Source organism: Solea solea, chromosome 11 (assembly GCF_958295425.1).
Source record: "Solea solea chromosome 11, fSolSol10.1, whole genome shotgun sequence".
Classification (NCBI taxonomy): Eukaryota; Metazoa; Chordata; class Actinopteri; order Pleuronectiformes; family Soleidae; genus Solea; species Solea solea.
The window spans coordinates 7,791,103-7,933,430 of NC_081144.1; the positions used below are offsets into that span (position 1 = coordinate 7,791,103).

At 40.7% G+C, this 142,328-nt stretch overlaps 9 protein-coding genes across 17 annotated transcripts in view; 6 read left to right on the forward strand and 3 right to left on the reverse strand.

The window, feature by feature from the left end:
- The first annotated feature begins 418 nt into the window (after positions 1-418).
- On the forward strand, positions 419-9,450 carry racgap1 (Rac GTPase activating protein 1). Its single transcript, XM_058642594.1, has 17 exons — positions 419-585; positions 1,853-1,956; positions 2,078-2,280; positions 2,382-2,524; positions 3,277-3,346; positions 3,422-3,475; positions 3,581-3,658; positions 3,881-3,998; positions 4,528-4,670; positions 4,923-5,087; positions 5,193-5,288; positions 6,021-6,219; positions 6,621-6,726; positions 7,019-7,151; positions 7,816-7,942; positions 8,040-8,139; positions 8,439-9,450. The coding sequence occupies exons 2-17, from the start codon at positions 1,872-1,874 to the stop codon at positions 8,512-8,514; spliced, it is 1,896 nt and encodes a 631-aa protein (XP_058498577.1). The 5' UTR covers positions 419-585; positions 1,853-1,871; the 3' UTR covers positions 8,515-9,450.
- Positions 9,451-9,898: 448 nt separating this feature from the next.
- si:ch211-210c8.6 (uncharacterized) lies at positions 9,899-13,566 on the reverse strand. Its single transcript, XM_058642614.1, has 5 exons — positions 13,376-13,566; positions 11,610-11,715; positions 11,300-11,406; positions 10,408-10,580; positions 9,899-10,320 (listed from the first exon to the last, which is right to left on the reverse strand). Exons 1-5 carry the CDS (start codon positions 13,533-13,535, stop codon positions 10,042-10,044), a joined length of 825 nt encoding a protein of 274 aa, XP_058498597.1. The 5' UTR covers positions 13,536-13,566; the 3' UTR covers positions 9,899-10,041.
- bin2a (bridging integrator 2a) lies at positions 11,727-18,228 on the forward strand. 3 transcript variants are annotated; one of them, XM_058642608.1, is made up of 13 exons: positions 11,727-11,974; positions 14,449-14,551; positions 14,635-14,715; positions 14,840-14,894; positions 15,015-15,109; positions 15,265-15,360; positions 15,797-15,904; positions 15,987-16,072; positions 16,207-16,282; positions 16,381-16,463; positions 16,848-17,403; positions 17,507-17,564; positions 17,650-18,228. In XM_058642608.1, the coding sequence occupies exons 2-12, from the start codon at positions 14,474-14,476 to the stop codon at positions 17,549-17,551; spliced, it is 1,359 nt and encodes a 452-aa protein (XP_058498591.1). In that variant the 5' UTR covers positions 11,727-11,974; positions 14,449-14,473; the 3' UTR covers positions 17,552-17,564; positions 17,650-18,228. The 3 variants fall into 3 exon arrangements, with proteins under 3 accessions (XP_058498591.1, XP_058498588.1, XP_058498587.1); XM_058642605.1 differs by having other exon boundaries at positions 11,727-11,926; positions 17,507-17,559; XM_058642604.1 differs by having other exon boundaries at positions 11,727-11,926; positions 17,650-18,227.
- An 8,920-nt stretch (positions 18,229-27,148) lies between these two features.
- Positions 27,149-30,338, reverse strand: dazap2 (DAZ associated protein 2). Its single transcript, XM_058642617.1, has 4 exons — positions 30,181-30,338; positions 28,606-28,724; positions 28,262-28,513; positions 27,149-27,627 (listed from the first exon to the last, which is right to left on the reverse strand). The coding sequence occupies exons 1-4, from the start codon at positions 30,191-30,193 to the stop codon at positions 27,499-27,501; spliced, it is 513 nt and encodes a 170-aa protein (XP_058498600.1). The 5' UTR covers positions 30,194-30,338; the 3' UTR covers positions 27,149-27,498.
- Positions 30,339-34,209: 3,871 nt separating this feature from the next.
- pou6f1 (POU class 6 homeobox 1) lies at positions 34,210-47,582 on the forward strand. 6 transcript variants are annotated; one of them, XM_058642591.1, is made up of 11 exons: positions 34,210-34,591; positions 37,041-37,133; positions 37,984-38,176; positions 38,323-38,459; positions 39,211-39,436; positions 41,981-42,240; positions 42,354-42,482; positions 43,587-43,820; positions 43,956-44,091; positions 44,175-44,343; positions 46,248-47,582. In XM_058642591.1, the coding sequence occupies exons 2-11, from the start codon at positions 37,080-37,082 to the stop codon at positions 46,594-46,596; spliced, it is 1,887 nt and encodes a 628-aa protein (XP_058498574.1). In that variant the 5' UTR covers positions 34,210-34,591; positions 37,041-37,079; the 3' UTR covers positions 46,597-47,582. The 6 variants fall into 6 exon arrangements, with proteins under 6 accessions (XP_058498574.1, XP_058498575.1, XP_058498576.1 ...); XM_058642592.1 differs by having other exon boundaries at positions 44,004-44,091; XM_058642593.1 differs by lacking the exon at positions 34,210-34,591 and adding an exon at positions 37,679-37,758.
- A 1,065-nt stretch (positions 47,583-48,647) lies between these two features.
- Positions 48,648-58,906, forward strand: tfcp2 (transcription factor CP2). The gene is made up of 16 exons (XM_058642601.1): positions 48,648-48,969; positions 49,284-49,474; positions 51,643-51,794; positions 52,491-52,567; positions 52,686-52,791; positions 53,025-53,131; positions 53,358-53,510; positions 53,638-53,748; positions 54,418-54,506; positions 54,648-54,696; positions 54,905-54,998; positions 55,148-55,238; positions 55,336-55,442; positions 57,245-57,387; positions 57,521-57,572; positions 57,680-58,906. The coding sequence occupies exons 2-16, from the start codon at positions 49,353-49,355 to the stop codon at positions 57,715-57,717; spliced, it is 1,491 nt and encodes a 496-aa protein (XP_058498584.1). The 5' UTR covers positions 48,648-48,969; positions 49,284-49,352; the 3' UTR covers positions 57,718-58,906.
- Positions 58,907-59,678: 772 nt separating this feature from the next.
- On the forward strand, positions 59,679-67,788 carry csrnp2 (cysteine-serine-rich nuclear protein 2). Of its 2 annotated transcripts, XM_058642596.1 has the most exons (6): positions 59,679-59,846; positions 60,319-60,542; positions 62,494-62,666; positions 62,783-63,045; positions 63,895-64,191; positions 64,790-67,788. In XM_058642596.1, the coding sequence occupies exons 3-6, from the start codon at positions 62,507-62,509 to the stop codon at positions 65,711-65,713; spliced, it is 1,644 nt and encodes a 547-aa protein (XP_058498579.1). In that variant the 5' UTR covers positions 59,679-59,846; positions 60,319-60,542; positions 62,494-62,506; the 3' UTR covers positions 65,714-67,788. The 2 variants fall into 2 exon arrangements, with proteins under 2 accessions (XP_058498579.1, XP_058498578.1); XM_058642595.1 differs by having other exon boundaries at positions 59,679-60,542.
- A 26,132-nt stretch (positions 67,789-93,920) lies between these two features.
- Positions 93,921-127,578, forward strand: itga5 (integrin, alpha 5 (fibronectin receptor, alpha polypeptide)). Its single transcript, XM_058642582.1, has 30 exons — positions 93,921-94,425; positions 104,425-104,555; positions 108,193-108,293; positions 108,789-108,912; positions 109,006-109,067; positions 109,157-109,202; positions 109,309-109,434; positions 109,515-109,559; positions 109,739-109,782; positions 110,005-110,061; positions 110,597-110,649; positions 110,808-111,016; positions 111,412-111,603; positions 111,706-111,751; positions 112,083-112,196; positions 113,512-113,567; positions 113,970-114,127; positions 114,399-114,536; positions 116,975-117,042; positions 118,392-118,542; positions 118,670-118,762; positions 119,380-119,459; positions 119,564-119,644; positions 119,747-119,852; positions 120,127-120,285; positions 120,882-120,989; positions 123,687-123,800; positions 124,471-124,572; positions 124,672-124,794; positions 124,896-127,578. Exons 1-30 carry the CDS (start codon positions 94,217-94,219, stop codon positions 124,977-124,979), a joined length of 3,180 nt encoding a protein of 1,059 aa, XP_058498565.1. The 5' UTR covers positions 93,921-94,216; the 3' UTR covers positions 124,980-127,578.
- A 1,607-nt stretch (positions 127,579-129,185) lies between these two features.
- rapgef3 (Rap guanine nucleotide exchange factor (GEF) 3) overlaps positions 129,186-142,328 on the reverse strand; it is a 17,951-nt gene continuing 4,808 nt past the window's right edge. Inside the window, exons 2-27 of the mRNA XM_058642619.1 lie at positions 141,488-141,532; positions 137,341-137,447; positions 137,135-137,256; positions 136,474-136,651; positions 136,240-136,324; positions 135,595-135,655; positions 135,323-135,399; positions 135,090-135,233; positions 134,788-134,894; positions 133,739-133,827; positions 133,545-133,623; positions 133,158-133,308; positions 132,972-133,054; positions 132,808-132,838; positions 132,636-132,711; positions 132,215-132,352; positions 132,032-132,129; positions 131,805-131,930; positions 131,250-131,431; positions 130,730-130,820; positions 130,588-130,638; positions 130,374-130,461; positions 130,184-130,248; positions 130,023-130,077; positions 129,814-129,885; positions 129,186-129,683 (exon numbers count right to left, since the gene is read on the reverse strand). Coding sequence (XP_058498602.1) covers positions 129,565-129,683; positions 129,814-129,885; positions 130,023-130,077; positions 130,184-130,248; positions 130,374-130,461; positions 130,588-130,638; positions 130,730-130,820; positions 131,250-131,431; positions 131,805-131,930; positions 132,032-132,129; positions 132,215-132,352; positions 132,636-132,711; positions 132,808-132,838; positions 132,972-133,054; positions 133,158-133,308; positions 133,545-133,623; positions 133,739-133,827; positions 134,788-134,894; positions 135,090-135,233; positions 135,323-135,399; positions 135,595-135,655; positions 136,240-136,324; positions 136,474-136,651; positions 137,135-137,256; positions 137,341-137,447; positions 141,488-141,532 — 2,520 coding nt within the window. The 3' untranslated portion in view covers positions 129,186-129,564. The remainder of the gene's footprint in view (positions 129,684-129,813; positions 129,886-130,022; positions 130,078-130,183; positions 130,249-130,373; positions 130,462-130,587; positions 130,639-130,729; positions 130,821-131,249; positions 131,432-131,804; positions 131,931-132,031; positions 132,130-132,214; positions 132,353-132,635; positions 132,712-132,807; positions 132,839-132,971; positions 133,055-133,157; positions 133,309-133,544; positions 133,624-133,738; positions 133,828-134,787; positions 134,895-135,089; positions 135,234-135,322; positions 135,400-135,594; positions 135,656-136,239; positions 136,325-136,473; positions 136,652-137,134; positions 137,257-137,340; positions 137,448-141,487; positions 141,533-142,328) is intronic.

A 142,328-nucleotide genomic window follows, 5' to 3' on the forward strand; every position in this document is an offset into this window, starting at 1 on the left:
TGTCTTTATGACAACAAAGCTGACTAATAGTTTCCTGTCATGCTGAATGATGTGCTGTTGGAGATGTATGACGTAAATGGAAATACACGAACAGTGTCTCATTCATAATGAACCACATCCTTCAACGGTCATTCACTAATATTGACTTTATTTTGAAAGTGTTTGCCGGAAGTGAAATTTTTTTCTTGATTGATACCATTTGAATCTCAATTCGCTTGTTTCTTTCATTTCCCCCCCGCCGATGTATTGACACTGTGTTTATGACTGACCTTTATGATGCACTTTGTATTCTCGCCGCTGCTGTGTGTAACTACCCGATGCTGTCATGTTTGCTTTAATTTGAAAGTCCGCAGTTGGAAAACACACTTCCTCCCTTGACAGGCAGTACTCGTCACTCATTGGCCAACGGCGGCATTTGAAATACAAGGCGCTCATTGAAGCGGTGGCTGCGGAAGGACGGTGGAACAGCGAGCTGGTCCCTTTATATAAAGAAAAGAAAAGAAAATATAAGAAAAGAAAAAAGAAACAATAAACCCCAACTTCTGTGGGGTTTTAACACTACAACTTTTCTCCACAGCAGTAACGGTAAGTAAATGATTTAAGCCGTCCGTCGTGGACGTTAGCAGCTAACGCCTGGTCTGCAACGGTACAACGTATTAACCGACGTGTTTTTTTTTTGTCAATGACACATAGTAGTTATTGTTTGTGTGTGATGTATCTCACTATAACGGACACACATGTTTAATATATGAACTACGTTAGCGAACGATGAAAGGATATTATTACGTGAACTTGCGACAGTAACTGGTCTCTTGTATGTTCTCAGGTATGCATTCACGTTTGCCGTAATTGAGTTTTAAAACTAACTTCTTGACCGTTATTTAAGGCAGGAAAAACCTTCATTCACATTCACAGATGTATGTCACTAGTATCTAGTTAAAATGTTAGAGGCCAAATCATAATACATCAGAAATGTGTTCACATAAATATCTATTGAGTTTGGGAGGTTTGTTAGGGCATTCTTTATTTGGCACATGCTGGTAATGGTACAGTTTTTTGCTTTATTATTATCTATGCTAAATTTTTTTGATAGTTGGTTTCAATCCAGTAAATGATGAATTTTGGAACCACACATGTGAAACAGTTTCTTATTGTGATATGACTTAAACACATCCAGGCCCAGGTATTGTTGTCAATACGTATTAGTCTCACCTAAATCCTCTCTAACTATGCCTATCCCACCAAATCATTATAAATTATCATCTACACACCAGTTAAATTGATATTAATTGTCATAAGCATAATAAACTTAAATCAGCTTAACCTTTTGGTGTGACCATGCTTTGTTTTTGAAGCTGCAATGGATTTCATATTCCAGATTTGTGCTGGTAGGTCAGATGTCATTGCAAACACCTTACAGAACTTAACACAGTCCTGTACCACAGTCGAGAGATCTTCATAACTCCTTCCCTTCATGTAATCCCAGAAAGATCAGGGCTTTATGGAAACCACACCATCTGCTGCTGGACTAATTACTGTTTTGCTGATGATTGTTCTTTGTGATTTTGGTTGTATGGTGCCAGAAAAAAGCTGGATCCACTTTATTATGTATGCCTAAAGTGATTAAAACTAAGGCTGCAATGATCAACTGATTACAAAATTAATCGTGAACTATTTTGATCTATTCTGGTTGATTCTAAATACATATAAATATTTATTTAAATATAATTTAAATGATTTTTCAATTTATTAAATGTGAATATTGTTTTTTTTGCTCCATATAACCTATTGTAGAGAGAACTCATTATCTTATGGTTTAGATATATCCTAAGTTATAATGCATCTCTTTCAGGACCAGAAACTATATCATCATGGACACTGCTGTGCTGAGCCTTCAGACCATATATGATAAGATGAGAATGCAAGTTGACGTCCTCAATGAAAGCATTGAACCCAGTGAGTTGTTTATTTTTAAACATTTGTTTTTTTTTCTGTGTATTTTTTGACACAAACTGCTGCAGATCTCCGTTTTCACGTGCACACCTGGCTCTTTACTATGTTAATAATTGTTCCCAAGACTTCATTCAGATGGCCCAAAACTTTGATGACTGCCGTCGCAGATGGTTGAGGACAGAGCAGGATTTGGGGTCTTGCAAAGAGATTCTCACCAAAACAGAAACAGAGAGGGGAGCTTTGGAGGTCAAATTGAAACATGCCCGCAACCAAGTAGATGTGGAGATCCGGCGCAGACAGAAGGCTGAGTCTGAATGCGAGAAGTTGGTATGTTAGATGGTTTGCTGATATGTAAATATAATCTACTGTTCTTTCTCCTGGTTCAAGTGGTTTGTCATATGTGCACTGATTGCATTTCTGTAATGTAGGACCGTCAAATTCAGTTGATTCGTGACCTCTTGACCAGCGAGGGATCCACCAACAGTATCCAGCTAAGTGCAGAGCAACGCTCAGCTCTGGCCTTCCTGAACACGAATTGTCAAACACCAGTCAACATCAATACCAGTCGGAGGTACGAAATCACAGCAATCATGTTTAAGTAGCATTTTACTGTCGTTGTCGAACAGTTACTTTATTTGGTAGACTGGGTGCTGTGTCGAACAAGATCTATAGCGTGACGGTGTACCTGTGCAACAACAAACACTGACATTGAATGTAACACAACAAGCAACAAAGGTTTGCGACTGTTTGTCAAGACATCAAGCTCTGTTTGAGAATAGACTGTGGGCATTGAAGAAACAAACAATGAGCATACTGTCATGGGTCTAGCTCCACTGGTATCATACCATTACAGTACACTTCTACCCCAACAGAAGTGTACCAAAAAAATGTATGGTTGGGGCTGGTTATTTTGTACTGAACTGAACCAAAACATACCAATAGGTTCTCCAACAGACTTGGAAGGGAAGAGAATAGTTTGCACAGTGTACCTTTTTTTTTAAAGAGCCTCTGTGCTTGTCTGCATAAGTGATGTTGATAATTCAGAAAAGCCCACTATTCCTAGCAGTGTTGCCCTTTTGGTGAGGTTGATTTGCATGTGAGAACATCTGACACTTAAACTGGGAAAGACATTTCCCCATCAGCCATCGTCCCCATCTATTTATCACATCAATGCTGTATTCAGCCACACACAAATCACTCTCAACTCTCAGCTGCCTTTCTATGGAGAATTTTTTTTGATGCTGCAGGTAAAAGTAGGTGTAGTTTACGACGCAAATAATAAATGTGGGAAACAATGCTGACAGTTTCTTTCACTTTTGATAGACTGACGAGGATAGATGAGTCTGCCTCAATCCTGTCAGATATCAGCTATGACAAAACGGATGACTCTCTTGTAAGTACTTTTCAGCATCATGTGGAGTGAAAGTCATTTTAATGTACAGTGAAATAATATTTAATTCTAATGCAGGATTGGGACTCATCCACTGTGAGGACAGTTCGCCTTAAGAAACGAGAAAAAAGGGTACGCCATGCACATGTAAACTGTGTCTTGTCAATGTTTTTGCTTTCATAAAATTATTTTATGTTACTGCAGGTATAGATTTATGTTCTACATCTTTGATTTTAGCGCACCTCAAGGAATCATGTCGATGGGCCTCCACTTGCCTCCAAAAGGTCTCGATCAACAGGCAGAACTTCAGAAAAGGCAAGGTTTGAGCTCCAGTCCCGATACTGTCATCACTTTCTATTGCTGATTAGTGAATTATTACAAGTAACCATAAACTCTAAAACTGTAGCACGGCTTTGAAAAACAAAATCAGTGTTGGCAACTTCACAATCAATTTTCATAATCGAAGATTGTAACCAGCTCCTTAGTTTGATTTAGGTAGTAATTCTGACTTTTCTGTGTTATCATTGTGTGTGACAGGGAAATGAGACTCTGATAACAAAGACCACAGTAACTGTCCCTGCTAATGGAGGACCTGTTGAGGCAGTTTCTACCATTGAAACGATTCCCTACTGGACTCGCAGCAGGAGGAGGACTGGTAAGATGTGATGATGTTACAACATTTTCAGACATGGCTAATTGTCAGCTCAAATTACGTGTGATATACAGCAAATAGAACTGCTATGCAAAGGTGATACAGGACATTTCCGATGTTTGTCGAAGTGTTATCTATGCATCTATCTGCAGTCTCTATACAGACAACATGATGTGTATTCAGATATTTTGAAGTTAACAATTTATGCTTGTATCGAATCACCATCAAATCAACATGTAGCCAAAATATTGTTATATACATTTTAATTTAGTGAATGAATAGTGCTGGTGAACTGTCCAGGATGTACCCCGCCTATCGCCCTATGTCAGCTGAAATTGGCAAAGCACCCCCACGACCCTCCTGTGGAGGATAAAGTGGTAGAAAATATGGATGGATGCAATGAATAGTGCTCCACTTTGCATTTTATAAAAAAATGCCCTAATTATTGTTATGGATGTCTGATTATGCAGCAGTAGTGATTCAACAGTGTTAGCAGTATGTAAGACAGGTATTTATGTGTCTCCTGTTCAAGCTGCCATGGAGTGGGACTCTGAGTCTGTCAAATCAGTGGATGTCTTCAAGCAGCCGTCCGTCCCTGAGGGAGAGAGAAAAGCTCAGCCCAGCACTCCACAGAACAACGGATGTGTCCGGCTTCACGAGTTTGTCTCCAAAACTGTAAGAATACCATTTGTGTGATAGATTTGCAGAGTGAATGAATGTGACTAGAAATATGTGCGGGATTGTGTTCATTAATAATGCTCTAAATAAATGTGATCAAACCTGGCAGTGAAGTTAGCTGTTTTTGTGCAGAAATGTTTTGGCATCAGTGTTGCTCTATTTATGCATTTATTAGTGTTTATGTATTTTAAGTGAATTTGTTATTTCATCTGCCAAAAGTCTTCACCAGCCTCTTATTTTCTGTTGTAGGTCATTAAGCCAGAATCCTGTGTTCCATGTGGAAAGAGGATCAAGTTTGGCAAGATCTCACTGAAGTGTCGGGACTGCAGGGTGGTCTCACACCCTGAGTGTCGCGAGCGTTGCCCTCTGCCATGCATCCCTAACGTGGGTGCCACACCAGTCAAAATTGGAGAGGTGCGTGTGGGAACATTTATTGATTTCTTTCTTGATGAGCAGAAACATTTAAATTGTGTATAATCTTTTCACAGTGCTCATACTTAATTTCTCATTCCTTACCAGGGTGTGCTTGCAGACTATGTTTCCGACATGTCACCCATGATTCCCCCTCTTGTGGTGCACTGTATCAGTGAGATTGAGCAAAGAGGGCTACACGAGGTTAGTGGACTGTTCATGTACTGTACAGAAATCCCAGTCATTACCTTTATTGTCATCCCTTTTAAGCTGAGAGTGAGAGCTTTAACTAGGGTTTACGAGCTGTTCCATGGAGATTACATTTGTGAATTGCCTGTGGAAGTCCTCCAAATCTGTCTTGCTTTTCTCAATTTCACTTTGTGGCTTTTTTTTCCTGAAATGGCAGTGAAAGAGTGTCTTTTTCCCTCATCTAAAAGAAATTAGGAAGACACTTAATCCTCTGTTGCCTTTGTAAAAGATGTCCTTTATCTCAACGGCCTTTATTTGTGAACATGTGCAAATTGTGTTAACAAACATTGACCAATGTAATTATATTCTTCGCATCATTTAGTAATGTGGATATTGCAGTAAAGCGTCACAGATAAATCATTTACTTGGTATAAACTTTGCCAGCGCAGAATCCAGTATTCAATTAAGTATTCATTGTTCATTTATTATATTACTTATTAGAGTTAAAGAGTAGATCACTGGGATATAGCAGCAAATGCATCAAAGGTCCCTGCTTTATTCCATCATTTTGAATATCCTGTATCACCTAGGACTGTGGAAAATTGTCTGTGACTTTTTTTTCTACAATCTTTTAACATTTACCAACAGATCGCTTATGGATAAAAGCAGTTGTAGCCCTATTTGGGAGTAAATTACTCAGGAAATTAAAACAGTGCATGCTGAATAATTGCTTTTCCTCATCCTCAGACTGGACTGTACCGTCTGTCTGGTTCCGATCGCACAGTAAAGGAGCTGAAGGAGAAGTTTCTCCGAAGCAAAAATATTCCTGTGCTCAGCAAAGTGGACGACATCCATGCCATCACTGGACTCCTCAAGGACTTCCTGAGGAACCTCAAGGAACCTCTCCTCACCTTCCGCCTTAACCATGCTTTCATGGATGCAGCTGGTATGTATGTGTGTGTCTGGTGATAGAAAGTGTTCTATTAGCTGTTTATTATTGGATGACTCCGGAGCAAACATCAATGTTACACAAAGTCGGTACAATAACAAGCTTTTTGTAGCTGGTGAATAGACGGCAGAAGTTGACCCAACACACCAATTAAATGCAGGTTTCATAAGTGTCTCTACTTTGTTTGTAAAAGTTGCTCTGAAATCTGTATTGATGGAAACCTCAGAAGTGAAGTCGCCTGGAACAGAAAAAAAATGATTTTCTACTTTTATCAGCTTTTTTCAGTTTACGTGTGTTACTTCAGTCAGAAACAATTTCTTTCAAGTCGTTTATAAAACCTACAACCTCACATTTATTGGCCTCTGCTAACAAAATAGTTTTCCTTTGCTCTTCCTCAGAGGTTTCTGATGACGACAACAGTATAGCTCTGATGTACCAAACCGTTGGCGACCTGCCGCAGCCCAACAGAGACACACTGGCTTTCTTAGTCCTTCACCTTCAGAGGTTGGTATTTTACATTCAGCCTGCTTTGATGCTTTGCATGTTCAATGCTTTAGTTTTTAATTGGATTAATATACCTCAGGCAAAATTGTGCTTAGAATTCCAGTACCTTGGTCTACATAGAAATACTTTAACATATTTGCGTCCAGTGCTTTAAGTGGAAAAAAATAAGTGCCGGTATACCCCTTATTCAACCTTTGCCAGGTAAAGTAGGCGGTGGGTGGTTGGTACCAGCAGATCGTTAAGTGATATATTCAAATACTAGAACATGATGCTGATTTTTAATTTCTTTCAGAGTCGCTGACAGTTTGGACACCAGGATGGACATCAGTAACCTGGCTCGAATTTTTGGTCCGACTATTGTGGGTCATGCAGTTCCCAACCCAGATCCTATGACAATTCTACAGGATACCAAGCGACAGGCTAAGGTAGGCCTTGGCAATTTCTCACATCTCTTGTGAATTATACACAAAGATATGAAACTGAACAATGTTTTTATAGTGATTGCTTTGATTGACAAAACTCCACTGACAACCAAACTTGACGTGCATCTATTATCACAAGGTGGCAGCAATCATGTTGTTAGTGTTAGTGTGTTTTGCAGAAGTGATGGAATTTACCAGGGTCTTTGCATCTCATTAGCTGCTCCTCTTAGCTCAACACACTGTGAACCCTGCACTAATTTCACTAGCTCTCATATGCTGGAGTTTAGAATATTTCAATAGCATTTTTTCTTGAAATGCCCATCTGAAGTTTACATAAATTGACATTTGACATTTACATAAATGAATGTGGACGTGATCAGATCACCCAGGACGGTTGTTAATACCTGGTCTGAATGGAGTTATTCATCTGAAGGTTAACCCATAGGGCAGCAAGCCCTTTCTTTATTGTGATCAATTATAATGGTCACATTAACGAAATGATCTCTTAGCAATATAATATTCCACGACAGAAAATCCTCACAATACTATACACTTTTCTATTTGAAATGATTGCTATCTGTTTTGCTTATACAGTGCTGCACAATAGGAACAGAGTGAGGCAACACACTGAAATAACCCCGATTCCACTTTATCCCATTCTATTCAGGTGGTGGAGCGTCTGCTGGCTCTGCCAGTGGGTTACTGGGGCCACTTTGTGATGGTGGAAAATGAGCCGCCAAAAGCGGACCATCTGATCATTGAGAATTCCAACTGCTATGCCACTCCTGAGAGAGGTAAACCTTGTGTGTGTCCTTCTGTGGTGCTCGTGTGAGTGTGGACACAGTTCTTTAGAGTGGCTGACATCTTATCACAATGTTTGTGTCGTTGCAGTGAGCATGTTGGGGCCTCTGACCACTCCAGAGCACCAGCTCAATAAAACCCCCTCCTCCAGCTCCTTGTCTCAGCGCATGAAGTCAACTCTGACACCCAGGTACACACACACACACACACACACACACACACACACACACACACACACACACACACACACACACACACACTCTCCTCAGGCCTTGTTCCACACTGTTTTTACAATCAATAATCTAATGATTAACTCACTTCAGAATGGCTGTTCAAATATTTAGTAAGACTTGAATGAACCATTTTTTTTTAGCAGAAACTGACATCTTTCTTATAAGTCAATCTACTGTCCAATATCTCATTATATTTAAATGTATCTGTTTTTACCGAGTACCACTTAATTTCATTACTGTGTGTTTCCTGACGCAGATTTGGGAGCAAGAGCAAATCTGCAGTCGGCTTCTCTCGCCAAGGAAAGTTCTTTGCATCACCGCTCCTCAAATAATCCAGAGCAGCTACATGTAACTTTCATTTATACAGCAGTAACAAGGTACTGCTCTCATACCAGCTATAAACGCCTCCATAGTAATCGTCGTCTTCCCAATACTTATAATCGTTTTTTAATATGTCTCAATTATAAGAGTTGTGTTTTGTTTGTGAACTGATATTTTTTTTAACCAGATAGTAGGTTCCCATGTCTATGCACACTTGTGTCTTTAAGGGACATTTTTGTATGATATCCTCATGTCCCGCCTTTAGCACAATGGGAATTTACTATGTACTCACTCGTTTGCAGAAGTGTGCTCTTAGATGAAGGTGTGTCGTACTTGCAGTTTTATTGTGATGTGCTTCTATATCTAATAATTTCCTTTGAGTTTTTTCAGCTCATGTGTCACTCAGAAGTTGAAGAACTCATTTGTTGGCATTTCAGTTTATTTTGTAGTTGAATGTGTGACTGCTTGTAACAGTATCTTTTTAGTTTTGATGTGTATTTCATTTCCATTTGTATCCAGTTTTGCTATCATTCCCCTTGCAATTTGTACTGTAATTGTTCATATTTGAACGAGGAAAGAGTACTTATTGGACTTGAGTGGGAAGATCTTTGTCATCGTCTGTCACACTGACTGAGCGTTTGTCATCTATCTCACAGGGACAAAATTTAGTTGCTGCTGCTGTTTTTACAGTGTAGCTTGCACTGCCAGTGATCAGCAGAAAGACTTGACGTTTTTATGCTGTAAACACAAATTATTTTGCTCCTTCCGTGTTTAAAGATCTGTGTAATTTGTTTGTACAATGGGAGGTTGCTTATGATATTATGTACAAAATGCAATTACCTTGTAGGCTTTGCCAGTTCAGTTACTGTGGCATTAAATTAACTATAGGCACAATTTTGTACTGAAACACTTAATTCATGTCACAAAATACATTTCTAACATTTGGATACATGTCTCCTGTTCTTTTTATTTAAATCTGTGTTGAATGTACTGTCTGAATTCTCAGTCTGTTATTCTAGTTGGACCTAAGCGGCACATCTTTTTTAAATATAGAAATGTTTAGAAAAAATTGTCTAGAAGTACAAATTTAAATTTAAAGAACACTAAACTTTCTCTGTTTTGTAAGCGTTTCATCTAAGCTGAAAGGCCTTTTTATAAAGGGTTTTTAAGTCCAAGTATGGCTATAGTTTGAGTTCAACACATGAATTAAATGCCTTCAGTGGTTGAGGTCACCAGTGGGTCATCTACCTGACTGTTAAGTGAATGTGTGAAACTCATGGTTCTTTTGATCAAAAGTGTTAAATTCTTGTTCAAACTGCCTTTTAATTGTAAAGCACATTCACACATTCACACCTTCACTTAAAAATGTTGTAAAAATGACAAGGAAAAAAATACTTAAAGGATAGTTTTTTGATTTATTTTACAGTGCAACTATAATGCGAGCAAAGATAAATTACACTTCAAAACATTGACTAGGTTTTGCTGAGAGAAATAAGACTTGTATCACTTAAAGTGTGAGGCAACAGTTAAGATCAACATCAAAACTTAGGTGAAGGCCAGAGGAGAGGAGTGTTCTTTATGTAATTCTGGAAAACCGGGTCAGACCCCCACTTCTTCATGGCCTGCCTCTCCAGCATGGGGACGCCGCTGATGTAACGTATCAGGAACCAGACGAAGAGGGGTGATACTGCACTCAGGTACTGTGGACCCTGCATCACTGATGAGGCTGACAGCCACAGGCCTGACCACTGCAGTATCTCTCCGAGGTAGTTAGGATGTCTGCTGTAGGCCCACAGTCCACTCTGGATGAACTTTCCCTGGGGGAGGGAAACGGCACAGTAGTTAGACCTAGTAAATGAGGCACATACCTAGTTTGGGATACACGTCGCTAGGTTTAAACTTACAGCATTATTTGGGTCACTCTTAAAAAGCCATTTCTGCTGATCAGCAATAGCTTCAGTAGCGAAGCCAAGGCCCCACACAGTCCAGCCAATATAGTCCCTTGTTCCCAGAGGCATGTCTTGCTTCTCACTGTTCAGCATGAGGGTGGGCAGGAGGGTCATAAATATCCACAGAGCTGAGATAAACGGGAACAAATTAATAAACTTCAACCAGCCGTGTATTGACACTTTAAACAAGTAAATAGTCCTTTAAACTTAAGCCTGCCACACACTACAGGATAATTGGCCAGGTTTTGTTCCCGATTTGGCCCTCCCGACAGTCAAGGGTACCAAATTACCCTGTAGTGTGAGGGGTTATCTGACACGACATCAGAGTCTTTCAGATTTCTTATCGTAGTAATTGACCAGGAAATGGATGTTGCATACTTTTGTTCAGAATCATAACTTGTACAAGACGAGTTGATACCGTCTTCTCAGCCATGACTTCATCCATGGAATCTCCTCCCTTTGTGTGGTGTGTGGTCAGAACTTCACATAATCACCTATTGAAGATACCAGCTATCACTCACACCTGTGTCCACTGCTTTATCATCTATTTTCGACATCATGTTTTATTGAAGAAGTAAACTAAATCTTGTGTTTCAGGCCATAAACTCCTCAGGAAAAGGTTTTGTAACCAGCAAAGTCACCTCCAGTGGGTATTCAATACATTCTTATTTCCTGGTTGTCTTCAGGAGGAAACCAGAAGACATTGTCCATTTTTTATATATATACACACTCAATGCATGACTAGAATAAATGCATACAGAGAGCCTGAAGCTAGACACTAATTTATACAAGGCAAAGCTATCCTTCAGCCTGCCGGTGAGGTAGATTTCACATCATGTCCATGTACCTTGAATAGTCCAATACACAAAGAAAGTCCCTGGGCTCTCTCTGACATTGTTGAATCTGCGATCATGACCGTCCTTCAAGATTCGCATGAAGAGGAATGTCCCCAGCCTGCAGAAAGAACATGGTTACCATCCAGTCTCATTAACCCAACCATTATTCATTAACCTGACTTTTAAGTTTCTCATTCATCAGCGGCTCCGGTGACCTTGCTGACTGAACTCACACAAACCTCTGCTGGTTTTAGTGTGAGACTTGAACTGAACTGAGCAGGGATGTTGCTTGCACTGGCTGGTCACTGATACTTGACTTACCTGAGTCCCCATGCAGTCACTAAACCAGTCTGCACTTTCTGACGGAGATGACCGGCTCCTCCCCAGATACGACTCAGGTGAGCGAGCAGTATAAATGTCCCAGATCCTGCCCAGAGAAAAAAAAAAGAAAAAAAGCCTTAGGCCGGATGGGACATGGGCATGGCTGACACTTCTGGTTGCAGAGTAAGGCGTGTTCAATAAATCTTTTACCCAGGATACTGCAGACGATTGGTTCCAAAGTTCAAGGGTAAGAAAAAGGAGAAGCACGGTGCAGAGTGAAGAGCCAGAGGAGGACGAAGTGAAAGACAACTGTCAAGGTGATTCATTTGTGAATTTATAAAGAATTCAGTCATTGGTGTCAACAGGTAAGCAATGCTGTTCTATGTGGGGAGGGGGAGGAAATTATTTGATGAATGAGTGCATTTAAGCTGAGTGGCACCTTATCCTGACAGATCATTATTTGCAAATCTGTAGCTTCCTCATTGGTTGTGTCTTAAGTTGTCCTGTACCCGATTTAAAACTCACACTTTTTTAATGATTATTAATCTTTTAATTATTTTAGTCAAACACCCGATCAATCATTTAGATAAATAGTGGCGTTTTCTACTCTGATTTAGTGTCGGACCATTACTCACTAACCTTAAGTTATTCAATTTATCACATGACAAAAAAAAAAAATCACAGTTGAGAAGCTAGAATTGAGTCATGTAAGGTGTTTTCCACCTAATATGGCATCAATAATTATTGAAATAACAGATACATTTTCACTAAACAACAGATAAATAAATAAATAAAATAAAAACTACTACCAAAATTTAAGTATTAACTCAGTGAACTGCTGCTGCACATGCTGTCTGACCAGTTTATGTCACGTTTGATACCAGACTGCGACAGAGTTTTACTGTGTCTGCTTTACTATGTCAGATACCAGTGCACTCGCAGGTGGAGAGGCACACAGTAGGTGGCTTTTTCATCAGCCTGTTTTTATCTGCACATAACAAAACCTTAATGAAAACCCAGAACATTCCCCCCCCCCAAAAAAAAAATCACATAAAAGTTTTTACTCTTGGGAAAAGTTGGTGTATCATTACAAGACGATTTAAGTGAATAAAGGATGTCATTAAGAAAATGTCACTTCACCGACCACATGTCACAGCACTGGATAAATGGTGGAGGAAACCACAATAATCCGTGACTAAGTGCTAGAAGCAGATTTTATGACAATAATAGATGTGAAGCATTAACGAAACACATTATTTTGTACCTTCTCGTGTGCAGACTGTGCACCACCTGCTGTTTATGAATTCACTCAAAACAAACAAAAATACAAATTTCTTTGACTGTTTTTATAGTTCAAATTAACCAGGTTGAAGTCAGTTCGTGGAGGGGGGGCCCCCCACAAATCGCCCCTCTATCTGCTCCACAAATGGGGATCTCAGACCTTCTCTCTGAGGCCCTGCTGTTAACACACGTTAATCTGTGCAGCCTCGTAATCTGAAGGAGGAGTTCTGAGGCTGTTTCACAACAAAGCTGCTATACATAACACGCGTTTTGTAACGATGACACAGCCACTGCGAAACCTCAGTAAACTAAAACGTTGACTGAATCCCCACACCCGTATTATTGTTAAAGTAACCGCACTTAGGTCGTTTCGCTTCGCTTCGTCGTTTTCTTTTGATTAAACTGCAAAAAAACAGTCCGCACATGGCCGTGAATCAGCACGAACACGGGGGAAACAGCTCGGTCGCTGTTGTTTTCCACTTTACCTGCCAGGTCATAAAACTTCTCGGTTCTAAAAGCAGCAGCCAGAGCCCAGCCGGCCCACTGGATACCCACGTCAGTCACCGCACATCTGAACAGAACGCTCCCCATGATGAGCTCCTGCAGCTCGGCCAGCAGCAGCACAGCAGTCTGCTGGTTTGTCATCAGACCACTCCTCCTTCTACAATCAGAGAAACACACCGAAGAGCGTGGGTAAAGTTCACAACTGCCATACAACTACAGGGTGAGGCTTGAGCGCAGGGAACTCTGGGAGTTGTAGTGAAATACCAGGATTTAGAGGATGGAGAAACTGGAGGGACTGGAGTCTCAAAATGACCCCGGGGTCACTGAACTAATACGATCCAAAACTGGATCGGATATCGGACAGGTAAAAATGTAAAATCAACAATCCAAAAATCCTACACAGTATATCACAAATGTAAATAAAAATCAGCAAAAGCATTTTAGCTGAGTCATGTTTGGGCTGCTTCTTTGAAAAGACACTCGAGTTTGTGATAACTATGTCGGACACAAAAAAGTGGTATCGTCCCATCCTTGATACTGCAAATACATACAATACAAACATATTCAGTATTATATTGCACACCATTTTAAAGTAAAACTGTTTGTTTTGATTTAAAGCTCACAAAACGTAAACATATTTATGCTGCAAAATTAATCTGTAAATAACAAAAACGGTCAAGAAATAAAATCGATAATGGCAAGCTCATATATAATTTTCATGTTGAATATAATACATTTAATAATGGGATACATTTTTATAAAGATATTGTTTACTTTTGGTCATGGGTCAGTTTTCATTTTAACGTTACTGGGGGGGCACATGGGGCCCACGGCCGCAGGTTTGACACCCCTGGTCTAAGGTCAAAGAGAAGAGGCAGTTGAGCGTAAATAATTAATCTACTTAATCACTTTATCTTTTTTTTGCCCTTTTCTGGAAAGGTAACACCTCTGTATGCTTTTAAGGTCGAATAATTAAAAAGAAATTCAGGGAAAATGTCTCCACACTATCATTTGGCAAACCTGTTGTGTTTCCTCTGGTTCTCTTCTTCATCAGGAATTAAGACAGAACTAGACCAAACATGGCAGATAGTCCGAAAGGCAACTCTGGAGACTTTGCTAGGAAAGTCCAAAGACAGCTGAGCAGAGGCAAAGAAAAGGTAACAATCTGAAAGAATTTGTTTCCTCTATAACAACAACAACAAAACTGCTCTAGCTCTGAGATGTGTGTTATGTTCTGCAGGTGCTGCAAAAGCTGGGAAAGGCTGAAGAGACCAGAGACGACCAGTTTGAATTTTATCACCAGCTCTTTTGTGACCAGCAGGTAATGATAATCATCCTCATGCTTCATGAGTACAACACGAGTATTTCTCCACTGTCAACTTGTCTGACTGCATTTTTGTCCGGGTAAACACAGACGATCATGCAAACATCTTGTCTATTTACAGGCTGATGGGAATCGTATATACAAAGACCTGAGGAACTACGTTAACTCAGTGCGAGGTTATTTGGACTCTCTGCTTTAATGCTGCTGTTCTATAGATTTGTGTCAATCCTGATATATGTATATATATATATATATATATATATATATATATATAAAAACACTTTTGTGTCTCACAGACATGCGTGAGGCATCAAGACGCCTTTCCACGTCACTGTTTGACGTTTATGAAAACGACTGGGTGGGAGAGGAAGACGTGGGAGCCATTGTAGAGGTCAGTCCACAGTGATATGAACTCCCACTGCACATTTTACTGTTGTTTTTGAAACACAGGCACAAAAGACGCTGCAGTCGTGCATTCACCAGGGAACCAAAACCTTCCTATGTATACATAATTAATACAATATTTATGCTCCGCCTTTTAATAAGGGGGAGGATCTCCTGTGGAATGACTACGAGGTGAAGATATTAGATCAGGCCATACGCACCATGGAGTCCTATGTATGCCAGTTCCCAGATGTCAAGGTAAGCCGAGAAAAAACGAAGTATGCAAGAAACATATAATTGAATACAAGTCCTGAGAGCAGGGTCCTTGTCCTATGTGCACGACACAAGAAAGAACCCCAACCTTGTTAAAAAAGTAACTAAGTAACTTTTAATGTGAGTACATTTTAAACAAGCTACTTTTTTACTTTAACTTGAGTAAATTTTTAGACCAGTACTTTTACTTGTACTCAAGTAAAATGTACTTGAGTAGAATATTTCATTACTCTTTCCACCTCTGCTTGCCTAAGTGCACTGTGACCTAGTCACCTTTTTTAACCCCTAAATCTACACCTCATCCTAACCTGAAAACCAAGTGTTCACCTTCAAGAATCCCGTGGAAATTGTCCTCAAAATAATGCCAAAATGTCCTCACAACACACACATATCGCGTATCATGTTTCTTTACAATCTGCAGGAGAAAATTGCAAAGAGAAGAAGAAAACTGGTGGACTATGACTCGTCCCGTCACCATCTGGAGGCGCTGCAGACTGCAAAGAAGAGGGATGATGTCAAGATAAACAAGGTCATTGAAAAATTACACACATAACGACTTTTTACAGTGTGTTTCAAGCTTAACTTTAAAAAAAACAACTTTAATTTTTCAGGCAAAGGAAGAGATGAATATCACCAAAAGTATCTATGAAGGCATCAACAGTGAGCTAAAACACGAGCTGCCTGTGCTTTTTGACAGGTCTGAAACACTACACTTATCACTATGTGATTGTGTATGGATTCATATACAGTATACATATATATATATATATATATATATATATATATATATATATATATGATTCTTTAATATCATGTGTCAATATCTTTCAGCCGTATTGGATGTTACGTCGCCGTCTTCTCAGCCGTGTCAAACCTACGAGAGACTTTCTGTAAAGAAATGTGCACGGTGCGTATTGACCTGAGTCGAGTGAGCGGCTACACTCAGCTGGCACCTCATATTTATTGATATAAACTATTTTTTTTCGCTTACATCTTCTCTTTCAGCTCAACTTTGATCTGCAGAATGTGATGAAGGAGCTGCAGGCTCAGCATCCCGACAAAGAGTTTGCGGTGAAAGGAATGCAGCGGTAAATGTTCCTTTTATTTTCATCTGAATTTCCTAAAACCCCATTTTGTTTGGAGAAAATCAAATCAAACTGTTTGCCACTCAATGATGTCATCCATTCATCACAGTTTAAGCTCAAATGTACTTAACAGATCATAAAACACTGTAATTTATCCCTCTGTTTTTTTTCTCTCGGCCTTTTCCAAAAATAATAGGATGTTGAAAAACCAGATGTTTCGTGGGCAAACAGTTGCTCTGTGGACCCAAAGCTCTCCTCTATTCTCCTCTGTTCTTTTCCTCACTGCTTTGGAATGCACACTGATTTTATTTTTTCGTATGATTCACTGTTTTGGATTGATGTCAATTCAAACCATGTCCTTGATTATTATTTTGGTAAATGTTGCAGTCACGGCTCCCTGAGGAGACGGACACTGATGTCCCCCAGGGCTTGGAAATCCAGTTTCTCTGACTTTCACAGAGGCTACAATCCTAAATCGTCTGGCCAAAGGTTTAGCCTGAGGTCCCCAGACAAACCTCGCCGCAGCACTCTGTCCAGAGAGAGCAGCACTCTCACCGTCTCCCCGCAAACTCCAACTCTGTTGAACCCCTCGCGTGATTCCAGGGACATGGATGCTGAATCGAGCCATAGTGAGATCCACAGCATCCATAAAGTGGAAGAGGAGAATGTAGAGAAAGGTGAGGTGCCAGAGACTGAGCCTCCCACAGAATGTGATGGTAAAGGAAACGGTCGGAAAGCTCCAGCCAGTGACAGCAGCTCCGAACTGAACAACTCCTATGAGTCAGAGAGTTTGGATCTGCAGCTGTCTCCTGCAGACAACGGCCCTCTGCACATTGAAGAAAGAGAAGACAGCCCAGTAATCCTCAACTCTCCTAAATCAAATGGCCTGGAGAATGGTGAAGTATCTGGATTCAACACTGACACTAAGGACCTGAGTTTGAAGGTTTGTCACTTGATTATTACACAGCCTGCAGGTGTTACCTGTGTTTCCACCCATGTTCTGTGGGTATCTGTTTTTACATTGTCTCTCTTTGTGGTCTATGCAGGATGCTCCTGCAGAAACCCCAGACCCAAAAAGCACAGAGGTTTAACTTTTGACGTAAGGTTTGTGTGTTTTTCCTCATGTCACATTACCCCTCTTCTGTGTTGCTCCTCTGTTTTACTCATTGATGTTTCTTTCCCTGAACAGAAGCACAGAGGAGACTCAAGTGAACAGCTGCACAAGAGAAAAAAATGTCTGGATACAGCTGTAGTGAAATGTCCAACTGGTGTCATGAATGATGTCCTGTGCTGAGACATATTGCTGTTAGATTTAAGAAATATATGTTATATTCTATTTAATTAAATTGCAGATACATAGATTTCACTATAATTATTGAAATAGCCGTCTCTTGTGTCAGGTTTTAAAATCAGTTTGTCTAATGTTGCACTTTTAGGTTTACATTATAAAAAACACTTAGAAACCACAGGGTCACTGTGTAAAGATTTACTGCGCTTTGGTTTCAGTTTCACTGAGAACAGAGTTGAACTCCATGCAAATGTTGCCTTTGACCAAAAGAGCGGATTTAAACTGACATTTTAGTTGGGTTTTTTTTATCCTTTATATTTGATGGCAGGGAATTCATTTTGTACTTGATTTTCTTAATGATATGTTTGATCCTTTCTACTCACAAAATTTGAGTTCACTATTTCATCTACACCTAAGGCTTAGATATATAATTATTGTGGGAAAATGTTTTCATTATAACATAAATAAATAATACAAATGTTTAATTAAAGTTGTGGTGGCTTTCTGTGTTAATAGAGGTTTAGATAGCATTAATGGTCAATCAGACAGATAAATGTACGGCTGCAAGATCCTTCATATAAGGTTTGGACCAAATTATAAAATATACTCTTCAGTTCCAGGGGTAAAATATTTTGTTTAGTGATGATGAATATATTGATAATAGTTTTGCTTTAGACATCACTATAAATGTGAGTTTTCTGTTATGTGTTGTGGATAAATCATCATATTGTCTTTTTTTAATCAATTTATCATTTACACAGATATCTTTACTTGCTGACTTTGCTGATTGTATACATGGCCACAGTGGGATAGCCATTTTGACAGACCACAGTGGGAAAGTCACACGTTTAAACAATGAAATAAATGATGACTGTTACTTTTAGCTTCCTCAGTTTCAAGGCACATACTGGATCACTGTCACACACACTGTCTTGACTTACATGAACTTCACAAAGCCATTGTTAATTGGTAATCATTGGTAATCAGTGGTGATGACTAACACCTGTACCTTTTAAACCCATCAACATATCTGACAAATGCAAAAGGGCCACAATACTAACAAATCTAATCCAGTGGATCTACAGTATATATCTCTGGTTACCCCTCCTACAGTGAGGTAACTCAAATAGAATTTCCTCTAAGGACACTCTTTGGGACACTGACTGTCGTGTAGGGACAGTATGGAACTTCATAACGCCCTTTTTAATCGGAAGGACACCCATAGGTGACAAAGTATAGGAATCTTTTTTAATATATATATATATATATATATATATATATATATATACATCTATGAATGGCAGCAGATGGTACTTTATTGTGCATATTGTGAATCAAAAGCCCCCCCCCTCACCCTCCTCCGTGCACGCCACTGGTCTAAATCATTCGGGGTTACCTCGCGAGCGCCCCCTGCAAAACCCAGGAAGTTGTGAGAATGACATGTATAAGACATTCTTTACTGCTTTTTTTTATTAATGTTAATTACCAATTTTGTGATTAACCTTGATGTCATATACTCAACACTTTCCTCCACACTTACCGTGACGGTAAGTGTGGAGGAAAGGGAGGGGGCGGAAATCGAGAGCGCGTCCTGAATGACTCACGAATGCCGGGAGGAGGAGGAGGAGGCCGGGGAGGCCTGGGAGGGGCGGGGTGAAGTAAAGTGAAGCCTTTCGTCGCTTCACCGCGTTTCACACAGACTCCGCGGTGTCACACGCAGCGTTCACGTTTCACACTGTCGACTTGACAGTGTGCGTTACTTCCCCCACCACGTCGGAACTTTTCTTCGGGTAAAAGTTCGGACTGTTCGTTCGTGAGACACTCCGCTGCGCCCAGGTAAGCTCTTCACTCCACGGCAGCAGCAGCAGCAGAGGTGACGGTGAGGATGGTGATTGACAATGTCCGGTTATTTGTTCAGACTCTTAAACCATGGCGAGTTCACCGTTTGAGCTCAGCCGTTGTCGCTGCTGCTGCCCCGGTGGAAGCTATCACGTCTCACAAGTTAATTTCACGTCCAGAGAACACGAGTAGGGACATGGAGGTTTTTTTTAAAAGGTCAGAGTGAGAGCGTAGACCTACAGTGACAAAGAAAAGACAAAGAAAGTCAGCGACCGGGCGACTCTGTGTTAACCTTAAAAACAAAGACATGACGGAAGGTCTTCGATACACGTGATTCAACCACGACTTTATCCGATAAATCGATTATTTTCAAGATTAAGCAGTTAATGATGTTATTGATAAGTCATTTCAACATCCCCCAGCCCATATAATCAGTCTAAAAAACTTTCTACTCAAACAAAACTTTTTGTGATTCGCTCAATTTTAAGAATCTTGAGTCTGAAAAAAAAATCCCTGTATTAAATATAGAGATATAAGTTTCTTATCATTTATACAATTTTTTTTTCTTACAGGTTGTCACTCCATTATAAAGCAGCCATGAATAGTAAGTGCTTATATAATCATCTTTCTCTATTTGTTTGTATTGTCAACGAATTAAAGTTCCCCCCAGCTGTTCTTCACCTGTTGTTGAATTTAATCCTATTGTGGTTGTTTGTTCTGTGCAAATATGTGTCATTCATGTAAAAACGTTCAGAAATCATTGTGCATGACGTTATTCGTCTAGCAGAGACAATGGGGGAGAAAAAAGAAGATATAATACGGATTTCATTCATCAAACAGATAGGCAGGCAGGCAAACAAACACATACCAACTCTTGAATGGGGTGTTAATAATTAGTGACATCTAATGGTGAGACTGCAGATTGTAATAAAATGGATGACTCTGCTCAAAACTGGAATCTTTATGTGTGCGTTGTTGTGCTGTTTTGTTTGTTTTGAGGAGTGTATCCGTCTCAGATTGTAAATGCAGTATCAAGTTAAAACCTATGAAACTGTATCATATAATCAAGATACTCATTCATTTTCAATTTAATTGTATTCTCACACACAGACATGCAGTGTCTTGAATCCGGCTATTAGTGCTTAAAGATGAAGTGTAAGAGTTGGTGACATCTAATGGTGGATTCCGCTCACACCTTTCTTTCCCACACATGTCAGAAAACGACCTTGTCATAACAGAAAGGGTGCTGTTCTTTCACGTTGGCGTAGTAAGCTTCTGCTTCGAAATCCGGGCTGCTGTAAAAACATGATGACACAAGATGTGGCCTCCTTAAAACAAGGCCGTAAAGTACATCATTTAAGGCTTTGAAAAGAATTTATTAAATAGTTTTATTTTTAAATTGACTATTAACTATTCAAACATACTTATGGTTGATTTCTACAAATAAACCCTCCTAAATGTTACATTCTGGGCCTTTAGGTTTCAACGGGGGCTGGAAAACATAGAATTGTGTGTTTTCTACTGCTCTAAAGAGCATTTGTCAGATCAGCTGGAGCCATGCATCGCTTCTCTCCTCTGTAACCTTTTGAAAATAACATAAAAAAAATCTAGAACGATTCACCAAAACCTTAGGTGGCGTTTGCTTTCAGAATAAATGACTAAAAAATAAATGGGATTACTAGATTCCACCAAAATGACAAGTCCCCATTAGTGATTTGAGTGGTTTTTTGGTGCTCAGGTCCAATCTCAGGAGGTAAATGTGTCTCTGATGATCACTGTAGTTGGAGCAGAGAAGTTCAAGTGTATTCATTGACTGGAATACTGTACTATGAATCAATAAGGACTATACCTATATCTACATCCTGAAGATACGTTTAATGTTGCCAACAGTCAAAGCACTGAGGAAAGTCATTTTATACTCGTGTATAAATATGATTTTCTGTCAAATGACCAGTTAACAGACTGTTGCTGATTACATGTGTTTACTCCTTTAGAAAAAGAGGCTTTTTTGTCACTGTGTGTTTTTACAATTGTGTAATTGCTGCTTAAGCTACTATAAACGATCTTAGTAGAACTGGTGCATGTTCTCTGGTTTAAGTCCTTGCATCACAAGAATATTCTGAAATAATTAAGAGGGTTGACAGCTTTGTTTCAACATCAGACCTTAATAATCAGATTACCATGTTTTCAACACTCAGTATTCCCTCCTTGGCCTGTAGCTATGCAGTTACATAGGCTTGTAACCTTTTTAACATGCTCTTTTTTCATTTTCCAGGTTCAGATAAGGTGCCTTTAACAACAGACATGCCTCTCACCAATGTGACAGAGAGTAAGTCTGCTTTGTTGGATTTGAGTACTATATTCATGATCATATGTATGAATTGAATGTTTAGTTTTTTTTCCACCATCAGACATGAGGGCGTTAACGTCACGTCCCACACAAGCAGTCACCACAGTGATTCAGGGTAACTACTACACATTATTGTTGTTCTATATTCTATGGCTGAGACTCAAAACTGTCTTCTCGTGGTTTAACACGTAATCCACTCGTTTTATTCTCTCTGCTCAGTGTTAACAACAGCAGTCCCCCCAGATTCGAACTCCGCAGTGATTGCAGGTAACTGCTTTCTTAGTTTTATCTTGGAAGTATTTCATTAGAATGTTTTTAAGAAGTACATATCCCACGACAGCCATTTCTTAATCGTCTTATTTTTCCAGTGGTAGTTGCCATCATCCTGTTGACGCTAGCTGTTTTTGGGTTCCTGCTGTACCGATACCTCTGCCACAATAAGGGAGACTACAGGACGACGGGGGAGCTGGCTCCAGGAGAGGATCTCGATGACGAGCAAAGTAACCAGGCAGTGAGTGAGAAAAAGGAATACTTCATATGAACACGGTGGATGTCTTGCACGTACCGAGTGTAGCTTGTGGGAAAAAAAACAGTGAAGGCATGAATAAACTTTTTTTTTTCCCCTGTTAGTTGTATGCGTATTTTGAGGGAAGAACTGCAACTTGTCGCACTCTGGTTATAGGAATACGTTGTTTAAATTTTTTTTTTTAAGTGCACAAGTTAAACCAAAGATGAAGTTACTGTCAGAGTGAATTTTGATGGATGTGGAGCAGGTGACATACGACAGGCGTGTGCAGATTAGTGGAGCCCGGGCGTGAGACAGGTGGTGGGATTTCAAAGAGTCTACAGTCCGTCTACAGATCAGTTAACGTTCAGCAACTGTTAAAATGTAAGATTAGCCTGAATGTTACACTATGTATCACTTGTATTTCAGTTTTCAGTATCTACAATGTTCAGGCATACTGTATTTTTTTTGTTAAACAATCCTTGTACAAGATGTTTTGTTTGCCAATGTTCTGGTGCCAATGAGGGTAGGAACCTTTTTATATTTTAATTTGCTTTTAAAATTATATTTGTTCTTTTATAAGCTAGTCAAAAACAATGTCCTGCTTTTGAGTCAAGGACAGCAAACTGTATTTGTTGCATGTGATTTTGTTCCACATGGATTTTTTTTTGTACAATAATTCCTCTGCAGACATTGTTACTGGTGACTTCCCTGTTTGAGATAAACAAGGAAGACAATAAAACCTGTCTAGTGTCTTTATAAAGTGTCAGCTCACAGTGATTTCCAATGTATTTTGAAATTGGCAATGTACTAATTGGCAATGTACTAATTGTTTGTATAAGTGATGATCGATGACGACATAGCAAACAATTATTTACATCCATACCCAATAACCAGCCCAGCACAAAAGCTTTTTGTTCAGTCTTTGTTTGTGCTATGTTCGAGAGCTGAAAACATCTTAATTAAAAAATAAATAAATAAAATAAAAGCATACATATGAATCGCGATACATGGTCCGCAGTACCGATAATATCACAATACGATTCTGTGATATTTTGCAAGACAATCGCAAGCAATACATGACAGATTTAGAAATGTATTCAAAACCTAGAGAACACAATGTATGAAGTCTATGTACTCACCGTTGATGGGGCATCTTTTGACATAGCTTTCTCCACCATCATCCCTCTGTAAACTCCCTCTTCTTCGGCCAGGTAACTTGGACTGGAAGAAAGTTTCCCTCTTTCATTTGAGCAGCGCCAGCACAAGGAGACTGGTGAGTGAAACTGGCAGTGACTGTTTACTTTAGAGCACCTTCATTTAATGTTAATTAAAATATAATATTTTTTTACCCACCCCTAAAAAGCATTAAGTATAATGAGGTTCATGGTGGTGTGATTTATTGTGGGCAGCAAACCGCCAGGTCAGTTTTTCCAAAATTGTACATCCTTGTATTTGGGTATGGCATGCAGTTCTTTCTTACAAAGATAACTATCACAAGGAGGTTCTTGGTTCAAATCCTGAGTCAGCTGGAGGTGTGTGTTTTGCAGCTAAACACATGCAGATTGTTTTCAGGTGAAATTTGAGATTCTCACTTGTACATTCTCGCCAGCCACTTTATTAGGTACACCTGTTCAATTGCCTGTTCACATTAATATTTATCAGCCAATCACATGGCAGCAAATCAAACCATTCCGATATGTAGACGTGTTCAAGACAACCTGCCGAAGTTCAAAGCAGGCATTAGAATGGTTAAGAAAGATGATTTAAGGGACTTTGAATGTGGCAGGTTTGTTAGTGCCAGACAGGCAGGGCTGAGTGCTTCAAAAACTGCTGATGTGCTGGAGTTTTTTTTTTTATACACAACCATTTTTAGGGTTTATAAAGAATGGTCAGGGAAAGGGAAAATATCCAGTGAGCTGCAGTTCTCTGGGAAAATACCTTGTTGATGCCTTGCCGATGCTTTGTTGATGAGATCAGGGGAGAATGAAAAGGCTGGCTCAAATTGATAGAGAAGCAACAGTAATTCAAGTAACCACTTGTTACAACCAACACATGCTCATGTCAAACAGAAGCAGATGGACTACAGCAGCAGAAGACCAGTGCCACTTCATTGAGTCTCATATGTTCTTAATAAAGTGGCTGCAGAGTGTAGTTGTTTGAATGTTGGTTGTTCCATGCTTCAGTCAACGTCGGCTCCCCTCGTAACCCCTAAAGGATAAGCAGTCAAGATAATTGATGGATGGATAAAATTTAAGTGATATTGGGATGAAGGCCAAGGAAGCACAAGGACCCACTCAATCACAAAAGTTGATTAAACTATAAATTACCAGTGCGGTCTCATGGCCATGACGATGTAACCCAAATCTCGGATGAATCTCTAGAAATTAAATGACACACCACATTTCAAATTTCCAAAATAACCTTTATTCTAAACTTACATTTTAAATTTTAAGTTTAGTATAAAAAAGTTAAGTGCACCTAAGTTCTTTTTTTCCCAAAGTATTCCATCTTTGACATGTCTCAGCAAACTGGAGTGACACTCATCTCCTTTAGTAATCTTAAAAGATAGAATGTGTACCAAAGTCCCATCACATCACTTTAGTACATACATCTATTTTTTTATTTTTTTTTTACAAAATATTGTCAAGAGAATCCCTGAACTATAAATGTCAATAATCCTTCAACAGAGAGTGATCATTTGCTGGCTGTGGTTGGCATAGCATCGACTGGTCAGCTTTTGTTTACAGTACTTCATATTGCTGGGACAAAGTCACTGTTATGCTGCTTAAACAATCAGAGCAGAGATGGAATTCAAGAAAATATTTAAGTTTGAATCATGTTATTTTTTTTTCTCTTTTTCTCTCAAGTTTTGATAGCTGTGGCCTCTGTTCCCCAGTAAAGCTGCATTCAATGACAGCACGAGTGAGAATACACACACCAAGCCATTTTTAAAAACACTTGAGTGACATGTCAGTCAAATATGGTACAGTGCGCGTGTGTGGGTCGCACGGGTAAGATTCAACACACGAGAGGGTCACCCAGGACTTAAAGACAGTTGCTCTACCCCACTCAAATAACACTGAAATCACTCAATGTTGGCAGACAGCATTTGTTTTAGCGGAGGCCACAGCTGTTAAAACTTAGTACGGCATGTCGGATACCCAGTGACACATTGACACTACCAGACACCAAAATGAATATCCACTAATATCATACAGACTTGGCTAGTTCCAAGTATTTAAGTTTGCATGACAACCGATTGTGTAAATATTCGGAAAGGAGGTTGAATTAGCAGCACAGAAATATTGTGGGAAACTGATTTTGCCGACGCGTCTTGTTGTTCAAAATGGAATAGACTTGACGAAAAAAGAAGCATTTTTAAATGGAAAAATAAATGGTCAAAAATGTTCACAGCGTTCATTTAAAAAGACATGAAACCAGAATCATAAAAAAAAAAAAAAAAAGAGTAGACCCTTGTCTGCAACCTCTCAGATTTGCTCAACAGTGCATCTCAAATATCGAGTATTCATTCAAATTTGTACTCAGCAAAGGTGCAAAAGTATGCAACAACTTAGGAGACACAGCTGACCCACATAAAGTGACATGAACACATTAACAAAACAACTGCAGTCACATGAGATGGTTCGAGGTACCAACCATCTCATGACTGCATCTTTGAGGATATGTTTGCTTTTAAATTGTGACGTTTAAAACATCAAGTCACAACCAAACATAAGTGCATTGTCGACCAAATCTTTGGTACAACCAGCTCATTGGTTATACTAATGACCTTTTTGTTTAAAAAAAAAAACAACCTAACTACTCCTGAAAAATCACTTGAAGGTGGAAAAGTTACAAAGGAATAAAATAAACACTGAAATATAGTCCCCTCAACCTCAGAGAATGTTGGCAACAAAACGAATGCCGTCACAAAGGTGACATCCTTCATTCTATGGTGAAAAAAGTCCATTTGATGTAACCAAATTATATAACCTGTGTGAGGAAGAATCAACAGATGAAACCTGTACAATAAACATTTAGTGTATAAAATGCTGGGTATCCGACTGTGAAACAGAAACAGGAGACAAAAAAGCTAAAATGTTACACCAACCACCACTTTCCCCACTCATCTCACTATTTGGATTTACTTTAAATTTCTTTCCTTTAAGTTTACTGAAGTTAATTTGCTTTAAATTAGGGCTATCCCCAGTGCTCTTTGGCACTTGACTATGTTCATCTACAAGTTGCCCAACAAGGTACAGTAATTCACTTACAATATTGCATGGAAATCTTTTCTTGAACTATTTGCTTCATTTAAATTTATTTAATTTACACATGATTTAAATGCAACTGTCAGATGGGCAGTTCACTGTGCAGGAGATTTACTGTGGTATTTTGGATACTGTGCAAAAGACAAGACAATTCTAACTAAAAGCACTCAAGATGCAGATTTTTTTTTTTTTGAGTGTAGTCAAGATGTAATTTCTCTTGATCGTCATTATACTGGTATTTACATGAAACTATTACACAGATATTAATTTAACTACACTAAAAGTATTCAAAAAAGACATGTGGAGATTTCTTTTTTTTGTACTTCACCTACAACTTTGTTACCGCATTTCACTTTCACCATAAAGCAGCTAGACTAAATAATGCAGGGCTCATATTTCAATATTTAAAAGGTAAACAAGAACATTTCAAAGTTAATTAGTAATTCATTTAATCAAAAGAGACCAGGTATGCTCAAGAAATCGTCCAGTCTGGAATGACCAAAGAGGTTAGAGCCAATGACACATTGTGGGCATGAATTCAGCAACATTAAAAAAAAATTGCGGTTATTCAATCCAGGCAGTGGCATTTATCATCTCATCTCTATGTCACAAGTGGAGTACTGTACCTTTTACAAGGGCTCTAAAATATTACATTCTATTAGGTGATATCAGTATTGTGGCGTGGCCAAGCAGCCTGAAGAAAGAGGTGTAAGGGATGTGGGTAAAACTGGGGCATCAGTTGGGACGGGGATGTGGTTTTAGGCATGGTGGAGGAGTTGCTGTTACCAGATGGTAAATCCTCCACCGGATCCACCCAGGAAGAAGTTATTCTTACGCTGTGGCATTACAACGTTGGCACCCTGCATGGCAGCCAACTGAGCTGCGTTGGGGGGATGTCCAGGAGGTGGGGGCTAGGAAAAACAAAGGAGAAACAAGCAAAACAATTATGTGAGGACACAGCAGATCAGATCCACACTACTCTGTTTTTGTTTACTGCATACACCTGTTTGCACCTGTCCATACTATCCGGCAGAGAAAAACATGAAAATGTTTCTAGCTTATGGCACACATGAGTGGACACCAGTGAGAGTGGCAGCTGGTATTGTCCAATCTCAAGGCCTTAAAACAGGAAATGTGATTCTCATGGGTGAAGTCACAACCAGCAAATTGAAACGCTTACTTTCTGTTTCACTTTCATCAACTTGTCAGTATCATAAGAGACATCTGTGCTCTTACTTTTCTCACGAGTTTGCACTTTCTGAAACTAACAGCAGATGAGAGACTCGGCTTCCTGTTTACACCGACATACACATACTCATGTGTACCCGAATGGTCACATAATAAATGTTTTTAGGTGTGTTAGTATGGATGCAGGTAACTTCTGATGCGGCGCTGAAATGCTCAGCTGCCAATGTATTGTTTTTTTTTATCTGAAAACACCTTTTTCCTAATGAAAATGTAGTGGTATGGAGCCTCAATAACAAGCTAACTGTGACTGATGTGGACCCTTTTAAAAGAAAATCTCTGTACTTGGTAGGTACTCACTGGGATGGAAACACTGCTGCCTGCTGTGAAGCGAGCGCCACCATCAAAGCCACTATCCACCATAACTGTGGAACCAGGTGGGTACACAGCTCCCATGGGATAGTAGGCCATGGGGACATTCTGACCCACGTGCCCAACAGCCATGTGTGGTTGATGCATGGGCATATACACCTGAGCACCAGGGTAGTGAGAGGACATCTGATGCATCTGACCCTGCACCTGATGTGGAAGCATGTATCTGGGCTGGTATATCTGCAGGAACAGAGACAGACACACAGATTTAAACATGATCAGAGCCATTACTGTGTATATTACCTAGATCAACTATAGTTGTGATAACTTACCTCAGAATAAGCAGGTGGTGTATCTGTGTATGGAGGTGCCTGAGGGGACATTTGCATAGCAGGAGGGTATACAGGCGCACTGCTCTGCTGAGGATACACGGACTGCTGCGGATAAGAACCTGCAAAACAACATTTCACCTTAAAGTAATCAATTCCTTTACTGTTAACAGATGACTGACACTGAGCTCCCGGACAGAGTGACACTTATTGTTTACATACATAATGAATACAGTGAAAATTACCACATATTTAATATTGTGTAAAGGTACATTTTATTATACCCACTAAATTTAAAATTTATTTTCCTTTTAATCGTATTCTGTTGAGAGAAAACAAGACTTTAAGGCATTGTAATGTGCCGTGGAAGCTTAATTAGCTGGTAAACAATCTGACCGATCAATTTATCAACCAATCAACTATTTAATTAATAATTAAATTATTTAATTAATTAAACAACTGAATGTTTTACGTGTTTGCAGTTATGATGCTCTGCTTTTGTTGCCAATATTAACAGCCTGCTTCTACATCATGAAGAAAAATTTATTTCAGTTGTAGTTTCACTGTGGACAATATGTATATCTCCTGTCCAAACAACAAATCACGGTTATATTACAAAAAACTACTATAGGAACGTATTTTTATTCTCTTTTAATAAATAAGTTAATAAAAACATGTTTTTAGGGATATATATGTTGATTCTGCATTATAAAGTAAAATAAATAAATAAAATATTTATAGAACATGCATGCTGCCCCTTGTGGCACTTTTAAATCACTGGGACTGCATGTTGGTGAGCTAGACAGCATTTACACTCAAGTATGAGTGTAACCCCCCACACACACACACACAAACCAGGAGTATCACACGGTAATTCATCCGATCGACGCATTATATCGCGATTACATCGTGGTTTGTCCCATCCTTTATTGTAGTTTTAATGGATTAAAGTAATCGTAGAAATGTGTTTGTGTAAGTCAAACAATAGAACAATAGATTATTTCAATTATTCACATTTGAGTAGTTTAAGAATAAACACATTTGCAGTGCTCTTACCCGTTATTTTACAATTAGAAATGATCAAAATGGTTACCAAACACATTTTTTTGTTTAATAATACATATATAAATACACACACAAAAAAACATAATTACCAGACATTTGATCTAACGAGCACATTAACAAAATAATGCCACGGATTAAACGATCATGCTTGCGTCACACAAAACAAGAGGAATCACGAGGCTTTATCTTTGCCTTCAAACCCTATATGTGTTCAGGGATGCTAGCTAACTGAAAATATGGTACTTGGCCATTAACGGTACAAAATTACGCACATTGACAGTTTTTTTCAAGCTGTGTGTCGTTAATAGCTTTAGCATGAGACGACGAGCCAAACGGGCAACCTAAACATGGACGTGTGTTGACCAGAAAAGCGTCGGTTTGTCATGTACGTAGCTAAACGTGAAGTCCGCTGCTTCAGATGGCCACAAGCACCACGGCTCTTCTCTTATAATAAACGTCAGCGTCGCGTAGCGAACAACTGACTTATCGCCGCAACCGTGTGTGCACAAATACCTTTGTTGTTCATTGTTGTGTAGTGGTCCGGAGGCTGGGCAATATCAGGTTAAAAACACACAGAGAGACAGAGACGCTGCGTATGTAGTCACGGCCTTACGAACTGGTTACGGCTGCTTCGCGATCACCCACTTCCTTGTTTCTGTGCTTCTTGTTGTTGTGGAAGTGGTGACGTAAGTCGTTTTCGACTCGCGCACTCGGCGATTCGCCCGCTCGCGCGCCCCCTACAGGTTGTCGCGGAGCACAGTTGAAGCGAGTGACTGAAGGTGAACTGTTGTTGTCTCATTCACGACAGAGAGAGAGAGAGAGAGAGAGAGGGGAGAAAAAAATGTTGGTCTGTCTAATCGAGAAAAGAAAAGGGCCCTTTTCACAGCCGCAGTAGGAAAAACACAGGTGTAAATAATAAAAATCAATGATGACTGACACAATAAGACAGATGATGGATGATAGATGGTTTTATTTCAAACACATGTGCAACATTTACACCGACAACACATTTACATCTCATCAAATTATATGTACCTACTCCATTCCTGTTACACACAACTCAATTTATAGACTACTTTATCCCATCACCAAATATTTACACATTTACAGTATTTTATACAATGTTCTTAATGTACTCGGTACAACACAAGAACATGTCTGGCTTTAAAAGTGACCATTTCCATCACCACCCTGGATTAAACTGCTGTTCTTCATCCTTGTATTTATTTAAAATGTGTATTTTGTATATTCTTTTAAATTGATTTATGTATGCTTAATTCATTCATTTAATTAATTCAATTCAACACACATACTTTTTAAAGTTGTCCCAGCACACTGCATTTTTAAATTTAGCTAACCCCTTTTTTAAATTATATCCCGCTTGTCTCTCTGAAAACAATGTCTTTATTTTATTTGGAAGTCAATTATTTCTTGTTTTGAATATTAGTTGTGCTGTTTTAAACTGAATCTGATCTGGACATTTTAGGGCTTGTGCTGTATTGTTAGATAAGATAAGATAAGATAAAATAAGATAAGATAAGATAGTCCTTTATTACTCCCGCAGTGTGGGAATTATACATTATCACAGAAGCAAAGACACTAACCCAGTAACATGCTATTCTCTGTTTACACACAATGTTTAATTAAACATTCTCCACCGGTAGCAACAACATCATCTTCACATTTAAGGGGTTATTCATACAAACATGTATCATAATTGACAAAAATCCCAAACAAATATATAAATAGAACAATATCTCACAATAATGGAGTCACTGAGACCTTGGTTAACGAAATATCATTTGTATTTATATGTAATATTTTGTACAACTTGAGAAAATATTGAGTTCTCAAAGTAACACCAGTATCACCAACGTCAAAATCCTCCTCTTCCTCACGTATACTTTAGACACCGGTATAGCCAAATTGGATTAAGACGGAGTGAGCGATAAGGTGACTCTCATTATTATTACTTAATTTTTATTATGTATTTGTTTCATTTTCTACACACTCTACTGGTCAAAGTTCCTCAGCTCCACTCCAATCACATACCCTGGTATATACAAGTATCCAAGTACCACCAGAGGAAGCTCACGTACCACTGATGGTACATGTAGCACAGTTTGAGAACCATGGACTTAGACGACAAAAAAAATGTAATGCTGTGTTTGCAAGAGGTTTGGGTGACTGGTATAACTAGAGACACAGATAGACCTTTTGCCATAATGTGCTTACTGTATGTGTGTGTATGTATACATATACATATACATATGTGTGTGTGTATAAAAGTATTTACACATGTTCTAATGAGATCAGGAAATACAAAAATGACAACACTGTCAAACACTTAATACAGTCATGTACAGTATACTGTATATCACAGTATCAGCTTCCAATGAGGTAATGCAACAGTCCAAACATGGTTTCACAGAGAACTTTGTGACACGTCAATCTGGAAAAAGGGTCAAATGTAATCATGGCTAAATTCCATTTAGGTTCTCTGGTTTCTGCCAGGGTCCGGGTTCTTTAACTCATGATGATGTAACACCAGTGCCATTAATATCATTCCACAACCACCGCTGTGTCCTCATATTATGAGATTCACTCTCTGTCATTGGTCTATATATATATTGAAAATTGTGTGATTTTTTCTTATTTAACAAAGAAACTATGTAAAAAGTGTACAGTTAAATTCAGCTCATCTACAATATCTATCGGGTTGAGGTTCCAAGTACTAACAGGTAAAATATGCTTTTATAATATCCAGTACTTATCAGTAGTATGTTTATAATAAACTTGAATTCAGTGTTCTTCACTGGATTAGAATTTTTACCATTTATCCGTTCAAAGTCATGCTGCTTATGCTATTGTACCTCATGAATTATGAAATTGACAAGTTCAAACCTTATTTATACTATTTATGTATTCATTCATTTATTGCCATGCTCTCTGTTTTTAGTCTGTTTGTTTTGACTGCTTTTCTGTGTGGCTGCTTTAGGAGCTCTGTAATTACATTGTTAAAACATTGGTGTGTTTTTTTGCTAGTTTGGTTGGTTTTAACAATGTCACAAAGCTTTGCTTAACTTAAAATATATTGGTGCAATAACAGCAAATAGAGAGCCAGACATCTGCGCTGGAGCAGAAGGAAGTGCAGCCTAGAGGGATCAATGAATAGACTCCTTTTATTCAACATACAAAAAGAAAAATATTGCACTCTCCATAGTAACATAATAAGACGTGTTTTAAAAAAAATGTTAGGTAGTTCGTTTATTTCGGTCACACAAATAAATGCAGATTACATGTGTCTTGTTACATATTAAACACAATCGGATGAATTAAACAGCGGCATTCTGCACATAAAGAAATCAACTGAAAAGCTGTACACTGAAGCTCAAGTTTATTCTGCCTACCCTAAGTATTTCTGTTCCCTGTCAACACATGGTTTATAAAACAAAACCCTTAGAATCAAGACAAGAAAAATACATTTATCCCCAGACAAAATATTATTCTCCATAAATCTCTTAATAGTCAAAGTAGTTCATGTTTTTCAAGTTTGAAAATTGAAGTAGTTGATTTGAATTCCTCTGTGCAGCTGTTTCTTGTTTTTTTTAAAACCCAAAATATTTAATTCCCTCTGCAATTACTTGTTTTAAAATGATTTATATTTGATTTTTCAAGTGAACTTATTGTCTATTAAGCACTGGTTTTTAACTTGGCTGTTTGAGAAAATAATACATTTAGTTTAATCTATATATTATTATACCACATGTATATTCTATGTAACTCTATATAGTATGCTGTAGTAACCGCTCTTGTATAAGTATAAACAAAAATGACTTTGGTAGAAGTTGATGTCACTTTTTTATAATATTACTAAGTAATGTTAAAGTAAGTACTAAGTAAAAGTCTTAAAGTATATGGCATTTACTGTACTCAAGTATCAAAAGTAATTTCCTGATGTTAAAGATACTTAAGTTTTAGAAGTAAAAGTGTTAAGAAAGTGAGGATTAATGAATGGTAGCTCAGTGGTAGGGAAGGTTGTTGGTTCAATTCCTGGCTCTGCTAGTCTATGTGTGTCCTTGAGCAAGACTCTTAACCCCATGTTGCAGTGTGTGAATGGCTATGAAAGCTGCGTGAATGACAAAACTGTAATATAAAGCAGTTCATCAAGACTAGAAAAGCTCTATACAAATACAGACCATTATCAACTCTTCGTCTCCTGATTTTATTTGGTAGTAACGAGTAACAAAGACAGTTAGAGCAAATGTAGTGGAGTAAAAGTTGCTAGAAATACAAATAAAAAAGCACAGATACATGCATTTTGTACTTAAGTACAGTAATGGAGTATTTGTACTTCGTTATATGACAACACTGGTAGTAAGTGATGGACGCCAACAGGAGAAACAACAAAATGAAACATTTGCAGTGACAGAACAGTGTCTCATGTTTTTATTCCTCTCTCTCTCTCTCTGTGTGTGTGTGTGTGTGTCAGCGGTTGACTCCCCAGCTTTTATTCGGACACGTCCCCTTTAAGAGAACCATGGCACCTCTGAAGTCGAGGCAGACATTTTTCAATGCAAGCTTTTTTTCTTGCATAAATTATGTTCATGACGTAGTGCCAAAAAGGCCAATTTTGAGGCAATTTTGCGCGACTTTGCGGCTCAAATGGGATTTCGTGAGACCCCGCGGAGGATTCTCGAGGACCCGAACTGTTGCGGAGAGGGCATCGTCATTAAATATTAAGAGGCGAGCTCAGCCTAACATTGGCAACCCCTCCTTATCAATGCAAATACCTCTTTTGTGTGCAGTCACAGCGCCTGTCTGGGAGCTGAGATGAATTTTTAATTATGTGTGACTGAAACAAACTGTGACAAGGACCTTTTATAAGAGCGGGGGATTACAGAAAATAAGCTGCACACACGCGGTAAGTTGAACATAATGACCGCACACTTTGCTGTGTAGATCTGCGCTTTACGCACAGCGGCAGCGGCGGCAGCGAACGAAATGGCGAGAGGAAATGAGTTTTGGTTAATATGCAATGTTCGTAATTAGCATAATTTATATATTTATGATAAAGAGAGGGAAATATATAATATTCGTCTCCAGGCGCGGGTCGGGGGTGGTTTCCGTCGCCTGTGCTCGGTGGTTCGTGCTTGTCCTCAAAAGTGGCCGAGGCGGCGAGACTTTTATTGGGCAGGATGATGATGTTGGGGGTGGGGAGACCATCACCAACAGCCGCTGAAGTTTTGACAGATCTTTTCAGTCCTGACGGGACACTGCAGCAGGCGAAACGCGTCAACTTCCATGTGATTCTGCCGATCGCGGGGTTAAATCTGTGAATGTTCGTGATCGTCAGCCTGTTTTCACCCCCACATTGTCTCTGCAGCCCAAGTGTAACACACGGTGGCCTGTTTATAGGCCCCCTCCAAATAGTCTGGTCCTGCAATGACAGAAATAGCCATGAATTATAAATAAAAAAAAATCACTGCATTTTAAGTCAACATTTGCAAATGAAGTGTTGACACTAGGGTCACACACACACACACACACACACACACGAAAGAAATAGCTTACATTATTTTCATTCCAATAACAAAAATATTGAAACACTTTCTTCTTCTCCAAACAAACCTTACTACCTGTATTGTACATAAAAAGTCAAAATTTTAGATAAAATAAGTGTGGAGATAATAAATTCAGGGGCCACGTGGTTGGTGTAGTGGTTAGCACTCTTGCCTTTGCAGCAAAAAGACCCAGGTTCGTGACCCGGTCGGAAAACAAGGATCTCCTTGTGTTCTCACCGCTTTCCACCCTCAGTCCAAAAACGTGCAGATTTGGGCATAACTTTGACTGTGAGAGTGAATGGTTGTTTGTCTCTGTGAACTGATTGTGTATTATTTTATTTTAAACATACATTTTTCAAATGTTCAAAGTGCACAGGTCCACAAAGTCATACATTTTGTATTGTGTCCAGGTTCGGGAATAATGCACTACTAAGTAGAATAAGTAGGTTTTGTTTGAGTTGTATAGGTGTTACCCCCAAAACTTCAATACAATCGATTATGTAAGGCATTAAGAGAGAACAATATTATATATAATAATAAATAGACTATTTATATACCCTGTCTTTGGCCCCTATGTCAGCTAGGTTTGGCACCAAGACCCTCATGTGGAGGATAAAGTGGCAGAAGATGAATGAGTGAGTGAGAGTGAAACATTTTTAGAAGTCTGAAGTCAAAATATTAAATTAATTATGTTGTATCTCGAGGTGCATTTGTACGGTGCATATAAACATTATATCGATACTCAATGAGCCTTTTTATGTTGCACTTGAAGGAAGTTATATGGCAATACAAACTTATAAACAGTATTGCGTACTGTAAAAGAACACGTTAAAATGCTATTTTAGGACATAAATATCAGCTGTAAAGATAGAAGTGTGTGTTAAAGAATTCGACTGCTACTGGAATAAAAGACTGAGTTATTCCTTAGAACACTGAAGCACAAGTCCATTAGAATTATTTCATTTTGGCTCTGATTCTCTTTTCCACTGTGAGTGAGGGCTGAGGCCACTGTTTTGAAAAACTTGTCAAGGCGGTTCCTAACTTCTACAATGTAGAAGAGGTCTCAAACTCACGGCCCTCATGAGTTATTTCTGTCTGTTTTTGTACATTAATAGAGGAATTTTGCATCATAAACATGTTTATATTGTGAACTATTTATCATTCCATATGAAAACAAACACTTTTATTTTGAAATGATGTGAAATATCATTATAAATGTTGATACTTTATTCCCAAAAAGTTGGCCTTTTTTTCATTTGAGTTTGAGACCCTGTCCTGTTCTGTTTTCTCAGGAAGAATAATCTTTCGTGAGCAACGTTTGAACACAGCGACACTGTTCTTTTTATTCCTACTTAACTTATTGTCCAAATACTTTTTCAGACTGCACAATTTCGGCTGACCCTAAATAATTACTGGGGAGACATCCTCATCCTTTTTTATGAAATCTGAAATGAAGCAATTCATTTTTTGCTCTTCCCAACGAGCTAATGAAAAAGTTTCTCTGTTGTGGTCTGGATCATTGCCTTGGTTAACTAGACCATTTAAGGGCAGTGTCATCCAAATAATTTAGAATTAGGTCAGCAGTATATGGTGTGAATAAAAACTGCTCCTGTGGTTTTTACTGTTGAAGTTAAAATAGCATGAGAGCGTTCCATTAAACGAAGGGTTGAGATAAATGCGATAGTGGAGTTTCAAATGAATACATTTGTTAGCCTTGAAGGTGTTGTGGTCCCCCCACATCTCCAAGTCCTGAATTTGCTGCAAAAAAAACCACACAAGTTGTTTTGTTTGTGCTGCTTGTTTGCTCAGGATGCCGGGAAGACAGTGACTGTGGTGGTGCAGAGAGCCATGAACTCCCAGGGTCTCCCTGCCAAAGATGCCCCGCTTACTGTGAATGAGCAGGTAAAAACTCACCTGTCTGAGAAGAGAAAAAAAAAAAAGAAGGCCCTCCCTTCCCACTGTAACCACACGGAGCTCATAGCCAAACCTTTTGTAACTCCATGTCGTCTTCAGGTTCTTTGCTGCTGTCACCCTCCATGTGTCAACATACCATATCACAATGGAATGATATAACCTCCATGTGCACAGTTCACTGAGATCAGGAACCACCGTTTTTGTTGTATTGCCTAATAATAACATGCCGCCCTTATGCCTGTGAGGTTTACCAGTCGTTTAACAGCCGTGCTTAATAATTAATTGTGTTTTTCTCTCTCTCTAGTAACTGTGTAGACATAGTCGGCAAACAAAAGCAATGCTCCTCACAGATGCAGCTTGAAGGAAGCATTGCTTGATACGCTTGTTGGCTGATGCTTACGTCATTGTTTGAGTGTACTCATGCTCTTTTCATTTGTGTTTTTCTGTCTTTTTGTGTGTATGTGTTTGTGTGTGTGTGTTTTTGTTTTGGTCATTGGTTCCTAATATGTGCTTGGCTTCTCTGTTCTCCTTAGCCATTCACTGTCTGACAGCAGAAGTCTTTTTTCAGCCATTTAAATCCTGCACTTTGAAATTCCCTGCCAAAGACAACCAGGTATGCATCCTCCTCTCTCTTCCTGCATTGTCTCTCTGCGTTTGTCCTCCAGCCCAGGTTGTCTCGCTGCCTCTCCTCTAAGCCTCTCATTATTGCATATCATTAAACCACTGTTTAGTTCAAAACATATAGTGAGATGGCAAGTTTTTCATGTTCTTTCAGGTGTTGGACCTACTATATAGACACCTAATTTTGCATTTGCTTCAATCCATTATCACCACATAGGTCATTGTGATGTCTGGCCATGAGACTATTCGTGTGCTAGAGGTAGAGGTCGATGCGTCTCTGCCGTCTTCAGTGACCGACGGGAAGAGTGAAGGCAAAGCTGAGGAGGGAGTGGCACAGGCCGCAGATCAACCTGAGGGCAGCAGCAGCACCCAGGATGGCCCCACTGTGCCCCAGAGCACTGGGGGAATAGGTAAATCATGGCCTTGCCAGATGGCAAAGGATAAAAGATGACTTATTCTTCATGTGTACATGACCCAGTTGTACTGAAATGCCAGTGGCAGCTGTGAAACCCACTAAAATGTCAGTAAGAACCTACCCTTGGCTGTTCTCCTGCAGTGCTGGGTGAGCAGCAGGTGGTGTCTGTCGAGGCTCCAGCCCCCACTGTCCAAACATTGACTCCTGCTGTTCCCATCAGTGTGGCCCTGTCACAGCCTCAGGCTGCCATGCCCATCACTGTACAAGGCTGTCCACAGGTATGGTGAACCATGGAGTTTGTGGTTTTGTGCATTCAAATATCTAAAAACAATGAGTGTCTTGCCGTTACAATGGTCGGTAATGGGCCATTTTGGGCAATTTGATTTCTGTCGACTTACTTATCTCTGCTGTAACTTCCCATATGAAACATCAGGCTGTTTTATCCTTTCCTTGTGTGTGTTATTTCACAAGTGAATCACAAATGCACCAATCCAAATCAATCCAATCCAATCCAATATTAAAAAAGGTTTTTCCCCCCTTTAAAAGTGTAGAAAATGTCTAAACTATAAAGTGCTGAGGCAAAACAGGCTGTATGCATTTCACCCTGTTTGCAATTTCTTGTCTTATACTCATTTGAGACATGAATTACTGTCACTGTGCCACCCACAGGCTGCAGGTGATTTACTCCCTGTTACTGACTGAAGCAGATGTCTCTTGTGCAATGTGGATATGAGAAATGGAACAAATTTGATCCTAAACGTTTCAACACAACCTGAGGCTGCAGAAATTGTTGCCATAAAATTTCCAGCAATTGGAGGAAATTCAATTTCAGTGCTGCTAAATTTATGTTGTTAAAAAAGATTTAAAAAAAAGGAAAAAGAAAATCAGTAGTGCAGCAGAGAATGAAAAGTTATTTCGGTCCAAAGGCAGTGAATGATATATACAGTAGCTGGATACCTCATACTGAAAGTACCCTTTCAAAAACATCACATATCTCTGTCACTGAAATAATTTCCAATATGTTGTTAGGTGTTGACGCAGGAGAGTCTGGCCACATTGATGACTGGTATGATGGCGCAGACAGGCTCGCTGGGCCAGCCCCTGCTCATCCCCCTGAGTATGGCCGGCTCCATCGGTGGCCAAGGCAGCCTGGCTGTTCTCACGCTCCCTACCACAAATGTAGCTACTCTCCCTGGGTTTACCGCAGCTAACGCGGCTGGAAACCTCCTCAAGCTGCCGTTTGCTGGCCTTCAAGGTAAAATACCAAAATGTCCATGCATGTGTGCTAAAAGCTTGTAATTTGGCTGTATCATAGCCAGTCTTGTATAAAGTAGCTTTAATGGATATTTGAGTACACATATCTTACCAGAAAATGACTTTGGTAGACGTTGAAGTCACTTTTATATAATATTACTTGTGTAAAAGTCTTAAAGTTTATGACATTTACTGTACTTCTGATACAAGAAATATCCTTGAGGGATATATTTTCCTTGAGAAAGACACTTGACACGTTGAAGCTTGTGAATGTGAAAACTGTAGTGTAAAGCAGTTCATCAAGACTAGAGAAGCTCTATATACAGTAAATACGGACTGTTACCAAGTCTTCTGAATTTATTTGGTCGTAACGAGTAACAAAGACAGTTAGAGGAAATGTAGTGAAGTCAAAGTACAAGCTGCTAGAAAAACAGATACGTGAATTTTGTACTTAAGTACAGTAACTAATATTTGTACACTGATCATAGCTGACTGAATTGTTATCTGACTCCTTGACACTTAATCCTGCTGTATAATTGGCATTGTTGCGCCACAGAATCACAACACACACGTCATTTTCTCTTGATGTCATTAACAATAACTGTGCTTGCAGTTTGGCTCTACAGATGGTAACGTTAGCAGGTCGGTCATTGGGCCTTTTTCATGGCAGATCACAGTAGGAAAAGCACGGGTGTAAATAATCAAATTAATGGCAGCTCAGTTTTAGGTCATGTACACACACGTAGCCTGGTATTTATAGAAACAAATATTCTCCTCCCTGTGTTTTGAATAATATCATAGTACACACCATGGCCATGCTAGCCAATCAGAATCAGGTTAAGATCTTTATTGTTTTGCAGTGAAATTGATTTGCAGTAGAACAATACAACATAGAATCACAACGTAACACAAAACATCCTCAAGGACAAAAGGAATAAATAGAATAAAAAAAAGGACAAGATCTTCTGTTTAAAGCCACAGTTCAGTCGAGACTGGAGTGCGAGTTAGGGACGAAGGAGAATTTAAACCTGTTGTTTTAACCTGTATCTCCACTGGCCAAGTAAAGCCTTTGCAGACTGGAAAAAACAACAATGAATGATTCAGGTGACTTGTTTTCTTCTGTACACACGCAAACACAAAAGTAGGGTTTCCCCGAATCTCCACTTTGGCCCAGAGTTTTCAGAGTTATCCCTTCGTCAGTGATCTAAAAAGTGTGTGTTTTTGTGTGGAGGAAAGGTAAAAACACATTAAATGAAATGTGTTTTTTTCAGATACCCGGCTGTGTGTGTGTGTGTGTGTGTACTTAGCCTCAGGATGCATGTTGGTTTACTGTTGCTGTCCCGATGAAAGGGGCTTATTGCACAGCAGCCATCCGACATGTTTTAGTAGGAAAAGCGCAGGCGTTCGATCACATTAATGATGGCTGAGGTGGTTCAGTCCATGTGCGTCAGAACTAGCAAGCACCTTGAAACTGAGAATGTTGAATTGAACTCAGCCATCTTTAATTTCATTATTTACACCTGTGATTCTGCTATTGCAACCTGTCAAAGTGAATTGAGGCAGCAATAATATTGTCACAGTTACCTGTGCTTTAAACTTGAAAAATGCCCTTTGTTTTTTTATTTGGAATGCAGTGACAATAAAAACTCCATTCCTGCATTCTTTCATTGAAGCGCCGTCATTAAATCAAAAGGGTCAGTAAGATTTTTGACATAAGCCTCCGGAATATTTGTCCTTACTACTAATTCCAAATGCCAGCATGTTAACAAGGGTTGCCAACTGAAATCACAACAAATCGCTCTTCAGTTCTACTCTTACTACTACTACACATACTACACATTGCACTTTGCATAGGCTACATCAACTCCACACACTGCACACTTTCACAGTAGAGTAAAAGATGCAGTTTTGCTGTCAACCAAATATGAGTTTAAAGTCAATGTAATAACTTTTTATGCAGTCTTCTTTTTTCACCCGTCGCGTGATTTCGCTGCGTCTCCGTTGCTACGATGCACATGACCCACAGCAAATTGAACGACCAATTAAAAGAGCCCATTTTCTGTTATAGCATTGTAGTTAATTACAGACAGATAGAGAGGGCCTGACAGCAGGAGGAGGGTTTTATTTTTATTTTTATTATTTTTATTTTCCTAATACAAACCGTGCACTCTTCATTAGTGGACTAATCTGTCATTTTTTTCTGTCATGGTTTTGCACTGAGTTGATGACTAAAAAAAAAAAGCAACAAAGTGTGTTCCGTATCTTTTCAATATCATATTTGAAACATATCTTTCAAATATGGAACAAATCCTTATTTTACAGAACGGTTGGCAACCCTAATGTCAACAAATAATCATACCTTCATTTGGCACGGTGGCTTAATGGTTAGCACTGTTGCCTCACAGCAAGAAGGTGCTAGGCTTGATTCCCAGTCTGGGACTGTTTCCTCTCACCATCCAAACATGTGCTCAGTCGCAGTGTCTCAGATCAATGGTCCATCTGACCTTGTCATTTTGTTAATAAGGATCTTTTCCTTTCCTTTCAGCTGCGACAGTCTTGAACTCTGTCCAGCCCCAGCTGCAGACAAATGCACAGACAATGTTTCAGCCTCAAGCCGCCTCCATGCAGCAGGTCCAGGCCGCCATGCAGCAGGTGACGTCTCAGCCAACACAGGTCACCAACGCCCAGGTCACTGCAGCTCAGATGGCTGCAGCGCAGGCCACCTCGGCGGCCACCAGCGTCTCTCAATCCAACATATCTGTGGCAGCACTGCAGACCGCGGGACTCTCCATCAACCCTGCCTTTGTAAGAAATGATGCGGCAATGATTCTCCTGTGTAGTCGGCTGCTGTGCTGTGAACATCAGGTTCAGTCGTTTAATTGTACTGCCCTGTGATCTATTGCCCATTCTCTGTTTAGATCAGTGCGGCTTCTTTGGGAGCACAGCCACAGTTCCTCAGTTCCCTCGCCTCCACTCCCATCTTCACCAATGCCATGTCCAACATGGCCGGCATCACCAGCCAGATCATTACAAATGCCCAGGGACAGGTGTGTGCCATTCACACCGCAATAGCTATTACTGCTGTTTTCTGTGTGTGATTTCTCTAGCTGCCAATGCTCTCCCTACTTTTGTGTTCTAGCCACAGGGAAGCTCTATTAAAGGTCCAGTGTGTGACTTTTAGGGGTTTATTTGTAGAAATTGAATTTACTACCCATAAGTATTGGTGCTTTGCCACTATACAGTTGTAGCACGGCTCAGCATGGCTCGACTATGCGAATGGGGTAGTTTTTCATCACTGTAACACCTCCTCAACGTGGGCGGAGTTATGGGCGAAAATGCCGCAATGTCGTTTTAATATGTGGCACAAACTAGTGACGAGCAAAGCGGTTGTTCTTCCGGTGTACTGAATCATTAGAATCAGTTAATTAATAAGATTACTTCAGCACTTCCTGCATGACCGGAGCACAGGCTCCGTCTGACCCAGTCGCTGGATTAAAATATTGCGGAACGGGTTGTGATTTGGCTCATGAGCACATCAGCTTTCACCAGAATATCATGATTTTAGAAATCCTTGCTAAATGTTGGATTAATGCATGTATTTTTGAGATGTGTCTTTTTAACTGACCCACGGAGCTCTGTGCTTCCACACTTGCCTGCAATATGAGCAACAGAAGCCTGTTAGAATTTGTGATAGACACACACGTTGTCCAAGAATTTTGACCCTGACATGGATTTGAACACACAACCTTCTGATCTGGAGTCAGCCACAGAGTCTGTTGCACATACAGAGAGGCAGACAGAGGCTTGTTGCGTAAATGGGGTGAAGTCTTTCTTTTATAGTGTGCTTCTGTTTTTGGAAATAAGGGGCTCCAACCTCTGATTGACACTATTCAGCACTGCTTTCAAAGTCAGTGGAGCACACTTTCCGTAAAGCAAAAAGAAAAAAGGCTCTTCCATCGCTTAGTCCTACGTTTATTGAAGTCATTATTAAGCCTTAAAAGCCATGGCTTTTATTCCAAGGACATCCTTATTGACCAGAGCTAAACATGCTGCCATGGCAGGTTGTTAAATGTCCTGAATCTGAAAACTGGCACAGATGTTTCATTCCATTATTTGTGTGTATTTCTCCAAAATTCAAACCCCATTCACAGATTATAGGAACCCTCCCACTGTTGCTGAACCCAGCCTCTCTAGCCGGAGGGGCTGCAACTCACACTCTCCCCCTCCAGGGTCTCCAGGTCCAGACTGTCTCCCCACAACTGCTTCTTAACACGCAGGGTCAGATCATTGCCACTGTAGGGAACGGCCCTGCCACAGCTGTGACCTCTGCTGCAGTTCTGCCCAAAGCCACTGCTCCTCCAACACTTGCTAAACCTAACACACAGGTAAACAAACTAAATGACTACCTAAAATATGAAACAGAACAACTGCAAGATCTATGTTTAAACTCTGTTATCACATTTGTCTTTTGTGTTATTACACATTTACATTTATGAATATTATTCATTTTTCCCTCCCAGGCTTCGGTAACTACTGTCACTCAGTCTCCAGTTGTCATTGCTCCACAGCCGTCTGTACTGAAGTCTGCCCCCACGCTCTCCTCCACGGTGCCCATCACCTGTGGAGACATCGCCAAAGTGGGCCAGCTTGTCAGCAGTACGTACAAGTCCTTTCCTTATCTAAACATAGATCCACTGCAAGTAGGTGGATATTTTTAACCAGACTCTTCACACTTGTAGAACCGCAGCAGGTAGTCAGCGGCGAGGAAGGCATTAACCTGGAGGAAATTCGAGAGTTCGCCAAGAATTTCAAGATCCGTCGGCTGTCTCTGGGGCTTACGCAGACACAAGTAGGGCAGGCTCTGACTGCAACGGAGGGTCCGGCCTACAGCCAGTCTGCCATTTGCAGGTGAATTACTGCTTGTAGTCGTCTTCTTCAGTGATGTGTTGCATACAGTTTTTTTATGCATATGTCTTATCTACTTTTCACACAAATAACAATTCTCTGACACTGTCAATGTCGGTAGAGCATCAGGGCGACTGATCTGTTCTTTCAAGCATGCTTGGTGGAGTGAGTGTGAGGCCTAACTTTCAAAGTCAGTATGACTGTGCAATTCACACTCCTTTATGTGTGATGAGGAGTTTTTTAACCCTTAGAACACAGAGCATTCCGGCTGCTTTTTTCCATTACTATGTTTAAACATATAGTATAAACAGAGGCTAAAAGAATGTGCAATATAGAGTGTCTTATATCCTTTTTTCAGCACAACCTAGGCAATCTGATGAAAAAAAAAAGAAGAATTTCACCAACTTTATAAATACAACTGAGCAAAAAGTACTCAAAATGTTTGAAAATGAATCATAACTTTATACTCAACGACACATAACAAGATGAAAAAAACCTATAAACACACACCACCAGGATGTCCAGTTGTGTATTATTTCCACTGCAATTTACCATGAGTTCACCTGCTGCACAGATCTGTGCCGTGTGAGCACCAAGGGTTAAGAATCATTGTGAGTTCCTTCTACGTACTTTGTGATAGAAGGTAACACATTCCATGATATTAATCAAGAGAAGTCTGGTATGTAAAGTGATGAAAATGTGTGATAGCTGGCATTACTCTTTTCTTCTTCTTCTCTGGTAGACCGGTGTGGTATTCATTCAAATGTCCAACAGACTGGAATTTAGTTCCTTGCAGTGCATAACTTGAAGCTAGGTCTAGGCCTTAACCCTCTAATGACCATCATGATAATCAGGCTGTCTGGATTTATTTTGATTTTATGGCTGAAGTATTGTAAAAAAAATGTTCAGTGAGTGAGTGCTTTTTTCTTCCCCTTTTTCCAAGATAGCTTTCACGTTCGATATCTGGCAGTTATTCAACCGTTTAGTAATCGCAGTACTGAAAAGCTGATATCACAAATGTGTGACGCGCTGATGAATCTTGTCTGTGAGTGGACGCGGAAGTCCTAAGGTTCTACCGTAATGACACGTATATGGGCGCAAAGTTTTGTTTGTCTGCTTTCCGCTATCCATCCATCCATCTTCTACCCCTTTATCCTCCACATGAGGGTCGCACGGGGTGCTGTGCCAATGAGGATGTATTATTCAAACCATTGTGAAATTACTTTCCAAAATGTTAATTTAAGGCCTGTACTTACTCCACAAGAACAGAGAAACTTGTTCTTTTTCTCAAGGTGGCAAGAACAAGAACAAATTTCTGACCAGGACATTTCATACTTCATGAGAAACACAAGTGCAGAACTCCTGGGAAGTCCTCATAGGGAATGACAACATTTCCACATAAACCATACCCACTTCACATTTCTGGCCAATCACACAATAGTTGTGAGACACCACACAAGAAAAAGTTCTGCCCAGGTGAAGATGATGCACAAGCACAAGCTGCAAGAACTCCCAAACGAGGGCTGTAAGAAAATAATGACGTCATTCTTCTCTCACAGCCCACACTGTTCAGATCTTGTGTCGCCCGGTGACACCAACACTTAGCTAGTAAAACTGTAAAGACACACCCACAAAGAAATTAATACTTTCTGTTCTGTTCTACCGGCTGTTCTGCAGTTAAATGGGATAAATGCTAAATGATACTTCCTCAGTCAGGTCTGATCATATTACATTATTTCTATGATGGACGCATCATAGAAATAATGTTATTAAGTGTCACAGACTAAACAGCGGCAGAATCATAACATCGACAACAACAAAAGAAGAAGTTACGCACTACAGCTTTAAACTAATGTTGCCTAATGTATGCCTACTTACTAAAAAAATAACTTTGCTTTGCACTGCAGGTTTGAGAAGCTGGATATAACGCCCAAAAGTGCTCAGAAGCTAAAGCCAGTGTTGGAGAAGTGGCTGGCTGAAGCTGAGCACTGGAATCAGAAAGGTCAGCAGAATCTGATGGAGTTTGTAGGCGGAGAACCGTCCAAAAAACGCAAGCGGCGCACTAGTTTTACTCCGCAGGCAATAGAGGTCCTCAACTCGTACTTTGAGAAGAACGCACTGCCAACAGGTCAAGAGATTACTGAAATCGCAAGAGAGCTGAACTACGACAGAGAGGTTGTTCGAGTATGGTTCTGCAATCGACGACAGACACTGAAAAACACGAGCAAGATCAATGTCTTCCAGGTTCCCACCTGATTTTTTGGAAAGCAGAACATTTAATACAATGACACAGCTGTAGATAGTGTTGTAAATATGAATTAAATGCTTTTAAAGCTAATGAAATATGACATTTTCTGAGAAAATCATGGAAAATACATGACTAACATCTTAGGAGAGTACCTCAAAATGGTTTCTTTTGTGTTTTAGGTCAAACTGCATGATCTGCTTTTCATACACAGTGATTAAAACAGATCATGTTGATGAAAAAATTGATGAACATGTGGTTTTATAGGCTGCCCCTCTGAATTATTTTAAGTTAACAAGCACTGATTAACGTTGAGTTTCATTACATTTATATCATTTTTGCACAATGACTGACATTATGCTTATATTTAAATCATGTGCTTTTGACTTTCTGCTGCAAACATAAATAGTAATCACAAAAAGAAAAAATCATCTATATCCCAGTTTTCATCAGAATTCTAATGAACGCCAAAAATCCCTTTGTCCTTTATTGACTCACAACTTTGTGACAAATGTTTATGGACAATCATCATTTTGATATTGATAATCATGAAGATGGGCTTAACATGTGAAATCAGAAATGAGAGGGACATTTCTAATATTATACAGACAACAGGTGCTTTTCAAAGTAAAAGTGTGGCTCAAGCTATTGCCATTTAGGGCCACTTACTTTAGCTTACTATACTTTGTTTTAGGGCTGCAATTAACGATTATTTTCTCTATTAACAGAGTACTTGATTGGTCTGTAAACTGGAAATGATGTTTTCAAATGTCTTGTTTTGGCACAAAGAAACCAGAAAATATTCACATTTAAGAGGCTAAAATTATTATAATAATTATTGAAAGAAAAAAAACACTTAATGTATGCCCTGCTTTGTTTCTCGCTTATGTTGGTGACTGAGTTAAAACACATTCTGTACGAGTTTGAATTTGTTTTCTGTGTCCTCTTTTTATGATTTCTGTCCCCCGTGTTTATATGGTACTCTGAGAGTATGCTGTGTTTTTCTAACTTTTTTTTTAAACTTTTACTTAACTTAATATCAATCAAATTGATTAACTAAAAAAGCAGAAGTATCTGTAACTACAAACTAAGATTTTGTTAATGATGTTTTTAATCTGAATGAGTTAGAAGAACGTTGCATGTGCAGTATGGAGTTATAATGCGTCGGAACGATATTGTGGCAGTTTTCAGTTTTCTCTGTTGATTCATGAATTATTTGCACTTTAGTGACAACTTGGAAGGTCAAAGTGTGATAAATGGTGTATGTAAAAAAAAAAGAGGCAAGTTTGAAGTTAAGTTTGCAAAATAATATTTTTTTTAGTTTTCAATCACCAACTTCTACATCAAGACCTATTTTAATGTCATTTTTATTCAGTTGAAATGTAAAATATTGCAGATTATCTATAAAACCTCACACGCATTATTTACTTTAAACATTTTCTTTGAGTTTGTGAAAGATACAGTTAAGTTAGCAATGGTACATTTTACATTTTGAATAATAGCATACCAACATTGCAGTAGACACTTGGTATGTCAAACCATAAAAACATAATATTACAAAGATCTTTAATGTATGTTTTTACTTGAATGTTCAATACGAGAAGACAACCCAGAAAGAGATGGATAAAAGAAATAACATATAAGCTATTTGTTGTTTTTGTCCCTGCAAAGCACACAGAATATAAAGTCAAAGTAGGGAAAACTATAAAAGGGAAAACAAAAGTTGGATGCTTTTCTGTTTAATTTCCTGTCAAATAAAATAAATAAACCTCATCTTTCTAAATCACTCCCTGATGTTCTTGATTGTGTGATTTATAAATATTTGATAAATCAATGTAGTGGCAGTTTTATTATTTTCCCACATATTGACCAACACAGTGAATTTATCCTGTAAGGCCAAAAAGTCAAACCCTCTAAAATATTCCGTTATTTACCAAAGAAAAACTGGGAGAACATGCCCCTTTACCTGTTGTATTACCGGTCTTTAGCAGTGGGTGGCAGTAATGAGCCCCATTGTTCGTTGCCAGTATTACAAAAATGACTACACGAAGAAGAGAAACCGGAAATTACTGTTACCCGTTTTACTGAAGGTGCTAGATAAACAAACAAAAGCGGAACGCAATATCACATGTGTTCGTGAACCTGGTTTCACTTAGATGCTTTTCTGTGTGTGAATAACAACGATAATGTGTCCCGTGAGCCCCCCGTTATCATAGGGTAAGAGGAGTTAGCATCCCTCTGGCGAAGTGCGTTGGCACTGGCTCCGTCGTTAGAGCTAAGTGGTTAGCGCGACATGTTTATTTTAGTGCTGGGAAGAAGCAGCGCGACATGATGGCACGAAACTGTCGCCGAGTCAGCAAGTAGCTGCGCCTTTTCACTTGAAGGTAAGCGCTGTTAAATATTAAATACAAACGAATACAATGAGTGGTGTGTAACAAATATCGTAGCTTGCCACAAGTTGTTTGGATCTCGGCAGTGTTGCGGTTACATAAAACGTGTACTACTCAACTTACTGCTGACCTGAAGTGCTCCGCATTGTTCAGTATGACACACACACACACACACACATACTCACTCGCTCACACACACACACACGCACGCGCGAATGTTACGCGAATTGGGAAGTTTTGACTGTGTTTACAGATGGAGCCAAATTCCTAACCCTACATTTAACTTCTTATTTCTCTGTCCATAAAAGGTCGTGGTGACACGGGTGTAAAACTTGACTCAGATCTGCACTCCACAACATCTCCACGCAGCCATCACCATGGCGTGGGCTCTCAAGTTGCCTCTCACGGATGAAGTGATAGAGTCCGGACTGGCTCAGGACTTCGATGCCAGTCTGTCCGGCATCGGCCAGGAGCTCGGTGCCGGGGCATACAGCATGAGGTACAGTGTCGAACAGTGTGGTGAACGGCTCAATTTTAACTTAAAATTGGTTTATTTGGCAGGGACAGTGTACACGAATAAGCACCTCTGCAGATGCACCAGAGTTACTATTTTTCACCTGCAGTCCCATGGACAGAAAACAAAACAGCAAGATGAAATATCAGACATGATACCACATGCTGTGAAATCAAAACAATCTGCTCCAAGAGTAGAAGCAGAAGGGCAACCACTTGAAAAACGTTATGAATCATCCTACATGTTGAGACTGGCTCTGACCATAACCATTCCCTGAGCCATGAATACAAACTATTAACATCTGGCTGTGCAAGTTTCCACAATTAAATAAGGTTAGACTAAAAAAATGTACACAAGTCAATCTTTCAACTGAATATATAATATAATACTTTGAGGAGCCTTGATCGCCATCTTCTGTTCATCTTGTAATGTGTGTTTGTGTGTGTGGTTTCTCTTCAAACGTAATGTTTTTTGTCAGTTTTAGTTCTGTCCTGTATGTCTTTGCAAACAAAGCTGCTGTTATGCAAGACACATTTCAGGCATGTTCTGAGTTCTGACAAAGTATTATCGTATAGATGATATATGACAATGACAATGAAGATCGTATACACAAAGGACTGGTGTCACCTGCAATTAGCAGACACAATACAACAGCGATGCTCAAAAGTACCAACAGTTAGAAATACTCAAACATCTAACCTTATATTGAGACAAAAAGATGGCAGAGTAATGTTGGACAGGGCAAATGTATTGAAAATATTGATGAACCCGTTTTTCATATGTTTTTTGAACAGATTGTTTGAGTCCAGTTCTCTTATATTTCAAGCAAAATGTTGTTTTTTGCTGCAGAAAATATCTTGTCCAATTTATGACTATACCTCTAGTACCCAGTTAGATGCTGATTGACCTGTATCAAATGTTTATGTATAAATATCAGCAGTGTGTGCTCATCTTTAGTGCTCCCTGTTGACATTTATATACATAAAACTTTGATACAGGTGATACAACCAATATTATGTTAGTGTTATTTTAAATTGTCAGTTCAGTTCATTTTATTTTGACACACAGGCTCGTTAAAATGGGTAATAATAACGACAACAGAACTAAAAATAAACAGTCTGCAGTTATTCGAACACATACACATATGTGTTTCCAGTGTTTCCAAAAACAGATTGAGAATTTGATTAATTGTCTGAATCATTTAATTATGTTGAGTAATTGAGTTGACCACTGGTCACAAACACATGACGAGCTCGTGTCTTGGTAGCTTAAACCAGAAGATTAAGATCTGATCAACAAGGTAGATAAATATTTTTGTTTATCCATTTCCATTTAAATATGTATTTGTACATTGAAAAAAGAGGAAATGTTTATAACATTTAATAATCTAGATCTGACAGGCGTGACCAGTGCAATTCAAATCAACTATTAATTAGCTGTGTTTCTCTCCTGGAGGCATTTTGGCCTGATCAGAATGCATTATGTGCAGATAAATTCTCTTCACACTAGTACATCAATATACTTCATGTACAGAGCCTGTACTGATATTTACTGTACATGTGCCACATTATTCTTTACACTTAATGGAATCTTATGGGAGAAACTATCTATGTCACAATGCAGCTAAACCCTGAATTATTGAGTGTAAATGTCTGAAATGTCTAAAGTTTTAATCGAGCTATTTACAGTATGATGTATCGACACAGTCTTTTTGGAAAGACAATTATGTCAAATCTGTGTGGATTTTGTTGACAGGCAATTGTCTGTGCTAGAGATCAGTATCTACTTTGTGTCATTTGTCATTTTCTTGCTGGTTAAATTCACTCTCATCTATGTTGCTGCACACGCCGCACAGTGTGTGCAGGTCCCCAGAAATTCTCCCGTTGAGAGGAACAATGAGTTAGTCAGTGGATACTTTGGTATTTAGTGGTGTTGCCTAAATTTCCGCCTTTATGATTAATGAACCGGAAAGCTGATAAAGCCAAAAACCTGTCATTCTGCTTCCGTGTTAGCTGCAGGTGGTTGCGTGAGATTTTCCCTTATTTTAATCATACGTTTCAAAATAATTTGACAAATTAACAGAGATATTTATTGAAAATTGATGTGGTATAGCGGCTAATGTACAGCTTTGTTCTTTTGTCTCTGTTCCCCAGTGATGTACTTGCCCTCCCCATCTTCAAGCAGGAGGAGTCCAACCTTCCTCCAGACACTGAAGACAAGATCCTTCCCTTCCAGTATGTTCTGTGTGCAGCTACCTCGCCAGCCGTTAAACTGCATGACGAAACACTCACCTACCTCAACCAAGGTTAGCATTGGTGTCTTTTTCAGCTTTGTGTAAAGCGGAAAAGTAATTGGGCTTCTAACCTGGTTCAAATCCCGGGACATGTCAAGGGATGGCATGCACCTGAGCTAGGGCTTGTGTGTGTGTGTTCACTACTGGTGTGTAAAAAGGAAAAATGCAGATGTCCAATTCACTATCACTATTTCTTCTCTGTGTGCAAAAATAACTAATTCTAATTCTATTCACGTCTAAGAACACAAACTGTAACCCACAAAGTTAATTCAATTCCCATTTGTTATTATTATCTGTGTGGCTGTAAACCATCATAGAGGCAGAGAGACCCCATCACTGTTGAAAACTAGAATGTAAGGTTATGTTTTTGAAAAACAAGCACCAGTATAGTGACATATTGTTGTCTGACTGTTCAGTCTGTCATGTGTGTTTACAGTGAAAAAGGTGAAGGCCAATAAAACACATTAGTTTCTCCTCTATTACAGATATTGTGATGTGTTATGACTGGTAGTGAAGTAGTATTGTAGAGTTAGAGTAATGCTGTCATTACCACAGGCAAAGGAATTGTTAAAGAAAGAAATGATCTAGCGAGGGTGTAAAAAATGTCGCACTGTTGTGAGAAAGGTAACTAAAAAGTTTAGATATCCGCTGTGAGTGTTCTGTGGCTTGTGTTGTCCTGGTAAGCAACTGAGGTCTACTTTATTACAGGACAGTCCTATGAAATTAGAATGCTCGACAATCGGAAAATTGGGGAGCTTCCAGAAATCACTGGTAAAATGGTGAAGGTGAGATTCTGCCATTTCATGTCATTATACATCAAAGTAGCTGCATTTAGACGTGTGAAACCTGTAGTAACATCCTTGAATAGCCTTTTCACCAAAAAAAAAATCCTCTGCATTTCAGAGCATTATTCGTGTGGTGTTTCATGACCGAAGACTTCAGTATACGGAGCATCAGCAGCTGGAAGGCTGGCGCTGGAACAGGCCTGGTGATCGCATCCTTGACCTTGGTGAGCACTAAGCACAAAAAAAAGTCTGTTCTGCACATAGGTCCCCAACAGTTCTGGTTCTTTGTCAGTTAATTATCACGCAAGGCTGCACGACAATAACCTTTCCACACATGCATCCAAAATATCAGAGAAAAGAACCAGAACTGTGACAAAGTGGCAGTGGTGATATTTGGAATATTGTGTCCGTTCAGAACTATTTTGATAATGGCCTGTTTTGCGTTGATCCATTGCAGATATTCCCATGTCAATTGGGATAATCGACCCCCGGGCTAACCCTACTCAGCTTAACACTGTGGAGTTCCTTTGGGATCCATCAAAAAGAACCTCAGTTTTTATCCAGGTAGCATGAAGGACCACAATGTTTTCTTGACCTACTCTCACTAATCTCAGGAAATTTACAGCACTTTTGGATATTAGTGTTTAAGTTGATAACATTTAGTCCAAAAATGTAATTCTGCATGCTGTAATTCGTTCCATTTTTCATTTCACACACTCGGTATATTATATATATGTTATCACAAATATTCCACCTTTAGATTAAAATATAAGATTCTTTACTTCTTTAGGTTCACTGCATCAGCACAGAATTCACAATGCGCAAGCACGGCGGAGAAAAGGGAGTTCCATTCCGCATCCAGATCGACACTTTCAAGGAAAACGAGAGTGGAGAGTACACGGAGCATCTCCACTCTGCCTCCTGTCAGGTCAAAGTTTTTAAGGTGAGGGAACTGTGAGCGATGGAAAGAAAATGAATGGAAAAACAAACATGATACACTGAAATGCAAACACTTGTTTGTTTTTAATTTCTGCTAGTGATGTTCATGACCGTCACATGACCTGTTTCAGCCTAAAGGTGCAGACAGAAAACAGAAGACAGACAGGGAGAAGATGGAGAAGAGGGCGCCACAGGAAAAGGAGAAGTACCAGCCATCTTATGAAACAACCATCTTGACAGAGGTGAGCGTGATGTTATCTAATGTTATAAAAAACAAACATATTCTTATTTAAACTAGGACTATTAAAAAGGAAATAAAGCAGTTGGTTTACGGATGTTGGCCCCAATTCCATCTAGTTGCACTAATGATTTTTATTGTCGGTTAACCTTCAGCTCTTTTTTTAGATTATTTGTGTAGTCTCTGTAATGTATAACAAAAAAGGAAAACAAACGCTCGCTACAGTTTCCCAGAGTCCATAGTGATGTCTTTGAATTCTTTGTTTTGTCTGTTCATTAGCTGAAAAATGAAATAATGTTTATTAGTACAAAAACAGCAAGAAAGAAGCTGTAGAAAGTATTTAGCGAGAATAAAATACAATTATGAAACTGTTTTTCATAATAGTTGTTGCAGGTTAATTACATTACATTACATGCCATTTAGCAGACACTATTATCCAAAGCAACTTACAATGGAATTGAGTTCAATCAGCCATGATGTCTTTCGCACACAGGGTACCGGTCTTAACCACTGAGCCACTCCACCTCAAATTCAAACGCATGAATGTAACATTAGTAAATACACATGTGAACGGCACACCAAAGCATAAAGTGTGGATACACTGAATGTGAAATGGGAAGCTGAGACTTTTATGTGACGGCAGCATAAATGTACGACTGAATGTCTTTCGCAGTGTTCTCCCTGGCCTGAGGTCACATATGTGAGCAACTCCCCGTCTCCTGGCTTCAACAGCACACACAACAACTTCCCAGTTGCAGAGGGGTATGAGTATTTAAACAGTTTCTACCTTTACGTAAACAATTACTGCCTGTTGTACGACGTTTAAATTCTTCTGAGTGGAAATAAACAGTTAACACATTGGAATCAAGGATTCTAACGTGGTTACTTTTTCATTCACCACAGAAACGGATCACCAACCCACCAGCCGGAGCCTGTTGTTCCGGTTGCAGATGTAAGTCCACTGCATATTCATTTTCACAAATTCAAAGCCGATTCTTTGTAACACTTCCAAGTGGATTTATGAAATCCATCTGACCTGTGTCGTGGTGTGAATGAAAGTAGTAGATCATTTAAAATTCATCAGCTGCCAGCTTGACTTTGAAATTCTTTTCCTTTATTACACAGAAAAATCTAATTATTCACTTTAGCTTTTCTCTCAGAATTTGTTACCCACAGCAACACCACAGGACGCACAACAGTGGCTTCACAGAAACCGATTCTCACCCTTCTCTCGGCTCTTCACCAACTTCTCAGGTAAAATGGCTCCCAAATATAAAACTCTTGCAAATTATACACATATGTTCAAGCAGTGTCTCTTTCAGCTAGTAAAAAGACGCTTCCCTTACAAGGAGCTGGTGCGGCACATGTAAACCTGTGAAATTAACGTTGTTTCTCTGTCTCAGGGGCAGATTTGTTGAAGCTGACCAGAGAAGATGTCATTCAGATCTGTGGTCCAGCTGATGGCATAAGACTCTTCAATGCACTGAAGGGACGGTGGGTCCTCTTTTATAAAACCTTTAATTGAAATCAAGCATGTCTTTGTACTTTTATGGACATGTTGTTCATTTCTCTGTGTGTCTGCTCTTTACAGCGTGGTACGTCCAAGGCTGACCATCTACGTTTGCCAGGAGTCTCAGCAGTCACGGGAACAGCAACAGAAGCATGAAAACGGAGATGCTGCCACCAACACTTTCTTTAGTCAGTTCCTCTTTACACTTGACGTTCATGCTTGTTTTTTAGCAGAGTAGTTTTGTTTTTTGAATTACACTCCACTTATGGGGCGCTGGGAGCTGCAGGACAGGATGGTTTGCATTTCAGTTTGTTTGAACCTCTCTGTTCCACGCTGTAGTGCGTAGCCTTTAAATATAAACAAATGTCATGTAGGGTCAAGCCACTGTCAAATGAGTTCACACAGTTCTGATTACGCCTGTCGACTCCAAGCAGCTCTCTGTGTTTCTCAGTATAATGGTGTTAAGATCTTGTGTTGCCCAGCGACATTCCCACACTGCACACAGGAAGTGATTTGTTTTATGTCAAGACAGACTGAGGCTACATTGCATTTGTGAAGCAAGGCTGTTGCAAACAGGAGGGAGTATGACTATCTATCTACATATCTATCTATCATATATATATGTACATATATGTATATGTATATATATATATGTGTGTGTATATATGTATATGTATATATGTATATATATATATATATATATATATATATATGTATATGTATATGTACTGTATATATGTCATTCAGCAGTTTGATGGGATAAAAGTTTTTTTCCACCTCTTTAACTCTACTCCCCACTGCACAGCCACTGTATACACACAAGCGCTCCCTTAAGCCATCTTTCCGTCATGTACAGTTTAGTTTGGAATGTAAAGCCCTGAGTCAGGCTTGTGTTTCAACCGACAACAGTACCTTTACTTGGAAGGTGAGGTGTGTGCTAGAGCTGAAACAATTAATCGATGAATCGATTATTAATCGATTGATAAATTAATCAACAACTATTTTGATAATCAATTAATCGTTTGAAGCTTTTTTCATAATTAAACCAAGATTCCTGATTGTTTAAGCTTCTTAAATGTGAGTATTCTCTTCATTTCTTTGCTCTAGATAACAAAGAAATCATTTAAAAGTTCATTTCCAGGTTTGACGAACACTGCTCAACATTTTTTAAGGTTTTCTGACATTTTATGGACCAAACGATTAATCAAGAAAATAATCGACAGATTAATCGATTATAATCGTTGGTTGCAGCTCTAGTGTGTGCTGTGATCGTTGGCAGCGTCAGCAGGCTATGTAGTGTCGTACCGGAAGACAACGAATAGCTTGTTATCTTCCTGCTTGGTTTGTGACCCCACAAGACATCAAGCTTTGTATGAGAATAGACTGCAGGTGTTGAAAAACCGGTCAGAGGGGAGTAGCTGGTCTAGCGCCATCTGTAACCTGCTATTTTACTCTGGTGTACCCCAAGGGAAGGGTGCCAAAAAATAGAACAGTTGGGCCCAGTTATTTTGGTACTATTCTTAATGGAAGCACAAAAAATACGTACCCTACCAAACCGTTCCAATCGGTGGAAACACAGCTTTATTCAGGTCTGATAGTACTGCTTGGTTTTCATATAAAAGACACCCCATAAGAAAAATGGTACATAATGGTACACAACAAAAATCAAACCTCAATAACTCACCAAACGTTACACATTATAGTTTTGAGCTAAGCAGCTGCCTGCTGTAGCTTCATATTTACTTCACAGAAATGAGACTGTCGTCAGTAACTGTTAAGTTTTTGTTTATCTGAGGACAAAGCTGTCTTTGTTCTGCTGTGGTCACAGCTGCTAATCATGTCTACATCTCTTTCTCTCTGATTTGTGTTGTCCATTATTTGCAGGAGTAAACATTTTCTAAAGATGACAGTGCTGTACTCACTCATTAAGTAGAAGAATTTACTGAGAAAAGGATTTGTTTTTGATATCTGCATTTCTGTTTGGTTGCAGTATATCATGCCATCTACCTGGAGGAGCTTACAGCTGCTGAGCTCACAGAGAAGATCGCTCAGCTCTTCAACATCTCATCCAGACAGATCAACCAGATCTTTAAACAGGGTCCCACTGGCATCCATGTGATTGTCAGTGATGAGGTACAGAATTCTGCTTTTGTTCCGTAATCCTCAGCTCTCTTCCTCTTCTAAAGTTAGATTTTCAAATCACACTCGCAAATGGGACGAGATGTTATGCTTTCCCATATTAAATAAATCACTGTCTCTTCAACAGATGATTCAGAACTTCCAGGATGAAGTATGTTTTGTTCTGGACACAATGAAAGGTATGCCTGTTTGATTTCTATATTTTACCATATATTCTCTGTGAACTTTTTCAGTGCAGGTCTATTAATAAAACCTTCTCTTACTATTTTTATCTTTTCTTTTCCAGACGACACAAATGATGGCTACCACATCATCTTGAAATGAATACTGGGAAGGAGATTTGCGTAGCTTTTCTTTAGACCTGATCCAGTCAGCCCCTGTAGAATTCTGTACTCCTCACTGTTCTTGGAATATGTGGTGATGCAACCCCCCCCCAAAAAAGTCTTGAGGCTGCTAGGAGGAACATGTGACTGGAGCATCTCTCCTCACTCTACCTTATTGTCTTACTTTTGAGGGAGCGACTCTTTAATCTGCAGTGAAGTAACCTTCTCCTTCACGCCCTGCCATTTTCTCCCTTAAATGGTTGCGTTTCCTTTTGTCGCTTATGTCTCATGCAAAGGGTTAGTGGCGCGACAGCTGCTATCGCTGTCTATGTGTCTGTCGAGCATCTGGTGTGCCAAAGCTCCGTGTTTCAGAATTTGTCATCTCTCTTTTTTTTTTTTTAAAAAGTACACCAACCAAAAAAGAAAAGCCAAGAAAAAGAGAAACGGTTACAATGACAGAACCGGCAGCAGTCAGTGGCTGTCTGTCGTCATTCTAGACTGTCGTATGGGATCGACATAATGCCAGTACGCAGGAAACGTGTAGCTGACACGCTCGTATCAAAGAGGCATCTAAATCAGCAGTCGGGACAAAGAAGGAAACTGCTGGAATACAGCTATGCTTCTTCAATTCCTCTGAGACCTAACCTACGTGTGTCCTTTTGAAAAAAAAAACAAACAAACGTGGTATTCCAGATTCCCTGTCACTTTTAGGTCCTTTCGTAGTTAGCGGAGCATACATACTGGCACCTGTGATTGTTACTTTGAATCATGATTCACGATGAAACACTGTCTACGTTAATAATCACACCAGCAAACTGTCACTGGTCCATGTGCTTCATATCCCTATCCACTTATTTAGTCTATTTTTCGTCATTTTTAAGTAGATCATGGTTTTAAGACGCATGATGAATCACACATTATGTCAGCAGATTATTTTAATTCTCTGTTGTTGATTTTTTAAACTTGCTTACAATTCTTCATTTTTTTTATTTTTTATTTTTTGGGGAAATTTTTTTGCCACGTCCAAATACCAATATGTGTATGTACTGGTTGTTGTGCACACCAGAGCTGCATGTGAGTCGATAAAGTTAGTTTATGTTCATTTGATTGTACTGCTTACATTAAACTGATAGCTTGGTCTTCTAGATGTCTATCGTAGCCCCATCTCATAAACATTATTAAAACACTTACCCATGTACTAACTGTCATCTTTCTCTCCAGACAGTCTTTGCAAAGATAAAAAGAATATTTTTAACTATAGCCTCCATTATTAAAATGACCTCGTATCATTTCCCCCCCATTTTATACACACAAAAAATTGAATTACGTAGTTTATTCTTAAAAAAAGAAAGCTCATATGTCTCTCAAATATCCAAACATGCCACAAACCCTGTGATTCCCACTCCGTACCGTACCCCAAGGGAAGGGTGTTGAAAGATGGAACAGTTTGGGGACGGTTATTTTGGTACTATTCCTAATGGAAACACAAAAAAACTAACATACTCTACAGTACCGAACCGTACCATAATATTCAACTTTATTTTCATGGGTACTAGAAATTCTCATCCTGTGAACCTCCAGCAGTACAAGAAATGATATATAAAAACGTGAATATTGAATATAATAGTATATTTGAATGTAAAAGGAGCTAGTGCAGGTAGATAAATCAGATTCACTTTATACATAATTCAAGGCTTTTTCCTTTGTTGGACAAATGAAGCCGACTACCAACATGGATGCTCCTAGATTTGTTGCCATGGGAACAAGGTTTTAATAAAACCTTAGTAATCATGTCATGTACAGAGAATTAGCTTTAGCTGCAAGGTTTGTAGTAATAATAACAGTATAATACCATCCGTGTCGTGGTACTGTGTAAATTCTCACATCTGTTTCTCCTCAATATGAACAAAGAAGCCCCCCCCCCCCCGCCCCACCCCCTCAAAAAAGCACTATATTTCCCAGCATGCTCCGGTGCAGGACATGCCTGTGATGTCACAATAAGTATATATACGGCTACAGGGAAGAATTTCTGCCTCCATTGTTACACTGTAACAAGCGGGGCCGGGGCGAAGCCGGGGGAGAAGAAAGGCGTCTTCTCTCCACAGCGTTAGCAACATTTTAACCAAGCCGGTAAATTTTCGCTTCACACATTTGAGAAGACGACATAAAGTGTTATTTATCCCAGCCGAGCGAAGGGAAGCCGCCCCGGTGAGAGAGGGAGAGACACTGAGACACAGGGAGAGAGAGGGAGAGAGAGAGGGAGGAAAAAAAACGGATAAACGGACACAGATGTCAGCGGATTTCTTCAAGTCTTACACCAGAAAGATAAGATTATTTACATTCATTATTATTTTTTTCCCACTAAGAATGTCGAGGAGTACACCGCAGCTTCTCTTATGACACCCCTTCTTTCTTTTCTTTCTTTCTCTCTCCGCCGGCTGCCCTTTAAATAGACAAGACATGCTACATTTAAATCAAACCGACAGCTTTTATAGACAGCTCCTTCTCCCTGTCTGCTGTGTTCACTGTGCAGAACAATGAGCATGGAGCCTGAAGTAGCCTGATACACTCAGATGTGCTGTGTGTGTGTGTGTCACACAAGTGTTGCAGGTTGACAATCACTGAGGGTTAGCAGCAGCTCTGCTCCACGGCTGCAGTTTGGGTCTGGACACTCGCTGTGGGGGGTTTTGCACAAAGAAAGGAAAAAGAAAAGAAAAGCATAAAAAAACATCTGACTGGACATCTGAGAGGTTGATGTGCAGCTCACATTGGACAGAGAAGTGACCTGCGAGGAGGTTGGAATAAGGGTCCCTGTTTCTGCCTCAGGTAAGAAGAGGTTTTCACTGGTTTGCCATTGTGTGTGTGTGTGTGTGTGTTGGAGTAAGGAGCTGGTATACTGGAGAGAGAGAGGGGGGGGGGGGGCTTTGCCTGTCAGACTGATAACCAACCTCCCCCCACACAGTCTGGTCAGTTTGCTGCAGACACACACACACCTCATTGAGACATTACCTCTCCCTGAGGGTAAATAAACCACAAAGTCACAGTTTTCTTTAAACACACTGTATTCTGTCACAGTTCAACAAGAAGAAAGGTCTGTAAATGAACTGGAGGGTGACTGGGTTTTTTTTTTCCTCTCCCCCCTTATCAAAATGCAGCCTCTGCTCTATTTGCTCTATTTATACAACTGCATGAGTCCCAGTTGAAAAAATGGTTCACATCAGTGCTTTTAACTGCACCAGTGTGTGTCTGCACTGATCCTGCAAGTCCTGCACTTTTGTTTGTCATGGCCTCCTCGCTCACAACATATTATAGCAACCTTATGAACCTTAAAAGTGCACCCTTTTTTTCTCTCCTGCATCACGATCTGAGCAACAAGACGTGGCACAACTAGGCTGCATGATGTCAGAAAATGATTTGATATGCTATTATGTTGAGTATTGTGATAATGATATGACTAAATGGTTTTGGTTCACTGCTCACTCAGATGGTGAGTTGTCTTTACAGACTGTGAAGAAAGATGATGTGCCATTCCAACATGCTTTTATTGAAAATAATTGAAGTAATTGTCCCTTACTACCTGAATTGTGGAAGTAAGATTCAATCCAGCTGCACTGCCTTTCATTGCAGTTGTCTCATCAATTATCTTCTTCTTATTCTTTAAAAAAAAATAATAATAATAAAAAAAAATATACATATATATACATTATACTAATGTGTATATATACATATATATATATATATTGCATATGTTAATATTGCAGTGGTGATACATTTGCAGTCCTGCCTGGGCTGGAAGTTTTTCTTTGACATCAGTGACATCACCACAGCTGCAGTAGTTGTTGGATTATTCACTGTCCTCAGAGCAGCTCCAGGTTTTGTCTCTGTATGGCATCATGTCTCACAATATAGCCTATAAGGACACACTGCACTGCTCTGTATTGTGTGTGTAAATAAGGATTTTCTGTTTGTAGACTTAAAAAAACCAAACAGAATTAATAGTGTTTCATTTGTAGCTGTGTCATTTCTTTTAATGATAATTTGATGTTGTTGTTGTCAGGAGCATGTGACATTTTAAACCAACGCTCAGTTAATAATCGTTTGTATACAGATGAAGAACTGCATGATAAACTAGTAATTACATTTAAAAGCAGCTTAGTCATACTGCAGGAAGTGCTAATATGATATGCACAAGGTGCAGTTTTGGACATGGACACACTGTCACTTAGAGCAAGTATCATGGATTTTCATACGTTCACATCTTGTTAATATAGAACTTAATGCACTGCAGTGTGAACTTATATCATCACATATACATTTGACAGTGTCAGTTCACCTTGTGTGACCTCTCTGGCTAATTTAATGTAAATGTGATCAGCTGCAGCTTTCACATTCACTCACATTCACCTCCTCTCTATGGCAGAACCTAAGAGAAAATTAATAAATGAGTGTGGAGCTATGGGGATGATTTGCTCTCTCATAGCTGTGTGTATGAACCGTGCTTGCCTAGTTGCCATGGTGACGTTTTAGACTTGATTTTAAAGAAGGATTTCATGTGAGGAAGGATGGAGGATGTGTGTGTGTGTCAATGGTAAATGATGGAAATGGAGCACAGATGAAAGAAGTCTGGACCAAACTGTTGTGATGTTGAGGAAGGAGTTTAACCAAGAGCATGTCGATATAAACGATCCACTTCTCTGATTGACGAAAAAAGAACACAGAGTATCCACTCTGCCACTCATTTCCTCTCTCATGCACGCCTTTTACTCTCTTCCCTCAGACACCAAGTTTCCATGGAGGCAGGTTCGTCCCTCAGCCTCAAACGACGATATGAAGAGGTGGACAACAACTCTCCATTCTCTACACCTAAGGACTCTGACGATGACATATCCAGCAGCGACAGCGCTGACAGCTGCGACAGCCTCAACCCCCCTTCCAGCACTGCATTTACCCGTGAGCAACAACAACTGCAGTCACATTATATACCCAGTGTCAATTAGAGAAAGTACTACACTCATTACTCACGCACCACTTTGCATTTCAAATGTCTTCCTCTTCTCCCGTTGCAGCCACCTCCATCCTCAGACGGCACAAGCCGTCACCAGGGGGGAAACGGGTTCGCTTTGATGTGGTGACAGTTTATTACTTCCCCCGGCGGCAGGGCTTCACGAGCGTGCCCAGCCAAGGGGGCAGCTCACTGGGCATGGCACGTCACCACTCCTCCATCAGGCACTACACGCTGGGCGAGTTTGCACGTGAGCAGGAGAGCAGCCACAGGCACACGCTGCGTCAACATCTGCGCCAGGAGAAACTCAACGCGCGCAAGATGAAGGTACATTCAGAGTGTGTTTTGAATTCTCCGAAATACTTTTCTGAATATTTATACACAGTGGTCCTGATAGGTTTTTTGTTTTTTTTTAACTTAATTTAAGGATCCGAGCACTTCCAGCACCATAGTCATTTGAATATAGTATAGCTCATTAAGACAAATTAAATAGTGAATCAGTCCCCTTGTCTCCACGGGTAGTCCATAGTGCAGTTTATTTGTATAGCACCTTCATAGATATAAAATTGCAAAGTGTTTAGCTTTTAAATATACACAAATGTCTGTTACATTAAGCCTATTAGCTCTACACAATTTTATCTGAATTTTTCAGTGTATTGATGTTAAGATGTTGTGCTGCCCTGTGACATTCTCATGCTGCGAACAGGAAGTGATTCATATTATGTTATGTCAAGACAGCTAGTACAGGAAGAAGTATGGACTGAAAACACAAAGATGTGGCCACAAAAACAAATTTCAGAATTGCTCAAAAAAACGTGTCAAACTGGAAAAACCCTTCTTGTCCCTGCCCGCTCCTGTGCAAACACTCCCTTAGTCAGGTCTGTTAGTTTTGCATGACAGAGCCTGTTTTTGGATGAAGGATGCAGCATATAAATAATGTTGCATCATTTCTGTTAACAAAGCGAGGTTAAATTACACTGAAAACAACAAAAATCCCCAAAAGGTACGAACTGCACCTTAAAACTAAGTACACAAATAAAAAAAAACATCTTTACATAAAATAATGTACAAGGATTAAAAGCAGGTGTGGAATAAAAGTAAGTAAAATTGTAATAATACTGAAATATTATCTGTGAACCAGATGATCCAAATGACTCTCATAACTCTCGACTACAGCTGACAAGGAACGGCACAGTGGAGTGCGCTCAGGCTGACCTGCTGACTCTGGAGGACGTGTCAGACGAGGACCTGGACGTGGACGGCGTGGAGGTGGACGACTGCTTCTTCTTGCAGCCGCTGCCCACAAAGCGGCGCCGAGCCCTGCTCCGGGCCTCCGGCATCGCTCGCATTGATGCGCGGGAGAAAGCCGAGCTCAGAGCCATCCGCCTCTCACGGGAGGAGTGTGGTTGTGACTGCCGTCTGTATTGTGACCCCCGACACTGTGGCTGCAGCCAGGCGGGAATTAAATGCCAGGTGATGGTTTAGCAGAGTGAATGTGCAAAAAGGAGCGAGACAGTGAGATTCTGAGATTTATTCTTTTCATGGTAGGGAAAGCGCACAGCATAAAAAAAAAGATTAATGAATGAATACGATTAAGCTGTTTCGGTGGCATGTGCAAAATGTCTAATAACGTTTTCATTTAAAACAACAACATTTACACATTAAAAGCAGATTTAAATAGATGGGATAACATTTCTGAGGCAAATACTGTATAAAACAAATGGCAGAACTGTAAATGACAATTTCACTGAGTGACCAGGCCAACATTGTGCATCCATGACATTAAAAACTGTGTAGATGGAGAGAAAAAACCAGAATGAGTGGTCAGGCCGTGTTTGTTTGTTTTTACTCATCAAGAGAAAGGACACCTCTGTCTGAACCTGTTAAATTACACAGTTACCAGATAATTGTCTTGTTTTTGTGCTGTTTCATCTGTGTGTGATCTCTAAGTTTAGTGTCAGTAACTTATGAAGATGGGTTTGTTGATTTTACTGTTCAAGTAGAGGAAGTACTCCACCTCTCCCTGATCAAATACAGTGTAAGTGAAATTGTTATTGGCTTTCTTTCCCAGGTGGATCGCATGTCTTTCCCGTGTGGCTGCTCTCGTGACGGCTGTGGCAACATGGCAGGTCGTATCGAGTTCAACCCACTCCGTGTGAGAACTCACTACTTGCACACCATCATGAAACTGGACCTGGAGAAGAGGAGGATGCTCATCCAGGGACCCGGGGACCCGTATGCTGAATCTGACCCAATATGCTCCCCCACTTCCACTTGCCCTACTTCCCCAGACCTGTCCTCCATTGCTGGCCTGGACTCTGAGCTGGAGGAGGTGCAGGCGGTCGTGGAGGTTCAGGATCTGCTGGCAGAGGAGGACATATTGGAGCGAGAGAACGAGACAGCCGTGCTGCACCTGCAGAGCGCAGAGGAGCAGGAGAGGAGGGAGTGGGAGGAGGCTAATGGGGAAGCAGTGCAGCAGGAGCTAGACACCGGAGGTCTTGCAGAGCAGCCTCTCTGCCTTCTGCCTGCTGCTTTGGGAGAGGAGCTCTCTGAACAGGCAGAGGTTCCAGGGGTAGAGCAGGTCCTTCTGCAGGGGCCGTTCCCCACCGGAGCTACGGTGTTGTGCATCACTGACAACCAGGAGGAGAGCCCATCTGACCTCCTCAGTAACACAACGTCTCTGCTCTACTATCAACTCAGTCCAATAGAGCCTGCAGCCTTTGAGGCCCTGCCTAGAGCGGAGGAGGAGATGAGAGAGAAACGCGCAGGAGGAGGAGGAGGAGGCGAGTGTGTGGAGGGGAAACAAGTAGAAGAGTCACAGGGTGACACGCCTGAAAATATCCCCAGTAGGCAGAGTTTGGGCAAGTCTCTGAGCTCAGAGGGTTGTGTGGCAGCAGTGGTGGAGAAGGCGCCGCATCATCAGCACAGTCTCCCTGAAGATCAATGCCAACGCGAGTCCGCGGCTGCAGTGGATCGACTTCCTCCTGAAGTTTAATCCCAGCTTCTCTGCAGATATTTTGCACAATAGCTTCATCAAAGATGAAAAAATTACACATTTCACACTTGTTACTGCTATCATGACAAATGATTACAGGTTGTGGAGGATACATGATGAGGGTGTGTGTGTGGGGGGGGGAAGAGATACTGAAAGCACATACAGATCACTCCCCGGAAGTGATAGGCAACATTGTACGTAATTCTGTTGGGGGTGATAAACGCGGCCTTAATGGAAAAAAAACATAAAAACACTTGTGTGTGGGAGTCATTGGTCGATGAGACGTACAGCCGGTAGTGCTTTGTGTTCATTTTCACAGCAGACGCAGTGTGTGAATGCTGACATAAGCCTTTTTGTTTGGTGGTATATAAAGCTATCAACACTAACACAAATTGCTGGCGTACTCTCAGATACTTTTCCGGCTTAGGTTCCATTGCAGTCTTTGTGCTGTAGTCAAGCCAAATGAAGGCCTCTGATAGTGTCCTCCGCTGAAAAATAGACCTAATAGTCCTGGAAATACTTGTTTATTTGTGTACTGTATATGCATTTGCGATGTGAACGACAGAGCCGAGATCGCTGCTTTTTTTTCGTTCTTTTTTGAAACATGTATGTACTGTATGCACATAGTGAACTGAAGACAGTGAGTTGCTCTGCTGCATCGAGACATGAAGGTAAAGCAGCACAGAGCGGCAGACTGACGCTGGCTGCTCGTGCAAATGCAGTTGATTGGTCAAAAAATCAAAACAGTGAAAAAAAGAAAAAAAAAGAAACCTAGTTTACCTGTAGTTGCAATGCCTATGATATTATTTCTTTGAGAAATGTGTGTTTTGTGAATTAGGTAATGTTTTTTTTTTGTTTAAAGAGAGAGAAAGGAAGTTATTTCCTTCACAAAGCTATACTGTAATGTCATGTTGCTTGTTGTCATGTCATGAGGAAATGCCAGAATAGATTTTCCACTTGTTAAAGTCATAAATGATCTCGTTAACTCTTTAGATATCATAATAATATGAAGAAAATCAGCATTTAAAGATTCAAAGAAAACAACAGCCTGTGCTCATGAAGGTAGTCATATGAGATCAAATTATGTGATGTTACTAATTTATCCAAAGGGTTGACAACAACCTGAGTTTGTATATTTTATGTTCAATCGGTATGTGTATGTGTGTGTGCCTACTTCACATTTGTATGCCTATATGAGCGATGAAGGTGTGTTTGTGTCTGAGTGTGAGCTCAGATGTATGTTAAATCCTGAAAGATTACATATTTACATTTCATTGTATTTCTCTCTGCCATCATGGAAACAAAAAAAAGAAAAGGTTTTAAAGGAGCTGTTTTCTCACTGACTGATACTGAGGAGCAAAGTGAAGAAGAGCCTCTTGTAGGAAACGCAATATAGCTACTGCACTGCAAATCCTTAATGTGGCAGTTATGGGATGAGGTGTGCTGTCTTTGCGTGTGTAAATGCAATCGTGTAAATGTCCTTTTTAAGGTTGAGTCTGAGTGATACATGTGTGTGTGTGTGTGTGTGGACTCTTCTTACACACAACACACTCCTTTGTTTTGTTGCTTTTGCCGAACACAGGATGTGCTGCCGTGTATGAGATGTCTTTTAAATTCAGTGGTCTTAATATAAACCTGCTTAAGAGTTGCACCAAAGCAGTGGTTTCATGCCTAATTAAAAGATGCTCTCATCCATCAGAGTTTAACAAAGCAAGTCTCCAGGCTGTGGGTCTGTTGTGGCTCTTTTGTCCTCGCGTGACTTTTGCTTTGCAATAGTACCATTTTGAAGTGATGATGATGATTACAAGCTGCCTATTGTTGCGCTTTTTGTCCTCGGTGTTCCACTAATAGACTTGGGTCTGGAACCACTGCATCAAATTAACTCTAGTACACCATGTGATTGTGTGTCTGTCCGTGTGAGTGAGGTGAATCAGTGTGACTGCTGACGAGACTGAGATGTTTTGACTTAATCTAAACGGCTGTGAGAATCACTCTCATGCTAACTGTTGCCTAAAGTGGACACAAAGGTTTTTTTTTATACAAAATAAAATAAAACACTAATTTCAAAAGGATAATGTTTGTCGGTTTGTGTTTTTGAATTTACTTTGTTGACAAATACAGGATTTAAAGGTTATTCCCTCTCAGCATGTTATGATACTATTAATGTGATTAACAGTATAATCTTTTTATCTTAAATATTAAATATTACTGTTTATTACAGCCATGAGACAGCACGTAATACAGTATGTTTCAAAAAGTGGGGGGAAAAAGGTTATTATTTAGTTTATTTGACTGGACAATTATAATAACTATTAATCAAAAATTGATGTGACCGTAGACTGTTTTTACACCAAAGCAGAGAAGCAGAATATGAGTTACCTTTTTCCTTTGTGTCTGGAGGTCATGACCTTTTTTGCTAAACACATCATTCCCCACTAGATGGCAGCATAAACCCAGTGCATTATTGCCGAACACAGCCAACCTGGTGTTCTCTTCAGTATGTGTGTGTCATTCACTCCACTTGTTACACACACTGAGATGTGGAGCTCTGCTTGTTATCCACGGTTCTCAATGTTGGTATCACTGACGATTATCAACACGGCCGAGTGTTTTTTCTGGAGTGTTTTCCACTGGTGAAAGTAGGACGGTCTCTTTTACTCTTATCACTGGTCTGGCTTTAAAGTTCCACGGTGTCACATTTAGTTCACTAATTGAATATACCACCCATTATTATGTTTGTTTAAGTGTATAATCATTTTGAAAAATACGTTGTTTACCTTCCTTGGCTTTAGAATAACGTACTTTACTATCATTTGTAGTGTTTTTGTTGAGAAGGATATGGAGCTAGCTTAGCAGAAGCTAATCAAAGACTCAGGTGTGCTGGGGTTTCACGATGCTAGTCCGTGTAACAGAGGTGGAAATATTACTGAAGTATTCTACTCAAGTAAAAGTGCCAGTATTTTGATAATGTTTTACTGAAGTACAAGTAAAAGTAGAATGTACTCAAGCAATGTGCTCAAGTAAATGGGGTTGTTTCTTGTGGGGTGCAAAAAGGACAAGGGGACACAAATCTCACATTAATTGTTCTTTAATTAAAGGCAAACCTTTACACATTAAAGTGCCGACAAAATAAAAGATGTCAACACATAAAGTATCAGTCAAAATGGGTGAGTTTTCAGTGTCTTAGTAACGGATGTGATTTACACCATAGCGAGGTACAGTACTTCCAAAAAAACAAATGTAAAAGTAAAATTACACATTTTAGTACACAAAAAACTCAATTACAGTAACGCATGTAAATGTAATTCATTAATTTCATTACTTTCTGCCATTATTAAGTATAAACTGTACTCCAACCTTGCAAAGCCTGGTTGTATGGCTGCTACTTTATCATACATGACCAAAGAAGGTGCGTATAATCACATGTACTCTCATAAATGGGTAACACATTTTCCCTATTTCAACTGTTACATATTTCATGTTTTTATTCTTTCTGGTGCATTAAGGCCACTGTAGAACCTTGATGAGCTTGGGAAAGGCAGGAGTAACAAACAGTTGTTTGTTTGTTACAGTCTCTTTATCCGATGACAGTTCTTACTCTCACTAAACCTTTAATTTCTCAGGACGGCCTGTGACAGTAAGAACACATGTAATCTTCAGTGTTTCTCCTGTACACTGACTTGTTATCTTTCACCTCAAAAGGCAGGCATCTTGTGTTTCACTGGGAAACAATGTCTGATTATTTGCTCATTTCTCTCTTCAATGGCAGGAAGTTGTGTGCTGGATAAAGTGGCACTTTGCCCCCCCCCCACTACTCCCCACTGGCCTGTGCCAGAAGCAGCTTCTTATGAATGGCCTTTAGCCAGTGTAACCCCTGAGGTCTCTGCTCTGGGATGCAGGATGCAGAGACTCACTGCTGTGACATTTACTTCCTTTCAGCAGGCTAAGGCTTTGCAAACCAAATAAGGATAACAACAGCCCCATCAGTGATTGGGTGACATTCTCACATTTGGTTTTATTTTAAAAAAGGGCGATCATATTGTGATGTGAAATGGCAGATTCTGATAGTACGAGTTTACTCAGCTTGTAAAAACAGTTGTGTGATGTTTTCTGTGTTTCCGAAAGAACCTTTTGTCAGGTCAGTACTCAGGTTTCATTAGGGTACTCTTAGTTTTTTTTGAGTAAACATTGTTCACTCATAGCATATTCTATTCCACCAATTGGCTCAAGCTCCCTTTGCAACCCTCAAAGGATAAGTGGTAGATAATAAATACCCCAAAATAGTGACAAGTGTTTTTATTGGTATCTGCACAAGATGTGTGTACTACATAATTAAAAACCAACTAATTTACTATGTTAAAGGGCAGTTTTTAAGCCTGACACCACAGGGTTACATGGATCCAGAGCCTTTGTAGAATATGACACATTTTTTTTACATCAGTTATATTTTCTTGCTAAATGTGTCTCTTTATTGAAGTGCAACGCCAAAATACCGTGCAAAGTGAGTAATTAAAATTCTCCCTCTCATCTTAGTGTATCACCTTATGTGTTTGTGCGTGTGAGTAAACAAGCAAAACACAAACTGGGACAAAAAAAACGTTCACTTGAAGCTGTGGAACAATTGTGGCAGCAGTACACAGAACTATGCATCAACAGTTTGTGTTCTCTATTGTTTCACCTCTCCACTGGCTGGAAGACAGTCACCAGGACTGATGATGATGGGGCACATTAGAAGCATGTGGAAAGGATGTGGATTTCTTAAAAAAAAAGAATATCATAATAAGGGTGACAGAGTGTCTCCCACAGTCTCCTCAGATCATGTTGACAGATGTGCAAAATCACCAGCTTCACCAGGGCTTTGATTTTTACTGTTATGACTGGACAGATCCGTGGAGAGCAACTGGGCATCTGCAGGGTTAGAGTTGAGGAGTGAGTGACGTATATGAAAATGGAAAGTTGCCACACCATCTCACTCCCGTCTACTAGTCTGCAAGTGCTGCTCCAGTGCCTGGAAAGAATGCTCACTCTTCCCTCTCGCTCACTGTGACGCCAGTACTGTGGCATCATTAGGCCCTCACCGAAACCAATCCCTTTTAAATGGCACTATTCATAAAAGTGGCTCATGTTATTTTCTCTGGACGGCCGTGCTCGTCACGTGCTGGCTGAAGTGAGGCAGGAAATCCAGACCCTCCAGCAAAAGGTTCATTCTGGGTACTCGGCACACAGGATCCAAATATTCTCCTGAATGAAAGGAAAGGGAAACAATATGGACTATACAGGTCAACACATAAACTCTAGGAGCTCTGGGCTCATCAGCAAATAATACAGTATGTCTTCTGAAAGGTAGGGTGGGAGATTATTCTTTCTAGCATTTCTTACTGTGTTGCTTAAAATCCTCTTCACAACCTGCTTGTAACCAGTTAATTAATGATTTGTCACAAAAATAAAAAATGTCAGTCATCGGTGGAACGGATAGGCCTGTGAAAACACCATCCATAATCCCCCCCCCCCCCCCGTGCTCTGGAGATGTAGCTTCGGTGGGAAGTCTGATTTTTGAATTAAAAATGTAGCCTGCTCAAACTGTTTGTCCAGGATCTCCAACCCTACCTTTAAGCGTTTCTCCATATTTGGTGCTTATATCCTATCCTTTGTGACTCCAATATTTTTTGTCACACCTTTTCACAAGTTATGGGTAAGGTAAAATGAGAATATTAGGAGCCATGGCCTGGAAAGGTTGAATTGTTTAAACTCCAAAAACACAGCTTGTCTCAATCCCTAGGGCATGGATCATCAACTGGCCTGGACCCAGGAACGACTCCAGCCCCCCAATGCTTCCAATCCGGCCCACAACTTAATTCCAGAAAAGCAAAAAAAAAAAAAAAAAAGAAATCTTGTGGTCTCTCAGCGAGCATTCCACAGCGCACCGAACAATTTTGATTTTTTTCTTCGCATTTATTGTTTTACATGCTGTTCTAATTTTCACATGCCTTTGCTTCACATTTGTTTTTATTTCAAAGTCTCCACAACAAGTTTCAAACCAACAGACTTCTCAGTAACAAAAAAAAAGGCTAACAATTCCTTCCATTTTGTAAGAAAATTTGAATATTAAAACCAAATAAATATTCAGAACTACAATAAACCACAAGGCCAAAATGTAAATTTTATTCCATTTTAGTTGAATGCCCGGCCCCCAAAGTATTTGCCAAGAAAAATTCTGGCCCTTCGACAAATATAGTTGGTGACCCCTACCTTGATTGCTTCATTATGTTTTGCTATTATATATATATACTGTATATATATATATATATATATATATAAATAATAAAACAAACTTATTTCATAGATGTTTGCTAGCCACTTCTAAGGCTCCAAAGACGTTAACATGGCTAAAATCTGGAGATTTGTTTTTTGGGCGGTTTAAGGTGGCACTGTCAGAGCGAGCAACAGAAAAAAGGAAACCGAACAAAAGGGAAACATGGCAGTACATCCAAGCGAGTCCCCACAGAACCAGGAAAACAGCTGTGTCCACAGTTGGATAAAATATGTTGTGTCTTGCTTTGCCTGCCGGTCCCCGAGGACTTGTCATTTATCGCCGAATCCCCAAGTTCCCTTACATCAGCTCATAACGTACACCAGGGAAGTTACTAACGAAAACAACAGCGTGTAGTTTTTATTTCGTTCATGTTTCCTTGTGTGCGTGTTTTCTATTTCACATGCTTCTCGCTTCCTTTGTGTCCTGTAATAAAAACCATCCCATTTGCTGAGCAACTGGCCGCGTGCCCGGCTTTCCTCGAGGTGGAAGTTTAAATATCTAGCTGCTTACACAGTCTCTTAACAACAAGCAGTGGGTAACCTCATCTGAATGTTTTCTGTCTTACACTGGGAGAGAAAAGAAGTGACTTCATGTCAGAGGTAGCTGCCTCTCCTCGACGAACGTCAAGGCTTTGATGGTGATTTTGATTTATTTGAACAGAGTGGTTGTCTTGGCAAATTAGTTGTTAATTTGGTAAAAGTGGTAGGTAATTTGGGTTGTTGTCTGCCTTTACTTGTTTGTTTTTTCTTCATGATTACTTCTGGGATTTTTTAAGAAAAGGTTTTAAACACTAACTGAATAACTGTAGTAGATGTTCATATTCTCACTCCTTTAACTGTGTGGTATCCACATTAACAGCTAGGGATGTCAATGTCATGTTTGTAATCCACAATATTTCAGAATTAGTTTTATTGCCTAGTTGGTATTAACATATAAGGAATTGTCCTTTTTGCCAATTATCTGGTGGATTGCCGTATTTTCTATATTCACGGTTCATGGCGCCTTGAATCTTAATATTTTTGATGATTACCCAAGTTTTATCTATATTTATTCCTAAATTCAATTACTTCCATCATGTTGGCTGGATTACCCATTTTATCTTCAATTGCCACAGTGTTATTATTTGTGATTTTACATTGACATCTATTCCATGAAATTGTAACAGTAATAACATTTTTTCATCTGACAACATTTTGGTCCATATACAATAGGTGTCATATGTAAGTCTTTGGTTTCAAACCAAAAAGTTACTTTCAGTTCTTATTCACATCAGCATTAGAAGTACTTTTTGTGAAACTTTAGAATTAACAGCATTATCAAAAATATTTTTTTATGTTTCTGTATTTGAAGTATGTAGAAGCTCTTTCACCGAAACGATGTTTTTAATGCTAAAAATATAACTATTATTGTAATCCATGAATTAGAAAAATTAGTTTTAGTGGTTGAATGTTATGCTTGGACTTGGAAGAAGCCCAGTTTTGGGTATAAAAAGGTGAATTCAGTTTGTTATTAAGCACAAGACAGTAGTCATGGATCAACATGATCCTTTTATTGGAGTCATGTGTCTTTTTTAGCTGTATTATTGGCCTGTCCTAACCCTTCAGTATAATCTGTCTTTTTTTTTTTTTTTTTACTGTTAAATACTCTAAATTGTCATCAGCCCGTTCATTGTAACTGCGCCTGTCTGCCATTTGGTGCTAAACAGGGAACTTCGGGCACTTAAACAGAACGCAACCCTATATTAAATGTTGAAACTCAACCCAATTCTCAGTTGGTTTGTATACTGTAACCACAAGTGACAGACTCATTGAAGATGGTGAATATGAACAATATTTCATCATTAATCATCATTAATATCAATATGTTATTATTGTCAGTCTCACTACGCTCAGTCCCACTGTGCCCAAGACTCCTCACATGTTTACATCTTTCAAAGCAGCTTTTCAATCAAAAAATTAGAAAATAAACAGAAAGTGTTTAAACTGCACGTAAACACACGTGTCTTTGTTTAAATGCACTCATGCTGTGTAACAATGTCGTTTTTAGCTCCGCTCGGCTGTTGATCCCGATGCTGCTGTCGCCTCAGGCTTCAGTGACCGATAGCACGTTTGTCGGGGTCAGACTCTGTGTTGTAGAGGTGGTGGGAATAAGACAAACAACTGTTTTTGAAAATCTGGGAAAGGATGTCGAATCACTTCCTGTCTATGTGCAGCGATCTCTAAAGGGCAATTACGTGAATCATGTAGAAGTCCCATCTTGATGTCTATTCCCTTGTAATGAGAGGAGTTTGTTGATACCATATTCCTTCCGTTCTATTCGTCATTTTCTATACTTGTCAGTCTTGTATAAAGTACCTTAAAGGGATACTTGAATAAAAGTACAAGTATCCTACCGGAAAATGACTTTAGTAGAAGTTGAAGTAACTTTTTATAATATTACTTAAGTAAAAGATTTACTGTACTCAAGTATCAGAAGTCATTTTCTGATATAAAATGTACTTAAGTTTTAGAAGTAAAAGTATTTAAAGTGAGGAGTAAGGATTGAGCCATGGTAGCTCAGTGGTAGGGCGAGTTGTCTTTTAATGGAAAGGGTATGGGTTCAATTCCTGTCTCTGCTAGGCTGTGCCCTTGAGCAAGACACTTATCCCCATGTTGAAGTGTGTGAATGAGTGAATGGCAAAAAAATGAGTAAAGCAGCTGATCAAGAAAAGCTTTTTATAAATACACACCATTACTAACTCTTCTTCTTCTGATTTTACGAGCAACAAAGATAGTTAGAGTCAGTGTAGTGGAGTAAAAGTAAAAGTTGCTAGAAATATAAATAACAAAGTAAAGTACACATATGTGAATTTTGTACAGTCACGAAGTATTTGTACTTTGTTACATTACAACACTGAACCTTGTTGTACGAAACTGGCAGTGATAGTCATTCCCAGCAGGAGCAAGCCTCATGTTTATAGCAGCTCAGCTTTTTACTTCAGTGCTTATACACTGAATGTTTTGTGTAGATGATGCTATTTCCTGTAACAATGAAGCTCACTGGTTCTACCTGTGAAAACAATGCTCTGCCCTGTCGTCTCAGTGGGTAAGAGTTTCCACACTCTGTGTGCCAGACTGCTGCTTTTTTCCCTCGGCTCTCATCACACATGGTATCATGGAAACATGTATGCAGAAGCAGACAGTGGTGTGTGTGTGTTTACTTGTATTGGTTACTTCTGCAAGACCTTTTCTGGCATAATCTCTGACCTAGTGAGGACCAGTAGTCCTCATGGGGACCACATCCTGGTCACAATGAGGCACAATTTAAGTTAAGAGTGTGTGTCCAAGGAAGAGAGCGCGTTCCATTTGTGCAGTAATCTGAAAGGGTGGAGTTAATTCAGGAAATGTTTTTACGGGGTTGCAGGTGCTGATTAACATGACGCTGATAAGAAATAGTGTATTGTGGCTAAGTGCATCTTTTTACTTGTAGGAACTGGGATTTCATGAGAGGGATTTCATGAGATAAATTATAGAGAGATTTCATGTTAGTTCTTAAGGTTTGATGAGGGGATTGCATTTTTTCAGCTTGTTTGTTACCCACACCAAGGAGGTTATGTTTTGGGTGTTTGTCTAATTGTTTGTGAGCATCAAAACTCAAAAAAACCCAAAACAATCAGATTAAATTACATTTTCTAGGGATGAAGTGGCTAGACCTGGGTTCACGACCCGGTTTGAACAAGGGCCTTTCTGCATGGAGTTAGCATGTTCATGTGTGTGCATGGGTTTTCTCCAGGTTACTGCCCACAGTCCAAAAACATGCTAAAGTGACTGTAGGTATGAATGTGAGAGTGGATGGTTGGTTGTCTCTGTGTGGTCCTGTGGGGGACTGTCAACTTGTCCCCTATGTCAGCTGGGATCGGCACCAGTGACCCCTGTGACCCTCATGTGGGGGATAAAGTTGTAGAAGATGACATGAGATGAAGTTCATGGCCCAAGGAAAATTAGTCTTGGATCCAGACACAAAAATTGAATGACACGTTGACTCCTGCTGTAGAAAATATATTACTCCATATGTGCTTTAATTCCACATTTGACTCAAATTCTCACATGGTAGAAATGACCCGAGCTCCCATTAAAAACACATAAACTATATTTTCTTATTGCTGTCATTGGTGCCCATGTGTGCTGGGCCTCGTCTCGGGTTACCTCTGGGAAAACAGGCATAGCATGACTCCAACAGGTGATGGGCTTGATGGAGGGGCTTGTCATAACACTTCAGTGCAGTGCACCTCCTGCTGAAAATTAATTACACATTAGGCCTGACTGCAGAGAATTATTAATAGCCTCTCTCTCTAGAGTTTTAATAGCCAGGGAATCCTCTCGGAAAAGAATGGAAAAAATCAGAGGCATCTATCTGAGAATAAACTTCTCTTCTGGCAACATCTCTGCAACTTGTGGCCCAAACAAAGTGCTGTGAGGTCATGCAGAGTTTGGTTCTTTTTAAATAATCTGTCCTGCATCTGTGAGCCGGTGTCAGGTTTTAAGTGTTAGCAATGTGTAACAGATAACAGGTCAGTTCAACCAAATGTACGTGAGGTTAAACTCTGTAATGCTCTGTAATGCTGAATAGCATTCTGCTGACACTCTTCCTTTCTTTTATGTGTCCTTTTTGAAGTTAATGTTTCAGAATAAATGCTAAAAAATCAAAGCAACTATACAAGATAAGAGAAAACTGTGATGGTTTTACCAAAACAATCAATGTTGATGTTCATCATGTCTGGAGGTTTCAGACGAAATCACGACTGGCGTGCAGAGTCACCTGAGCTCTGTAAACTGCTAAAGACAGGGAGATTATGCACCAGCAAGAGTTAGAAGGTCACAGCACTGCTCAATGTCAATTTGATCTCCTTCTTCATCCTTTAATGGCCAGTCACTCGCAGCTGCTCCCAGAGATGTCATGGTTCAGCACCTCCGTGAGACGCGACGGCTTTCCGCCCTCAAAGGGAATCACGGAGAAATCACTGGGGATCTTCATTTGTCTGGGTTTTAGGAGTCGACCGAGATTGACAAGGCGTTTCTGAAAAACATCAGAGGACCGCGCTGTGATCATGGTACAGATTTACTTGACTTCCTTGTCAGACAGCATCTGGGAGCTGATAAAATATTTGAATAGAAACCCTAGATGCCCCCCCCCCCCCCACACACACACACACACCAAGTGGAATTAGGTACCAGGAGAGAGAAAGGGAAAGAAAGACAAGGAATTCAAACTGCCACAAATTCTTGGCAAAGTCGTGTGATGGATGGTTAATGATTAGAATATGGCCCGACTCGCCTCATTTCACCTTTTGGTGCTGTTTCCCACAGGCCACTATTTTGTCACAGTGTGTACACAAAGGCTAAAACAGGTGCAGTAAATGTTTTCTTACTGAGCTGACACAACCTTGACTAAAACCCTTTCCCCTTAAGTTGCTTGAGGAAATGGGGAATTTATTGAAGAATGCACTGTATGTGAGAGTGGATGGTCGTGAGAGCAGGTAAACATATTTTGTTCCTGTCTCTGAACAGATATGGCTCGCATTTTAGTCATGACGTATTCATAACCATACTTCATATTGTGAGCTCAACTGTTTTCCAAATATATATGGGATAATATATATAATAATATGGGACGTTAAAAGCCCTTATCTATTTAGAAGGTTGCTAGGATAGGATACTGAAGCAATACATTCATCAAGCTCCTACCTTAAATTAAATACTCCATCATAACAATCTAAAACTGCTGTCATACATGCACTCAAGTTTGTGCATTCTCTGGATATTGTCCGAATGCAGCAGGAGAACCCCCTCCACACAGTGTCCTGCCTCCTGCATGCTCAAACCAGGCGGCTCCACCCCCTCTGGACATTCTTCCAGGGTTGTTAACCAGACTCCCACTGTGACCGTCCCATGTGAACAGCTAACTCTGGAGAAGATCCGGACCCTATACGGAGTTGACGTCTGAAAATGGCTCACGTCTCAGAGACATGAGACGTTTCTAAACAAGGAGAAATGACTCTTTAAAGAAACAAACAAATATTTATTTACTGTTAGTTGTCTGCCTATAGGAACCACATATGCTATAGTCTATATATAGTCTATATAGTATGTTTACATGTTGTTGTGCATTAATGTGCAATGTCCCTATACTAAATAAATACATAAACAATTCAATTCATGCACGTGCACACACGCGTCCAGGCCTCTGTGTTGATTATCACCAGATTAGAGGGCTCTGTAGTTTCTCACTAACATCAGCATCTGAGCCTGCAGGCCTTTCACTGTGTTCAGGCCCCTTCATTATGCTCCTGCAGAGTGCGACCACTAACCCAGGGACGGAAGGTCATCTCCCAGCCCTTTACTAATCACAGCCTCCCCTCATGAGCGACCAGCCCCTCTGCAGCAGCTGGCAGGTGAATCAACGCACTCTTTGTTGAATCACCTGAAAGTCTGTTTTCTTCCCCCCTTTTTTTGCTGATTACAGGGTAAATGCCAGTGAGTCAGAGATGTACCTTTGTTGCATATGAACCAACAGCTGCGTCTAATTCATTCATTTTTTTTAGTCATCACAGAGGACAATTGTAAGGAACATTATTGTATTTGCTTGCCTATGTTTGTGTATTCATCATGTATTAGTAATCTTGGCCAACGGTGTTAATGTATGTGAAAAACTATGAATGAAAGAGGGATAAAGGAAGAATGGTGACCGAGGGGTAATTGTGACAGTCGTGATATATGATTATAGAAGGTTTGGGAATCCTTGCTTGGCTTTAAATCACAGTTAAAATCACGGGTGTGTTGCTATAAGAGAATAATGTAACTTAGAGACTCACGCTGTGCTAATGAAGCCACCTGGTGCCTTAGCCCAGCATGGGTGAGCTTCCATGTAGCGGAATCTGCGGGAAAATTGAGCTGTGGAATGAGGAAGGAACTGGGCTCAAAGTGTTTCTATTACCAAAAGCAAATTAGAAAAAAAAAAGATAGTTTGCAGCTGTGAAGCTTTAGGGAGCTACTGCAGCAGCTGGTTAGCTTAGCACAAAGCTTAGTTTCGTGCTTAGTTTAGAAAACGTAGTTTTTCAGCACATATAATGCCACATAACGTAAAAGAGAATTGTGTGACCAATTTGACCAAAAGTCTAGTAAAATTAATAGAGGATTACAATCACTTACTCCACCCTTAATCAAGCTAATGAAGTCTAAAACATCTGAGACATTTGCCGACTCAAAGACTGGCCAACAAGAGCTCAAACAGGATGTGAGTGCGATGTTATCATGAACCTTTTCGTCACAAATGTGTTTTTAAAACACCGGAAGAAAAACATTCTGACTCTTAATTGGCTTTGCTTTGAAACGGTGCGTCAACACACTGCTTTATAGTTTTTGTTTTTAACTGAACAGCAGTGAACTATGTCGCAATGCTAAATCTGGCTAATGCTGTTCTCACAGTGTTTCTAGTCTTTGGGCAAAAGTAAACTAACCAGCCTCATATATCTTATAGACACAAGATTCTTCTTCTTGTCAAATCTAGGTAAGAAAAAACAACTTCCAAAAACAGTTGTTCTTGGTTGTTCCATCATGAGCCTCGGCCAAAACAGCAAATGGAAGAATCTTCATTATTTTACACAAAGACGAGATTTACACTCGCTGTTGGTCATTTTACTGTTTGGTCTCATGGTCTGTGCTTTCATAATACTTTATTTTGCCTTTTATGTCTTTGTGGGGTTTCTGCTGGAGTCTGTGTTGTACAGGGAGCCAGTCGTTTGTTGATATGAAGCAGACTCCATCCTTACGCAAACAAAAACTCACTCGCTGCTCACTACTCGCAAATCACTGCCTCGGTGGGTGGAGGTCGGCCGCTGATGTTGACCCAATTCCATTTCATATAAGACAGTCTACAGAGGTGAATGGAGAAGGTTTCATTTTAAAGTCACATTATGATGTATTCATTCATTGGCATTAAAAGATGAATGGATGGATGGATGGATGTTTAAGTACGAAAGTGCATTGCATTATTTTGAAAAAACAAAAAAAAACATAAAAACTTGGTTTTTCTGCGTAAATTATTTTTTTCCCGTTTTTCTGAGTCATTTTTTTTTAAATTATCGCGATACTTCAAACTCTCCAACCTGCAAGTGACTCCCATGGACCTATGGTGACTCATGCCTGCACATACATGCCCCATCAAGTAAGGCGATTCCAGCGCCTCAGCTGCACACCGTGCGGCTCCAATATTTTCAGCAGTGTCCTGTTCGTCTCTTGAGTCACCACGTAGCCAGCCTGAATGCATTTCAAATGCATCATCTTGTATCCTTGGAGCATGCCATATCTGTCCAACTGATCCTGGAGACACATTGCTGTGTCTAGCAGATCTGAATGAGCTTTCCGACTATACAACTGCAAAGTCCTCAGGTGCCTGCAGTCGACAAACTAATGGTCATGCCATCTATGTGACATAAAGACAGGACTGTCTCCCAGTGTCTTAAACCCAGATCAAAGTAAAACTTGATTAAACTAAATAAGCCATGTTTCAAATGCTCTCTAAACTCAGGGGAAAAAAATATTCAGTAAATCAGAAAATTACTCCGAATAACCAACCATGAAAAAGAAATTACTCAGAAAAACAGGAAAAAATTTTTTCAAGTGAATGCAATGCACTTGCGTATTTAAGAAATATGTACACATTATTGATGATAGACATGATGATATGCTCACGTGTAGCATCTAAGGCATTAGCTTCAATGTCAGCTTTGAAAACAGACCTGCAGTTTTCTTTCTAGTCATAACAAGGCTCCAGGATGTTATAGTCACTGGTCAGCAAACAGTTACAGTTCCCAATTCCCCATGAAACCACAGCATGTTTGCATTTCATCACTGACGTGAGCGACTCAGCAGAATCTCACCAGTGAACAATGTCTTCTCCCTCAGACAGTGGAAATGAGTAGGTGTGGAGTCACAGGCTGAAGGCGACTCCCTGCATCTCTGCCCTGACAACGTTTTTGGCTCTCTGTGACCATGCAGACCCTTTTAACAGTGCATCATATTGTGTTATTGACAAATGAGCTGACTGTTAAATATTTTTTTTGTGGTAAACATCAGCAGAGGAAGGTGCAGGCCACCCACAGATGTGTGGTGATGTGGTAAATAAACACTCCACATCTTAGGAGTTGGGAAACAATTGCTCTTTCTCATAATGCTATTATTACAACTGGTTGGGACTGAGTTTCTATAATGTGGTAGTGATAAATAAGTTGGCATAAATTCATCACCATCATCCCCTCAGATCTTACCAAGAACTAGGTTAACGGGGAAGGGAACACCTGGCTGACTGAGGTCAGTGGAACCAGAAGGAATTCAGCCTCCTCACCTGCTCGTTTTGAACAGCTGGATGGCGTTAATTCTGATTGCCTAAAAATATCTGCTTTGCAGCAGAGCCACGGATCAAAAAGATCCTTCTAAATAGAAGCATGACGCTTTGTGAAAATCCTTTCAATGTGTTTCAATTCAACATATCTCCGTTTCACATCTAAGGTCCTTTCACAGTCCAGAGAGCGACACGATGCTTTCATGCACTGAATTTAACTCATTTCTTCTCTGCTCAGTGTGTGGTGACTTTAATTGGCTGTAGGAGGTTGCGGTTCAGGATGCAAGGACGCCCAACATGACTGCAATGGAAATAGCACGTATGAGTGAAGGAACGCCTTAGTCATTTTGCGCTCTCAGAGAGGTCTCCACGGTTGTGTCATCAAGCTTGCGCAACTCTCAGCTGAGAGAATGGGCTTTCCACGGCCAGTAAATGACCCCACCCAGCTGGTCTCTGTTGTCCTCATCCAAAGCCTCCCCTCTCCACCTCTTAGTAACATCATGAGCACGGCCTGTACCACAACTGAGAGACATGGAAGCAATTATGGCAGCAGGCACGGGAACATGCAGTGCCGGCAGGGTGCAGTCAAATCTGAGCAACATAAGAATATTTAAAGCTCTGGCTGATCATCGATTATTTCATTTTTTATGAATCTGTAGTAACATAAAATACGCAGATCTGAGCATATCTTTGTTAGACAGGGAGCGATTTCATACATGATCGGATTACTTATCACAGAGAAGAACTCTGTGGTGAAAACAGCTATTTTAAGGCTTCTGTGGGTCAGGCGACTCTTTGTGAAGTTGGATATGAATTACTGATGTGTTCACTGAAACAGATTTTTGTTTTCTGTAATGGTCATTAAAAGATGAACGTCCACAATACTACCATTTTGAGTCCCAGAATAAAATAGCTAAAAGTGAAACTAAAACAGAAACAAAGATACCCACTTCATTTGATTAACTTTATTATAACTATATTTTTGTATATAGTTATAATGAAGAATGAAGACTGTGGATTTATGTCTTCAACATATTCAAAAAATAAAAGGATCTTTTGACACTGAGTATTGTTTTGACATAGACTTTGTTTATGGAATTGGAAATAGTTTTTTTTATTTCAAGGGTATTTAATCTTTTATTTGCCTATAACAGCGACCTTCTAATGCAAAAAGAGCCCTAATAAATTTAACCTTTTATTCTCTTTTGTTTATGTTTATGTTGGGGGCTTAATTGTCCGACATAATGTGCCTAAATTTGAGCGTTATAGCAGCCCGTTCTTTTTGGAGTCATTTCTTTTCCCAGTCTCCTGCAACAATTGAATAATCACTTTAACAGTAAATTTAAGCAATTACATGTGACTTGAGTATCCATCTCAATAAGTGAAAATGGTCAGTGATATAAAGTCTACGTAATTTCCTAATTAATGGTCTTTGAGAGCAGCTTTGGTTCTCATGATGAGCCATGTGATTTCTATCCAAATCCAGATGAAAATGTTTTCTCACCACTTTTTTTCACGGACTCTTCAAAGATTTCCTGTGATCCTCCCATCATACCAATATGATATTTCTTTCCTTTCTGGTCTTCCACCAAAGCAGAGGTCATTATCGTTCACATCACATGAGGTATAACAAGTAGGTTTTTTTTTGTTTTTACTTTATTTTATTTATTTTTTTAAATCAAGGAGGAACACACCCCCTCAGTGGTTGTGGTTCGGGCCAAATCCTGATGGACTTGGATGGATCTGTCCAAGAGAGCTGGACGCGCCCATGACAACAGCTCCTCTGGGAGTCTACCCCTCCTTGTTACTCATGGAAACCAATATTTTAACACACACACGTTTACTCGACGACTCAAATATTCCAGGCAGTCTGAAGTCTCCCAGATGCAGGGGTGAGATTATTGGGGGGGGGGAGGAGCTGTGAATTCATATATTATATGTGCATTTGTGTGTGAGTCAACGGGAGTGAGACAGAGTGGGGGATGTGTTGTAAAAGGGAAATTTCTGCGTTAGCAGCTCCTGTACCTAGGCAGAACACACATAGATGCCAAATCACTAATAGAAACCAGACGCACTGCACATGGGGCAGTGAGGCTTTCACTGCACAGCTCCAGAGAGAACCACTGGGGGAGTGATGTAAAGCAAAAAAGAAGAAGAACTACAGAGAATGAATGAAAGAAAGGAAAGGGGAGAGGAGGGAAACTGCACAGATAACAAACTTTTAACCGTTATTTGCCCTCACTGGAGGGATGAGATAGAATCGCAGACTCCCTATAGCTGTGTACTTCTGACTGATAAGGAGGAAGCCAGCAAAGCACTTAACCGAGATAATTCTTCCAAAAAAAACCGGGGCCTGCTGTATATGTGAGAACACATCTCTGCGGCTTGACACCTTATTGATTTGACACCTCACTATAAACACATGGACACATACGTACAGATAACCACCCGGCTTCCACTAGGAACTCGCCGACAGGCCTGTTAAAAATGTAGCCAGCAGCATTTGTGGAACATAAACAAGGACACAGAGAATGTGAGAAGTTGAGTATGGCGTAATAGTGTTTTATTGGACAAACGGGGAAGAATTTCAACGTGTTGTGTAATTTGGGACATTGGGACATCAGATGAGGTGATTCATAGCCATTATCTGCAAATCATTTCTTTTTCATTTCGTTTTCTTAAGAATTTTACACCTCATTCAGTCTCCTCTCCTCTCCTCTCCTCTCCCCTCCTCTCCTCTCCTCTCACTCTTCACTCTTCACTCTCTTTATTCCTGTACTGTATTTCAGGTCATAAAGACAGAGACAGTAAGTACTAGTGAATAGGGAACATGCTGATAAACAGCACAGAGAAATACACTTCCTTATTTAGAATCACAGAGCGGTTTGAGTCACCAGGCATCAGGAGCACAGTCTTTCCGTAGGGAGATCATTAAGTAGAATGAATCAACCGTTTAGCACAAGCGTTAGATGCCGGTGCTCGTGCTCGTTGTATGAGATACATGTTTTACCATGAATGGTCAATTCCTTCTTGGAGCAGTGAGACATTTAGTCTCCAGGTGGTGGAGATGAATCAGCGTCCAGAGCAGTGGTGTCGCTGACCGAATGGGCCTCAGACACTGGACGCAGACATGTCATGCTTCAGTTTATTTTCATTTGAACAATCTGCAAAAGAAATCAATATAGGGTTAGAAAGATTTGGGGGTTTATGTCAACATGACAGAGCTTATTGGTTTATTTATGCTTTCATGTGCTGTCTCCGCTGACTACAAGTGCATGCATCTTGAAATCTTAACGTAAAACAGCCTTCTACTTGTTCAATTTCATTTTACTGTTGGGAATAAATTAGAAAGTAAACTCATTTGAACAACAGTGCAACCAGGAATGCTACATGCTGGCTGCAGAAACTCAGAGGTAAATTAGAAGTCGCATATTTCATGGATATGATTTGAGGCTGCACTCATTAGTGTTCCCATGGGGAAAAAAATGCAGCCGAAACCTTGTTTACGAAACCAAAAGTGAGGTAAATAAATTACCAGCTCTGATAGTCTACTGTGGTGAATTTATGGAAAGTCACTGGCAAGCTAATGCTTTCCTGTTGTATTCCACTCGGGTGTTCCACTGAAAATGTGTTAGTAGGTGAAGCTACTGTTGTTAAAAATCTATATTTTGTCATTTACTCCACAGGGAAGACTCCACTGCTGCCTCCAGTGTGTAGGTGGTCCCTTACCATAAGCCCCGAGCTGTGTTATATTACTGTTACCACATATGTGTGGTCCACAACACTGTATTTTGTCATTGCTATTACCACAACACATTTAATACAGTCACAGCAACACTACACGTATTCCACTCTAAAATAACATACTTTCATATGACATGAAGACATAAAGCTGCGTTCATTATGACCTCGGTAAGAGCGGTCACTAATGATGACATTAACGCGATGATTTCGACAGCACGGGATGTCAAATAAACTGTGAAATGGATCTCCTCTCTTTTGAAGAGAGTTTTAAGATTCTAATACACAACCACAGTGAGAGTGGGATTAGGATTGTGGGATTATTGGCTGCAATGTTTGACAGTGGGAACATTTTATTTTTTGCAAATAAAGCAGCATGTGTCTTTGCCAGGTTTGCACAGTGGCTTAGTGGTTAAAACTGTTGCCTCACAGCAAAAAAGGGGCTGGGTTTGATTCCCAGTCTGGAACTTTTCTGTGTGGAGTTTGCATGTTCTCCCTGTGTCTGTGTGGCTTTTTAACCCTCCACTTGATCTTGAAATGTCATTGTGTGGTTTTGGTTGTATACCGACAATGAAGATCCATTACTTTCTTTAATAAAACGTGTCAATATAACACAATGTACGCAGTAATTTGACACACACAAGTCATATTAATCAACATTTCTTTAAATATGGCAGCGTTAGCTGAAAGGCTCACTGTAATCCATGGCATGATGTTCCTAAAAAGCAAAGGTAAAGATAAAACTAGACATTTACAAGCATCAACTACAGGTACAACAGTAATAACATATACCATAGCATTGATGATAATACAGCTGAAATTAAATAAAATACTCAACAATATCAACGTCATATCCTCAAGAGGTAAACAGGAGAAAATAAAAGAAATGATTCCGACTCTATTTTTAGTCCAGATGCTGCTTGAATTGTGGATTTCTTTGCAGCAGCCACATAAGCCGCAGCAGATTCAGTATTAACGACTGTCCCACTGAAACATTTTCCATGGAGATGTCCCAGAACTGGATTCAGCAGCAATAAAAATACCTGCATTGATAGCTTTTTCCTACTGGCTGTAGCTTGTCTTTCAATGATAATTTTTAACAACACGGTCACATTTCATGTTATATTAATACCTGCTGTGCACAACATACTGCTCATATATTGGAATGCCGGGTTCCTGTCATTGAACAAATAAACTCAGAAAACAGGTGATTTGTTGGAGAGTCCTCCAGGATATTTAACACGTGAACTTTGGGCACGAGTAGGAAACCTACAGATGAACCATAATAACGCTACTGACCTCGTAACCCTTCATTAGAGAAGACACTTCACTTCCCCTCCGCGCTGTTTGCTTGTGTGTCTCTGGTTTGTTTGGAATGTAACCCTATCCAGACAGAGGACATGCTACGTGAGAAGTCGACGCAAATGCCCTCATTAGTCTTTACCTCCGCTGAAGAAACTGGTAATAAAATCGTGCCAAAACTTTCTCAGGACCCCTCAACCTGTGCTTGTGCTGAGTGGGGCCCCTTATTCATACAAGGGAAGAGAGATAGATGACTGAGCTGCTTCACCACAAAATGTGACCTTGCTCTGACTTGTACATTAGCAAGATGACAGAATACCCTCTGCATGTCGGTTCACACCAGCTGATACTAATGTGCCGATCACACACCTCTGATGGCGTCTATATAAGGCCGTGCAAGTGTGTGTGACACCTCGTGGTCTGGACAGCATTAATATCAACATAGACTTATAAGGAGGAGGACGACAGATTAAGGGGAAGCCAGGGGGGGCTTTTCAATGCCCATTACATTTTTTAATGGGCATTGTGACTCACCATCCCAAACATTGTTTCTTGATGTTTACAGAAAGAGACACAGCTGAGCTATGGTACATTCTTTGGAGCCTTCCACATAGTTGTTCACCAGCCTTGGCTAAGTAAAGTCTGGACAGGATGTCACACACAATACTTCAGGAAGTAGTCAGATGGGAGATAGTGGGAATAATGGTGACTTTAAATCACCAGAACAGAAGATGTTAAAAGGTATGTAAGACAAGAGACGGCCATAGCAGGCTAAAAGCTTCCATTAAAACATTTTCATCTAGACTAAAATAACCCAAACAACAATTAGATGCATATACAGAGGTGCCCTTCCTCTGACACATCACATTCTTGGCTCCCACAAGATGCATTGTAACTACTTTGGTGATGCACTTTTCATACACTGCCTTCATCATGTAAAAATAGAAAAATGTCCATTAACTTGATGGATACACATTGGCAAAACTACATTACTTGTACTTTCAGGTTAGATATTTTTGACAAACACGCTCTCAGGGTAACCTAAAACGGTGAACGCAATCACCATTATACCTGCTAACTATGTGTATGTTAACATACATGCAGTACATACTAGTGATATTGTGCATGGTTGTATGATAACAATCCAACACTGATTAAGGAAGTAAAACCAGAAAGACAAAGATGATGATGCAGAGATGATGATGCAGAATAGAAAATAGACTGGAAACGTCACAGGCCTTGAGCGAACAGATATTGTTGTTCAGTCAAGGTCCTCAAGAAATGTCTCCACTAGTGATTTCTGCAGTCACATCACAATTGGAGTAGCAAATGTCCTTTTAATAGAATGACGTGTCCCCTTGATGGTGGCTATTATACTGTATATATGTGTACTTAAAGTGGCAAAACACTGATTCTGTCATGCTGTTTCTGCAACAATAACATTGTCACTGTTGATGTTTTTGTCTGTGAATATAATAAGACACAGTTTTCTGTATACTATTTTCACTTTAAGTGCACTTTGTCTGTGCCATGGGAAGCCGGGTGCGACTGTTTTCTTATGCATTGTGTCCAGCATGTCTGCCATGGGGAGTAGGTGTGGGAACTCAACAGAAGCAAATTGGGAGGGAATGTGTGCATGGTTATGTACATATGTGTGTGTGTGTGTGTGTGTGTGTGTGTGTGCGCGCGCGTGCATGTGTGAATATTGGCATGTGAAACAATAACCTGAGGCTCTCCAGTGATCACACTGATTCACTGCCCTCTCCTGCTGTACCCCAGGTCCACACTTTTTACAGCCGCATTCCTTCTCCCGGCTGTGAGGCTCTGCAGAGGCCCCCGCATGCACGCCCACCCCAATAGCAAAACACAGAAGGGGGGTCATGGTGCACGCCATTACTCTGAGAGACAAATAGGCCATCCAAATAAAACACGACACCCTAAACATGAGACCTGAATGCAAACCGGGACGACTGGCCTGTGCACACAACTTATTCACGGTCATCTTTCTGCTCCAGTGTTTCTCTTCACAATGGAAATGTTTGCCTTTGTTTTGGAATCAGAACTCCCTGGTATGAACCCCTCAGTGTAGAATGTTTTGTGAGAGAATGCTCTAACTTATAATTGTACCTGAGTGCTTAGTCTTGCTTGGTCGGCCTAGCCACTCTGCCACAGTGACCTCCCATTAAATGATGTCAAGCATTTTAATGCTACCTCTTAAAAAGTTGTGTTTTAAGCAAACAAAGTCATTGCAGCACGACTGAGACTAAACACTTCATGGAGCACAGTGCTGGCTGTTTATGCAGACAGGTTAGAATTGTTGTTTGTGGACACTTACGAGTCCTATGAACTGTAGTATGAGGTTAATGGAGCTGGTAGTGGGGTCATTTCCCTCCAGCACCTAACATGCTGTTCTGTTCCCACAGACTCACAAGCAGATGTACATAAAAAAAAACAACTGCTCATTTTGAGACTGTGTTAACAAGGCAACCAAACAACGGACACTGTTTGGATCGTCTTACTTCCCCCACACGTTGCCTCACTTTGTCTGCACTGACAGTAAAAGCTCACAAGAGGAAACAATATTGAAGGGAGGTGGGTGACATTTGCCTTGTACAGAGCCTCTGGGATGATGTTCTACAGTTTAAAGCAATCATATGATTCACTCAGGCACTTGGTTGCTAAGAGAGCTTGTGTTGAAAACAATGGGGAGTCCACTCAGCAACACGGGCCAGCTCACTCCTTCATGACAAATCTGTCATCCAGTGTGCAATATCTCAGACTGTCTGGAGCAGTCAACAATACCTCACCACCCTTCCTCCTTGTTGGTGGGGAATGTTGCAGAAAACAGAGGGGCAAAGAAAAAGTGCACATGAGTGAGGTGGGTATGTGTGCATAGTTTGTGTTTGTTAAGAGACACAAACAGTTGGGGCCAGGATGCCAGGCTGGCTTTTACTTTGGAGGAATTTCCTGCTTGTAAGATGTGTATCGCATCATTTTCCGACAGTTGGGTAGAGGTGGGGGGTGGGGGGTGGGGGTCGAGGAAGGAAAGCCTGTTTTCTGTGTTTGAAAGACATTTAGGGGGCTTTTTAGGCTTGAGGACTGGATGGTAGAGGGGGGTTTCAGTTCAAGCCACCTTAACCCATTCTTCTCCAACACACACACATTATGATTTTTCGCAATATATCTTACTGTGCAGACACCACGTTTCTCATCTTAACCACAAATTCCCTTTCCCCCGACTTTCTATCCAAAGCAAAATTAATCAAGAATCCAATACATCCGAAAGGAACTGGCACCCTGCCTTCAGGAACAAACAGTAGCTGATTGTTGTGACTGGTGACTTGTGTGTGTACGAGCTATTAACTTGCTTGTGCACTTTATTTGCTGTCTGTTCCCAGAGTGGTAAAATTGTGTTTATTCTGTGACTTGAAAGGCCAACAGTTGCCTAATGGCAGCCATCAGCGTGCCTCCCCTCCCCTGCCCCCGTGGAGCCCACCAGTGTCCACTGTTTGGACCACAAAGAGAAATGAGATGGGTGGGGTGAAGTCTGGTGCCTCAGGGATTAAAACTACCTTAAAACTCTAGTCTGTAATTGGTTTCCAAAACACCTTTTATCTTATTTGTTAAATCTTTTCACGTCCTGATAGCCATCAAAATAAATAGCATTGTTATCAACAGTGTTAAGAGCATTATTGTTATTGTTTTGATCAAACTGATCATTTTGATTATAAGTGATTCAAACACGATGTAGTCAGTATCCATATCCGTATCTCTTTCCAGATTCCTTCTAAAACTTTATTTAATGATGACTATCTGGATGTGAAGAGGATTTAAACAAATAACTCATAATAATGGGCTGAAAAAAAGGTTGAAGAATCCTTAGATTTTTAACCCCTAAATCGGGTGCCTACATTACCCACAATGCAACTGCCAAATGTTTGGCCAAAGTGTGTGTGTGTATGCTAGTTTTATTTGCTTCCAGCTGCCAGTCTTTGGCAAAGATGAGAAGTAATATTTTATATACTCTAAGGTTTTTATTTTCAAACATGTTCAGTTAACATGTCAAGTGATATCATTTGTGTCAGTGTTAACAAGCAAGGCTGACAAAGCAAGACTAAGCACCCACTGCTAACATGCAGCATACAAGGCCGCCTCTGAAGCCACTTCCTGAATGTAAGTATGTCTAAAATTAGCACATCTACACTGGAACATACATTTAAAGACATTGTCTGACATTTTGGAAAGTGCACGTAGGCTATTAGCTGTTTTACAGACAGAAAAATAAAACTAGAATGCTAATTTTCTCTTAAAGTTTAGCTTTGGCTAAAGGTTTATTCTAAGCTGTGCTAAGCTAATGTTCCTTGGCTTCATCTTAAAACTCTTGGCCAAACCATGAATAATCACATATTTCCTGCATATATCGGCTATACAGTGTTTAGCCACATCTTTTTTATTGCCATGTAAAATCTTATAATGTGGAAAGAAAATGAAAACGCAGATGCATGAGAGTTCTCATTCACACTTCATATCTTCTGGACATTAATGTGTGAAGATAATGTGGCCCTCTGGTAGTGTTATTAATAAGAAAACAGGAAAGAATGATGTATGTGTGAGTGTGCCAGATGAACACACACACACACACCACACTCATATATGTGTGTGTATGTGTGTGTATGTCTTGCAGAATTTGCAAATTTGTGAGGTCTATATTTAAAATATACGGCCAGCTGTGCGGAGTCCTGTGAAATGTTCTATAAGTGTATTGCTGCACCTCATATCAGTTGCCATAGTGGCCGAGTGATGATGTCAAAGCAGAGGCATTGGAAAATATCCACATCCCCCTTTTTTCAACTGAAATCACGGTTGGAGCCAGATGGAAAATACTGTTCAGTTAGCCAGCAGAACAGACTCTGGCTTCTCACACAGAATATGTTGAACGTGACACACTTGTACAAAGCTACACTGGCTTGTAGGGTAAATTGCTTCTGAATGACACACATATACAGATGGGAACAGAATGAGGGGGGCAAAACAGTTGAAAGTTGCATTTCTCCTGTTTCATGTCCTGGTCCTCCTGTTTCATGAGGTCAGACATACCTGTGGGTGCATGGTTCACTGTGTTGGGAAATACGGCAGATGAATTACCTCATACATGACGTCTTGGGGACAAAAATGTGCAGACACACAAATCAAAGCGACATCGGCTGACATAACTATTATTTTAATTCATCAGTAATTGTGACAGAGTTCAGAGTTTGCATGTGGTGCTTAGCCTGGAAACCAAACTTCTGACTTCGGTGGGAAACTTTAGGCGCTGCAGACACAAAAACAAGTTCAGGAGAATCCGCTTAAGTTTTTCAGCGTATTGGCTTTTTATCCACCCGGCATTTTGGGTAAAATTGAAGCGCTGTTTCACATAAATCCTAGTGTGGGAAAATCTTAAAATGCCGCTTATGGGTTTTGGTGTACACAACCAATACACTAGTTTGGAAAAACGATGATGTCATGTTCCCACCTCTCTCTTGCACTTAAATTCGCTGATTTATGTAATTATTTGGTCTATTCACTTTATGATAACTTATATTTTTTTTCCCTACTCCCCCTGGCTTTGTTCATTCTGGCTCTGTTTCTGTGTTGTATACATTGTAATGCATACTTATTCCAATCCAGCTTCATTTAAAAACGGTTGCACACAGCCAGCTTTATGTGCATGCTTACCTTCTCCATTTGTCATTTTTGGTGTAATTCTAATTCTGACGCCACATACAGGCCTGGCATATGTGCTGCTACATCATGTTTGTGGGAAACACAAAAGATTGTATTGGGAAAGTTCTGTTTCTGTCAGTCTACCGCGCCTTGAACTCTGGCTATCGTGCATTTAAAAGGACCTAAAAACAGCATGAGACCCTTCCAGGATTAGAGCTTTGAACCATCATGTGCCTCCAACAGCTGTGAACCCCCCCCCTCCCCATACGCTCTGTATCACCCCCCATTCCTCAGTTTAAACTTCGCTCCCTTTGTTGAGGCACTTTGGACTAGTTATAAATATGAGCTGCACTTGACAGAGAGTTCATGTTGCTACTGCAACGCAGCTAAATTTGGCTCCCGTGTTCAATCCACAAGGCTTCAAGTGAATCAGCTAAACCAACAGTTACTAATTCCATCCAGTCTGGATAGGTTTATTAAAGGTCTCATTTACCACTTTCCTTGGTCTTGTGTGACTCACAGGCAGGAATATGAAATCTTCCCACACCCCCCCGAGAATACATCACATAACCAAATGAGATCAACGCTGTAATTACATGCAGATACATATGGATCGCACATTCAGCTCCATGGGTGTGAGATAGAGTTATAATTAGTGTGGAGTTGTACAAACAAGTTCAATCTTTGGTGCGCTACATTTGGGAGGTTTATTTTGACTGAGGACCAGTGACATCACCACCATCAAATAATAAGTTTTAGAAAAACACAATTTTAAGGAATCATTAAAGATGCAGGTGGAAAATCCTTTTTTAATTTATAAAATGTTTGGGTTAAAGGGGTGGTTAAGTTTTTTCAAGTGTGGTTGTATAAGATACTGACACATTATCAAGTGTCAGTGTGTTTACATGTTTATAAACACGTTAGTCTGACTAAAATCAAGCTAGTCTTAGTCGGACTAACATACCTGGAAAATGCGATTTATAGTCAGATTACTCCTGCATGTATACACTTAGTTGGACTGGAGTCACGATGTATAATACACTGCTGTACTGTTGCCGGAAATCATACGGTGGTGGCATCTTTCTTTGGACAGCACAGCAACCGCAAGAGCCATGCTCCATCTAATTTGTATCATGATTAACATCTACAACAGTTACAGAACCACAGCACGATCCACCTCACTGTGACGTAAAGGTCAACGGCTAACTGATTCCATACGCACTAGCTGCCTTTGCCGTGTGTGCTGCCAACTGCACCACAGTTTATAGAGAAAATGTGCGATTATCACAGCACACAGGAGTTTTTAATCCACTGCTGCCTCTATCAACAAGTCCAAATATGTGACTTGGTGTTTAGATTTACCTAAGTGACATACACTTACTAAAGGAAGCAGCAAGAAACCAACAAAAAACACACAAACAGTGCTTCATAACAGTTTGAACTGCTGACTTGTCATGTACAGCAGAGGCATCTAATTACATGACCTTATATTGGCAGGACATTTGGAGATTCATTGAACTTTCCATCACCTATAGGAACCTTCCCTGACTTCAACTAAATGCCCAAAAGGTCAAGATAACTGTGAGATAAGATCAAAGGGAAGATAATACATACATTGTTCTTTAGGACAGTATTGTGAGTGTTACTGATAAGAAAGTCTGAGAAGTCAAAACTGTAGAAGTTACCACATTGTCACTGCATTTGTAAACATATACTCTTGAGAGAGAGAGAGGTTAGTGGATTATGAGAAGAGCCCTCTTTTAGGGAATCACAGAACTAGGCTCCTCCTCCTCGAAACTTTGTCACGGCTGTGGGAACTCCCTGCTGCTCCATGTATCACGATTAGGTGAGCGGAGCAGGCGTGCGCCGTGAGAGAGGCAGCGAGCAGGAGGTAGAGAGGACACAAGAGAGGAGCTAACGGAGCAGATACTGACCGGCTAGAGTTACAGGGATGCCATTTTAGCCACACTCCACCACTGCTTTCAGACTTGATCAGCGCGAAAACGGGGACATTTTCGCCATTTCAAACAACCCCTGGTGGATTAATTTATTCGCACAAAAAAATGGGATTGGTACGGTCTTGCGTAAAGGCGCCGAGGATGGTGGCCATTCTCTCCCAATCCCTCCTTTGTATCATCGGTTTGTCACTGACTCTTTCTCAGCCTGCCTGCGAGGCGTTTAACTTGGACGTGGAGAATCCAGCTGTTTACAGCGGACCACAGGGGAGCTACTTCGGATATGCTGTTGACTTTTATTTGGCCGATTCTACCAGGTGAGTTTCTGCAACAAATGCTAGTGTTTTACTGTTAAACAAAGAGAGCGATTTGTTTTCAGCCCCAAGCGCCAAAAAAAAGTCCAACACATTTTTATAGACTCATCTGGGTTTCACAAACCCAGTTGTACACAAATATGTTGCGCGCAGCGTGCAAACTTTCCATTGGTCTGTGCCGGAGGTCTTTGCCAAACTTCTGAACATTTACAAATTCCCCTGTTAAAGTTACAGAGCAAGTTTCCAATAGGAGTGGAGAAGTCTCACTACATTTTGTGGGATGGTCTTTTTAAATCATGGCTCTGTGTATTAACTGTACCATTTGGACGCAGTATTTACGCACAGCGCGCAAACACACACAGTGTGCACACTTCTCACTGTTATTGAATATTTTGAGGAAATTGCATTAACGTTCTTATTGACTCTTAAATTAAAGCCTGGGTGAAGCCAATATGAAAGAGTGTCTTCTACGAGTCCTAGTCTCATCTCATTGCATTTACAAAATGACATTTAATTCTGACCTCTTAATCTGCCCCGGCCTCTAAAACCCATTGACTGCAACCTTTAGTAATCACATTTTATTGGCGTGCGATGTTGATTGTGATGCTTCCTGGCTGTGTAGGGATGTAACCCCTGTGACTCTTGGGATGCTACTACTGTTTCAACATTCTTCCTTAAGAGATTTTGGCATGAGCCAGTTTTTGGACTTTATTTCATGCGTGACATGCCTGTGGTCAGGTCTAATACCCTAGTAGTCTGGGGAGAAAATAATAGTGTGGGACATGTTGACTGTCCTAGGAGCGTGATAGCTTTGTATGAACTGGGATACAGGGGGGGGAAAGCAAGGCATGGGTTTCATTTGGCTGCTGACAGATTTGCATTTGTTCTGCTACCCGCTTAGTTGATTCAGTGGACTCTGGGCCCAGCCCTGTAATTGTAAAAATCACTAACAAAAGGTCATACAGCTGCAGTCAAGTTTCACTCCGACATGATCAGACTTCGTGGCTGAGACGGTGTCTGATGGGCACCTTCAGAGCCGTGGCCCACTGTGTAACCATCCTGCATGCTGGGATTTGAGAAAGGGCTTTGTGCCGAGTGGGCTGTCAGCGGCAGCTCTTTAGTTTCTCTGGTTCTCTTACTCATTTCCCTGGCCGGCAGACACTCAGACAAGAGGAGGTTCCCCCCTCTTCCACGGGCCCCTACTGTCTCTTTTAAAGCTATTGCTCTTCATTTCGCTGCCTGAGAAGCAGGGGCTTCAGGAGAGCAATATGATTTAGTACATGAGGCTTGTACGTATGAACCCCACTTCTCTCTCTCAACATCCCCCGCCTCACTTCCTTCTGCTGATGTCATTCTGCAGGGCTTTTAATTCATTTTTCCCCTAGACCACCACTCCTCCTGCCACCCCACCATCTCCCTTCATCCCATTAAATATGAGACAGAGTCTACGTCATCTTACTAATGACTTAATCTGAACTTTCCTACACTTGGGCAGAAGGAGGCAAGACAATGGTTTGTATGTGCAGAGCAGGAGTAGTGTTTAAGCGTAGCTTCCTACAAGTCAGCGCCCTATAATTTTCCTGTGGATGATATGTATTCAGAAGTCAAATGTCAAACCAAACAAAGTATGAGAGAGCAGTTTTAAGACCATGAATCATTGCTTTAGCTGCAAATCACATGTACGTGCCACTTTTCATCCACAGTCTCTTAGAAGTCAACGCACCAAAACATATCAGTTAGAGTCATGAAATGACTTTCTGTTATCTCTCGGTTTTGCCATCACATCATCATGACCCACACTTAGGAGACGTCAGGAGTGGGGGAGTAGCTGGAATCTCAGGGTGAGGTCACTTCAGGGTTGCACAGGGAGTTTATGAGCTGCTTGAGAGACAAAATGTTACTGCTTTTACAAAAAAAGTTGACTATATAGGTTTATTACCTGTACCTCAGTCTCACTGGTCAAAAGAACAGTTTAATCCTCGGTTTAAATGGGGTTTTAACCAGTGGGAATGTTTAAATGGCATTCACTACTTGGTCTAATGACTGCAATGCACAAGGGTTTCTATCAGCCTCGGCTCCGACTGGCATCAGTGGGAACCCAAGACCTGGGTGAACATACAGTTTCTTTCTTTGTCTGCTTCAGGTTTTGGCAGTGACGCAGGTTTCTGCGTCATCTGTGGTGCAATTCTTTGACATGTATTGATCTTCAGCCTGTGAGAATAGCTGTTAGCCATGAATGTCTGTTATGAACCTTACTTTGTACAACTTAAAAAAAAGATATTTCATAAATCAGTTGAAAGATTGATTGAAAGAGGGACCAAAGTAAAAGATACAAAATAATAACCACTGTAACGTTGTCACGTAGTATTCCTTCTTCCCACTATTGTCTGGTACTAGTGTCACAGTTGACGTCGGGTGGGTAACACACCACAGGGCAGACCAACCACTGGCAATGGCTATATATGTTTTAATGTAAAGGAGACGTTAGTGAAAATTACACTCATTGCAGATAAAGATGCACTGAGGTGAGAGGGGAAGAACACTGTTCTCCCATCTATAAATTTCAGGATGGCAAACACAAAGGCTTACTTTCTCCTACTTGCTCGTCCCTCAACATGGGTTTGCATATGTGGGTCTGTCGTGCCCTTCGGCCTGGCGTAATAAAATTAAGTTTTGACTCTGGCAGACGGCCCACCGTGGAAGAACGCCTGAGGACAGCGTCTGTGAACTGTGTGACTGCTCTACAGATACACACAGGAGGGGTGAGAGGATATATGGTCCCCTATATGGCGGGTGTGTATGTTTTTCCATGTTGCGAGAAGATGAACTCCTCATCGTCTGTAGTCTGTATGTCAGTCACCACATTCCCCCTCCTCTGCATTATGGGAAGGACTTTGGAGGGCCGTGTCTCACTTCAAACAGTTTATAATCAAACAACAGTTACTGACTCTGCTTTGACTTTCTCCGGTGCCAGGCAGGGATAAGGGAGTGGATCATACTGAGATAGAAAAGGTCAAAGGGTCTGGGACTGTAAATAATAACAGACCTGGCCTGGAGTATATGAGGCGATCAAAACAACTTGCAGTGATTTTAACAAAATATGATGGGAAGCTCTTGTTGTATATTAGAACCATATTCTTCACACTTTCCTTTCAACAGTTGCTGATCAGTGATAAGAATACACAAAAGGAATACAATGGCAAAAGCACCATTTTATGGAGAGGATAATAAGTTGCAGTCCACACATGTGTTTAGAGCACATGTCTAGTGATGTGCAAGAGCTCACGCATGGTTAGACCATGACGAGCACATGCCCTGAAGTCAGCTGGTCCTTGTGGGTCAATCTCCTGGAGTTTACCTTCTCAAACTGGGTTAGAGTTAAACTAATATTGACATTGGACTGTGGTCTTCTTTGGTCACGAAAAGAGCAGTGTTTTCTCTACAGCTCTACTGAGGTCCTTCTCCATATATGATCACTCTCCTTTCTGTTGTTGTTTTCACTGGTGTCCTTTTTCTGGGGCTCGTTTCCTAATCAAACCAAGAACGTGTGTGAGCTGCAGGAGTGCAGCTTGTGTGTTTGGTTTGCCAAGCTTTCTGCATCCAAGTTGCGTGTAGACAATGGGGCCCTTTGTCTGATGGCAGGACTTGTTGACTGTTTTTTACTGAAGAAACTCAGTATGATTCAGTTGTTTTTTAATGTTTTTAATTTTCTGTTGTCAAACCTTCTATACACCCATGATGATCAAATCAGTAAGTTGGGAACATTAATGTCTGTTGCTTTAAAGGTCACTCAGGATATACTTGTAGCGTGGCTACACTGTGTTCTGTCTCAAACATAAAGTGCTTGTCTGGCTTTTACTGCTCTGTCAGTTGAGTGGGGGGGATTCCAAAGGAGGCTGTGTGTGTTTCACTAGAAAAAATATGTCAATGTTGATGGTGACGCTGTGTTTAAAGGTCCTGAGGACGCCGCTGACACATCTGCAGCATTGGGTCGGGAATGCCCCCAGGACCTCATGTCTTTGTGGGAATGTAGCTGGCCATTGGTCAGAGTCGTCGTGACTCATACTTTGTTAGATTTAATCTCTGAATGCCTGCAGACCTGGTTTGTTTTAACCCAAGGTCATTAAATGACTCACACCAATGGTAACTTGAGTCTATCCTTTATATGATGATAAGCATATGACGCCAGTGTGTGCTGCTGCACTGGAAAAAATTTAAATTTCCATCAGATCTCATATTTGTGATGGAAATAAGGTGTAACCTGCCCTATTAGTCTCTGTGAATGTGTGAGTATGCATGCATATGAGGGTGTGGCTGGGGCTCTGGGTGCACAGACAAAGTGTTTCAACAGCTGTTGTAACCCCCCTGCCATCATGTTTAATACAACAGCCTCTCTATCCTGAGGTGAGAGCACTGGACCCCCTGACGTGGGCATTGTGGAGAGAGGTGTGAACCAGCGGCAGTTAAAGTCCTTGCAGGAGGATTTTAGGTTTGCTAAATTGTGAAAGGAAGGGGGGTGAAGGTGGGCAGCAGTTTGTCATGAGAAAGTTTGTGCTTTGCAGTTATAGTAGAATGTTTAAATGTATTATATGCTGCTTATAAAATGCATTTTTGGTTGGTAGTTTTAAAAAAAAAATAGCTGCTGATGTTCACACATTAAAAGCATTCAGAGGGGACATTAAACTGCCACTCTAGAATGATTCCTTGCTAAAAGAGTGGATGTAAAAACAATAAAAACAGAATCTGCTTGGTGTGAACCTGTTAATCCACTTACCACACTTGTAACGTCCAACCCCAGCTGCAGAATAGCATAAAATCATTAAGTCTCAAGGCCCTCAACTGTAGATTTGAATCGCCTGTGGATGTCCACATATTTTTCCAGTGTGGTAATAAACAACATTGTTTGGATAACTAGGCCAGCTCATTTGAAAGCCACCTGTTGCCTTATGCTACACCATACTGCACTGTTATACGCATAAATTCTGCTCCAGATATGCCTGTTGTCCACACTACCCCAGTGTTTTAGAGCCCACAAAATTCTGCTGGCTCTGTTTTCTTTTTAAAACTTTGGAGACCTTTGTTGTAAATGATGAAGCAGCTACTCACATTAATGTCCTTATCAGCTGTGAATGAAAAAAAAACTGTTAAAACACTTGCTTTCAGTTTCACTTTTTTGTTGGTCTCATACCAGAGATCCTTGTTCTTACTTTTCACCTCTGAAAGTATGGATGTGGCCTTATACTAAATTCTTATGAGGCTTTTTCTGCCAGACCAATGATAAACTGTTTATTGGTTGTTGCTGCTTTACAGCACAGTGGCTCCTTTTCAAATTCACCCTGACACATAAATAAATAGCTATTTATTGTTATTATATTATTAGAAAAATGGCTTGCTCCAAGCCGGTAGAGCAAATACAGATACTTAAAAAAAAGTCATACAGCCCACGGCACCATATGACCATCTGATAATGTGGCTTCATCTCAGCACAGTGGACTCTCTGTAGTCAGCACATGCAATCCCAGCAGGCACTGCTACTCTCATCATATTTCGTCTCCTGGACAGCACCACTGCGGACGTGTGTGTGTGTGTGTGTGTGTGTGTGTGTGTGTATGTTTGCATGTATTTTGCGTGTCACCTCCTTCAAGACCTTTTCTGCCACAAACACTTACCTTGTCATGGTCAGTAGTCCTCACTTTGGTCCAACCCTGTGTGTGTGTGTGTGTGTGTGTGTGTGTGTGTGTGTGTGTGAGTAGATGACTGACCATATGGTAGCTGTAAGGTATCAAACGGCTCCTGTCTGGCCTTGGCTTTGAGAGGACTCAAGACTGTTGGTGCGGCTCCATGTGGTCTAGAATAAGTCATCACATACCACTTGCACTTCTCATCTCTGTCACTCAGCTGATCTCATTTTAAGTGCCCATGCAGGCTTTTGAAAAGTCAATATCGCTGCCGTAGGGTGACGTCATCCCACTGCATCAAGGGTCCATTACTTTGTTGAACATGTCAAATGACTGTCCAGCTGCATATTTCCGCTCCCTGTGATCCTGGTGCCATTTAATTTTGTTGGTTAAGTGATTCTTCAGTCAAGGGGGAAGAGATTTATTTCGATTTATTTCATTTTATTCTAACATGTTTTAGTATCCTTTCTCCTGTGGTAATGAGAGCAGTGAAGGTCAAGCGCTGCCTCTGGCTAAGATCAGGTCACTGTATACATGCTCCTTTACTGATATGGCACCACAGTATTAATGCATGTGTTGACAGCGCTGTTTAAATTCCCTGGGTCCATGTACACGTTTTACTTAGGTGATGCTGGGGATCGACGGCAACTGCTCTGGCTTTTTTCACCCCAGCCTTTCCCCTTGTGACTTTGCCATATTGCTCATTGAGCCGTGTTTATGGCTGCAGATGGTGACTGCAGCCATGAATGGCAGGTTTAACAAATCTGAATTAGATTTTTTCCCACCACTTTCCAGTGTGAAGCAGTTATAATAGTGTTCAAGTGACATCAGCCTTTGCAGCTGTGTAGAACTCAAGTTAATGTGGAATTGGGGTAGGAGAGGTGGTGTGGGGTATGCGTGTGTGGAAGGGGTAACAGAAGAATTTGCCCTCTGACAACCTCCTTCTGAAACCTCATCATAAACTGCATTAACCATGGCTACTCAAGATAGTGTCACATCAGCAAGTTCCAGCACTCTGCATCGCCCCTAATTTCTCAAGCCCACGTAAAATATGGTCACAGTCTGGCAATTATGGTGTGGTTAGGTTTTTTTTTTTTATAGAATGTCCTCTGATTGCTTCAAATGAGACAAAATCTGGCTGTTGTTTACACATTCCTCACTTGCAGCCAAAGTCACTTGCTGTAGTTTAATTAATGCTTAATTGTCAGATGGGTGGAGGAGGTCATTAGTGGCTGCTGTACAGCAGCTGGTGAGGTTGACTATGCTTGGCATGTTAATGCTTTTCATACGCCCACCACCCCCTCTAAGGACATTGCTCAAGTGTCCATCTTATGGATTGGCTATTTGTCCAAAGCAACATAACTACTGTAAATGGCGTAAGTGTAGGTTGGTTGAATTCTCCTGTAGCTAAAACCTGCCAGTAAGCAGAACTGTAGTGTTGAACTCTGAGAGTATGAGAAGTGACTTTTGAGAAATTACTTTTTTTCAGTTTCATACTGAGTGGCGGCCACAGCAAGAAGGTCAACAGTCTAGGTTTTCGGTTTGACCGGTGACTTTCTGTGAAGTTTACATGCACTTTCAAACATACAAATTAGGTTTATTGGACACTCTATATTGACTGAAGGAGTGAATGGTTGTTTGTCCCTGTATGGTGGCCCTGCAGTGGACGGATGACCTGTCCAGGGTGTACCCCACATTTCGCCCAATGTCAGATGGGATTGGTTCCAGCCCTCCTGGTGGAGGATAACGCAGTAGAAAATGAGTTAATGAATACTGAGCTGCATCTGTCAGCACCGCTTTCCTTTGGCCTGCTGTGATCACTATCAAACCTGTGATGGTGCTGTTTTCACTTGCATGATCAACAGGCTTTTGTCTAGACTCACTTACTTCGCTGCCCGATGAGTGTTTGTCCTTCAGCTGAACAGCTGAGGATTTTTCCACCCCTTTCTAATTGCATATATTTGCATAGCCACCACTAGAGCCCATTGTTTTTACAAAGGGGTTTGTTATGCAACACACAGTCGACTGCAGTTAAAGCTTCATTAAATGCTAATGATACAAAAGCTCTACCTTTTCAGTGCACAGCTAGCAGATAAGGAGAAAGGGTGGGGAAAGGCCAGACTGATCCTCACCAGATAGAGACCCATTAAATGCTAATTCTTTCACATTTACAGCACTTGCAGATTGTTATCAAGTCATGTTTGTGTGTGTCTACACATCTACATGTATCTGTGTATGGTAGTGAAAACTTTCCTCAACTGCCAACTCGCTGATTAAAGCGTGATCCGCTTGTTTTGTTATTTCCTGTATTTCTTTTCTTTGAAGAGCTGCCATGGCCAATTATGGTTGGATTCTGTTCAAATCAGATTCAACTAAAGACGCAGTGGCTTCAAGCATCCTTGGGCTTGTTATTGTGAAGACGTACTTGCAGTTCTGTGGTTAACGGCATACATTTGCTTACTGTTTTTAAATTTTGTCCAGAAGGGATGGTCTGACAAACAGGTAATCATTAGTTTGTGCATTTTTTGAACTTGAAATTGTACTGTATCTCTTACATATGACAGACATGCTACTTTATTGTATTACTGTATTCTTAACAGATTGTGGCCTGCTAATTTAAAAATATTCACTGACTGTTATTTGCGCATGAAAGTTCAGATGTTGCAAGAAGGTGAACCTGAAGGAAGCCTGTCTGTGATTTAGATCATTGTGCAGGTGGAGCGCTGCTGCTGCTCTTCTGGGATAGTCCCACGTCTGCACATGTGCTCAGAAACCAAAAGGGGGACACTGTTTCTTGCTTTCCAAGTCAGACTGGTTTATTCCCTTTTCTCTCTTCCAAACTAAAACCAGGAGTTTCTGCTTCACTTTTGGAATTGGCATCTCACTATATCTCTTCTGAGGTATTGAGGCCACTGTGATGGTGTGTTATTTAACTGAGATCTTCCTCTCTGGAACCTTCCCATTGTTCTTCCACAGTTTTGTGGTCTCTAAACCATAGATGCTGTGATGTGAAAGCTTTGTACTGACCACCAACACACTTTTACTTGATTTTTTTCCCATAAGCCACCACAGTTAAGGAGGATGGTGGCTCAGTGGTAGTGATGTGTCTTTCAAGAGGAAGGTTGTGGGTTAGAATCCCAGGCTCTGCTAGTCTACATGGCAATGTATCCTTGGGCAAGATACAACCCGACATTGCTTCTGACGATTGTCAGTGTATGAATGAGTATGAAAGATGAGTGATTTATTGATTGTGAGTGAATTAATGGATGAATGGCAAAAACTGTAGCAGCTTTGACTGATCATCAAGACTACGAAAGAAAACATATACACCATTTACCATAATATCATCTAAGGTAATAGATTGGTTCAGTGGGATTAATTATCGTGGATTACAAGGCCTTAGACTATTAACTACTGCGTGATTCATGCTAGTTCTATCGTCTTCCACTGGAGTCTGGACTCTGCTGAGTAGTCACCCTTGGTTATAGGATGCTAACTTTAGACAAAAAGTAAACTTAATGCCCTATTGGAAGATCTGGGACAGGAAAGGGTGTGCTCTTCCTGTCTTGGAGGCCCCTTGAGACCGTCTGGTCTGGATGCTCCTGTGCCTCCTTTATTCCTTTACATCTTGTCAGGTCCAGAATAACGTAATGGCTAAACCATCCACTTAAGACACACAGTTGACATGCAATTTTAATCTAACGTTACCCAACCTTAATGTATAATCATTATCTGCCTTCTTCTCCTTAATCAGCAAGAATACATCTTACATGTTCTTTGTCTGGGATGCACCTGTAAACTTATTGGTTCTTCCTCTGTCTGTTGAAGCAGTTGGCTGCCCTTCCTGTAGCCATACAGTGTAGCTCCAAGGACATTTATGTTTGGTGGGACAGCTGTAGCAACAAGAGTGTTACTCCACTTAGCCCGTCTGCTTTCTTGTTTTCCTATTGAATATGCCCCCAAGGGGTGCATGTGTGACTGTGCTAGACTTTCTTCTTGGGTGTCTGACTGCACACAAGTCAAGTGAGTGTGTATCTGTGACCAAAATGTGCACACGTCCCAGAAGCAGTTTCTCGTCAATCACACGGGATTATGTAAAGTGGTACTGCAACCTGTTAAAATATTTTGCTTTTGATTTGCAATACAGCTGTGTAGGCAGTAAAATGTGCACTCTGCATCGAATGCAATTTTTAATTATCACCAGACAAAGAGCCAAAAATTTTATAGCAATTGTTTGGTGACGAGGCTCAAGTTTATACATTTTGGGTTATAGATTGTAAAGTTTGATTTACAGCATGTCTCTTTTTTTGTCTCTCCCTCACAGTGCAAGCGTGGTGATAGGAGCTCCCAAGGCCAACACAAGTCAGGTCAATGTTAAAGAGGGAGGCTCTGTATTTTACTGTCCATGGAGCCTTAGCCAATCAGACTGTCACAGCATTGAATTTGATACTGAAGGTAAGTAATGTTTGACACAGACACATTTTGCATTCATGCTTTGTTGATTAGATACATTACATTTGGGCATTTTTAAGCTGACAGCTGCCCAAGAAAATATTTTATTAATCCCAAATGTTGGTTTATGCCAAATACCATTGGCTTTCTTTCTTTCAATCTAAATAGTATGGCCCATGTGCAATCTATTTACCTGTTTTTGTTTTTGAGAGGTCAGGAAATAGTGCTGAAATGCTATTAAAATGGCTGAACTTTGTTAGTGCTCAGAGCATTTCCTTTCTGCTCCTGCTGTCAGCAGCAGACCTGGATCAGGCGTCAGTGTTCCACTCCACTGATCTGTAGTTGGCTATGTTCGTTCCTCGACCCTGGATGATCCTTTCTTCCTGTTTGTGTGCACTCTTTGGGGAAGAAAGGGATAATGGGGTGTCGAATACATTTTTGAAGGGTACTCCTTCCTTCCTTCTTTCAGGTTGTGTTTGTGTTGGGTTCCCTCAGGAAGGTATACTGAGATAAGCAACCAGTCAACAAATATGTTCCACAAAGAATTGTCCTGTTTACCGAGACTGCTCGTCTTGACAAAAGGATTCAATTGAGTCAGATTCAAGTGAAGTCGTTCTTAGAAGACACAAGGAAGTGCATGAGGGTGCCTAACCAAATGGATTCTTTTTTTCAATGTCTTGACAGAAAATCTATCAGCCTGTTTTGAACAATGGTGAAGTAAGGAAAGGGGCAATCAAAATAAAAACACTTGCCCTGAAGTCACATTCAAACAGGAAAGGGACGGCGACCACAGCACTTTTGTCTTCTTTGCACTGTTTCTCCTGAAATATAAAATGTGTTGCGCATCATCTGTGCTGGCTGGAAGCCACTGGCAGTGATGTCATGTGCAAGGCAGTGAGGCCTTGCAGCGAAGGTTAGTCCCCCGGGTTGTCAGAGTGCGTCCTTCAAATTTTTAAGGGGCTTTGAAGGAGCTGATTAGAGTGCCAGAACTGGTTCCGACATCTGGACCATGGCAGACTGGCCGTACAATCGAGGAACACTCAATACATGGACATCTGCATGCAGACTTGCCTGTGCCAAACAGCTGTTAAATGGATGACATTTACTGCAGTTTTTTTTTTTTTTTTTTACTGTAGCTGTGACTGTTTGTTTTCTCTGCCAATCCCTGATAGTAAAAGCTAGTGCAATAAAAAAAGACATTCAATGATGATGACGGTCTGATTTTTTTCTTTTAAGAAAAAAAAACAAAAGAACTTTTCCAATATGACTGCTTGATTAAAATAGTCCTACTTTATTTTAACATCCACTAGAGAATTGGTACCTAGTGCATTCCTAAACCAAAGTGCAGTCACTAGTCTTGTGTCTTGGTGTGTTTGAGCTGTGACCCACAGGACACAGACCCTCTTAATTAGCCCTTCTAATTGGGTCAAAGTGGCCAAAGACCTCCTCCCATCCACTTCCTCTTTCATTGAGATAACAGCCCGTCTATGGATCCGAGAGTAGGGCAGCAAGGGCAGTAGGGAGGGGTTAGAGGGGTTAGAGGGGCACATACAGGATGGGAAAAAATGGAGGCAGGGCAAGAAGGCCAGAGGGGAAAGAGGAAAGAGGGAGAAACCAGAGCCGTGTGCCTCCTCTCTGTTCCCCCTCTGCTCTCCTGCTGTCAGTACTCCCACAGGGGCAGCTGATGTGATGAGTGAATTTGGCCATTTGTCTCCTACCCCACTGACACACACAAAAATACACACACTCACAGCGAGAGGCTCTAACCCCACTAATGGCTGTCCTCTCACACACTCAGTTCAAAGGCGAGGGCTGGTCTGTGGATGCAGTCCAGACCCCTGCACTGCTCTGCAGGTCTCATGGGAAACTGGGCCGGGCACCGTGTCACATCAGCAAACAGCGCTGACCTGCATCCCAGGGGGATTTTGGTTAGATGACATGTTTTTGTGGGTCTGTCTCTGGCTTTCCCTCTGAAATCTCCTCTGTTTTCAGCTGAGAGCATTTCATGTGACTCCAGCTGGCTGTCTTCATTCTCCTCACAGACAAAAAAACACCGCTTCTCATCACCAGTCTTAGTGAGACACAGAGCTAATGCTTGAGCTAATGCAGCTATGTGAGAACTTTGGTTACCCTCTTAAGGCAATTTACTTCCTCTCTTTTATACTGTATGTAAGAATCAAAAGTATAACTTTTTTGATGATGTCTTTGTGACATGACTCAAACCAACATAATCATTGTTCAACTTCTAGCTTTCCCTGCTAGCTTTGGATTGGCCTTATTCAAACAATGACCCCTGAATTTGGAAAAATATTTGAAAGGTGTACTTGTCGAAAAAGTATCACGCTGCTAAGTGAAATTAGTTAAAGTAACAATATTAGAAGGAGCTGTTTGAAGCACTGCGCATGTGATTGTCTGCATAGCTAAGCACTTGTTTTCACACATGGACCTCTGAACACTTACCACATTGGGGGCAGGGCTGGCTGCTGTTGGACCATGATGAATAACTTTAGCAGGAAAGCCCAGGCATAGAGATTAAGCAGAAATACAGTTGGGTTATTAAAAAACTATAATCTAGCTCTGCTTACCGTCTTGGGTGAGAGGAGTTAGTGCTCCTTGAAAGCAACAGAGACTTGGGTGAGATAGTGAAAGAAAAATAATGGGAAGATGGAGATAGTATTGAAAATGAAAGCGGGGAATGAGAGAGAAGTGTGTGCGTAAACAGAGATTACTGGGAGGTTGCTATGAGGAAGCCAAGGCCAGAGTGTGTATGTTTTCCTTGGACCTCAGTCCCTTAGCTCTTTCCATCAAGACACGGAGCAGGCCTTCACCTCCAGCTCCTGGCTGCTCAGTTGGCTGGGAATACAGACCAGGGCCAGGCAGATATGGGACAGAGAGGCCTAGCACACAGCCAGCTTTCTTCACATACATGCAAGTCATAATCTCTTGTAGAATCTTATCAGCCATCAGTCCCCAAGAGATGTGACCCTTTGCTTTTGCAACAGACCTGTGGTTTGATGAAATCTATACAGTGTAAAGAGGGCTGCGGAAAAAGTTTAAGGTAAAGTGGCTCTGCAGATCCACTCAGGAAGCTCTTGACCTCACATTAGCATTTTCCTTATAGATGCCAGCTCACAAACTGAAATGCCGTCCTTCGGTGTAGTGGTGATTCCCGGTCAAATCAGTTTGTTTGGATTGATTCTCCAATGCAGCACAAATGTAACATCTGTCTTCCAATAAAGTTGCATTTAAACCTGACTCCCCAGACCATCTGTCATGTCACCTGCTGCTGTCTTAGTATTGAACTGGGAGATCAGTGTTGGAAACCAGGTGGTCAAACAGAGTAAAAGGTCAGTGAGGTTAAGCCAGCCCAGTTCAAACCTAACCAAGTGCTAGGAAAAACTACTATGGCCATAGAGCAAATACCATTCTATACAAATTATCACTCCGATCTTTGCATGAAAAATAGTCAAACTGGAGTCTTTAAAGCCTGCTGTCTGCCAAATGTCCAGATGTTTCCAAGGACTTGGGAGGGAGAGGAAGGGAGAAACGGGATACTGAACCGAGCTGAAGATGAAGGAATGCATGTTTTCTTCATAGTTACTGTAAATCATTCTATGTCATTTTCTTGTGTTTTTCCCAGGGGATCGCACTGTTTCACTCAATGACACGGAACATCAGGTTGATTTCAAGTCCCACCAATGGTTCGGAGCCACCGTGCGTTCCCACGGTGACACAATTCTGGTAAGTTGACCTTCTTGGAGATGATTGTGCAGCTTAGGCCATGAAGCACTTGGAATTCAGCATTGTTCTTCACTACCGCTGTTCTCCACTGTTATAAATTAATACTTTTCATTGAAGAAACTTTCTTCCACAGACATGTCGCTCTGACATCAGAGTTTATGTTCCTTTTAAGAAGTGTATATCTCAGATTACTGTTCATCTACTGTCCAGCCTTAACCATTAAGAAATTTTAGTGTCTCTACCTTCCATGACATCAAAGTTGAGCTGCCTGTTGTTCGATAGTATAGTACTGTTAGTGACCTGGATTGAGTTATTAGTTACCTTACTCCAGATGTACCCATGACCTCAGCACGGGTCTCCTCCTGAGTTCACTGGGGTATTGTTGCAACTGGAAAAACACCTCCCATCTAAAAGCTCACCCCATTCATCACGACATCTATCCCTTCCCCCTTTCCTTCCCACCAATCCTCATATTTCTCCACCTCCTCTCTTCAGGCTTGTGCCCCTCTTTATTCTTGGCGAACTGAGAAAGACACTGCCCATTCTGATGCTACCGGAACCTGCTACCTCTCAGTCCATAATTTCACCAAATTTGTGGAGTATGCTCCCTGCCGCACAGGTAACTGACACCTCTTAGACATTATATCACCTTAATATGACAGTGGCCACATGAAATATTCAAGATGTCCTGCTCCACTCTTGTGTATTTCAGAGATCAGTGATGTGGGGGGACAAGGGTACTGTCAGGGAGGATTCAGCGCTGACTTCACAACGGTATAAATAATGTTCCCGTTAGTGAACGTCACATTTTGGGATAATGTTTTCTCATTTTGTTGTAGTAATTTACAGGCTTTATTTTTCAGGACGGCAAAGTGGTGCTGGGAGGACCAGGCAGCTACTTTTGGCAAGGTAAATAGGACATTCTAACTAATATATATGAGTTAAAAACAGGAAGAGCAGTTGTCAAAATGTCTTTTTGTGTTTTTAAGCCATTTTCTTTTACCTTTCACTTCAGGTCAGGTGATCTCCGCAGCTAAAGAAGACATTATTAAAGCATACTACCCAGGCTACTTTATGCAGTCTGTGGAGGGCCAGATCCAGACCAAGCAGGTCCAGACAGAACACGATGACAGCTACCAAGGTAAGAGATGCTGACTTGATACATAATTCAGTCTGTTTAGCATGCAGAGGATAACCTCAACATTTCTTTGTCATACACAGGCTACTCGGTTGCTGTTGGAGAATTTAGTGGTGATCAGTTTGAAGGTAAGTCCAACGAAATAGACAGTTGCAATGCAAATATTAGTGTTGAAGTCAACTCCAATATTTTATATGATTATTGAGCTGGGAATGTCATCAATACTGGAATCTCTCTTATTCTCCTGCTGGGTTTGACCTGTGCATTTTCCCTCCAAATCTTTGCTTCATCTCTGTGCACCTCTTAGATTTTGTGGCTGGTGTTCCAAAAGGCCTCATGCTTTATGGTTCGGTAAGAAAGCTTAATCATCACAGTTTTGGCTCTCATTTTTGATCACTTTAGAATGGGAGGCCTGGGCTTTAGTCTTGGAACTGATACAGGAAAGTAAAAGAAGGAAAACAGCCTCAGTGATATTGTCATAGTGGGAATCATTTTTGCAGTGAATTCCAAAGTCTGTGCTTATATTAGAACCTATAAAAAAGACATTCACCACATGTGTCTGCTGCGCTGCAGGTGTCCATACTGAATGGTACAGATCTGAAGACCATGATTAACTACACTGGCGAGCAGGTGAGTCTGAGAACTCCTATCCTCACCCTATGCAGAAAGCGTCTCTATGCTCTACTTTGTCTGTGTTTTCATTGCTCTTCTCCTCCCGGAGCTCTTTATTTGTTGAGTCAATGAAAGCAACATTTATTTCCTCTGCATCATTTTACTAGATTTTGGTCTCTTTCGTGGTTTGCTGTAAAGCTCAGTTATGCAGGGTAAAGTGCATTGGTAATTTGTGCACATAGTTCTGGGAATATAAAAGGACCATGCTCGTTCATACAACGCTCATCGACTCATCTGGATAAAACTAATTATAAGTGAATTTGTTGCATTTCACACAGCTCCTATAATGCCCAGGCACCTCACAGGGAGGTTTGTGACAGAGCTGGAATAGACATTGCACCAGACTGGACCTAATCTGTAAAACTCATCAAGCCTTTATGTTTCCTTCAAGCAGAGGCAATGCAGAAAGCACCCCTGAAGATAGCAGTAGCGTGACTGTTTCGTGAAAACGAACTCATCATGATGTCAATGCCTTATCATCATTTGTTTACAGATGGGGTCATATTTTGGCTATGCAGTGGCAACGACTGATATCAACAATGACGGGTGAGTGTTGCTTATCTGCCGGCTTTTCCTCACCCACGTTGACTTCCTCTGTGTCACTGGCAGAATGTGGTTTAGATGCAAGATCAGCAACTCATTACTGCTGAAACTAAGCATTTGAGCTTAGATTAGTTTGTGAGATTTTCCCTCTTTGTTTGCAGGATGGTTGACCTGCTGGTGGGAGCTCCCTTGTTCATGGTCAGGGGCTCTGATGGCCGCTTGGAAGAGATGGGCCGAATTTATGTTTACTTACAGCGCAGCCCCCTCAACCTGGAGCTGCATCTACCTCACATCACTGGCAACCAGGCATTTGGGAGATTCGGCAGCACTATTGCACCACTGGGAGATCTGAACCAGGATGGTTTCAATGGTAATGGACTGATGGGATTTCTAAAATATCTCAAATATAAATATAAATAAATAAATTGAATAATAAATGAGTAAACAAATGCTAAGAGGAACATTCAATTCGTTTTCCATATTTTTAAAGGTGTGTTTGGCCTACTGTCATACCCAGTCATATACCCAGTCATATACCCAGTCATTAATATAGAAAGGAAATAGTTGACATTATTATAGGTACTTCCTATATTACCTTTGGCATTTTTCAGGAGGCTTATGTGGCTATAGTTTAATCTGATCTTTCCATTGTTATTTTTCCACTGTCTGCTCAAGATATCTTAATGAAGATCTTTATGTCTAAGACATATGGTACATATATAAATATAAAAATAACACTTTTCCTGAACTTTGCCTCTTTGTCAGACGTGGCTATTAGCGGTCCATTTGGAGGGGATGATCGGCAGGGACTAGTCTACATCTATAATGGGTACTTGGACGGACTCAGGGAAAAGCCATCTCAGGTGATCGTTGGCCAGTGGGCTGCTGGGACTATTCCTGCCAGCTTTGGATTCTCCCTCCGCGGTGCAAAGGATCTGGATGTGAATGGATACCCAGGTGAGTGAAGCTTGAAGAATGTATCTTAGTCTTGTATCATAGTCTTTGTTTAATCTTTTTTCCCCCAGTACATTTTCTAATTATTTCCCTTTATTTCCTCAGATCTCATTGTTGGTGCTTTTGGGGTTGATAAAGCAGTTCTTTATAGGTATGTTGTTTTACATATTCTCAATACTATTTACCAAAGAGATTAGTTTAAATTAATAGGAAAAAAAATGCCTGTCTACATAGAAGACATAAGGTGGTGCTTGTCAATAATTAATTACATAAGGCCAAGGAAATACTGTTGAATGTCCCTCTGTAAAGCTAAGCCAACCATTAAACAGGCCTTAACGAGAGTAGTATTAATCTTCATGTCTAACACTCAAGGAATCATTGTATGTTTCATTGTAAGTGTCACAATATTTCTCCAGAGCAGGAAAAGTAAATATTAACTTTTAGATGACTGACTCAATCTGCTTCCTTTCCGTCGTCCACAGATCCCGCCCAATTGTAAACGCCAGTGCCTCTCTGACAGTTTACCCCATCATGATCAATCCTGAGGAGAAGAACTGCTTGCTCACCAGTGGAAACACCACCATTCCTGTTTCCTGGTGAGTGATCAGCTTGCCCAGCACCATTGCCTGGTTTCCTGTGACAGCATTTTAGTCCTGCTCCTTTGGTTTTTGTTGTATCTAAATGCTAATAGTTAGGCTTCCCCATTCCCTCCATACATAACCAACTTCTGTCCTGGCAGGAAGCCCTGATAAGGACTATCTTTTCCATCAGCAGTCACGCTATTTATTTGCCCCGAGCAGTGCTCTTATCTGACCTTTTTACCAAAATGTCTTCATATCACAATGTTTCTGTTGAGGAGCAGAGAAATAACATGCTGAATAGCAGCATTGTTAGCCTTTTTCTTGGCCTCCTTCGAATGTGCACATATGATTCCAGAAAAGGGGAGAGGAAACAGACGATGGTTGCTTGCTGTTCAACATGCTTGACACTGCACTCATGTGTCTGCTTCTCTCCCCTTCTCCAGATCCTGATGCATAAAGGAAACTCTTGTATACACATGTGTCTTGATTATGCTGTGTTGCCTGGTGATGAGGAGTTTTTCTGTGGGGGTGAAAGGAGAGCAGAAGGGATAATGGGAGGGAGTGTGGGTGGGAAGGGGCTGTAAGGTTGTTTTTTTTTTTGCAGTTGCTTTGAATGAGATATTGTTTGGTGGTGGAACACAGCTGGGAAACATCAGGACACGTAGACTCAGTGAGCGTGCGCACACAGCTGTGCAGAAACAGGCAGACACAAAGTTTTTACTACTACTTGAAAAGTGTTCACTGTGTCTTTCTGACTCATTTTACATTTCTCTTCCTTTTCCTGGGTTTTTTCTTTAACACAGTCCTGCTTGTTTTCTCACTTCTTCCAGTTTTTGCTCTGTGTCTTCCATGGCTTCACTAGTAAAAGGGCTCAGGGTTTTGGGGTTACAGAATTCTGGACAGTGTTGTGCAACTGATGTCATGGGAGAGAGCTACAGGCTTATATAGACAGTCATTGACTGGTCAGCACTGAAACCTGAGACGTTGCCCAATTTCACCCTTCTTAACTCTGCTATTCCTTTGTGTGTGGGGTTGTGGTGGGTGGAAATGGAGACACACCAATTTATCAGCCTGGCTGGCAAAAGCAGTCAGATGCCAGGATATCTCCAAGCATTTGACATATTTTTCATATTATTCGATGTATTCCCATTACATCCCGTGCCTTGTAATGTGAACCATGTAAGAAGCTTAGACGAGGAAAGTTGAGCACAAGGGAAAGTGAGAGAACAAGTGAGGGCAAGTGAGGTGTTTTCTGTGGATTTATACTGAAACGCTGCCATAAATTAATATGCTTCTCTCATCATATCCTTGTCCCCTTTGTCCAAAACAGTGTCAACCTGAGTTTCTGCTTATCTGCGGATGGGAAACAACTACCAGACATTCTAGGTGAGTAATCTTTCCACATTCCGCAGAAACTGTCAAATATTGTTAATACTGGTAACAGTAAAACAGCAATGCTGTGTAGCTTTTTGCATTCAGTCATGACACAAAATGGAGCTCAGCATGCCAAATATCTTCTGTAATCCACCTTTAATCATTTAATGTCTTCTGTACATATTCCCTTTCACCATCAATCCCTGGTTGTTATCTCTAATTGCTCGTTCCTCTGTGAAGAAGTGTCCCCTGTGCCATTATGTTTAAGTTACATTGACTACATTGTGAATGTGCAGTATTTATGGGGGTCAGAGTATTTATGGAGGTCTTTTTTTTTTTTTAAAGCTGTCATTACGTGAGTCAGGATCATTCATCATGCCATGAATGCTCATTTGTGTGTGTTATGTGTTCCAGATTTTCAGGTGGAGGTGCAGCTTGATAGTCACAAGCATAAGCAGAAGGGTGCAGTGAAGAGGGCTCTGTTCTTGGATTCCCTGCAGCCATTGCTTCAGAGGAGTTTGAGGGTTCGCCGTGGCGAGCGGGTGTGCAACCACACAAAGATTTACCTTAAGGTATGCTCCCTCTCTTATGTCTGAAAAATCTTTATGACAATTGATTAGATTAGATTGATCAGTCTGTGTTTGAGCCTTGTTGTAACAGACGTAATAAGCCTGACGTATGAAATAAACCAGCAAAAATGAAAGAAAGCAACACAAATTAATCACTAGTTTTGCTTAGTTTAGTCGACAGGTATTGTAGTTAGATTATATGATTTTCACTTTTTGTGTGGTTTTTCATTTTTCAAACCCTGGTGTGTGTGTGTGTGTGTATTTTTGACTGCAGGACGATAAGGATTTCAGAGATAAACTTTCCTCCATTTATGTGGCCTTGAACTTCAGCTTGGATCCAAAAGCTGCAGCTGACTCCCACGGCCTGCGGCCCATTCTCAACTATCAGACCACCGACATAATTGAGCAAAAGGTACATTCACGTGGGCTACATTTCCTCTATTGAGCACAGGCAAATTTCCATGGATTGATCCACAAAACTTCAAGCGTCTATAAACATTCCGTGGTTTGCTAATAATGTTCATGTGGCTTTTTGAATGCATAGACAAACTTTTATTTTCTGAGCTGATGATAAGGATATCTGCCACATTAAGTAATCACCTTTTATAAGAACCAACCAGCTATTCAACAACTCTCTCTCCTGTCCCTGATGAAAGAGGGGCTGTTATTTTTAATCTACATCCTAAACTGCTCTGCTGGGAATAGGTCCTGAGTGTCTGGGAAGCTGTTTCCAAAATGAAAATGTGAGGCATGTACAGTGGAGTGTTTCCCTGTACCAGCAGGATTAGCTCGCAGTATGTTTGGCTGACCAATGATACATAGATGAGTCTTTCCAGACTTGTAAATTCCGAAGTAGATAGAAGATATTTCAGGGCGGGGCACAGCTAGGCCATTTGCCCATCTGGATGAAATAATCTGGCATTTAGCCGGTTTTCCTCAGGCAGCGACTAGAGCTAGCTCAACATGTGGGCATCCTGTCAGCTGTGGCACAGTGTGTACCATATGGGAGTTCAGCAACAGACATGGGCTCAGAGCATTTGGAGAATGGCAATCAGTGTAGTTTATTTCTTCCTCCCTCTCTTTGGTTTCTCTCTATCCTGGTCTGTTTCTATCTTATTCCTGTTGGATCAGGACTAAACCCTGTCATTGATGCCCTTCCCTGGATATCAAAGCTGTTGGGCCTCCAACAGATGTGGTCTATTGCTGAACCAAGACCTTGAGATGAGCCTGAGCTAAAACGTCAACCTTAACTGTGAAAAAGCTCCATTTGCCAAACACCACAGAGGGCAAACTGTATGTGTGTGTGTGTGTGTGTAAAACACGTGTGGGAGAAATGTCAGGCTGCCAACATATTTCATTAATCTGGCTGTAGACTATGTGAATGTAACAGGGTGGCTATTATATCGCATACGCGGCCTTGATCATACACATGATGCCCTATTGATTTCCACATATGCTTTGAGAGTATGTGGTAGGCCATGTAGCATTTCATTGACTTCTGCCAAGTTCTGACTATTTTCAAGCTGGAGTGAGAATGAGATATGGTTTATGTGCTTGTCACAAGGCTCATTCTCTCTCTCTCTGCTTAATATGTCCCATATGTTTCTATGATGAGTTATGGCATCATCTATTAATTGCAGCACCTCTCAGATCCTGTGTGAAGAGATACAGTTGTGCAAAATCAGTAATGATCTAAGTTGTTGTCACCACGTTAAAAAAAAAAAAGGCTTAAAAAAAAGCTGCATTAATTCCACCATTGTTCTTAAAATGATAACATCTGGGCAAAAGTCTGTGACTTTGATTAATGGTCAAATTTCTTTTTATTTCACTTCTACCGTCATTTTGTCAGATGAAATAATATCGGTGTTGATGTTGTTTAACAACAGTGACAGGCCTGCAGCTTTTGTTTTCTCAGATCAGGGTGCACTTAGCATGGTGGTTACCATGGTGTCCATAATTAAAGCCCCTGGATGGTGTAATGACAAGAGGGGCGCTCGGCTCTCTAATCTCCTCCTCCATTTCTATTTATTATCATCATCATCATGAGCATCGTCACACTGTCACAGTCGCAGCGGGATGCAATTTAGCAATCCGCAGGGATGCTGCCCTGCCACACGTTCAGCGGTCGTCCACTTATCCAGCAGTGTTTTTGTTTCTTTCTTGTCTTACCCTTCACTGTAATCTGTGAACCTCCACTTGTGATTTTCAGGTCAACAGAGAGATCCTATGTCTGAAAGAGTTCCTCTAGGTTGCAGGCTTCCCAATTTCCATATGATCATATACTGCTGTGGTTCGTCGGGTGGCGTAGCATGTGGTGAAAGCGCGGTTCACCACATAGTGCTGTGATGTGGCACGCTGGTGAGGGCTGGCAACTTTGCGCTTAGCTCTTCGGGGGTATGTCCTCGAGCGAGGGCTCCGTTCGCCATTTCCTCCTTTTACGTCGCAAGCAGAAAGTGCGTGTGTGTGTGTGCCTGCACAGCTGGTTCACCGGACTGTGTCTACGCCTGACATGACCTCACTAAGTCAGTCTTTGTCCCTCTGAGCCGTAACATTGTTTTTGTGACTGTCTGATGTACTCGGATGATGTGTTGTAAATAAGGAGGGGGGGGGGCTGCAGTCCAGGTGTCTGTGGTGGGAGGTTATCAGGAGGCTGTGGTGGAATGTATTAGTCATACCACATGTCGCATCTTGCTATACTCATCCTGTTGTCACCTCCAAGCAGAAATCTGATTTATTTTGTGTGCCTAATTCTCTACACATGTTAAGGAACAGTGTTTTATATTCCCTCCTGTATGTTCATGATCGGCAGCCTCTCTTGAAATTATTTTAACACCTTCAATCGTCTTCTAGGCCCAGATTCTGTTGGACTGCGGAGAGGACAATATCTGTGTTCCTGATTTGAAGCTGGCAGTTCACGGGTGAGTGCGTTCATCTCCTCATGTACTGTATTTCTAAAAATCTCAGAGAAAACACTATAAAATGTGAACAGGCTACCAGACACTGAACTCTTCACCTCTGTTGCGCAGCTGGGAGCATGGATTTGAGTGCTAAAGCATAAATGCAGCTGTTATTGTTGTTCTGCTGCTTTCTGTAGATTAGCATACCAGAGCGGGGGCTGTTAATAGCTACAGTGTTGCTGCAGTGTGGGGATACGCTCTCCTCCTAAAGCAGGACACAGCTCTGCTCTGCAGGTGTAACGTCAAACAGTCAAAAGGCAGGAGAGATAAAAGGGATGTGTTTGTCAAATATGGAGGACCTCGCCTTTTTCTGAAGCCATCAGGAGCACGTCGCCCGTCACACTTTGGATTCGAGAAATCTGTTTGCATTTTCCTCAGAAATAACAGCCTCGCTGATACTCCCTTCTCTGCTCTGTCATTTTGATTTCACATTCCTATATTTATCTAACATCTGCCTTCATTTTTAACTAATATATGACTGATGCATCATGTGTTGAAGAACCTGCTGTGAGTGTGTCCTGGTAGTGCTGCACTCCACCCAAGTGCATGGTGGAAAATGAAACTGCAGAAAGTGTGATTGGTGCAATTAAAAATAATAGCTTGATGTTTCTGTCTGACCTGTAGCACAGTATTGAAGCCTAATAGTAGCAAGACGGGCTGATGGGATGGGCATGATCTAGGAATTTCAGAAATAAAGTATCCACCATTCCTGCAATGTTGTTCCTTCTATTCTACTGCCAAAACACATAACCTTGTAGACCAAGGGTCCCTCGGGGAACCTTCAAGGTTTTCTAGTTTTGAGGCTTTTGCTCTGTTTTAAAAATGCAAAGGCAGTCAGAGTCAGTCTGAGGTTGACTATAAGGCCCGGCAGAGGATCAGCTTCACAAATCCTTTCTCTCTTACTCTCCTGCCTTGCTTTATGAAAGGGGACTGTAATTAAAAGCATCTGTGTGGCCCTCCATTCCATAAGGCATTTCTCATTGTTCTAAGCTGTGCAGAGAGGTGCAGGGAGTGAGAGAGAGCGTTTTACAGCACTGCGTGTTGTTTTACAGCATGTACCACTTTATTACCACATTGGAAAGGTTTTTATTTAATTGGGTTGCTTTATGAGATGAATCATTAAGTGATTTTTAAACTAATTACAAAATGTATTTGTTTAATTTAACAACAATGTGTTCAGTCCACGAACACAGACAAAGAATGTCATTGTTTACTCATATAAGTCAAACTCACCTCTATCCTTTTTTATTTTTGTCTCAACTGTGATTGTGATTTGTGATCAATTCTTTCTCTGGATGCATACTCATCAGGGACAGAAAGGAAGTCTACCTGGGCGACGACAACTCACTGACCTTGACATTTAATGCCAAGAATGAGGGTGAAGGAGGGGCGTACGAAGCAGAACTGTATGTGGTGCTGCCCCCTGAAGCTGACTATAGCGGGATTGCTCGCAATAATGAGGTTAGGAGAACTGCAAACCGAGTGAAAACGAGTACAACTTCCTGTATCCTGGGACTCTTGTTTTAGTGCTTTCCCTGATGATTGTTTATTGCTGTAGTTTTGACTCATTTGTCCTCTTGGTTTCCAGAGCCTGACGCAGCTGACCTGCAGCTACGAGACCGAGAACCAGACCCGATACCTCAGCTGTGATTTAGGAAACCCCATGAAGTCCGGCACCACTGTAAGATCATCATTGTCCTTTGAACCAGTTATTTTAAGGCTTGTCGTATGTGGTAGTGCGTGTAATATGTGTTTTGTCAGTGGAAATTAGTTTCCTGCTTTGTTTGAAAAGGCTGTATGCCATCCGCAGTTTGGGTGTGAACAACATCGGAAAAGTCAGTATGTGTCAGGAAATGTTGTGACAAGAACTACAGACGCCATCTGTGCCCTCAGCTCCCCACTGAGTCCCCCCTTTATAATGATGGAGTCATCAGCTGGCATGCTTTTAATAGGTCTGTGAAGGGAGACTGTCTTGTAAGTGTTAACTGACAGACAGACTTCTCCATTTTAAAAACAAACATTAGTCATAGAGTTTGCACTTTTGTTATTTCTGAGAGAGCTCAGATTTGAGTGTTACTGAGGTTCAAACTGAGATTAAATGCAGATTCTGTGGAGAACAAATGTGTCTGAAATCATAATAACGTGTCGTAAACCTTGTGTTGACACTTAGATGGCTGTTACCAACTCCTCTCTTCTGTTACTTGTTAGTGGGTCATAGAAACTATCGTGGATTGAGACCTCATTTTTGATGGCAGCTAATAGCAGAGGATTCATATGTCTGTCGTCTTGTCTTTGCAGCTGTGGGCAGGTCTGCGCTTCACCGTGCCACGGCTGAAAGACACGCACAAAACGGTTCAGTTTGAGCTGCAGATTCGCAGGTACAGCTTGACGTGAACACACATGAGAAACATTCTGAGTAATAAGTTCCAACAGTACTGACCTCCACTGCTCCTACCTCATCACAAACTCTTTGTTTCCACAGCAAAAATGAGAATAACTCCCACAGTGAGGTTGTGCCCTACAAGCTGGAGGTGGTTGTCCAGGCTGACGTCATCCTGCAAGGGTGAGCCGAGGTTTAGGATTTCCTCATATGAACTGTAGGGACTTTATTAAGTTCCTTATGTCACCTTATAAACGTTCTCACACCTTCCCATCTCTTCATCAGTGTGTCTCGGCCAGATAAAGTGTTCTTCCCACCGGCCAACTGGAAGTTGACCAAAAACTATGGGGTGGAGCAGGATGTCGGGCCTGCAGTGGAACACATCTATGAGGTAATCAGCCATAGCTGTGGCAATTCATTGAGGCTGAGCAGATCACATTGGAAAACAGGTCCTACTGTTCATAAAGCAAGTCAACCTTCCAGGGCAGCAAAGAAGGAAAACTGTTCTCAGTGTGATTTATTCTCAGGCTGTGTAGATCCTCTTTCACTTGGGCGACAATGAACAGTGCTCTCCTTTATTCTGCCTATTTCAAGATTAATGCAATGTCAAATATAGGTTTATAGATTTACTGCAGCCATTTCATTTTCCTGTTTTCCTTTTCCAGCTGCTGAATAACGGGCCCAGTCGGATCAGCCACACCCTGCTTGAGCTGCGTTGCCCCCTCAGTGTCCAGGGTCTCACTCTCCTCTACCCTCTGGAGTTCTCCACAGAAGGACCCATCAACTGCACCACAGACAAGAACATGAACCACCTACACCTCAAAGTGAGTAACTTGCAGAAAAGCACAGATGCACACCTCTCATGGTCAGAAGAGCCAACATCTGACAGTGACGGTCTCTCACTGATTCCTAGTCAGATGTATGATTAAGGGTTGGATCTTCTTGCTTCTGGGTCCACACCCACCCCCTCCCAGCTTCATAGCCCCACCCAGGACACTCATCCTACCACTGCTTTGATGTTCCAGCTCTTCCCTGTGCTCAGCAAGACGTTCTGATCTTTGACAACCAGTGCTGCGCCCCTAATACTGAGTTTTTAGCTTTGGGATTTTGTGGGCAAACTATCCAATGCAGTTGTTTGTGTTTACATTTGAAGCATGACAGATGTTGAGCAGGGCTGTAAGTGGTCATCTGTCTTAGCTAATGTTTTTTTTGTCCCTGGTGAATTGCTAAGTACTACGTTTTTCCATGAAGATCCATGAGTAGGACTCACATGCTTCTGATTAATGACAAAAAGCCTCAGGGTCATGCTAACATCAAGTCTTATATTGACAGAAAGGGTGGCGTGCTCTTCTGCTTGGTGAGGTCAGTGTGTGCCTTGTCCTAATGGCTCACATGTTTTTGGCTCTCTTTACTCCTGTAGCTCCAGCACACATCCACGGAACCACCTATTCTGGCGCTGAAGGCCAACGAGCACCACATAGAGAGGCGGGATGCCCACAGGAATCAGCTCGCTGATTTGACCAACCTGGTAAGATGCCTACAGAGCAACTGTCACATTCTATATGAACTGTACATGTTTATTAGAGGTGTTACATAATATCAATACGTGATATTGTATGTATTCTTTGAAGTGCTGTAACGACATGGAAATATTTTTGATTTAAACCTCAGACCATTACTCTGTTAAAAACACACGCTGAAGGTTGTAAAGAAATGAATGTATTGCAATGCATTAAGTTTGCAAATATGAACCTATTCTGGTGACATTGGCCCCATTCATACATGAAGTCCCTGGGACTGGGTAATTAAGTTATGAGTCCTTTAAAAGAGAGGGGTCAAAGGGCACAGGCTAGTCTCTCTGTGGTGATTAACATTAAAGAGCCTTTAGTAGTGGTGGAGGGGCGGAGAGGCTGAGAACATGTCGGACATGGGTGGCTTTTTCTTGTCAGTGATGCATTGGTAACTTCACAGACTGCTCTCTAATTTTCAGCTCTGTGTGTGTTTTGTGACGCCGTTAACCTTCACACACTGGGTCTATTGATCAGTCCACCTGCATGAAGCCGCTCTCTCTCTCTCTGCCTTTGTCTTTGTGTACCTGCCTCCATCAATGAGGTCTTTGTCCATGCGCCTGTCGCTTTTAACCATGCTCGTTTATCAGGCATGTCCAGTGACACTTTATTGTGAAGGATGCTATTCTCCAGTTTGCCGTGTTTGCACTTTAGGTTTTTTTTTTTAGACATCCCCAATCAAAGAGTGCATTTGTGTTCAGTGATGCTTGGTTGTGGCTGTCAGCTGAGGTCATGTAAGAGAATTTTGGAATGACCTGCAGACGTTAGTTGCAGGGAGAGAACAGAGGACTGAATTGCAGTTGCAATGTAGAAAATTGTCACTTAAGAACAATTTAGAAAAATCCTATTTTAGTATTTCTGTTTTTGTTGCAGCACTTGAGTTGTTTTGTAATGTTTATGCTCTGGCTGTTATTGTACAAGTGATATATCTTTAGTGTGATGTTATAAAACCTTGTAAAAGTTGTTAAACTGTAAGCATTTTAGAGTTTCCAGATTGTGATATATTTCTCTGGCAGCCAGATGCATCTTGTTTTATCTTATTCTTTCATCAGGACCACCTGATGCACCAACTGTGGAAAAATCTCAAAACAAATTATTAACACATGCAACTGAAGCCTTGATAATGAAATAGAAAGTGTGAGACAAACACATGTTTACTCATGAAATAACAAATTAATTTGTGCATAATTTGATAACCAGTCAGAAATATGTTTTTCACCGCCTGTCAAAGATGATGTGCTTTTTATTTGCCTATGACAGATCTGTAAAACATTGGTATATAGTCCATTCATTCAAAAAGGCATTAGCTATCACTATTAGAAAGTGATCATTATTACAATAATAATAGTAATAATGTGTGTGTCATAAAGTTCTCACATTATATTGTAAAATAATGGCTGCATTTAACAGTTATGTGATCCAATCGACACTCTAAAAAGAAATAATTGTCAGATTTCAGATTCTAGAATCTTCAACTGTAATTTAAAGACTGATTTTCCATCAATAGGCAAATTGATTCACTGTATTATCAATTAAAAACTCCTTTACAGAATGTTAACTTGTTCAGGCCTTCTCTGTACAGCAGCTGCATTCTCAAGCCAAACTGTTATTTTATCTTAAGTTGTGGGAACAGCCCTTATATCCCCGAGATTCAGATCTTTCCCACGTGGGACTTGGGTCTGAGGCATCGTTGGCATTGAACCATGTTCATGTCATTTCCACAAACCTTTGTGGCCCCACTGCTCTGGGGCATCGAGGAGGTCGAGCAGGAAGGATAGGACTGATATGCTCTCTGATTATCTGAGTACCCTCATTAACTCTGTCTAAATCTAAGCCTAAAGCAAAGGCGATGCTACTCTCCTCTCCTCCTGTGTTTGCCCAACTTGGTGAAATAAGTAAACTAATGCATTCCCACCGGAAACACGCCAAAACCTCTCAGTCTGGGGGTGGTCTGGCTACAGCACCAGCTACAAAACACACTGCATCCAATCATCCAATGTTAATGTTTTAAAATGTTAAACCTACCAAGCTGCATTATGAGGACCTGATTAAGATGGGTGTATTCTATAGTCTTGAGAAAAACCTGGCTGGTTTTAGCGGTTGGACAATAATGCGGTGCATGCTGCATTTTTACAGTCTCATGACATTCCTTCAATCTAATTCGAAGCAGGCGTGGAACAAGGGTCGTAACATTGGACTCTTTGTTATATTTATTTGACCTTCAGCATTAACAGGCCTGTTATTTATCCTGCCGTCATTTTCTGAATCACTTTTTCCCTGTTTGACTCCACACTACCTGCATTTAAAACCAACCAAATGTCAATTAGATTGAAATCATTGTTTAATGACGTTCACACGGTGCTGTTTAAGACGATCAGTTCCACACAACCCTCTCTGCGTTTTTCAGTATAGAGGTGTTTACATTTCCCGTGCTGCACACAGGAAGTGATTAGTTTGATGGCAAGACAGTTTTCAGATGTAGGACGTAGCAAACTAATAATGCTGCGTTGTTTCTGTTCACGGAGAACAACCAGAGGCAGAATAATAACATAAACAGCAAAATGACAACAGTTATGCACTACAGCTCTATCAATGCACAATAATCTTAGCTAACATTTATTAAAAATGTGTTCATGTCTTTCTCTTTGTTTCCATAGTCATGCTCAAATGTGGAGTGCTGGTCGCTGCAGTGCAAAGTTGGTCTTCTGGAGAGAGGGACCACAGCGATCCTCAAAGTGCGCTCTCGCATCTGGGCTGAGACCTTCATCGAGGTTTGTGGGAGAAGACCTTTGTATTACAGGCTCACTAGACATGTATTCTTTATGACCATGTGCTTTCACCAGATCACAAAAACATGGCAGAGGGAAAACGCCGCCCACCGCGGATCGGTGTCTGTGTATTTTTTCATGTCAGTGTTTGGCTGGAAGTGAAAAGCCATTTTTCATTAAAGCGTCAAAAACGAAAATGCCGAGAGTCAAAACCTCAAATGTGTGGCTACCAAAGACAAATAGCAGCAACTGTCAGTCTCGCATATTGGTTTGTGTTGACTAGGCATCTGAATTGGGTCTGAACCAGGTTGTTATACTGTCAGTATTCCAAGTCTCACATATTTGCCTTTGACAAATGAGATGACAGTTGCAAACTGAGCATAAAGACCGGCTGTGCTGACTGCACTGTCTAGCAGTTTACATCACTGTCTTCCCACCACGTCTGAGCCTCACACAGACTGTTTACCGGCCCCTGCATGCGCTAACATGTAGCAAATGTGTGAATGTATTGAAAATGCATTATCTGGAAGTCCCAGCTGCTCATGGGATAGGAATGCTGAAAGGGTTTTTCTTTGTGAGATGCACCTGGTCTCTGTTGCCATCTAGTGCACAAGTAGTGAATTGCATGTTAGAGTTTTTGAATCTGCTCATCATGTGATGTTTATTATTTCAGAGGGCCTATAAGCATTATGTGCTGGAGTGCCTGGCCAGATATAGTGTGAAGAAGATGCCTTATGCCATCCTACCAAAATACTCACCCAGTGGACACAAAAAGGTATTTAAGTTATTCATTTTTCTTTTAGCTGGATTACTTTATACACATATAACATATTTCTTTTGGCTCTTTGGTGACACATTTTGCTCATATTCTCAGGTGGTGACCCCAGTGGTGTGGAACAAACCAGACATTGAGAACTCGGTTCCTCTGTGGATCATCATCTTGGCCATTCTGGCTGGATTACTGCTTCTGGCGTTACTAATTTATGTACTATACAAGGTAAGTGCTGCTTGAAACAGATATTTAAATATTAATGACATTTGATTTAGCTAATTTTGCCTATGTCTGTTTTCTAAAATATTGTTGTCCTGTTTTTGCAGTTTGGCTTCTTTAAGCGATCTCTACCTTACGGCACTGCCATGGAGAAAGCGCATCTAAAACCACAGGCTGCCTCTGAGGCGTAAATGAACAGCAGAGTATTCAGAACCAAAGTACCTGGCCGTATGATTGGTATCGAAGAAACACAATGGAACATGTAGAGTGGATCAGAGAGCATTTGAAGGGAAAGAGAGAGACCACTGGAACTCCACTGTGCTGCACTAGAAGAACACAAAAAAGAATCCAAAGATCTTCAAGCCAAATGAATGTTTTTCTTTTCTTTATTTATGTTTGTTGGCAGGTCAGGAATGTTACCAAATAAGACATTTGTCAGGGCCGAGAGGCTAACATTAGACTTAACATTTGGATTCCTGTGATGAAATTCAGTAACACCTGTTAAAATGTTGGTGCTAATGGTCTGATGTGTTCACTGTCTCTGAGATGTAGCACGTGGCAGCCTGGAGCTGTGAATCACACTGCCTGCTGAGGCCTAATAGTGCTCCCCTGATATGTCCAGAACATGTACACATGTTTTTATTGGTAGAAGATCACTCATCAGGTTTCTAAGTCACCAAACAGGTAACCTAATCTGGCCAATAGCTCCAGTAGTTTGTAGTATCTAATTCCTGACCTATCTGAGGTGTTCCCCCGACCGATTCTTGCCCATTACTGGGCTCCAGCAGCCTGCAACCCTGACCAGGAGAAGCGGGTATTAAAATGCTTGGATGGGTGTTTCTCAGCTGTGCATGAAAATGATCTCTCTCTGCCTCAGGATGGTGGACAGCGCTGGTTGAGTTCTTTTTTTTTTGCACTCAAAGGAAATCTACTGATATATTTCCGAAGACAGCAGAGACTCACTGATTGATGTTCCTTTGAGTTCTGATTTTGACTCCTACTGATCACTTTTGTTTAAGGAAAATCTTGTTTGTTGTAGTTCAGAGTTACCAATGCTTTGTAGTCGAACTGGGATGGGGACTGGAACCACCAAAGACTTGTGGAACCTCACATTAAGCTCGAAGCAGTACGGTGCTTCTGGCAGCACAAAAAGGCAATGTTCTGATGCAGAATATTTTTTGCTTTTTGTCTTTACTCCTACTCAGTTTGGGTTGAGCTTATACGACCATGGAAGCAATGTACAAGCAAATGACCAGATGGTAGTGTAATAACGTCCCGCTCCAAAGACAATCAGCTGTGTTGTAGCTTTGACAGATCATGGCAGGATCACCACTCTGTGGGTGTGTACAATCCATTTTCTTACAGTCTGTGTTTAACTGTGAGACACTGTAGTTTTCGATTGCCTGCAAATGTTTTGAAAGAGAAGTGTCTCAAGTCATCCCACTACCAAAAGGCTACAGGGACTGAACTTTTTTTTTTTTGTATTTGTCATGTACATAGATTTTATGTGCCTTAAATGTAAATATGAAATGTCTGAGTTGGAATTAAGAGTTGCGTGTGATTTCATGTGCACATGCATTTGTGTGAATGGTGTATTTATGAATGTTTGTTTTGTGTATGGATTGATTACATTTCCCACAGCCTTGTCCTGTTTATCCCTTTACCACCTTGTAGCTTGTGATCATTAAAATTAAGCCATTCTCCATCACTGTTAATCATGAAACCACAAATAAAGTCACTATTCTGGGTGACTTGTTTAATGGCAAATCATGGATTAAAAATTAACCTCAGTGGAAATGATACACAAAGTCACTATAGGGCTACCGTCCAGATGTTAGCATCCTACTGGATGTCTTGTACCTCTCATAAAGGGATAACGGCTTGGTGCTGGGAACTCAATGTTGTTTGGAAGTGCAATATTTATATTTACTCTTTTAAATATTACAGTGCTTTCTTTTGTGTTACGTTTAATTTGTGATGGACTGTGTGGGAAAACCAGACATGTTTGTGTTAAAATACTATGTGATAAGCACATAGAATGAATCATTTGTGAGGTTGTGGTTTTTCACTCTCACTTGCTTTCTCACTAAAAATATTTGTGAAAAAGTGTGAAACTGTTTCCCCCCCCCCCACACACTTCAGATGTATGCACCACTTGCTGGACCACTTTCCTGACTTTGTTAATTTTTTTTTTAAATACCACAGACTGACACAGAAACACAACCACCAGAACATGTCCGAGTTGAACTCGGGAATGTTGACATACTGTAGTTTGAAGATTTATGTGCTCTGCTGTTGCATCTGTCTAAACGCCACCATTAACCTCAACATGTGTTTGGCCATTTCACGCTTTTAATAATGACCCTCTCATTGGACGGTGATTTAATATTTGTTAAATGAACCATGAAATCTCCATTTGATAATTGATTGATATCCTTTAACATTGTCTACATGGACATTCTTGTCTGAACAGGTGGACACATATTATTTATGATCATTTTACCACTTCCTCCATTGTTACAACAGGAGAAGGCACTGTTTTGTTTTTTTTTTTGTTTCCATGTTTTTCTCGTCTAAGCCCATTTTCTCTCTCCAGGACTTTCAAAAAGAAGTTGTACATATTTATCACAAAGAGAGAGATTGATTCAAATGATGACTAATTTGTTGTGATTTTTTCTCACCCCATATTGGGGGGGAACTTTTTTGTTGGAAGCAGGGGAAAAGGTATTTGGAGGTCTGTTTTTACTTGTCGGTTTGTACTTAAATAAAATTTAAAAAAAAATCCCTTTTCACAAATCCCTGTGCTGTCATTGATTATGCATAACTGAGAAAATAATTTATTTAGAAAACATTGTACAAAATTACATGCACATCAGTCAAAAAAAGAGGATAAAATACCACAGTGCTGAAGTGAAAATAGTGGAAAAAGTACTCAAATAACTGACCTTAAGTGATTAGCAATGGCTAAAAGTGTAGAACATGTCACATGAATGTGTCGCACAGGTTCAGCATCAGAAGTCATTACTGTGCACCCTGACCTGCACACGTGCTGTTCTAGATTTGTCAATAGAGATCCGGAAGTCACGTGACTCGGCTTCTACGTTAGCAGCGTCAGATGCGGCAAAAATGACCGGTGCTGTGTTTAACCTGTCAGAGTTCACTGCGCACTCTAAGTCTACGGAAATTGACCGATATACATGTATAATACTTATGCCCCGGGCGTGATTTTTCATAACAGACCTGCAGTATACCGACATCTTTAACTTCCTAATTAACTTCCCTTCTTACTCCAGAGAGTTACTCAAAAGTTTACAAGAGCTTGGAGGATAAACAAATGGACGATATCTGGCTTGAACATTCAACTCTGGAGTTCTTCCGGCTAAAAAAAGCCTTGTGTGTCACTGGACAGGTAAGTGTTGTGTTAGCATTACATTAGCAATTAGCATTAGCAACGGGCAATGTAACGTAAATAATTGCTGTGTGACTTGTGTCAGTTAGACTGAGTCCATTATTTACTAAGAGTTACAAAATCCTTTGCTTGATTTTGTTCCCATTGCTCATTTTTCATTTGGGCCGCTGTGCACATTTCATAGCAACAGTAATGTGGAAAGCCTTCTTTGTGGAATTACCATTACAGATATCTGTGGCTAGCTGTCATTTAATTGACTACGTATCTATGACGTCATTCATACTTGCAAAAACTACAGTTAAGTTTAGTGCAACCAATTTTACTCGTTGAAATGACGTCACTTTTGCCATTTATTTGTATGGGGTTTGTGATTAACGCAACTGTGAGTGAGTGAGTTAAATGTAGATATCAAATGTCAAACCCCATACATATGACAAAGTGATGTCATTCTTACAAGTCAAAACTACAGTTTCAGATTCAATTCAGTTGATAATAGTCAGACTGACTACAATTATACATATCTCCAATTCCAGTTCCAGTCATTATGACTAGACACAATTCAAGTTCGATATATGTACAACCTAATTCGTACTATTATTACATTACATTACATGTCATTTAGCAGACGCTTTTATCCAAAGCGACTTACAATAAGTGCATTTAAAAATTTGGGTACAAAGAGTAAGAGCTAGAAGTAAGAAAGAGTAAGAGCTAGAAGTAAGAAAGAAAAAGACTATCTGAAACTTAATCCAAGATATCTAGAAAGGACAATGTAGATGTCTTTAATAAAGAAAAAATATCTATCTATAGCTATCTTGAACTTGAATTATGCACAACTGAATTGAAGATTTAATGACAAACCCCATACACATGAATGACAAAAGTGATGTCATTTTGACTAGTAAAAACTGAATTGCAGATATGTGTAACTGTAGTTTGGACTAATGACGTTGCAGAGGTCGGTAGTGAATAAGCTGTCTACAAACTGCTTGTAATAGCGAGCCACCTCTGCCGTCTCTCTGGCTCTGTGGAGCATCCCGGGGCACAAAAGCTATTCATTCTTCACTTTTATGACGAAAACTGCCGGCATTTTTTGTTGACATATTGCCTGATTTATGTGCTGTCTATGGGATGAACCACGTGGTTTCCTGCCGGGGGCGTGTCAGAGGTGTTACCATTGCTGTGTGATGTCCATGTCTGGAGCTGTATAATGTCCAATCTCCTTATGTTTCCATTGCACTTGACACTGCAAGAGGTCCATCTTTTCAAGACAAGTAAGGAGGCTTTGTGGCTTGAGCAAGAACCAGCTCATCAGTTCAGATTTGTGCTACATTTCTACAGTCTCTTCACATCTGCAGACTCATGTCCTAGCATTCTAATGTCCGTGATAGCTGTGTGAGCTTGCGCTGGTTGTCAATCACCATCAGGTTCTGGATGTAGTGTCGGATGTTGGTGGGACTTCGCAGAGGGAGGGTGTTGTCTGAGTCTGGAAGACAGGGATACATTTGACTCTGTGGTGGAAAATCTTCCTTTTCATGTACTGAACAGAACAAGTGTGAAAACACTGGAAAACAACAGTAAACTACTGCATATACTGTATGGTGGATGTGGCTTACACGTTGATATGCGAGTAGAAGGCCCTTCCAGAAACATCCGATCAGCCAGGCCTCTCTGTGGAGATGAAGGCACTGAGGAGGAGGAACAGAAGTCAAGTCACCTTCATGCATCAGTCATGGACACAAAAATATCATCCATATATTTAAACATGCAAGTGAAACTGTCCACATTGTCTGTGTTATTAGGAAAAACTTAGCGGGTCACTTACCGAACGGCTGACTTCTGCATCCTCGCACGATTTTCACTGTCTTGGCAATCATTCGCTGTAATAGGGAAGGTACAGGAACCATATCAGGTTAATCATATACTGATGACAAGATAAGTGATAACTGAGCTGAGCAACATTCCATGACCATCTTTCTGTCTTACCATTTTCTCAAAATTGACCAATTTGTCGACGTAGGTTGAGTTTCCCTCATGGATGAATGTCATGTCTGAGCACAGCAAGAGAAGACATGTCAGTGATGTTGTGATTCTTGTGATACAAAAAAAATAATTTATATGACATTCACATGTTATCCTGTATCAATTGCATTGCTGGTACAGTACCACAAGTTACCTTTGAGCAGCAGAGGCATGAAGGGGATGTAAGGAGGACTGAGTTTGGCCACAGTGAGTCTGTAGGCCCTGTGGTTGCGTGAAGGATCCTTACATGAGCATGAAAATAAATAATTGTAACACTAAGGGTTAGAATATAAAATTAAGAGGAAATATTGCAAGCTGTCCTTGAATGTTAAGGAAATACAGACTAACAGTGAGAGCACATAACTTACCATCAGCCTCTCATAAGCACAATAAATTCTTTTTGTTTTGCTCGGTATTCTCTGTGGCATACAAGAAACATGTTGTGTCAGATTCTGTAATCAAGACACTGATAAGTAACCATTTACTACATTGTGACACTATACTTCTCACCTCCCAGGTCTTGTAAAGCCTCTGTACTGCACTGTTGCTCAAAGCAAACATCACAGCAAAAAAGGAATTGAGATTCTTCTGCTCCTTTAAGCTGACAGAGAAAGAGACGCATGGCAATAAATGATTAGGTTTAAAACAAACTCATTTTGTTCAGACAACAAACGCAAACATTTTCTAATTACCACTAAACATGAGAATAGTTTGCAGCTATTTGGTAATAGACAAAACTACCAGACAAATAATACTGACCTTTGATGCCACTAGATAAACCGTTAACACAATTAATCCTGTAGCCATTTCTAACATACTAACTTTTAACCAATATTTCTGACTGTAGCATTTTCTGTTCAAATTTCATGGCAATCTATCAATTTTCTAACAACTTTTTCCTCTGGGGACCATGATCGGCACAGAATTTTGTGGCACTCCATTTAAATCAGGTTAAGATATGTAAATCTGGACCATAGTCGTGGACTGACTCATCTACATTAGCACGATAGAGGTTTTCTGTAACTCTTACACAGCAGCAATTTTGATGAACTTCTTCAGCAGAATGGCTCGTTTCATCAGGTCTTCACAGAGGCACAACTCGGTCAACACCCAGAACTGCATTTCATTGAAACGTCGCACAAACCGCTCCAGGTTCGCTGTGGTGGCACCTGGGAACTTGTGACGGCCAAATATGTAGCAAACAAGCTCCACCTGCAGACAGGCCAACAGTGACTCACAAACCACAGATGTTATGCACTCACTGTGTGATCTGTAAAATCCAAGTGAGGCCAGGTTTTACAGGTGTTTCCCTGAATGCGACTTGTTACAGAAACATGTGAAACATGCAGGAAGTGTTTAATCACTGGCCCAGATGATCCGACAAAGCTGGTGCTCTCAGATCACAATCATTAAGCAGTGTGACTCAGATGCTGTTCAAACAAAGAGATGCACACAGCAGTTTCGGCTTTGTCTGTGATGAAACGCAGTTAAGGTGAGGCGTGTGAATGTGTAAATGATGAGTTTCCTCCTTTCTTCTCCAGCAATTACTATATATGCTGTGTGTAAGATTTGTCATTTTTGTTACCTCGTGCATGGCATTGAATAGCTCCCAGTCATAATTTGTCAGTTCACTGGCAATGTCTTTCGAGCCCATCTGTTCGAGAACATCAGTCGTTCCTCGCTCTGGACCCTGCTGCTCCCTGAGGGGAACCTGAGGCACACGGAAAAACGGGAAATGAATAGAGAGAAGTTGGTGCTGTCTTTCTTCATGAGCCGTAAAGCTTCTTTGACTGTAAAAGCACTATTCCTCACCAGTTGTTCCACTTGGCTGCCTGTGCAGATGAACAGTCTTTCGTTGAGTCCCAAGGCAGTGTAGACTGCAGTCGCGTCCAGCTTTAACTGAGCTCTTTCTGAATGAATTTAGGATATCACAGTATTATTCAGTGTAATGAAACTACTCGTCTTAAAAGAGTGTCAACAGTATCTGATTCCAACCTCCTGTGGAGTTCATTTTGACCAGGATGTGATCACCACTAGGTCTGACGATTGCTGACATCACATCCTGTACTGACGTGTTCACTGGGAGCATCACAGTGAGAGGTTTGTTGTCTGGCCTGTAGATTTCATATAGTACTGCACACACAGAGGAACAGAAGTTGTTTAGATTTACTGATGTGGTCTGATGACAATGGCCACAGATACTAAACATGAGCAGATGTAACACCTTTTAAAATATATTCATTGGCCTCGTTATCTATCTAATTAAGTGTACATATGGGATGTCCATACATACAGTAGATGCATTGAGTTGCTGCCATATGACTGGTTGATTAGATATTTGCACACAAAGCAGTTGAACAGGTGTACCTAATAATAAAGTGGATGGTCATTGCAGGTCAAAACCTGCCTTACTAACCTTTATCCTGTGCTTTGATTGGCTGTAACCTCCCTGAAGGCTCCTCATAGCAGGAAAACCAATCGAATGGCTGGTTCTGTCAATAGCATCACAGTGACTCAGTGAGTGAGTGAGTGAGTGACATTTCTAATAATATTTCTTGTAAAAGCAAACACTGTGAGGATATGCTCACCCTGCCAAGTGACTGATATCCATTCTCCATCCTGTCGAGGTATTATAATTTGAAAAAAACAAACAAACAGTGTTTCATATGAGAAATTTGTAGATATATATGTACACAGAAGAATAAAAAGAAATAAAATGAAATATATAAAAAGAAAATCTAATATAGTTTACATTTTGATTCTCCTCCTTTCCCTAAATTGTTCTTTCAGTAGGCTGGACAGACGGACATCAGTTGCCACCTCCTTCTTCATTCTCTGTTTCCAAACATTAAAAAATTGGAAAAGAAAAAAAACAAAAAAAATGTGTTAAATAAAAGCTATATTTTTCAGATCCACTAAATCAGTCCTGCTGCCTCACCTCCAAAAAGTCCAAAGAAATAGGGTCTTCTTTCAGCAGAAGGCCATACAGTGCCACCCACTGGCCAACTAATTTTACTACCTTCTGCTTGGTGTTGAGAATGTAGGCAGCTTTCTCCTGGTCTGAGCCCTCCGAGAGCTCTGCCTGGTAAGTGCAATGATGGTTAAGGGATGGAACATAGAGAACTTTACAAACAAAGAGTCAGACATAATGGCATGACATTGTATTTCAGCAGATTACTGGATATTCAATGATTTGTTTGCACTGTGTGATATCATTATCATCAGAATCAACAACAACACAGCAACAGTAGCAGCAGGGACTGACTGCACACTGCAACAGGCAACATCATTACTGTTATCAGAATTATTGATCACTGCAGGATATTGGTGCCATAGAGCGGGACACAGCTGGCTGGAGGCCATGAAAACTTTATGTGTGAGCAGAAAGTCACTCACACAGGGATCTGCAGGGAGACAAACAGACATCAACACACAGTTTTATCTGCACGTTCAGTCTGGCCATCCTGAATCACTCATTCAAACAAGTCAGAAGGCCATGCCTGCAGGCATGCACTGTACCTAAAGCATAATTTCCATTAGAATCCAACTTCACTGTTTCCACCAAGTGCTCCAAGATTTTCTCAGGTGTTCCTGACATGACGGTGTACCTGCACAGAGCATGACACAAAGAAAGAATTTTTTTTTTTTTTTTCATAATATTATTGCCCACACTGTTATTCTTTTTTGTGCACCTGATGATAATATAGTGTAACTTTTGTTTTCACTAATGACTCAAGAAACCTCTTAATTCTTGCTCCAAATAGTACAACATTTGCTGAGCAACACTGAAAAAAGACCAAATATACAGTGCATGCACCATACACACATCTAGTTTATCTGTATTTATACTACTACTACTACTACTACTAATAATAATAATGATAATAATAATTGTATGTATTATTTATATAGATGCAGAAAATTACAATTTATTATCTTTATGTATGTCGTCATTGCCCAACTCCTTTTTCAAAGGGTATGGGAGAGTTGGAAGGATCACATCACCGTTGATTGGACAGAAGTGTTCAGCCTGTCACAGATTGCACTATTATTGTTCTTAGATAAAAATGCTTTGCCTTACAGAACGCACATCATAACTCACTTTATGGCTAGATGCGAGGCCACTGGCATCAAGGCAGCCAAAAATGTTAATATCAGTTTGACTCTAAATAAATAATAAATCCCGGTTGTTTGGAGGAGTGCAGTGAACAGGAGGCTCTAGAATGTGTGGGTGTGCAAATCAAGTGAGAAGGGGAAAGCAGGTTATGTATAACCTGAAGTAGAGATCAACTTCAAGGTAATTCCATTCTGTGTTTGCAGAAACACTACAAATGTGATAACAGGTAATTCAACAAGGCAGGGTTGAAGTCCATTTCTTTTCGGGCTGTCCGATATCAGTTTATGAATTAAGAATGTAACCACATCTGACTAAACAGCTGTATACTTGTCCCTCATTGTGTTATGATGACCAGTAGTAGTGCTATTGTGTTGTGAGTGTGATATATAATCAGCTCATGCCGATGTGAATGTGTCTTAATGATTGTGTTTTTGGTCTTTAGTTTTCTCACTTGCTGTTGCTTGCTGCTCCGCCTTGCTCGGCTGAGCTGGTTCTCTTCTCCAATACCAGCACCGTTTTCCCATGTTCCTCCAGTCGCACTGTATTGGCCTCCACATCCTGAGGAAATACAGGCGCAGAAGACGATGCAGTCACACTTTAAGCATCACTACTACGAGCTACTATGTAATATATGTGGTGCCCAGATGTTTTACAGACACATATGACCTTACATCAATGGCCACCTTCTTCTATATTATCAACAACGGTGGACAAACCATGATGCTGCACATCCTCTTGTGTAATCAGACACACCTTGAGAATACGTATGAAGTCCTGTTTATCAACGCGGAGGAAATGGCAGTCTTCTCTCAAGATAATGGTAGCAGCACGAGGTGCATCATTTAACAAAGCCAGCTGCCCAAAGTCCTCACCTTCATGGAGAGTGGTTACCAGCCCCTGCATGCACACAACATTTCCCAATCAGGATGTTACCCACAGCAACAAGGCATTTCACAAGTGATTTTTAAACCTGTGCTTGGATTGACCTTCCCGTGAGTGATCACGTTCACAGAGCCTTTCCAGATGATGTACCACGAGGTGCCTTTGTCCCCCTGACTGAACACTGTATCACAAAAAAGAGACGGTCAGCACCAACAGTGGTCATACGGCAAACATTTACAGCCCAACCATCATACAGTCGGCTTCATTATGCACGTGATTTTTATAATCAAGAATTTAAAAAGTCAGAATCTCCATGTATGAGTAGCAAGGGTTTCTATCACCCGAGCTCAAACATTAGCAAAGCTGTCACACTCACAGACTGTTCCGGCCTTGGCATGTGATTCAAAGACCAGCACTGCAGCCAGTTCTTTACGCACCTACAGACACAACACAGTTATAGAGCACTTAAGATGATTGAAACAGGATTAAAACATTTAAGGACTACTGCAAATATCACTGGGGAATAAAATGATTCAGAAAGTAACATAAAAACAATAACAATAAAACAGGTTGCTGCCAGCAAGTTTAGAGCTGTAGTGCAGAACCTTTAAATACTAACTAATGTACACTGCATCGCCCGTGACATTCCCACGCTGCACACAAAAAGGAAGAGCTCTCTCTCTCTCTCTCTGTCTCTAGGAGGGGTAGCGGAGTGCATTTATATGCATGTTAAAAGTATTTGAACACACTGAACACTAACATCGAGCTAGTCTTAGTCGGACTAACATATATATGTATAATGTTATTCATAGTTCAATTAATCCTGCATGTATGCTGATTGGTGTTCTGCGCATGCACCAAAATGAGTCAGACGGCCTTAGCTCAATGAAACTGTGCATGTTCCCGGGGGCAATAGAAGTTACGCACTGGAGCTTTTATACGTGCAGAATAAGTTCTGAGCTGTTTCAGTAATAAACTTTGTTTGGTTAAACCGAAGACAGATGTGGAGGCAGTAACTGACCGAGGCAGAAAGATGAGCAGCAGCCTTGACATGGAGCAGCTCCTCGTAGATTACATCCAGATCCTCAGCAGTTCTGTGACTTGGGCTAAACTCAGGGGAGGTCAAGACAATATGTGACTCACTAAAAAGCCATGTTGAAAGATGGGTCATTTAGTCCTCATAGATATGTACTAACTATACGACAGTAGGTTGTCATACATGATAGCTACAGTATATATAGTTTCAAGTACTTACCATTTGCGTAGAATCATAGTGAGGAGAGCATCAGGACCCAGCTGGGACAGCAGAGACAGACCTTCCTGCAGCTCTTCCTCTGAATCCCTCTCATTTGCGACATGGTTCAGGCCAAACTCAGCATCTTTGAAGCGGTAGAACTGTGTGTCCTTGTCATGGAAGTTTAACTCATGTTTCACTGGATTGAGGAAAAACAATGAAGACTAAATATTGACCTTAAAGACAATGTACTAGTTGTGTATCAATTTCACGTACAATATAAATGGAAATAAGTTGCAAATCTATTCTGAGTGATGCACTTTATTTACTGATGAAGCAAACTATCTTGATTGGAGTGGTCTCTTCCAGGAAGTCTTTGTCTCGTCCAAAGAGTATAAGTGGTTAGTGGCCACTTGACTGAGTGACAGTACATTCTAAATCAAAGGTCTGGGCAGACACAGCCATTATATTTCAATCTACTCAAGCACCTCCAACAAATGCTCCAGTGCTGTCTGGAACAGTATAATCAGAATATATTAGAAAATATGAGAATATGACAGTGTTTTTGTGGAATAACTCCTATTTTGGACTGACACTTGACAAATATGTTAACATTTTCTTGAAGTTGGCTACTGGCCAAGCATTAATAAGTAAAACTAAAACTTAGCTCATGTGCTCTCACCATGAACAAGGATTCCTTCATCCACCAAGACCTGCCACATCCCAACTGCCTGGCTTCTCCACTGAAGACACTCGTTCTGTTTCATCAACCATTCGACGAGTTCTTTCCCAGAACAGCATTGTCTGTGAGAGAAATGTAACACGTCAGTTTTCTAGTTTGTAACCGTCACACTGTTCATCACGTGAAAGAACCGGCAGCGTGGGCACCTGTATGTTTTGAGGTGATGCTTTCTGTCTCGGATCAGACCGGGGTTCCTCTCGATCATGACACTGTACACTGATCTCGCAGCCTTCACAACGCGATCTGAAAGAAACTTCACGCACATGAAGTTCAAAGATTACTAAACGTTTATCTATATGTCTCTTTCAATGTTATAGCTTCCTATGATGGAACTGAATGGACCACATTGTGTTGTCTTTGAAGTGATGGAAGCAGGTCAAAACAAAGCATGAGAGGGCTGTTTACATCAAGAGGGATGATATGTAACACACAGACTGTCTTGTTTACTGAAACAGATGACTTTTATGTGTGTGTGTGTGTGTGTAACATTAAGTTTCTTTACATTTTATCTCAGCATGGAAATCTTGTGACAGCTTGAACGTAAGGGGCACGAGTGGAGATTACTGTGGGTGTAGTAAATGTGTTGAAAATGGCTGTGGTAAACTCTCCCACACCTCGTCGAGTTCCCAGCCTCTGCAAGTCATTCACTACCAGACACACAACAAACTTTCACTTTCCGACCACCCTCAACAAATTTCCTTTGAACTTCTCACGATTTGGTCTCCCCCTCACTCCTGCTCTTTCTCACACACACACACACACACACACACAAGCACATGCAGACAAAAAAAGCAGAAAAAGCAAGAAAAAAAGAAAAACAAAAGACAGCATGGAGGGGCCATTGATGCAAAAGCAGGGCTTACCAAACAAGAATGTGCTTTATTTGCTGCTGCTGTCCTATTTTCAGGCAATTTCATGCTTTATGCTCTGCTTCCGTTACGAAAACAAACTGGATCAAAGTACTAACGAACAATATTTGCTGTTTTTAATGATTGACAAACCTAACATGAACATTTATGCTCCTCTCCCTGATACTGCCTGACTCTGGCTCTCCCTGCACTCGGGTCTTGTGATTTCACGAGTGACTCCGATGGTTGTTTGTTTGTTCTTTGGATTTTCCTCCAGGCACTGCTGTTTGTCTAAGGTGGTCTCGAGTCCCAACGCTGACCATTTTCCTGTACCCTCCGCTGGTCTTTTGCAACTCATTCCGAAACCTAAAAACACAGACTGAACCTTTCACCCGTGCCTTAATGAGAACGAGACAAATTCTACTCTTTCATATATAGGCAGCGGTTCCTGACACATGTTTGTTACATACAAGTTCACACAGTCCTGCTAATTATTATGTACAACCAATAACAGACTACTGTGGGTAACTCTGTTCCCAGACCTGACAGCAACAGAGTAAATGTGCCCTCAAATGTCTGCTATGCCCCACTGGGGTTATGTTTTCTTGAAGTCTTAAGTATTCCCAGGAGCCAATCTTACTCATGGGACTCCCACACTCACATTCTCAGGCCTGTCAACGCCAAAAGTTGTTTTCTTGATGAGGCAATTTTCCATTTCCTAACCCTGTAATTCTGTCCAAACACAATATCAAAAGCCATCGTTCATTGAGGGGTTTTTGTAAACATACAAGAAACCGGAAAATACAACTCAATTTCTGTCATTTATGTCAGAACTACATCTATTTGGTTTATTTCCTGCATGTAAGCAGGTTAATAAGGTTGCGTAGGGACTCTAACCCACAGATAAATACAATGACAGTGCAGTCGCCCTTTCCCACAGGAGCGCCAGTCAATGAAAATACACAATTGACAAGTGTGGAGCGACTGATGGATTGACCATGTGTGCAGTTTAAAAAGGCAGCCATAAACTGATTTTATGACAAGGGTTTGTTCTCCTGCTGAGGTCATTAAGAGCCTATATTACGTAGACAATCTTAAGTCTACTGAATAAAGTATATCATCAACTTTGTATTGGTTTAGAACAATTCACTCAGACACTTATGCTCGGGGTCACACGGCCGCGACACAGTCAGTCTTGTCTTTATCATAACAGTCATATTCTTAGTCCCTTGCAAAGTTTTGATAAGTGTACTATGTAGTTTAGTTTAATGTCTTTCTCTTGCTGGGTGGAACAGCGATGAGTACAGTTATCCAGTCTAAGTTTCCTCCGTGGGTGAGACATTTCTGTCTCTTACGCTCTATGATCTTGGTGATGTTGCGGTCGCCCCTCTTCTGACAAAGAGTTGCAACACCACATTTTTGGAGGCTGTATTTTCAGATCTATAAAGTTGTACCAGTGCTTTTGTGTGTGTATACAACCACATGTGCAAAGGGACGCAAAGTACGCGAGAGGTTTTACAGAGAGATGACAGGCTTTTGTTACACAGTTGACAAATGTGCCATCGAAAATCATAGGTTATTCTTTGCTTTGAGCAACGTGAGCATCGACATGGAGAAGAAGGCTGATAAAAGTGACTTTGAATGTAACAGAGAGGCAACAGTAGCTCAGCTAACCACTCGTTAGAACCAATATGCAGAAGAATATCTCTTCATGCAAAGCAGATGGACTACCACCATAGCAGACAACACTTGGTGCCACTTCTTCCACTTTATTAGGTGTCCCCTGTACTTAATAAAAGTGGTCACTGAGTGTTCAACTTTTCCTTGACCCTGCTCTCTTTTCTTCCACCAGTGAACGCAGATGGCAGCTCACCCTGAGTCTGATCCTCCTGGTCGGAGGTTTGTCATGTGTATTGTTGGAGCTGTTTGGTTTCCCTCTATAATATTGTGAGGTCTTGGACATAGGGCATAATGTATGTTGCGAGGACAATCGAAGAGAGCTTATTAAAAACACTCAGTCTTGTCTGGTTCTATTAGAATGTATGCTGCTCATGAGTGACTTGTAGGCTCTGGAGCCAGCACTTGCTAGGTAACCGAACAAGTGGTGAGCAACACTTGCCACCTGCAGACTCTTTTACTCTGTACTATCTATTTCCTCCTTCCAGCACCACATGAAATCCACAGGCACCAATTCGTGAGAGCCTTTTCCATGTTCCTGTCTATTTGCTGTCTCTCACCATCTACCTTGTCTGTCTGAGGGAAAACCATTGACCCGGTTCAAACCCTGTTATAAGTCTGTTCAAGACGCTGAGGTGAAGCAGTGTGAGGGAGGGGCCTGGGCTGGGTGAGGTCAGGCTGAGGAGGCTGGAGATGGTGAATTGACGTTGAACCCTGGAGTGCCCTTTAGACTCCTTGTGACTGCATGCCCCACCAGGAATGTGTTTTTTAAAGACTCACATGAGTAGTAATGTAGGATATTATAGCAACAAAAGAACAAGTTCAGCAGTTTGAGAGGATGCAAGCACTGCAACCCTAAATGATAGCAGAGGTCAGCCCGGCCTAAAGTCACCACAGGAGAGAAAATAATCGGGGCTAATCGGGGCTAATCAAGGCCAATGCCGACAAGCGTTAATAGCCATGAACAGCTGCAGACACATGGAGATGTAGAGAACCCTGATGTGTGCTTACAAACCTAATTATGACATTGTTATTGAGGTTTTAAATGAAGAATACACAGACTATCACACGACTGAGTACAAGAGATTATTCCATCCAACCATCATCTAAAGCTTTATCCTCCACATGAGGGTCGCGGGGGGCGCTGGTGCCAATCCCAGCTGACATAGGGCCAAAGGTGGGGTTCACACCCTGGACAGGTCAGACAATGCTAATGCTAATTTTTATATTGTAATATACTTATTATTTTTTTTCCATATGACAACAAATCATTGTTTACCTAAACATGTCGTAGAGTGTGTTTCTAGACAAAAAGTAATAGCATGATGCTAATGTCACTTTCTGAGCTCATAATGACATCGTTCCTACCATATGATCATGTTTTGCTCTTTCAGTATTATTATTATTATTTTTTTATCTTTGTAAAATATCTATATATGATTTCTTTATGAGATCGCTTATCACACAATATCACTCGGGTCTGGTCTTGGTGTCTCTATCCCTGTTACTTGCAGAGATGAAAGTCAATAATCTGGAGATAACCTCCCAATAATAATCCCGCCACATGTACACACACACAGGCACGCGCAGGAGATGACCCATGTTTGCTTAAGAGCTACAATTTAATGAAATACTGGTTTTCCTCTGACACCGTGTCTCCTCTGATGTTCTGCAGGACTTTTAAAAAACACCAGTGAGAACATTGGATTTGTCCGAAAGTGGGCTGATGTATCAACACACAGCTCAGCACACATTGGTATACACACACCTGCTTCATCGTGTCCTTTGACTCCAGGGCTTCTGGCAGTGGTGTCTACAGAGAAATAGAAAGAGAGACGTTATCAGAGCAGAGCCATGTCGGCGTACATATCTAAACCCACTGAAATAAAGCAGATAACTTGTTCTGGAAAGACATTCCACAGGAACTAGCTGGACTGGTCGGCTGTGCAGATAGAAAGAATAATTGTTTTCTTTCCACTGTAATGGAGGGTCAAAACAAGTACATTATCTCAACCTGTGCTGTAATACCATTGTCTCCAGTATAGTGTGGGTGGGTGTCAAGTGTGTGTAATGAAGTGGGAGAGAGGAGTGCATAGACATCGGCAAAGCACACACACATACACACACTCTGTTGCCACGCATTTCATTAAGTGAAAAGGTGGCTTTTAACTGCAGACTGTTACTTTCCTGTGAAACAACAATTTCAAGACTGAATGCAGTGGAGTAGTCAACCCAGATACATCAGTTTTATCGCGCATTATTTCTGTCCCTACTTTTACTCTGCACTTACAGCCCTGTTATAAAAAAAACATGCTGGCCTGTACAAATATACAACATTCCCATATCTGTACTGAGGTCTTAGCCTGGTTCCTCTTTGTTGCAACACTTTTATGCTTTTATGATCCTCGTAGTTACCACTGTGCACTTGTGTTCCACAGTCAATTACTTTCTGTGAATAATTCAGAGACAAATAAAAAAAAACACGTATTCAAGGCAGTGATCAATAGAAATATCTCTTATCCTGCGCTTGTAGTTCATGTACCCATACCCATATATGCAAACAGCGCTGATCAAGAAGCTTTGACGATTTCTTCGTATCTGTGGATCGT

Coding starts and splice junctions, on each gene's coding strand:
- racgap1 (XM_058642594.1), top strand. CDS start 1,872: ATGGACACTGCTGTGCTGAGCCTTCAGACCATATATGATAAGATGAGA. Junction 3,347..3,421: donor ACAAAACGGATGACTCTCTT/GTAAGTACTTTT, acceptor ATTCTAATGCAG/GATTGGGACTCATCCACTGT. Junction 6,220..6,620: donor TGCTTTCATGGATGCAGCTG/GTATGTATGTGT, acceptor GCTCTTCCTCAG/AGGTTTCTGATGACGACAAC.
- si:ch211-210c8.6 (XM_058642614.1), bottom strand. CDS start 13,535: ATGACAAACCAGCAGACTGCTGTGCTGCTGCTGGCCGAGCTGCAGGAG. Junction 11,407..11,609: donor GTGACTGCATGGGGACTCAG/GTAAGTCAAGTA, acceptor TTCTTTCTGCAG/GCTGGGGACATTCCTCTTCA. Junction 10,321..10,407: donor AGAGTGACCCAAATAATGCT/GTAAGTTTAAAC, acceptor TCCCTCCCCCAG/GGAAAGTTCATCCAGAGTGG.
- bin2a (XM_058642608.1), top strand. CDS start 14,474: ATGGCAGATAGTCCGAAAGGCAACTCTGGAGACTTTGCTAGGAAAGTC. Junction 14,552..14,634: donor TGAGCAGAGGCAAAGAAAAG/GTAACAATCTGA, acceptor TATGTTCTGCAG/GTGCTGCAAAAGCTGGGAAA. Junction 14,716..14,839: donor AGCTCTTTTGTGACCAGCAG/GTAATGATAATC, acceptor GTCTATTTACAG/GCTGATGGGAATCGTATATA.
- dazap2 (XM_058642617.1), bottom strand. Junction 28,514..28,605: donor CACCACCTGCTTATTCTGAG/GTAAGTTATCAC, acceptor CTGTTCCTGCAG/ATATACCAGCCCAGATACAT. Junction 27,628..28,261: donor GCAGCAGTGTTTCCATCCCA/GTGAGTACCTAC, acceptor TGTTTTTCCTAG/CCCCCACCTCCTGGACATCC.
- pou6f1 (XM_058642588.1), top strand. CDS start 37,651: ATGTGCTTGGCTTCTCTGTTCTCCTTAGCCATTCACTGTCTGACAGCA. Junction 37,759..37,983: donor TCCCTGCCAAAGACAACCAG/GTATGCATCCTC, acceptor ATCACCACATAG/GTCATTGTGATGTCTGGCCA. Junction 38,460..39,210: donor CTGTACAAGGCTGTCCACAG/GTATGGTGAACC, acceptor ATATGTTGTTAG/GTGTTGACGCAGGAGAGTCT.
- tfcp2 (XM_058642601.1), top strand. CDS start 49,353: ATGGCGTGGGCTCTCAAGTTGCCTCTCACGGATGAAGTGATAGAGTCC. Junction 54,507..54,647: donor AACTTCCCAGTTGCAGAGGG/GTATGAGTATTT, acceptor CATTCACCACAG/AAACGGATCACCAACCCACC. Junction 57,573..57,679: donor TGTTCTGGACACAATGAAAG/GTATGCCTGTTT, acceptor TTTCTTTTCCAG/ACGACACAAATGATGGCTAC.
- csrnp2 (XM_058642595.1), top strand. CDS start 62,507: ATGGAGGCAGGTTCGTCCCTCAGCCTCAAACGACGATATGAAGAGGTG. Junction 63,046..63,894: donor TCAACGCGCGCAAGATGAAG/GTACATTCAGAG, acceptor TCTCGACTACAG/CTGACAAGGAACGGCACAGT. Junction 64,192..64,789: donor AGGCGGGAATTAAATGCCAG/GTGATGGTTTAG, acceptor TTTCTTTCCCAG/GTGGATCGCATGTCTTTCCC.
- itga5 (XM_058642582.1), top strand. CDS start 94,217: ATGGGATTGGTACGGTCTTGCGTAAAGGCGCCGAGGATGGTGGCCATT. Junction 111,017..111,411: donor GAACCAGGATGGTTTCAATG/GTAATGGACTGA, acceptor CCTCTTTGTCAG/ACGTGGCTATTAGCGGTCCA. Junction 118,763..119,379: donor CCATGAAGTCCGGCACCACT/GTAAGATCATCA, acceptor TTGTCTTTGCAG/CTGTGGGCAGGTCTGCGCTT.